This window comes from Macrotis lagotis, chromosome 3 (genome assembly GCF_037893015.1).
Source record: "Macrotis lagotis isolate mMagLag1 chromosome 3, bilby.v1.9.chrom.fasta, whole genome shotgun sequence".
NCBI lineage: Eukaryota > Metazoa > Chordata > Mammalia > Peramelemorphia > Peramelidae > Macrotis > Macrotis lagotis.
The window spans coordinates 241144756-241288934 of record NC_133660.1 but is presented as its reverse complement, the minus strand read 5'-3'; the positions used below and the strand labels follow the sequence as shown (position 1 = coordinate 241288934).

Sequence of the window (144179 nt, the reverse complement as noted above, 5' to 3'; positions counted from 1 at the left end):
TAGGGTAGAAAACAACATATTAACATTATCATGAGGAGTTAGGTAGTACAGTGAATAGAGGGCAAGGCCTGGAGTCAGGAAGACTTGAGTTTAAATCTGGTCTTAGACACTTACTAGCTATGTGATCCTGCACAAATCACTTAGCCTCTGCCTGCCTTGGTTTCCACATCTGTAAAATGAGGATAATAACAGTACTTTCCAGAGCTGTTATGAGGATCAAATGAGATAAATAAATATTATTACTATTATCATCTATGTTCTATTATACTTTTATTTATTTCATTAAATATTTTCTAATTATATTTTGACCTGGTTGTGACTGCTGTGCTTAGGTCTAGATAATAATCTAATGTCCATGTTGCTTATCTCCATAGCAATATTGGTGTTACAATAATAATCCACATTTCTATGAAGTTTGAAGATGTCAAAGACCTTTCCTTTCAACTATCCTGTGAAATAGATATTTGAGAAGATGGGGTAGGTTCACCAGGCCTGTAATTTAATTGATATAGGAAGCTCCTAATGAGAAACCTTTCTCCCAATGTTAGGTGGGTGCCTCTTCAGCAATTGAGAGTCTTGGAGAATGTCTAGGTCACTGAAAATTTAAGCATCACAGTCTATATGTATCTTCAGCAAAACCTGTATTCTGAACTCAGGTAAACTTATTGTGACTGAGGATTGTTTCATTCAATGTATTTGTTATCCCAATGTTTAGCAATAGTACCTTGGGATCCTGATTCTGTCATCTGCTGTGTTGTCTAGCATCTCCACCTTTGTCATCAACCTCAAGTCTGATGAGTGAGTCTTTTATAAGTTTAGTCAAACTACTGACAAAAATTATTATAGCATACAGGCCAAACATGGATGCCCAGGGGTACTTCCACTAGAGACTAGCTACTTTAATACTTGATTGATTGATTGATTCCTGATTCTGAAGTCGTTCACTTCATCTCCTCTCTTCCCCCCATACTTTATAGATGAGAAAACTGAGGCTGAAAGGCTTAGGGAGTTGTACATGATCGAATAGTTTATCAGTTTTATCAGAGTTGAAGCCCCAACCAAGAGTGATGATATCCAGTCCTTGGTTCTGTCTACTCTGTGATCTTTGAGACCCTCTCAGGTCCCTCCCAGCTCTGTTCTTCCATGACCTGGAAACAGGCACAGAGATGAATTAAGTAGACCTCTGGTCCTACAGGGATATAGAAATCCATGGTCCAGAGCCAGGGCAGACCCTCTTAAGGGAGCTCTGTCAAACTGCCTGGAGAGGAAGGAATGAAACTCACTGGCTTGTGAGTTTAAATGAGTGTATTTGTATAAGGCTTTGAGGAAAGTGTTTAAAGGGAAACAGTGCCTAATCCCTAAAGAGAGATGGGTAAATATGCAGATCCCCTCTCCCTTAAAGGCCAGATCAGCCTTCTTAAAGTATCAGATGATAATGGTTTGGATTGTGTATCATGGATTATCCCAACTTGTGGTATTGGGAAGCTTATAAGGGACTCAGGGCAATTGAGTAAATGATCAGGTGAAAAATATAATTTATGAAAATAAGCTATGTTGGTTTGAGGTGGAAAGAGGGTGGTTTAGAGCTCATGAGCTAAAATGGGATCCAGGGACCCTGCCAATACAATGTAATCTCCTTGAGGGTAGGAGGTATTTCCTTTTTCATCTTTGTTCCTCCAGCTTCTAACATAGAATTTATCAATCTGAAAACATTTAATAAAGTGATCATTGATTGATTAGTGCCTCACATAAGTCTAAGGCAGGGGTGGAGGGTATTTTTTGTATTACTTATTATTCGTATTATTTATATCCCTGGCAGCCCACTTTTCTAAAGTTCGGAAAAGAACCACCAGAAAGATATGAACTACAGTCCAGGAAGACATAAGCCTCTGACCTTTAGTAACTGTGGTCCTGGACAAGTTGCTTAACTTCAGGGAGTCTGTTTTCACACCAGTAGAATGGAGTTAATGATTACCTGCTACCAGTGAGGTACAATACTGAACTTGGTGTGTTGAAGACCTTGGTTTGAATCCTGCCTTAAAAATTTATTAGCTATGTGATCCCAGTCAGATCCTTTAATCTGTCTCTCAGCTTCAGTTTCTTTATCTGTAAAATGGGATCAGCTTTGTAACTTTTAAGATATTATGTAAACCCAACATTTTATTATTTCCAAATGTTCATAGATTATCTGATAGTCCATTTGAGAACTGTACCATGGAGAGATATTTATTTAGCACTTTAAAGTTTTCCAAGGACTTTACCTACACAAATCATTTACTTTTCCAGAACAATCTTATTAGATAAATGCCAATAACATCAATAATAATTGCAAATTACTTTAAAAATATTATCTTATTTTTTCCTCACAGGGTACTCTTCTCTACAGATGAAAAAACTGAGACAAACAGAGGTTAAGTGACTTGCCCAGGGTCACATAGGTAGTAAGTATCTGAGGTTGGATTTGAACTCAGTTCTTTTTGACTCCACTCTGGTGCTCTATCCACTATGCCATCTTGTGCTACAGGTTTTATTATTCTCATTTTTCAAGTGAGGAGCTGGATGTTGAGAGAAATTAAATTACTTGACCAGGTTCATAAAATTTCTGGGATTTAAAACTCACATTTTTCCTAATTCTGAGTATAATTCTCTCTCCACTAGAATTCTAGAATTACCTATTTTTTCAAGGCAGTGGAGTTAAGTGACTTGCCCAAGGTCACACAGCTAGGTAATTATTAAGTGTCTGAGGTCAGATTTGAACTTGGGTCCTTCTGACTCCAGATTGGGTACTCTATCCACTGTGCTACCCAGCTGTTCTTTCTCTATTATGCCATGTAAACCTATCAGGATTAGACTCCAAGTCCTTAACATAAAGACAGACATTAATATAGCCTGATAGAGCAAGGAAAAGAGTTTTATTCAAGTGAATTAGTGGCAAATCTGAGACTGGAATCCAGGGTTTTGGCCTGCCCTTTCAAAGGTCTTTCTGCTGGAAAGATCTATGTCCCTGCTAATAGTCATGGAATTTCCATTGATTGGTAGGTGAGAATGTTGGTAAATTCTATAGGATCCTTGACATCTTACAGTTGCCTTTCTCAAGTTCTGGCTCTAAATAAATACTAAAGGAAGCTCCCTGCATGTCTGTTGATCTCATGGTCACTACCAGACTGGAGACCAAAGTACAGGATAGATCAAAGCCAAAGTGATTGTTTGAAAAGCAACATTTCAACCAATTAATGATTATTTTGGTGGAACTGATTAGAGTCTACTGGAGGGTATAATATCTACATAGATAAAATGCATAAAAACTAATTGAAAAAGAGAGAGAATCCACACTTCACTTCAACAGTGAAAGCTTCATGGAGATAGTCCTTGGAGATAGATGGGTCTTGAAAAACTATGTGTCCTTCATTCTCAAAGAAGATCATGCCATCAGGCAGGTGATGCCATGACATGCATCTGAATTGGATTTGAATGAGGGGTGCTGTGCTAAGTCTCCTCCAGAGTCATCTGGGTCTAGTGGCCAGATAGGAATCAGGATGAACAGAGTTAGCTTGGGATGTGAGGCAACCAGGGTTAAGTGGCTTGCCCAAGATCACATTAGTGAGTGACTGAGGCTAGATTTGAACTCAGGTCCTTCTGACTTCAGAGCTAATACTCTATGCACCTTGCCATCTAGTTGTCTCTAAAAAAAGTGGAAGATTCAGGGCAGCTAGGTGGTGCAGTGGATAGAGCACTGGCCTTGGAGTCAGGAGGACTTGAGTTCAAATTTGGCCTTAGATTGATTACCTGTGTGAACTTGAGCAAGTCATGTAACCTCATTGCCTTGCAAAAATAAAACAAAAAAAAAGTTGAAGATTCTTACGTGGCCCTAAAGAAAGAAAGAGAGAGTTTCTGAGACATGGGGAAGAACTAGCTTACTGGGAGCAGAAGGACAGCCCCATGTAAAGACATGGAGGTAGAGGAGGGTATATTGAAAGGTTTAGGGAACAGTGAATAGGTCAGTTTGACTGTAAAACAGAATGATACCAAACAGACTCAAGGTCAGGGAGATGGGATGGCAAACTGGTGAATTTCATCTCTAGAAGAGAAGAGGAAAGTCTTTCTAGCAGTTTCATTGCTAGGAATTATTTTATCTGGGGGAAAATTTGGTTTGAGAAGGGGAGGGGTAGTTAAGGAAGGAAAGAGGGAATAGTGGGGGTAGGGACAATTCAAAGCTAGTTGTCAGCTATCACCTTGGTCTGAAAGTATGTACCCCACCCAAATCACCACCCTGGGACAAAGCCCTGATGACCTCAGGCTAATTACAACCCCCGCTCTCCAGGTTGGGTTGGGCTCTGCTTTTTCTTCTGAAAGTACAAAAACCACTTTCCCTGGGAGCAGGTCTGGTTTCCCTTTGAGCCTCTTTCTGTTTACAAGGTTTCTCTCAAAGTGCGCCAGTGACATTTCTTTCTTTAATCATTGGATTTTCAGGCCATTTGGCTATTTATAGTTACTCCTAAGCTTTTCTTGGGCCGTTTCCGGCTTAGATGTACCACTTAGTCACCAGAAAGTGTCTGAGGTAATCTCCCCAACCTCTTCCTTCTGCTCCAACAAAGGAAGATGCCAGGCAAGTGGTGCCAGACTAAGAGCTGATCTGAGAGGTGGGAGGAAGGCTTTACCTGCCATTCATTTCCTCCCCCGCCCCCTCAAACCTTCTGAGTAGCTCTTGAGGGGAGTCATCCAGCAGCCCCCCTGGGAGCTTGCTCAGTCCTGAGAAATGAAGAGCCTCCCTACAGGGATCTCAATCTGGCCACATATTTTTGCCATGACTTGATGACCTATTTGTATCCAAATTGCCTTCTGCTACTAAGGATTCCCTCCAGAGCCATATACGGTTATTTGATTTCACTGCAAACTATAGCTTCTATTTGGAGAGAATGATACATCCTGTCTCCCTTTTTTGTTTCCTGACTCTAGCCATCCCAGTTTAAGTAGAGATAGATTAAGATTTCAAATAACAGCTTACACAGTGACTGGCCCTGGCCAGGCCCCCACCCTAGAAGGGAGGACTCTTGCTGTTTTGGTGGGAGGGGAGCTAGAAGATCAGTGAATCTAATCCCCTTGTTTTGTGGATGGGGAAGTGATTTTTTCCAGCCCACTTCAATAGCAAGCCAGGGAACCAGAATTTGAATTCAAGTTTTATGATTACAGATCTCATAAGCCAACTGGGAAGTTTAATTTTATTATGGGACCTAGTGAGCTCTTGGTCATGTGAGACTTTAGCAAGTTCTGAATTGAAGAGAGAATGGGCAGTTGGGGGCAATGGTTGTAAATAGACTGATATCCATCCATCCAAACATCCATCATCCATCCATCCATCCATCCAAACATCCATCATCCATCCATCCATCCATCCATCCATCCATCATCCATCCATCCATCCATCCATCCAAACATCCATCCATCCATCCATCTATCCATCCATCCAAACATCCATATGTATGTACTTATTGTTCCATTTTCCTGTGACTATAAAGAAGTTGATGGCCACACAGATAGTAGGATAAAAGTAAACAATGGCCAAGATCTAAAGAGCCTTCTTCCAAGAACAGAATTCCCCCATTGGTTTGGGATGCCTTACCTTTGGAAAAATCATTCATCTTCACTTTGCCTTCCCCACCGAATTTTTGGCCAACTATCCAACATATCATGGAAATACAAGCCCATAACTGCTTCTACATTTCACTCTTGGTTCTCAGCAAACCTGGTCAAAAACGATCTCTTTCTCTCTCACAAGGGATTATCTGCTCAAAAGAACTGACCCCTTGTCTGTCACCATGAAAACAGCAATACACTTAATAAGCAATAATGAGCCCTCTGGTTCATGGGGGTTTGAGTCCATTTTTCAGTCTCTGAAAGGATATATTGGATTCCTTTCCTAAATGGAAAATCTTGATATTCATGTCCTTGAAGAGGAAAAAAATATCTTAGTGTAATTGCAGCTTCCAAGTTTGCATCAGATCTCAGTGCAAGACCTCAGTCTCAATTAAGAAACTGGTTTCTTTTTCCCTAGCATATAGCTCAGAGCCCCTCAAAGAAGGAAAGAGGAAATCTTGTATCCAGAACTCTGTGTTATCTCTCATCTACAGCACTGGGAACATCGAATTCTTTCTTTAAACTTTTATTCTTGCCTCTTTTTTTTATCTCTGTTATTTCCTTTCATCCCCTTCCCCCAGTGAGTCTTCCTTTGCAAGAGAACAAAAAGTTCAGCAAAAAACAAGAAGCATAGTGACCATTTTTTTTTAGGTTTTTGCAGGGCAAATGGAGTTAAGTAGCTTGCCCAAGGCCACACAGCTAGGTAATTAAGTGTCTGAGACTGGATTTGAACCCAGGTACTCCTGACTCCAGGGCTGGTACTTTATCCACTGGGCCACCTAGCTGCCCCCATAGTGACCATTTTTAAAGGATATCCAACATTCCCCATCTCTTTTTTTAAAGGTTTTTGCAAGGCAAATGGAGTTAAGTGGCTTGCCCAAGGCCACACAGCTAGGTAATTAAGTCTGAGGTCGGATTTGAACTCAGGTCCTCCTGACTCCAAGGCTGGTGCTCTATCCACTGTGCCACCTAGCCACCCCAATCCCCATCTCTTTAAAGAAAGGTCAAAGATTTTTTTAAAAGATGTCATACTCCATCAATTCTACTTTTATGGTATCTTAAATCCATTCCTACCCATACAACTACTACCATAATTTAGGATCTTATCTACTTTCATCTGAATTATTATGATAGCTTTCTATCTAATCTTTCTCCTATCAGTATCCCCTGTCTTCAACAGAAAGGAATCACAGTTTCACAGATAAAAATCATCATTTTGTGAATATATGTTGTTTATTTTTATTTTTCTCAAAATTTTAACATTCATTTTTTGAAATATGAGTTCCTCTTTCTCCCTTCACTTCTCTTTGAGAAGGCAAGCAATTTGATATAGATTATACATGTTCAGTCATACAAAACATGTCCATATTATCCTTGTTTCAAAAGAAAACAGACCAACAATAATAAAATTTAAAAGAAAACAGATGTGCTTCAATTTGTATTCAGACATCATCAGTTCTTTCCTTGGAAGGAGATAGCATTTTATTTCAGAGAATGGCTAATTCATTCAGAGTTGATTACCTTACGGTACTATTGTTACTATGTACAAATGTTCTCCTAATTCTGCTTATTTCATTTTGCATCAGTTCATGTAAGTCTTCTCAGCTTTTTGTGAAATCTTCCTGCTCATCATTTCTTATGACATGATAATATCCCATCATAATCAAAAATACAACTTGTTCATCTATTCCCCAAAAACTGCTACAAACATTTTTGTACTTAGAGGTCCATTTCCTTTGCACATATAGGTTTTTTGGGAGGTAGACCTAGTAACAGTTATGGGTCAAAGGACTTGCACAGTTTTATAAGCCCTTGGGTATAGTTCTTTGGAATGGTTGAACCTTTTCACATCTCTACTGACAGTGCATAAATTTTCAACAATTCCTCAGATTCAGGAATTCTTGCCCCACAAGACAATGTTAGCATCACAAAGTTGATCAGGGGAAGATTGCAAGGGCTTTTGCTCATACTGGACTCTGGGCCCCTGTGTACTGACCAGATGAGGTCCCAGGCTGTGGCTGTGGGTGAGAAGAATGAGTACACATTGGTTAGTATAGTAGCAGAAGGGCAGTAGCCCTATTGACTGGTGACTAACAGCAGATCTGAGTCCCTGGTTTTAGTTCTAGAGCAGATGGGTGAGCTAAAGCCTGAAGCTATGGGAGGGACCTCAGAGACTAAGAGTGTTTGCAGTTAGGGGGCAGCTAGGCAATGTAGTGTAAAGAGCATCTGCCCTGAAGTCAGGAGGACCTGAGTTCAAATCAGACCTTAGACACTTAAAAATTACCTGTGTGACCTTGAGCAAGTCACTTAACCCCATTGCCTTGCAAAAATAAAAAAAAAGAGTGTTTGTAGTTACAGGATTGATGGGGCCCTTGGTCATTGGTCAGGGGGCAGAAAGGAGTACCTGAGCTTAGATCCCTAGATAGAAATCAGAAAATAGTATAAAAAATACCTGAAACTTGAGACATCATCCCTAACACTTCAAGGCTAGAACCCTAATCTAACACAATGTTAATAACTAATAAATAAGCCACTAAAAATGAGTAAGCAAAAGACAAAGAACCCAATTATAGAAAGATGTTATGGTGATAGAGAAGATCTGAGTTCAAAATCAGAAGAAGAAAGTGAAGTCAAAAGAGCTACTTCTACTTAAAAAGAAAGATGCAAAATGTTCCCCAGCCCAAAAAAAGAGTTTTAGGAAGAGCTTAAAAAGAATTTCACAAATCAAATTAGAGAAGCTGAGAAAAACTAGGAGGAAAATATTAGAATAGTGTGAGAAAATGTACAAAATTATAAAAAGAAAGTCAGACAATTAGGAAAAAACCTACAGAAAAAAGTAACTCCTTGACAATTAATTAGGCAAGGGGAAACTAATGACTTCATAAGATTCAAGAAATAGTAAAACAAAATCAAAAGAATGGAAAACTAAGAGAATGTGAAGCATCTCTTTGAAAATATTGACTTGGAAAATAGGTCAAGGAGAGACAATTTGAGAATTGAAAGTTATTACCAAAAAAAAAAGAGTCTAGGCACTATATTTCAATTAATTATTAAGGAAAATTGCCCTGAAGTTTTAGATCTAGAAGGCAAAATAGAAATTGGAAAAAAAATCTATGGATCATCACCCGAAAGAGATTCCAAGAAGTAAACTCATAGGAACATTATAACTAAGTTTTAAAACTTTCAGGTCAAGAAAAAATACTACAAGCAACTAGAAAGAACTGATTTAAATATTGTAAGGCTACAGTCAGGATAACACAAGATTTATCAGCTTCTAGTTTAAAAGACTGAAGGGCATGGAACATGATATTCCAAAGAACAAAGGAGCTGGATTTATAACCTAGAATAATTTACCCAGCAAAGCTGAGTATAATCCTGAATGGGGGAAAAAGATATTTAATTAATTAAATGAATTTTAGATATTTGTGAGGAAAAGACAAGGCCTGAATGGAAAATTTTATCTGCAGTAATCAAAACAAAGATAAGAAGGTAAACATGAAATTATAAGGAATTTAATAAGATCAAACTATTTACTTCTTATCATCTGCAACTCTTAAGAATATTATCATTTGAAAGAACACCCATAGATAGAAGGTTTGGGGTTGATTTGAGTATGATGGAATGATCCTAAAAAGTGAAATTAGGTTGAGAGAGGCAAAATGGAGCAATTAGTTCCTACAAAAAAGGCATAAATGGAAGAACTGCTACAGTGGAGGGCAGGAGCTTAAACGGCTGGTAGTACTAAAACTTTAAACTCATCAGAATTGGGATAAAGAGGGAATAACATGTCATCAGAAAGATATAGAAATCTACTTAAATTACAGAGAAATAGGAGAATGAGGGGAAAGAATAAAGGAGAAATTTTTAGAAGAGTAGATAGATTAAGGAATAGGAGGGTAAGAAGAGAGGATATGAGAGGGATTCTTAGAAGGGCTCTTAGATTAGAGAGAGAGTGATCAGAAGGAAAGTCAATGTCTAAAGAGGGTTAGGGTAAAAAGAGAGGATGAGGAAAGATAGAATGGAGAGAACTACACAATTAGTAATTATAACTATGAATGTGAAGAGCTCATCCATAAAATGGAAATAGATTGACAGAATGAATTGAAAAATAGAATCTGGGGGTGGCTAGGTGGCACAGTGGATAGAGCACTGGCCTTGGAGTCAGGAGTACCTGGGTTCAAATCTGGCCTCAGACACTTAATAATTACCTAGCTGTGTGGCCTTGGGCAAGCCACTTAACCCCATTTGCCTTGCAAAAATCTAAAAAAAACCCAAACAAACAGAATCTGCCAGTATGTTGTTTATAAGAAATATAAGAAATTTTAAAATGAGAGTTACACATAGAGTAAAAATAAAGGATTGGAATAGAATTTATTATGCTTCAATTGATGCAAAAAAAAACAGTAGTAGAATCAGGATCTCAAATAAAGTTAAAATTAAAATAGATTTAATTAAAAGAGATAAACAAGGAAACTACAATGAAAAAAAGGTACTACATATAATGAAATAATGTCAATACTAAATGCTATAGGGGTGGCTAGGTGGTGCAGTGAATAAAGCACTGGCCTTGGAGTCAGGAGTACCTGGGTTCAAATTCTGGTCTCAGACATTTAATAATGACCACCCCATTTGCCTTGCAAAAATCTAAAAAAAAATACTAAATGCTATAGCATTCAATTTTTTTTTAAGGAAAAGATAAATGAATCAATGTGGAAATAGGACAATTGTACCTTCCCCTCTCAGAACTAGATAATTTTTTTTAAAAAAATATTTTGTTTTCCAATTATATACAACAGTAATTTCTATCTATCACTTTTTTGTAAGGTTTTTGAATTTTGCAATTGTAAACTAGATAAATCTAAACAAAAAATAAATAAGAAAGAAGTCAAGGAGAAAAATAGAATCTTAGATAAACTAGATATACTAAATATCTGGAGAAAATTGAAAGAGAATAGAAAGGAATATTATACCCCCCCTTTTTTTTTTTAGTTTTTGCTAGGCAATGGGGTTAAGTGGCTTGCCCAAGGCCACACAGCTAGGTAATTATTAAGTGTCTGAGGTCGGATTTGAACTCAGGTCCTCCTGACTCCAGGGCCAATGCTCTATCCACTGCACCATCTAGCTGCTCCCTGGAATATCTGCCCTTTTCTCAGTGGTAATGATATCTTTAAAAAAAAATTGACCATATAGTAAAACCTTAAAATTTTATGTTTGGATGTAATAAAAATTATATTTAATAAGGAACCATGGAAATACATTCAAAATTAATTGAAGACTAAAAACCTAATCTTAAAGAATGAATGAATTAGAGAATAAGTCATAGGAATAATAAAGATTACAACAATGTATCACAAAAATTATACATTATCACAATTAGAAATGATTTAACACAAGGAAAACTATTGACATAGTTGATTATATTAACAAAAGAAAAATCATATGACTATATCAATAGATGCAAAAAAAACTCCTGAAAAATGCAACAATGATTCCTATTTAAAACACTTGAAATGATAGATATAAATTTTTTCTTAAAATGAATTTTAAAAACCTCTACCTAAAACCACCAGAAAGCATTATTTGTAATGGGGATAAGCCAGAAGTCTTCTCAATAAGATCAGGAGTGAAACAAGGATGCCCATAATCACCAGTTTTATTCATGCTAGTTATAATAGTAAGGCAAAAAGACAAAAAGAAATTGAAGGAATAAAAACAGAAAGTGAATCCATCACTCAGTGCAGATGATATGATGGTATACTTAGAGAGCTCTGGAAATTCAACTAAAAAGCAAGTTGAAACAATAATTTTGGCAAAGTAGTAGAATATAAAATAAATCCATATAAATCATCATTTCCATCTATCACCAAAAATCACTTTGCAAAAGGAGATAGCAAGAGATATTCCATTTAAAAAGATTGTAGACAGCATAAAACACCTTGGAGTGTATCTGCTAAGACAACTACAAGAATTATATTAACACAATTTTAAAACACTTTTTATACAAATAAAGTCAGATTTAGATAATTGGAGAAATATTAATTGTCCATGGGTGGACAGAACCAACATAATAAAAAAATAACAACTCTACCTAAACTGGTCACTTATTCAATGCCATCCCAATTAAATACCAAAAAAAAAATGTTCTTCATTTGGAAGAACAAAAGGTCAAGAACATCAAAGGAATCAATGAAAAAAGTGTGAAAGGAGAAGGTTTAGCAGTAACACAATTTAACTATTTCATAAGGCAGTCATTATCAAAACTATCTGGTACTGGCTAACACATAGAAAGGTGGATCAGTGAAACAAAGTAAATATACAAAACAGTATTAAATGTCTATATAGTAACCTTTTGACATGTTAAGATTTAAGCTTTTGAAATAAGAATTCACTTTTTGGTAAAAATCTGGAAAACAATCTGGCAGGAAACTGAATATAAATCAGTATCTTATACCATTACCATTTATCAAGATAAGGTCAGAAGGGATACATGAGTTAGATGAGAAAGGAAGCTGTCATTAGAAAATTAGAATGTGGAATACATGTGGAAATATATGTGGATAGGAAACAAATTTATGAATAAATGAAAGCATTTTGAGATATAAAATCAAGATTCTATTCACATCCAGAGAAAGAATTGATACATAGAAATATCCTTAGTAAGGTGTGTATACACACATATAAAAACTAAATAATGTATATGTGTGTATAATATATATATATATATATATATATATATGTATATGTGTAGATATTATCAAATGCCTTCAATGAGGGTAAACCCAACCTCAAGGTCAGCTACCGCAATGACAGCAAATTCTTCAACTTGAAAAGGCTATAAGTCTAAAGTGGAAGGAGTGTTGGTGCATGATTTTTTGTTTGCAGATAGTTGTGCAAATTACTTAATGTAACCTTTGAAGCTGAGATGCAACAAAATATGGCTCTATTCTCTACTTCTTATACTAATTTTGGCCTAAAAATTAACATCAAGAAAACACATATGTTCTATCAGCCAGCACCACACAATCCATACATGGAGCCATTACTTATAGCAAATAGAGAAGTTTTAAAAACTGTGGTTAAGTTCATTTACCTTGGCAATATGCTTTTTAGACATGTACCCATTGATAATGAGATTGATACACTCATTGCCAGAGCTAGCTCAGTATTTGCAAGGCTCCAAAAGGAGAGTGTGGGGAAAGAAGAGGTATTAGACACATTATTCTGTAGTCTCTGTCTATAAAGCTGTTGTGCTGACCTCATTGCTATATGTCTATGAAACCTGGACAGGGTTCCGGCACTATGTCAGGAAACTGAATCACGCACTGAATTGTTTTAGGAAGATTCTGAAGATAACAGGATGAGTTACTAGATACTAAGGCTTTTTTTGTTGTTTTGGAGGGTTTTTTTTTAGTTCTTTTTGCAAGGCAATGGGGTTAAGTAGTTTGCCCAAGGCCACACATCTAAGTAATTATTAAGTGTCTGAGGTTGAATTTGAACTCAGGTACTCCTGACTCCAGGGCTGGTGCTGTATCCACTGCATCACCTAGCTGCGCCATAAGGTTTTTTCTTGAACTAAATTAAGTTAAGCATTTGAACTCTACTGCAGAGAATGCAACTGTGATGGGCTGGCCATGTTGTTCAAATGCCAAATGTATGCTTGCTAAAAATTCCATTTTATGGAGAATTCATACAGGGCAAATGCTCTGTTCAGAAAAAGTGATACAAGGACACTCTCAAGGTCTCTTAAGAACTTAGGAATTGATTGTGTGACATGGGAGACACTGGCACAGGACTATCCTCATGAAAGATGGTGCCATGCTATATGAGCAGAGCAGAATTGAAGTAACTCAAAAGAAATGAAAGATGTACACGATCTTTCCAAGCTTGTATTGTCCTGATCAGCCACAATCAGACACACTATATGTATATATATATATATATATATGTATACATATATATATGTGTGTGTGTGTGATATATATGTGTGTGTGTGTGTGTGTATAACTTGATTCTAACATAATGATATAATTTTATTCCTCTTCAAAAATGAAGGATTACAACTACACATATATGTGTGTAACACAAACAAAAATGTATTTATCTATATCTATAACTGTATCTATATCCATATATGTCAAATGATGCCTTCTCTAGTACAGGATGGGGAGGGAGCAAGGAAGGGAGTCAATGCAGAACCTAAAATAGGACAAAAAACAAAATTTAACTTAAAAAAAAGATTTGGAAAGGAGATTGAAGTTAAACTATGAATTGCCATCCCGAGTTTGTACTGTCCTGATCAGTCACAGTTGGACACGCTGTAACTTGATTCTAATATAATGATATCATTTTGTTCCTCTTCAAAAACGAAGGACTACGGCCACACATATATGTGTGTATATATCTATATCTATATCTATATCTATAATTATATATGTCAAATGATGCCTTCTCTATTACATGGTTAGGAGGGAGGGAGGAAGGGAGTCAATTCAGAACCTAAAATGTAACAAAAAAATGAAATTTAATTTAAAAAAGGATCTGGAAAGGGATTGAAGTCAGACTATGAATTGCCTTGAATTCCAAACAGGAGACTGTCTTTTATCCTCGAGGTAATAGAAAATCTGTATAAACAAAGGAGAGACAGGGAGTCATCAGATCTGTGTCCTAAAAGATTTGGCAACTGTGTGGAACTAGGATTGGAGAGACAGGAGCCAAATAGGAGACATCTCCTAGGCCAGTTGAAAGGTCGCAAACCAGAGTAGTGGTGGTCACCACACTGGACGTTTTGGAGAGTTTCTTACCTATATTTAGGCACAGCTGGTGTCCTGGAGTTTTTTCCAACTCTTAAGATTCTGAGTTCCTGTCAGTGGAGAGGAGAGGGAAGTAGAAATGATAGAGAGGCAGAATCTATTCAGAATTAAGAAAAGCTAATAGTTTATATAGCCTTACAATGAATCAGGCCCTGTCCTAAGTGCTTTAACTGACTGCATGTGGGGGTAAGGGAAAGAGTGCTTTGTCATTTAAAAATTCTATATTTAATAAACATCAAAACAAACAGATAAGACATTCACAATAAAGGGGCAGTTAAGTGGTACAGTGGATATAGCACCAGCCCGAGTCAGGAGGACCTGAGTTCAAATCTGAACTCAGACACTTAATAATTACCTAGCTCTGTGACCTTGCCCAAGTCATTCAACCCCATTGTCTTGCAAAAAAAATTTACAATAAGCACCTAATACTTAATGAGGTAAACTCAAATAAAAAAAAATCTTTGAGAAGAGGAAACTTCTTCCTTTTATTAGAGAGGTGGGAGACTATGGATGTCAAATGTTACTCTATTGCCTTGTATGTTTCAGGCCCTGAATTATTTTTGTTATATGGACAGACTTACTGGAATTGGGTATGTTGGCATATATATTTATAAATTGCAGGTGTTAATAAAAAAACAAACAAAAAAAGCAAATAAAATGCTTTTGTTCATTGTACACTTCCAAATCTCAGGAACTTTTCCCTACCTTCCTTTCCTTCTTCCCTTCCTTTCTTCCTTCCCTCTTTCTTTCTTCCTTTCTTTCCTCTTTCTTGTCTGTCTGTCTTTCTCTTTCCCTCCTTCCTTCCTTCCTTCCTTCCTCCTTCCTTCCTTCCTTCCTTCCTTTCCTTCTTCCTTTCTTCCTTCCTTCCTTCCTTCCTTCCTTTCTTTCTTTCTTTCTTTCTTTCTTTCTTTCTTTCTTTCTTTCTTTCTTTCAAAATATTGAGTATGTCTTGAGAGTCACAGAGGAAACTCTTGGTGAGGGAAAACAATTCAAAGATAATTTGACTTTTGGAGAAGCATCCTCCCCCCATTCTATCAAACTAAATTCATATAAGATCAGAGTTTAGGGTTCTGGATCCTAAAGTCTGTTTAAGTTGATGATGCTACAACCATAAGCAGGTTATGGAAAGGAGTTGAAATGATGGAGAAATTTAGGATGGAAGATGATTTCAAGGACAATTCTAATTTTATGTTTATTTTCCTCTTAGACAATTCATTACAGCTTCGATTCTTGTGCAAAAAAAAAATGAACTGGATCCTTAGGAATGGAAAGAAACTAAATGAATTGGTCACACACTTGCTGAAAAACTCCCCATTCCCCCCCCCCCCCCCACACACACACACCAAGTATTTGGAGGAGGGAGTGGGCAGCACACCCATGGAAAGAATATAAGGGGAGAAACAAAGCCTCTTCTGAAGGAAGGCACAGTAGTTCTCCAAAGGAGGAGTCATTGCCTCCAATCCCAGGCCAAAGGTTGTTGGATTTTGTTGCAGGCAGCATCTGAGCCTAATAACAGCATTCCAAGGCTACCACTGGACTCCAATGAATACATGGAGCTTTCTGCCAGACAATAGCAGCAGCTGGGGCTGGGGTGGGGCCAGAAGGGAGGGGGAGAGGGCCTCAGCTCATGAAGGATATTTCAGAAGAGATCCATGAAAGACACTCGAATGAGAAATCATTCATTTTTAAAATGTGGGCCCTTGACCTTTTCTAACCTACAGTTATATTTAATCTCCCCATCCTCCTTTTCTCCCAGCACAAAGCTCTTGGAAGTATTGGTTAGTGGTGAAAGGAGCAATCTGGGAAGTTCAAGGGAGTCACCCATCCTATCACATACTGATATTCTGTCCTTTGCCCAAGAAACCCTCTCCAAGCTAGGAGACTCATTTCAGGGTTCTTTGAAATAGGAACAGCAGATGGATTCGGAAAGGATGCAGCTGTTGCTGACCTTATAAAAGTTAACCCTGCCCAACCCTTTGGTGTTCTGTACTTTGTGTCCCCAGACCTTGGACAGCTCAAAGAACGTACAAGGATGCATAAGCTCTCCTGGGGAAATGCCCAACATGGCAGAACACAACCTTACAAATGTGTAAGGAAAGAAACCCAGGAGTGTCAGGTCAGTGGAGCTGTTGGGCTTTGCCACAAAGGTCTCACCTGGCTCTCTTGTTCTCCCTTCTTCAATACCAATAGCAGGCAGTAACAGTTTAAAGTTGCCCAGCAATCCATTAGATACTCTCTCCCCCAAAATAATGGTAGCTCATTCTGCTTTTCATTATCACCAGCTCTTAGTATGATGTCTGGTACATAGCAAACATTTAATAAATGTTCTTTCTTTCTTTCTTTCTTTCTTTCTTTCCTTCCTTTCTTCCTTCCTTCCCTTCTTCCTTCCTTCCTTCCCTTCTTCCTTCCTTCCTTCCTTTCTTCCTTCCTTTTCTTCCTTTCTTTTCTTTCTTTCTTTCTTTCTTTCTTTCTTTCTTTCTTTCTTTCTTTCTTTCTTTCTTTCTTTCCTTTCTTCCCTCCCTTCCTCCCTCCTTCTTTCCCTTCCTTCCTTCCTTCCTTCCTTCCCTTCTTCCTTCCTTCCTTTCTTTCTTCCTTCCTTTCTTCCTTCCTTTCTTTCTTTCTTTCTTTCTTTCTTTCTTTCTTTCTTTCTTTCCTTTCTTCCCTCCCTTCCTCCCTCCTTCTTTCCCTTCCTTCCTTCCTTCCTTCCTTCCTTCCTTCCTTCCTTCCTTCCTTCCTACCTTCCTTCTTTCCATCCATCTGCCTAGCTAGCTAGCTACCTACATACCAAGCTAATCACCTATCCATCTATCTAGTTTAGGAATACCAGTTTAGAGATTTCACCTCACTGAGTTCTTATCTACAACCTTTGGAAAGGGTTTCCAGCAGAAGAGAGTCTGGCAAGGGGTATTTGAAACAACTGCTGCCATCTCTATCCCCAGAAGTCAAATGCCTCCTTTCTTGATTTGAGCAACATCTCATTTCAAAAACAAATTTGCCTCTCAGGTCATTAACTCAATGTATGATCTTGGATAATCTCCCTTCTGGGCTTTAGTTTTCTTAAACTAAAATCTGTAAAATGACAAAGTAATAAGATTACTATCTTCTTTGTTTAGAGATAGAGGGTACTTTGGAGATTATCTAGTCCAAACCCCTTTACTGAATAGGTCGGGGTGTGCAGAAGGTTGAATTAGACATCTAAAGTCCTTTCTAGTTCTAACATGTTTATGACTTTGACGCAGCTGTTCTGTTTCCTGGAATGGAAAATAAAAATCTCTAGGAGAGGCTGGGATTCCAGCTTCAGGTACTGTTGTCTGCTATAGAAGCCAGAGTTATAGGCCCTGACTCCCTCTTTTTGGGAATGGTCAGGGAACATTGCTATACCCATAGATCAAAACCACCATCACCTTTCCTAGGATTCTTAAACATTTGAACTGAAAACATAATGACCAATTTCCTTCTTTCACTTAGTTTATGAAAACTATGGCAATGAACTTACCATTCAACATAATGGTATAAAAAGAGCAGCCCCAGGTTTTCTATGGAAGGAACTACTCAAATGAAAGCATTTGGATGGATCCCAGCAAAAAAAAGCATTAAAATGACAAAGGAAAGATCTAGACTCTAGTTTGGAGTTCACTAGGTGTAACTGTTCCACTTTGAAAGGGAGAAATCAGGATATTGTTCTGTCCTAAAGGGAATTCACAGAATGTCCATTCCTCCATATTCTTCTTGGCTGGTCTACCCTTGCTCTGGAGATGGCCTTTTTGGCTCACCTCCCAAGTTGGGATTGTGTGTATTTGATTTCTTTTGGGATACAGAGTGTGCCAGATGGCCTCTAAGATCTCTTTCTGCTTTCAAATTCCATGATTCTCTGAATGACAAGTCAGAATTTAAACTAGAGGAAAATCAAAGTCTTAGTCTTAGCTCTTCAGAAACAACTTGGTGAAGCAGAAATAGCCTTGACTCTAGAGTTGGGTATTGGCTTCTTATCCTACTTCTGATATTTCCTATGTGTCTTTGGACAAATCACTCAACCTCCTGCAGCTGTAAAATGGAGGAGGTTGGATTAGAAGCCCCCTAGATCTAATCTGGATTTATAGGGTCTTCTTTCATAAGGTCTACAGAAGGGAATCCTAAAGGGAGTATTGGTTAATCCATCCTGCATTAGCCAAAGATGTTTTTTCCCCCTGCCCTTCAGTGAAGACTTAGTGTAGAACAAAGGTTACTTCCTGGGCAAGAAGTGCCTTGAAAGAGAACTTCCCCCCCCCCCCACCTCTGGTTGACCTACATATCAGGAGTACCAAGAATTTCCATTTCCCCTCAAGTTTCTATATTCAACATTGATAAATTTGCCCAAGGTTTTTCTGGTTTGTAGAATAAATTCATGACCCTCTCCCTCCCAAGTTTTGCACCAAGGTTCAAGGTTTTTAGTTTTTTCTTGGAATCACTTCTTACCATGTGTTTATAGACTGGGACAGATTCTGTCCCAGAATTCACAAGAGACCATCACTATTAGCATACAGATAGACTTCTACAGGCATCATGATCAACACGTCTAGATCAAAGACTGGGATACACAATCTGATCAGGCTCAGCACTTTTGCAAAATATCATTTAATATAGTAATAGTAACAACTGACATTTCTGCAGCCCTCTACAAAATGCTTCCTTTACAACCATCTTATGAGATGGGCACTAAGAGTATTTGTGTGTGCACGTGTGATTTCTGTGAGTGTAGGGAACTAACTCCCAGTGTGGAAATCCACAAGTAGTTCATCTGAAACCCCTTACTACCTGGGGCACTGGGAGATTAAGCAACCTAATCAGGACCATGCACAGTAGTCAGCTTTAGAACACAGGTCTTCCCGAACACCCAGGATTTACTGTGATGACTGTCTCTATGTGAGTCTATATAGTTGAATGGGCACTGTTTCTCTTTGAAAAGAGAATAGTTTCGGAAAATCCCTGATGATTGGGTGGCTGCAAATATCAAGCAGTCAGGTCCTGGTTCCTGCACTGATATTTATAAACGTTATCCTCAAATGGAAGCATGGTTTCTGTAGTCAGGATTTTGGAGAAAAGCTGCAAAAGAGGCTTCATTAATGGCACAACAATCCAGGTCTTGGGAGTCTACTCACCTGGATGCCTTCCCTACGTCTCTAATCAGATTCCCTGACCAGGGAAAACTCATCTGATGGGCTATACTGTAAGCTGCCAGGGGTCTTAGGTACTAAAGATGCCGAAGCAATGCTATCTCTGTCAAAGGTCACCAGTGGTTATATCTTTGGTGATACTTTCAGAGCTTTTCCCTATCTTCTCTGGTATGTCTGTGCCTGAGATCAAAGGTCCCTGGGAGGGAAAAGTTTAAGGATCCTGACAGCCACCTCTTTTGCTTGATAACTTTGCTGTTGAAAGCTATCTTGGTGTTAGTGAACTTATTCCCAGCTATCTCATTCTCCTTGTTCTGGCCCTGGCCATTCCCTCTCTCTCCCTGTCCTATGTTCTCTCTTTTCTTGTGCAAAGACTACTTGGGGCACACCACAAATCTCTCTTTAATAACTTTTGTTTTCATATCAACTTCTTTTCTAAACATATCCTCCCCTCCTCTCTTTTTTATTATCATTACTTGAAACAAAGACTTAAAGAGTAGTTGGTTCAGCAAAACCAACCAATACATTGTATCTGACAGTAAATGCACTATCGTACACTAGTAGATCCCCACCAACCAAGAAAAGAAGGAGTTACATTTTCTCAACTCTTCTCCGGGGTTAAGCTTGGCCATTTATAATCACACAGAAGAATATCATTTAGATATAACATCTAGTAGGGTTATTTCCTCTTTGCTTCCCAAATACTGATGTCATTGTGTGTGGGGATAAGGAAGTAGGGGGGAAACACAGAGACCAATTGCCATATTTAATTACCTCAGTGTGCTACCAGTGTGATATGCCAACCTGTACTTTACCATGACCTGTTCTCTCCAAACTCCCACAACTTAAGGCGTACTCATGAGTCATTAGCAATTCATCACCTGGATCCCCAGGTTCCTACCCAGAGACATCCTCTAAAAGAGTTACATCACAGCATACCCACCTCTCCTCATTCCCATTAATTACAAATGGTTTGCAAAAATTAGAATCTAAGGGAATGTCCCTTTAGCCACTGGGGAAGAACTAAAATCATGCTATATGAATATAATGGAATATTACTGTGCCAGTCAATAAAAATTAAATATTATGATGTTCCAGAAACTCTGTCAAGTGATAGGAATAAAAAAAGAAGACAGTCAAGCTCACAATCTAATGGGAGGCCCAGCAAGTAAACAAATAGATCTAAACAAAGAAAATAGAGGACAAATAGGAAAGTTAATTAAAAGAAGAAAGGTGGTAAAAGTAAGAAGGATTGGTTCTGGAACTATGCCCAAGAGCAATAAAACTGACCATACCTTTGACCCAACAATGTCAATACTAGGCCTATATCCAAAAGAAATCATAAAAACTGAGAAAAATACCACATGTTAAAAATATTTATAGCAGCTCTTTTTGCAGTAGCAAAGAATTGGCAATTGAGGGGATGTCAGCAATTGAGGAATGGCTGAACAAGTTATGGTATATAAATATTATGAAGTACCACTATTCTATAAGAAACCATGACTGGTCAGACTTTAGAGAAGCATGGAAAGAATTACCTGAACTGATGCTGAGAAAAGGAAGCAGAATCAAGAGAATATTGTAGACATTAACAACAACATTGTGAGTTAATTATCTGTGATGGACAGTTCTCTCAGTTCTCTCAGCAGTTCAGAGATCAAGGAAAACCCTAGGAGACCTGTTATGAATAATTCCATTCCCATCCAGAGGGAAAAAAAGAAAAAAGAAAAAAACCAAACCAAAAAACCCCACAGATTTTGAATGTATACTATGTTCATATTTTTAAAACTTCTTTTATGTTTTTCATTCCTACCTCATGATTTTCTATTTTCCCTTAGTCCTAATTCCTTTTACACAAAATGACTAATATGTAAATAATTAAACAAAAATGTACATGATCAACTTTACCAAAGTACCATCAGAGAGGAAGGGAAAAGAGGATGGTAGAAAAATGTCCAACTTACAAATCTGCAAATGGATGAATGTTAAAAAACTATTATAGAATGTAATTGGAAAAATAAAATATTTTTAAAAGAGAGCTTGGGAAGGGCTTCCTGTAGAAGATGGGATTTTAGTTAGGACTCAAATGAAACCAGGGAAGCCAGTAGGTGGAGTTGAGGATGGAGAGCATTCCAGGCCTTGGAGACAGAGAAAATTCCCAGAGCTGAGAAATGGAAGGTCTTGTTTGAAGAACTTCCAGGAAACTCATGCCAAGGAGCTTAAGAATATGTATTGGGGAATAACATGTAAGAAGAAGGGGAAGATAAGAAGAGACTAAGTTATTTATGTTCCTGAACATCAAACAGCATTTTATTTTTGTTCTTGGAAGCAACTGGATAGGGGGAGGCGACATGGTCAGACTTATACTTTAGGAAAATCATTTGAGTGACTGAATGGAGGATGGATTTGAATAGGGCAAGACTTGAGTCAAGAAGACAATAAGAGGGGGCAGCTAGGTGGCAAAGTGCACCAGCCCTGGACTCAGAAGGACCTGAGTTCAAATCTGATCTCAAACGCTTAATAATTACCTAGTTGTGTGACCTTGGAAAAGTCACTTAACCTATTGCCTAGCCAAAAAAAAAGGAAGACAATAAGAAATGATGAATGGGAAATGAAGAAGAACCAATGAGGGGTGAAGCAAGCAGAACTAGTAGAACAATTTATAGAATGAGAACAATCTTACAAGACCTTGAAAGGCTTCAGCTCTGATCAACTCAATAATTAGCCATGATTACCAAAGACTGGAGATGAATTAATGTATTGTCCTTCAGTTTCAAAGAAAACCATGACATCAGAGAGATGATGTCATGACAAGCAAGTGAATTGGATTTGAGTGAGGGCGTGCTGTGCTAAATCACCAGCCTCACTTTCTCTTCCAGAGCCATCTGGGTCCAGTGGTCAGCTATGAATGAGAATGACTGGAGATGGCCCTGGAAGCAAAGCAGTCAGGGTTAAGTAATTTGTCCAGCTATTAAGTGTCTGAAGCTAGATTTGAACTCAGATACCCGGGACTTCAGAGTCAGTGTTCCACCCACTGTGCCATCTAGCTATGGTGACAAATGTAAAATGCAGAGAGAGAAACATGTTTATGATGAGTGCTTTATTTTTTTTAGACTGTGTGTTGCTATTGCCAATAGGGTGGGTGGGAGGGGTGCAACAGGACAGATTATAAAGCAAAAACAATATTAATAAGTGGCTTGCAGTCCTGCTTGGAGATAGGGAGATGGACTATATTATTTCTTTCAGTTTGAAGTGTTAAGGTTGCCTTGGAAAAGGGCCTGAGCTTATTCTTCCCCAGACTCATTCCTACGGGGGTGGAAGGATTTGGGAGGAAAGAGGAGAATTTGATTAGAACGAAAGCTCTAGTAATTAATAACCACCAAGCTAAGATATAAGACCTGGAAAACAGCCAAAGGTTCGAGGGCGGTAAGGAAGGAAGGATTTGCTGAGGTATGTGGGTCAGTCAAGTTGTAATTAAAATGTCATCTCACAATGAATCTTTTTGTTCCATGGAACATTCTGAGCAGCCCCCTGTCATCAGGTTGAGGAGGTGGGCCTACCTTCAGGGCAGCTGTGCTCCAGGCAGGAGAGACCAGGAAAGCTAGGCACTGCCATTTCCCCTGAGTCTCCACTGGGCCCTGGCTGCTCAGTAATCCCTTCTGTCGCCAGTGTTGAAGTAACAGGAGAGCTCCTTTGGATTTTGCTAAAATTGCTTTTCTATTAGAAAAATAACACAAGGGTATTGGGAGGAGAAGCCTTATGACTTCAGGCCTGCTTCTTCTCTAGAAAGGATTAGAGCTTTAGAATTGGCAATGAAGTTTGAGCATCTCATCCAAGCCCCTAATTCTGTGGATGAGAAAACACGGAGAGGTAGGAAACTTTCTCAAGGTCACACAGGTACTAAAAGACAGATTTGGGATGTGAATCTCAGAGTTCTTAGTTTATTCTTCCTGAGGCTCATTCCCTCAGGGATCGTAGGATTTATTGGTGATTCAACTACTACCATCATCAATAATATTAATAATATCAACTAGTATTTATATAATTCACTTTTTAAGATTTTTTTTAATATTCCCCTCACAATAGCCCCCCATAAGTAGATCTTATTATCTCTATTTTACAGATAAGGAAACTGAGGCAAACATTCAGTGACTTGTCCAGAGTCAGACAGCTAATAAGTGTCTTTCTGCTTCTAAGTTCTATGCTCTCTCCATTGAGACACCTGACTCTAGAAATCACTGTGCCATAGACTGGGGATATAGAGACAAAAATTAAGAGAATTAATGCTCTCAAGAAATCTTTACATTATACTGGGAGGGGAAACCCCATCCCTAGGTCATTCTCTGCTGAAAGAGTTTGCTGCAAAGTACAAGTCATGCAGCTTAGCTCCCGACCTCAAAGCAGGCTTTACTTAGTGTACAGATAGACTCTCTATTTTTTTTATCTATTGATCTATCAATCTCTACCTATATCCATATTTATTTCTATCTTTTATCTCCATCTCTCTACCTATATCTATAACTCTATCTCTGTACCTATCTCTTCCTACATATAAATCTATCTCTATATTCATCCATCTATCTATCTATCTATCTATCTATCTATCTATCTATCTATCTATCTATCATCTATCTACCTATCTATGGCAGCTTGGTGGTGTGGTGGATAGAACACTGACCTTGGAGCCAAGAGGGTCATAGTTCGTATTCAGCATCAGACACTTGACACTCCCTAGCTGTGCAACCTTGGGGAAGTCACTTAGCCCTGATTGTCTCAAATCCAGGGCCATCTCCAGTTGTCCTGATTCCTATCTGGGTCACTGGACCCAGATGGCTCTGGAGGAGAAGTGATGCTGGGGACTTAGCACAGCAGCCCTGTTAGATATTCATCTATCATCCATCTATCTATCCTGGTTTCTTCTGTTAAGAGTCTAAGTTCAAGGGGCAGCTAGCTGGTACAGTGGATAAAGCACTGGCCCTGGAGTCAGGAGTACCTGGGTTCAAATCCGGTCTCAGACACTTAATAATTACCTAGCTGTGTGGCCTTGGGCAAGCCACTTAACCCCATTTGCCTTGAAAAAAAAGAGTCTAAGTTCCTTGACAATAAGGACTGTTTCACTGATTTGTGTCCATAATACTATGACCATAAGCAGAAATTTACAAAACCTTATTGATTGGTTGATGTGAAATCTGTAGCATCTAATGCTTGTTAAAGGGATATTTAAAAGTCTCTTTCCCTTTTTTCCTCTATGAGTTGTTTGTGATCCTTCTCCCAATCCTGAAGGACAGAGTGATAATCTTTCTTTCCTTGGTCTCACATAACACTGACTATATTTTGTATTTAACTTCAATTAATTCCATTCAACAAAAATTTGTCAGCTGCTTGGGTAACAAGGTTGTCCCCCACATGTTACATGGAGGTATTGTGTGGTTTGAAAGAAGGCAGAATAGCCATCTCTAGCCTCTTTCCCCCACCATCTGTCTCCAAGGAAGATTTACATGTCTGCTAAGAGATGAAGAACAGAGACTGAACACTCTGGTCTCCTCAGAGAGAGGAGGTACTGGACTATCTATCTGCTTCTGTAAATATTAAGTCATGAGGATACAGTTTTCAGGTTCAAGCTGAACTTCTGATTGCTATTCTTTAATGAGAAAAGAAGAACCTTGAGTTTTATATCCAAGGGTGGAGTTCCTTCCTATCAATTCTCAATTCCACAATGAACACATACATGGGAGATAGTAAAGAAATTTATCCAAGTCTACAGCCAGACAGAAATCACAGAAAGGAGAATATGTATCAGATAAGAGAGAGAGAGAGACAGACAGAGACAGACAGACAGAGACAGAGACAGTCAAGACAGAGACAGAGTTAGAGAGAGAGAGAGAGAGAGAGAGAGAGAGAGAGAGAGAGAGAGAGAGAGAGAGAGAGAGAGGATCTAATATAAGGAAAAATTCCTTGAAGATTTTTTTATAGCAAGACAATGTCTGCCCTCAAGGAGGGCATGGGGAGTAGGGGGTGGTGGGGTGTTGCTATTCCACATACAGGTCAATATGGAGCATTTTGAAGAGAAAAAGCAGCAATAATTGGTGAAAGGGGGAATTCTCAGCTTTGTAGATTTAATACTAGGTGACCCAGTAGATAGAGAAATGAGTCTAGGAAGACCTGAGTTCAAATTTGTTCTTAGAGTCTTGCTTACTATGCTACCCTGGACAAGTCACTTTACTTTTGTCAGTCTCAATTTCCTCGCCTGTAAAATGGGAACATAACAGCACCTTCCTCATAGGATTGTTGTGAGGATCAGATGAAGTAATATTGTAAAAGTGCTTAGCACAGTGTCTAGCAAAGAATAGATACTATACTATAAAGGTTTATTCCCTTTCCACCTAAGGACTTCAGAGTTCACCTAGCTCAATTCTTTCATTTTACAATGGAAGAAATAGAGGCCCAGGGATACTGTCTGGAAGTTAGGCAGCTAGGTGGTGCAGTGGATAAAATGCCAGACTTGGAGCCAGCATTACTCCTCTTCCTAAATTCAGATCTGGCCTCAGACACACTAGCTATATGATCAGAGGAAAGTCATTTAACCCTGGTTGTCTCAGTTTCCTCATCTGTAAAATGAGTTGAAAAAAGAAATGGCAAACCCCTCCAATATCTTCACTAAGAAAATTCGAAATGGGGTCACAAAACATGAGACATGACTAAAAATCTTTCTACTGTACCATTGTGACTTGGATTCAATCAGCATTGATTAAACATCTAAAATATACAAGACACTGGTTTGAGTCTTGTACACATTAATCAGTGTATACACTGATTTGTGTGTAAGTTTGACCCTCCCTCTTTCCTTACTTCTATCCCTACTTCACTAGATTTTTTTGCCACTCTTGGGTGGTAAAGATTGTATAAAAATTAAAATATATTATATTATTGTTTTATATATTATATATTACATATGTAATAATTTATATATGTTTAGTCTTTTAAAGTTCACAAAGTACTTTTTTTTTTAGGTTTTTGCAAGGCAATGGGGTTAAGTTGCTTGCCTAAGGCCACACAGCTAGGTAATTAAGTGTCTGAGATCTGATTTGAATTCAGGTACTCCTGACTCCAGGGCCGGGGCTTTATCCACTGCCCCACCTAGCTGCCCCCACAAAGTACTCTTTATAATTATTCTCTTCTTTGATACAATCACCCTAGGAGGTGGGTGCTATTATTATTCCCATTTTACAGTTGAAGAAACTGAGATAGATTAAGTGATTTGCTTAGGGTTTAGTAATGCAGTTCATGTCTGAGGTCAAATTTGAACCCAACTTCCTGATTCTGGGTCCTGCACTCTATCCACTGGGCCAACCTGCTGCTTCGGAGTCTCATTTATTTCTTCTTTACTGACGTATGGGGTGGGGGTGGGATTAGAGAACCTTTTGTCATAGTTAGTATCAATAAATGCTGAATTAGATGAAATTCAGTGAAAGGAGTGGGAGGGGGAGGTAGTTGCATGCAGGGACCCCAGCACTAGAAGAAAGACTGGAATGGGCCAAACTGATCCAGTTGCTGAGCCCCCCCCCCCCCCCCCCCCCCCCCCCCCCCCGACATTAGGGACTGAGGCTCAGCATGTTGGGTGGGGGGAGAGCATCAGCTGCCTCTCCAATGTGGTTGAGCCAATAAGCTTTAGGGGGCTCTAACACCAATCCCAAGGTTTTATTAGAGGCCTCAACTGTTGCTGATCCTTCCCTCACCCCTGCCCACAGCTCAGGATCTGCCTGAAATAGAGCTGTTGAGAGACCTTGTCACTGAGAAGGCCATTCCTGTCGTCAGAGAGCTACAATAAAAGTTATAAGTGTGACCAGGTGCTAGATCTCTGACCCTGGCTAAGGATTGGAGTAGAATATCCAAAGGGAGATGCAGGGCCAGGGTACAGGGCGTCCCTTGGTGTGGTGCACCAAGCACTGGAGGGGCCAGGTGGAAGTCTTTCCACTCTGAAAGAAGCATCCCAATCTCTGACTTGAGTTCTATTAGCAGGAAGGTTCTGAAGACGATGAAGGCACTCCAAGGGCATCATTCTGCTTTTGTTTCCTAAAGACCAATTTCCTCTCTGTCCAGAGACCAAAGCTGAAGAACCAGTCTTCTTTTTCCCAGCTGAGTAACTGAGTCAGAGAGGTACAGGTCACCAGTCCATCGAATTCTGGATCCCTGAGACATACAACCCAATTCGGCCTAAAAAATTAATTTTGAATATTTATGAAGAAAGCAGAAACTCTGGCCTAGGGGATACAGAGCTAAATTGATAGTTAAGGGAACTGGGTTCAATTCCCGCCTTAGAAGGGTTTTGGTTGTATAACATTAGAGAAGTCACTTAATTTCTCTTAATATCAGTTTCCTCAACAGTGAAATGGTGATAAAAATACTTGCCCCATCTATCTCAGAGTGTATTTTTTTTAATTTAAGGCAATGGTGTTAAATGACTTACCCAAGGTCACACAGCTAGGCAATTATTCAGTGTCTGAGGTCATATTTGTACTCAGATCCTCCTGACTCCAGGGCTGTGCTCTATCCATTGCGCCACCTAGCTGCGCTTCATGTGCACATTTAAAAAAATTTATTGATCATTTATTTTTGTATCACTTGCATTTCCAAACGAATCCTTTTCTCAAACCCCCAATCTGAGATTTATTCCCTAAAACAGAAGAAAAAGGAAACGTGGACAGCAGCTAGGTGGTCCAATAGTTAGAGTGCCAGACCTGGAGTCAGGAAGAGCAGAAGAGTTCAAATCCTCCTTACTAGCTATGTGACCCTGGATAAGTCACTTACCCCTATTTGCCTCAATTTTCTCATCTGTAAAATGAACTGGAGAAGGAAATGGCAAACTACTCGATTATCTTTGTCAAGAAAACCCCAAATGGGATCTTGAAGAGTCAGGCACACCAGAAGAGCAAAAATGTTACATGCCCAGTCTCTCATTTCTGCAAAAAATAAAAAAAGGAGGAAGATGTGGATAAATGAATTTTGTAAACCTTGGGATTTACAGATTTGTATGGTAAACCATACAAATGGTGGTTGTTATCATTTTCTGTGTCAGATAAGAAGCAGTCAGATAAGAGCTCAATTTTTGTTTTTTGACCCAAACACCATATGCTATTTGATGTGCTAGATGAAGACAAAAATTCCAACATGATCCAAAATTGAGAGGGATATAACTGAAATGAATGAACAACAAACTGAGGCACAGAACCGCAAAGTGAATTCCTTGAGATTACACACCCATAAATGGCAGAGTCGAGACTTAACGCCTAGTTCTCATAGACAGAAGAATGTTAAGCTTTAGTTTCTGGAACCTTCCAGAAGGGCTAGTAGAAACCAGGGAATAGAAGGAAAAAGGTGAGACTGAGTGGTCTGTCAGTTGGTGAAGTTGGACTTTCCCTCCTTGCATCTCAGTTTCTTTACCTGTAAAACAAATGGACCAAAATCAATGACTACTAAAGCTTGGTCTCACCAGAGGCCATGGTCAGCTTTCTCCAGAGCAGAAGGCAAGGCCTGGACATCTGCCAGGAGGGATACTGAGCCAGACCAAAGAGGCTGCCAAGGAATTCCACACTAAAGTGAACTCGACATTAAGAGCCAGCTCAGTTATCAGCCTGTAGGGGCCACTGTCTTTGGTTACGGTGGGACTCCAACTCACCTCCAGCTGTTGTTGCAGAAAAGGAGAGCCCTGGGGATTGCTCCAGGGCCCAAGAAGTATTTTAGGATCAGTGAGTTCAAGGATTATTTACCTTTTTTGTGTGAATCATGGTGTCCCAACAGCTGTATGGTAAAGTCTCTATACCCCATCTCAGAACAATGTTTTTAAACTCACAAAATAAAATGCAGAGAGTTACAAAGGAAACAAATTATACTGAAATAGAGGTATCAGAAAATCTTGTTATAAAAAAATTTACAGGTCCCAATTTAATAATCCCTGATCAGCTTCAACTCACTAAATTTACACATGAGGAAACAGAGGCCCAGAAGAGTTATGTCACTTGCCCAACATGACCCAGGTCATAAATGGGGGAGCCAGGATTTGAATCTTGACTCTATGTGTTTGAAACCAGCTGTTTCTGTGGGCTGTGCTCTTGAGACAGAAGGCACAGGTGGCTAAGCCCCATGTACTATCAAGAGTTATTACTCTAAAACAAGGTGGAACAGAAAACCTTGGCGTCTTATAGGCTCCAGGAGGAATCTGAGATGCACATTCCATTATAATTTTCAGACAAACCGATCCCAACCATCATTTATCAAAGCACTGTGCTAGATTCTGGGGCTATTCCAACAGTCCTAGGAAGTCTATAAAGTTGGATACATCTCCAAGGATTTAGAATGTAACCTCTCTATTCTTGCCTATCTAATGTTCCCCATATCTGTCCACCCAGCCCACTCACATACCAGAGGCCCTTTTCCCTTTCTCTCAAAAGAACACAAAGACAACAAAGAAACAAACTTTCTCTTAAGGTCTTATTCTATTGGACAATAAACCAGGTCTATAGAAACACATCCATTTGGTAACACTTCCCAGTATCCAGAGAAGAGGGAAATCCAATCTCAGGTACATCGATGCTAATCCTGTATAAACAGCCCCCTTTTTGGGGCAAGAGTTAGATTCCTGCCCCCCTCCCCAGGAAGGGGATGGTTTTTTTCTGGCTAAGCAAACTGGATTGGTACCCTGTGTTACCTCAAGGGAACCAGGCCAAGTCAAGAAGTGTCTAATAGGGGCCTGCTGTGTACCAGCTGTTCCTCTGCAGCTGTTTTAGGCATGGCTGACTCTTCTTGACCCCATTCATGGATTTCTTGGAGTAGCTGATTTGCCATTTCCTTCTCCAACTCAATTTTACTGATGAGGAAACTGAGGCAGAGTAAAATGACTTGCCAGCATCACATAGCTAGGAAGTGTTTGAAGTCAGATTAAAATGAGGAAACTGAGGCAAACTGGGTGAAGTGGCTTACCCAGGGTCATGCGGTCAGTATCTGAGGTTGGATATGAACTCAGTTTTCCCTGACTCTAAGCCCAGTACTCTTTCCACTGTAACACTTATTTGTCCACTATGTAGGAGGCAGTATGCTAAAATGCTGGGGATACAAAGAAAGATTAACCCTCCTCCCCCCAACAGTATCTATTCTCAAGAGACTCACAATCTAATTAGAAGAAGAGAGATTTCTTATAGGAGGGAGGATTGGGGACACAATTCCAAGGTTGTCAAAGGGTGAGCAATCTCTCCTGGGCAATCTGTAGCAGCTGCCCCATCATCCTTAGCCCTACTGGCTTCTACCTTTCACCCTCACTAATTTCTCCTCCTAGCAGGACCCTAAGGTGGGTCATGGAAAAATGATCAATTGGTGAGCTCTCCTGTATGGTGTCCATTCTGTTCTCTACCCTTAGGGAGAGGACCCATAAAAAAGCCCTAGGGGAGTATGGGTTGCTCAGAAGTTAATTGGATATAACTCACCTCCTGATAAAACACACTGATCTTTCCTTCACCCAAAGTACAGAAAGTTTTCATGGGCAGCACCATGAAGAAAATCTGCCAGGGAACTCAACCAAGGAGATTTTGGATACAAGGAAACTGCCATCAATGGCAAAAACAATGCCTGCCTCAGAGTAGACGCTTAGTACATTTTTCTTAAATTGCTCAGGAGCATTTGGGACAAAACCCAGTTTAGATCAGACTTTATACTTTTATGTATAAATATAAAGACACAGAAAAGAAGATGTGAACTCTAGCCCCACTGTTGCAACTGTGCAACTAAAATTGCCCAGTAAGAGACTTTTCCTCTTCAAGCCTCAGTTTCCTGATCTGTAAATCAAGGGAGTAGGAGTGAATAATCACTAAAGTCTTTCAGCTCAAACCTTCTGAGTTTATGGGGAATCAATAGTGGAAAGAATATTGGATTTGGACTCAAAAGACTTGGGTTTATACTCCATTTCTGACATTTAATACTTAAATTATCATGAGAAAGTCATTTAACTTCCCTAATGGCCTTTGAGGTCCCTTCCAGTGCTGGATCAATGAGTCTATTAACCCTGAACCACAGTATATGCAAATAAAATACATTAATTCATTCAATTCAAAAAACATTATGAAGGACCAGGGACTATGCTAAAGGCTGGTAATACAAGAATAGTTTAAAAAAAATAGTCCCTGCCCTCAAAGAGCTTACCATCTAATGGTCCAGGAGCAAGTGTACAAGCATCACTTCAGGACAGAATCATTCTGCTCTCTACCTACTGAATATGAAGAGGATGATACTGGTGATGGTGGTGGTGGTAGTAGCAGTGGTGATGATGATGATGATGAGGATGAGGATGAGGATGAGGATGATGAGGATGGTAGTGGTGGTGACTAAGATGATGGTGATGATGGTGACAATGATGATGATGAAGAGGAGGATGAGGATGAAGATGATCATGGTGGTAGTGATGATAGTGATGATGATGATAGCTAGCATGTGAAGTATTTTATATATGTTATCTTATTTAATCTAGAATTGGAAGAGATTTGGATGGCAAAGTTCCAGGCTCATGGAAGGATTGAGTAAAAATTCATGAAAAGTAGAAAGATCTGTGTACTCCATGCATACAGTTACATACTTTTCATTCTTTCCTGGGATGAGTGACTTTTGTCTTATTAGTATAAATAAGCCCAGCATTCATTGGTCTATTAGATCTCTATTGTTAACTGAATTTTACTGAGTTGGTCTCTAACCTGGGAATGGAAACAGAGCAGGCCAGAGTCAAATTGCCAGTAATCAAGGGGAGATTTAATTAATTAGTTCCAGATTGAGGGATATAGGAATTCTCCTGATTACTCCAAAAACTCCTACCTTACTTCAGTGAAGGCAGAGAATTCATACATAAATTCCAAGAAGAAAGAGAGGGGGAAGTTGGATCATAACACAAATATATCTAAAGCTTGAGCAGTTTCTCACCCAAGCTCATGGGTGCATGACAATACAAGCATAACAGTTCTTGAGGAATAATTCTCCTCTACTCTGGGGGGGGTATTATTACTTTGTTTGGTTATGGGAACAGGTTCTACAGTTTTCGATTTACTTCACTTAACACAAGTAGGTACAGTACAGTAAAAGAATGTACTATTGTCAAAGATTGATTAATCAGCCCAAGTTGCATTGTGAGTCTGACTTTCAAGTCAAAAGCTACTGGGAAAATGAATCCTTAAAAAATGAAATTATTAGTAAATTCATTATCATATTAATCTTAATATGATATTAATCAATATGAAAATCATAATTCTTTTTGTACCATCCTGAGCTGTATTAAGTAAGAGCAGGAGCAGGGAATGTCCGGCCCAAGGACTATATAAGGCCTGAGAAATTATTTGGACCCGTGTGCCATGTCAACCACAGATGGGATTCAAAATTCAATAAATTCAGAAGGTTTTTGAGTGTGAATGAATTAAATGTTTGATAAAATCTAGCAGGTGAATAGTATTATGAATATCCAAATGGCTCTTGACAGAAAAAAAGGTTTCCCACCCTTTACTTAGAGTTTAGGGGTGATGACTCCTCTTTGCTTTGCTCTGATCTATCCATATGTGTTAGATTATATTAAATTTGGGGCCCCAAAGTTTAAAAAGGGTATTGATGAACCTCCAGAGGAGACAACTTGGATGCTGAAGGTGCTCAAAACCATAACAATAATGATGATGATGAAAGATTCATTTTATAGTATTTCATAATTTATGAAGGGATTTCCTCATAACAACCCTGTGAGGGAGGTAAGTAAAAGTGTGGGAGGGTTTAATAGAATGTAAGCTTCTCCAGTGGCTAGGCATAAGCATTAATAAATGCTGTGGAGTGATAGTCCTCATTTTATAGATGAAGAAAGTGAGATTCAGTGAAAAGTGAATTCCCTTGATCACATGGTCAGTAATCTCTTAGGAGAATTGATTGGGGCACCTATGGATGTTCAGGCTGGAGAAGAAAAGACATGGGGGGAGATGTCCTTTGTCCTCCAACACAAAATAATCAAGAAAATGGATCATTGGTGCCCTAACTGCACAACTCCCTCCTATCCATCTGACATAAAGATTGATGTCTGGAAGTTCTATGATACCTGAGGAGACTCCCCCTCCTTCACCTTTGTGCTTCTTAAGGCTATGTTCCTGGAACATAATGTTCTACAATGTGTAGAGTTTATAAGGCCTGGTACAATTATAATTAAGGATGCCCCACCCACCCTGTGAAAAGTGGAAAAGGACTCTGACTGAAGCAATCTGATTTTTACCAGACCAGTTTCACTGGACCCAGAAATTTGTTATTTGTCTTTTACTCAGCCCCTAGACCTGCTCTGAGCTGCTCATTAGCCAGGGATTCTTTTTCATTTGAGCTGGGTGGAGGGCCTATTGTTGGGTCAAATGTAGGGTCTTTGAACTGGAAATAACTAAACTAAGATAGATGAGGGGTTGGGAGTTGGATTTAACGAAATGGAGTGGAAGGGGATATGGCTGCCATTTAGCCATATAGCATGTATGGCCGCAGAATCCGAAAGTTAGGTCAACTAGCTTACACCTTCTTCAGGAAAGTCAGTCTTCAGTCAATCCTAATATATAGTACTGTTAGCACTTCAGAAATATTTGAATGTATTAAAAGAATATAAAGCACCAATGGCAGAGACTTCAAGTCCACAAACATTTCCGGAGTGTCTGCTGTTTGCAGGACCCCATACCCATGTTGGAGATGCTCCAGTGGATTTGTGTTCCTGATTTTGATATCTCTCCAAAGATTCTCTTCCACAAAATAGCCCTGCAGCTAATTGAAGGCCTCCTAAACTGTGTGGAAGAATCCTTAAGGGCTGTATGCTGACTTAGAAAACAACATATTAACATTATTTGTGTTCTATTATATTTTTAATTATTGTTAAATATTTCCCAATTTCATTTGAATCTAGTTTTGATCTCACTCAGGAGTGTTACTGACCTTAATGACAAGGTGAATGAAATATATCTAGAAGGAACCCTTTGCCAGTTAATTATTGATATAAAAGGCAAAGTTTACAAAACAGACAAAGGAGAAAACTAAGACCCCCAAGAGGGAATGTGGCTTGCCCAGTGTTCCTCAGACAATAAGAAATAGAGCCAGGTTTTAAAAGTAGTGGAGAGGAAAGCATCACATTTATTTCTCTCTTTTCCTTAGTTCTGCCTTCCCTCCAAACCTGCCACATTTGCTCAATGATTCAAACTGTTTTTAGAGCCTACAGCTTGCAAATCTTCCTCTGATATTATGACATCCAAACAATTTCACAACCTATCAGAAAGTTCCTGCTCTCAGAAAGTAGCTGCAGCCGCACATTCCTGGCTAAAAGTATCCTCTGAACAAGAGGATTGATTTCACAGGGTCTCAAAAGCACAAACCCTGGTCCCCTGCTAACCCTCACCTTTCCACCAGGATCTTCAGAAAAACATCCCCCTTCTAGTCTGTCTTCTGCAAAATCAAAACTTAGCCAGTGAGTTCCATATGGGAGAAAGGGGAGACAGGAAGAAGAGCATTCTGAATCTGTGGGAACATATTCTAAACTTGCTCAGACCAGTCCCACTCACTCTCCATTGGGTACAGAAGAGGAAGGGAAGGGGACATTCTCAGGACGGGAGAGACCAGTGTTCTCTGGGCAAGAAGTAAACTGGCCCTAATAAAATGATAAGATTGACATATAAGGTGATCAAATCACTTTACAAGGATTTTCTCATCAGAGCCTTAGAAACCCTGGAGATAGGCAGCATAAATATTATGATTTCTATTTTAACAACGAGGAAACTGAGGGCTCAGAAAGGATGAGTGATTTGCCTAAGATCATACTGCTAGTAAGTGTCAGATGCAGGATTTGAATCTCCAGGCCAGCTGCCTCTCAGAAAGGAATAAGAGAAGCAGCAAAATGATGGACCAATCTTAAGGTTGACATCTGGGAAAAGTCATCTGGTTCCTGTATATCCTGAACTGACCTCATTTATACTTTAGGGACCCATGAGGAGATCAGGAAAAATGTTACCCAGTAGTGACTCCTATTCTCAGGGGCCTAGGGAGGGAACCAGTTCCATCTGAAGCCTATAGGCAGGAATACGTGTTTACAATTTCTTGGCAGCCAACTCTGAAGCAGATAGGTCCCAGTGACGAAACTTAGTAGGGAGGTTGTTTTTTTTTAAGTAATAAAAACCTAGGCTGTCATATTGTTCCTCATTGCCACACAAATTATACCTCTTGATAACTCATTTATCACCAACCTATCACCTCTCTCCTGGTCTCCCTTTCCTTCAGTAGGATATTGGCTAAACTCTAAGGTTGCCTGAGGGAAGGAATCTCTGTAGGTCTAATGGGAGGGACCCAGTCAAAGCCAATGGAAGAAATGGTAATAAACTTGGGGAGAAGTCTTGTACTCACTGTCAGATTCTTAGAGACCATTTGGTTGAAACAGAGATTAGGTTTGTCCTGCTTGGCTTTCGAAGGCAAAGCAGATCAATGGTTAGAAGTTGCAAGGAGGCAGATTTCTACCCCACATAATTAATTGTTCTGGTTCAAAAGTAGAATAGGTGTCTTCAAGAGGTATTAAGCCACAATCACTGAAGGTATTCAAGAAATCAGCTAACCCTCAGGTAGAGGGTGTTCCTGTTCAGGCAACAGATCAGCTGAATGCTGAGGATCCTTTCTATTCTGAGATTCTAGGGTTCTATGAATTAGCAGCACCCATGGCAGGCTCATCACCCTGGAAAATGAAAGCAAGAATTTTAGTTTTAAAGAAAGAAGGTTTAGGGGAAGAACTCGAGTTCCATCCCTCAACCTAGGAAAATAGTATTTTTGAAGATAAATAGTATTTTTGAAGAGTTATCTTGGTGCCAAAAGGTTGGAAAAGAATACTGGAATTGTCCTGTTTCTGTGTGGAAAACAAAGCCTCAGTCAATAACTCCTTCAGGCTTTCTATAGGAGAAGGGCAGAGAATAAGCATTTTAAAAGTACCTACTATGTACATTATCATAAATATTCTCATTTGATCCTTCCAACAACTTTGAGAAGGGGATGCTATCATCATCATTATTATTATTATTCTCATGTCAATCTTGAGGAAACTGAGGCAGGCTGAGGTAAAGTGACTTAACCAGGGTCACATGCTAGTAAAAATCTGAGGCTAGATTTGAACTCCAATCTTCCTAGATCTGAGCAAGGTCTTCAATCCACTGGGCCATCATTGCCTCTAGAGTCATTAACTTTTGTTCCTAGAGCTAGGGAACACTGCAGTGCTTGGTGGAGAAGCAGAGTAGTAGTAGACTGATGTTCTTATGGATTCACCTTCTATTGTTCAACTAAACTATGCAGAAAAGAAGCCAGGAGAGCAAAAGTTGAATATGTGCTATAGTTGTACCTCAAGGGAGAGAGAATTCTGGGTCTTGGGTTCATTACAACTGAATATTTTATTATTCTCTTAGATTCCACCTTCATCCCTTAAAAACATACTATATCAAGAATATAGACATGACACCAAGTCTAGCATCCAGAAAAAAGGGCATGATTTTCAGAATAACTGTCTTCTACTCTTTTCTCTTCTCCAGGCTAATCATATCCAGTCCCATAAGCTTTTCCTCAAAATACATGAGTCTTACCCTTTCCTGACTTGTTAATAATACTCCTTTGTTTTTATTTTTTGGTTTTTGCAAGGCAATGGAATTAAGTGACTTGCCCAAGGCCACACAGCTAAGTAAGTATTAAGTTCCTGAGGCCAGACTTGAACTGAGGTCCTCCTGACTCCAGGGTTAGTGCTCTATCTCCCATACCAACCAGTTGCCCCTCAATACTCCTGTAAAATAGGACATCTAGAACAGGGTTCAGTACTCCAAATTCAATACTCTGTGAACATCACAAAGTATCGTGAAAGTATAACCTTCCTTGTTCCAGATACAACATCTTTCAGTGTTCCACTGTGGTATGGAAGTGATCCTAGGATCTTGAAGGATATGCTAATAGAGTCCAAGATCTGGCCCAAATGTAAAGCTTTTGAGTACAGGTCTGGAGATGGCCTGTTGTCCAAAGACAACCTAACTAAACATGAAGAGATTATTAAAAAGAAGGTTGGCCACTATGGGATAATTTTGGTTTTGGCCACAGAAAATCATTCAATTGTTAATAGGGTATAGAGGAGTTGCAGTCTAATTTGGTAGAGGAAGCATACCCCTACATAAGAAGTCATGAATCTTTTGAGGTCTTGAAGACACTTGATCATAGGACTTTTTTTAACTGTCAAGCTACATTTTGATTCATATTGAGCCTATCATCAACTGAATATCAGATCTTTCCTCAATGAACTATTGAAAAACTATGTCTCGGTGGTGGCTAGGTGGCACAGTGGATAAAGCACCGACCCTGGAGGCAGGAGTACCTGGGCTCAAATCCGGTCTCAGACACTTAATAATTACCTAGCTGTGTGGCCTTGGGCAAGCCACTTAGCCCCGTTTGCCTTACAAAAAAACCCAAAAAAACTATGTCTCCACACTTGGGTGGTTTATTTTTTGAACATGAACATAGAAGCTTACATTTACTCATAACATTTTTAGAGCATAAACTTAACAGTCATAAGCAGACACAATGTAATCAGATTCAGATTTTGCATGATACATAAAGTTCTATTATTTACAATGTAGTTTTAAAAAAATTATATTAACATATGATACATTTAGATATAAAATATTAATAACTTAAGGCATAATATATTATATCAAGGTGATATCTTATCTCAATAAATTTTATCATCATAGATTTTTCTCATTGAAAGAGTTTTGGATCCCAATTCTGTTATCCAGCAGAATTACCTTTCCCAATTCTGCATTATCTTCAATTTGATAGCAATGTGATACAATTCGATTGTCTATGCCTTCAGTCAAGCGGATCATTGGGAAAGGTTTTACAGTGCTGTATCAAGCATAGAGATTTCATTATAGGATTTTCTGCAGGTAGAAATGGATGCATTAGCCAAGACTAGTTGAATCTGGTCAATACAACTACACTACACTCAACCAGACCTTATTTCTCCATCTCATCTAAAAGGATTGCACATGTCTTCTGCAGCAATAGTTCCATGGCTTTTTAGAAAGCAAGACTATTCATAGATAAGGCATACTTAAAAAGTAGAGAGATTTTGGTTGAAAGTATATCCCTATGTTCCTACAAGTTTCTCTGAGTATGCTCTCCCAACTCCTACTGACTCCCCCTGTGACTCTGGCCCCTGGATTTGTGAATACCCAATTTGGGAATTTCATCTCAATATCCTTGCACTGTGTGTTCCTCTTTGCTTTCAAAAGAATCTGATCATGCCCTCATAGAAATTCAGGTTCTTACATGGTGTCTAGGGTCCCCTTATGGAAAGAAAATATTAACTTAACTAGGATCTAGGACATGGGAGTCAAGGAATAAAAGGCTGTGAGAATCAGAAAAGCCCACCTCCACCTCTTGGGAGTCAAGGAAGCTTGAGAAGAAGCAAGCTATAAGTTCTACTTCTCTTGATTTTGGTCACTAACCCCTCCCCCCTTCCATATTGGTTTATACCCTAATCTTTTCCTTTTCTCTGGTTCCCTACCCCTTGCTTTCTTTTTATCTCTGTATCTTACTTTTCATAGGGATTAGAAAAAAAAGGGAGGACAATTATACTCCCAAATCCTAGGGTGCAATGTTGGGAGGAAACCATAGGAAAATGAAAGACATTATTTCCATAGTCTCTGGGTCTTTAGACTAGGTTTTAAATGTAGATCCTTGGGAGTGTCCTTTATCTTCTATATCAAATGTCAATTCAGATAGCCAGATAAAGAGACAAAGACTTTGGAGTCCCCAAATGTCTATTGTATTGGGGTCATCATTTGTGTCAGATGCTTACTGAATAAGACTGTATCCAAGTTTGACCTGAATACTACCCCCATTTGTTTTATTATCAATATACTACAGTCTTTGAGTTAAAAGAAGGACCCATATACCTCTCAAAAGGTGTGACTATGGTTCAGTATTACAATTATCACAGTGGTGTGTTGGCATTTATTTCTGTAATCATTCTCATTCTAGTCCCTCCTCAGGTCTCTGGCTATGTATTACACTTTTCTCTCAGGGGATAGGTTTCAGGTACAGACAGACATGAAAGTATTTCCTGCAGTAAACAAAGTAGACCCTTTCAATTGATGAGATCAAGGGTTTCTAGATATTCATGGATTCCAAATATTTTCTCCCTTTGCCTGAGATAGTTTAAAAGATGGTAGAGGTTCCTAAAGACTCATAGTAGCAAGTAAGTCTAAAGACTCAGATATTATGAACCCAAATCCACAATCTCCAAAATCACCATGAATATTACAAAATGAATTAAAACCTCAAATGTAGACCTTCTGTAAAGATCTCAGTTTCAAGAAAGGCTTTGGTTCAGATTTTATTCAAAGCTGTAGTTTACAAGCCCTTTCATTATTTCTTTCACTAAATCAACTTGAAGACATATTATTTTAAAGCAAAAGACTTTTAATTTAATCATATAGAAAGATAGGAAAATTTCATACAGACAAAGATACATTCTCCCATAAGTTCCCATTTTATTGGAGAGAGATAATATTAATAAGAAATACATGGGCAGGCTAGGTGGCATAGTGGATAAAGCACTGGCCCTGGAGTCAGGAGTACCTGGATTCAAATCTGGTCTCAGACACTTAATAATTACCTAGCTGTGTGGCCTTGGGCAAGCCACTTAACCTTGTTTGCCTTGCAAAAAAAAAAAACCTAAAAAAAAAAAGAAATACATGGGGACAGAAAATGTACATAAAAAAAGACACACATGTACCAAATGTAATCAGGCAAACCCATGATTCTATTCAATGCCTTCCATACAAGGGAAATTATCTCATTTTTTTAAGACTATGGCCTCAGGAGCTATTTTAGCACCTTTGTTAGTCAAACGCACAGCTTCACTCAGCCAGCCAAAACTGTTTCATTTAAGTTGTATTTTGAACAATTTTGCTTTTGCCACAGACAGTCAAGTTCAGTCTGCTCCTCAGTTTAGATGAATACTTTCCTTTTAAACTGGATCCATGCATTTCACCTTGACATTCACTTAGCAATTTTATAGGAGTGTGTTTAAATGAATATCTTTTAAAATTTTTACCTTCCCCTACCCCAATTACATGCAAAAGCAAGTTTCAACATTCAATTCCAAACCCTAGAGTTTTGAATTCTCTCCTTTCCTCCCACCCCACTCCCCCCAATTGAGAAAGCACCTTTTTTGATAATAGGTTAAAAATGTGCAGTCATGGAAAACATTACTACAATAGTCATGTTGTGTAAACATACCCCCCAAAGAGAAATCTCAAGAAAAATAAAGTAAAAAAAGGATGCTTCAATCTGTATTAAATGAATATTTACTTTGCCTTCCCTGTAGATGACTAAATTGTTTCTTTTCATAGCCATTATCTAGAAAGTTTGCTGGATTCTAGAATCCAAGGAAACAGTCTTCAAGTGAAAAGTTTTCTAGTACATCTGTGAATTATAGGGGCTGGGGATGAGCTAAACATAAAAGTAGCCTCTATGGATATCCACGGGAGAGAAAGTCAAACAGGATCTATGTTTTATAGCCTACTCAGAGGCTGTGTACCTTATTAAATATAATTTTTAATCTCATAACTCTGTAGTGAAGATGAGCCACAAATAGTCAAGTATGACTGTACAGAGGTGAGAAATTGGAGACAGAACATAATGCAGCTGGGCAGAAGAACAGAGCACAGGGGAGAGAAAAAGAATACGAGATAAGGAAGGAAAAACGAGAATAGCATTAGATTGTGGAGGACCTTGAATGCCAATCTATCTAGTCATTTAACTTTCCTTATCATGTAATAGGGAATCAGTGAAATATTCAGAAGCAAGGAGGGGTAAGAGTAGACCTGAGAAAAGAGAAAAGTAGCCTGAAAGGTATAAAGAAAAGGTTATATTATTATAAAAGGTTATATTATTATAAAAAATATGAGGAAAGTCTGTCTTCCCTTTCCCCTTCTTCAATCCCCAGGGAATCTTGACAGAAAATAATTGCTTCTTGTTTAGATAAAAACTTATTTCCTGTACTAGTTGAGGAATATTCACTTCTGCAAATCAATCTGAGAAGCTACCAGAATGCGATGTACAAGATCCTCTTGCCTGATGGTGCACATTGTTGGGAAAGGGAGAATAAGATGGACAAAGCTAGAGTATCTAAAGAGACTCTGAGGACAAACAGTCCTCAAGTCACCAGCTCTCCTGGCCAGTTAGTTCAGAATAGGGCAGTCTGGCATAGAGAATTAATCTGACACCTTGTCTGGAGTTCCCCCCTTTCATCCCAGCCCTACACTAACCTTTATCATCAAATATCAAGCAGAATTAAACTAAATCACCCAGGACAGCTGTTGGACATTGTGATTTCTCTTCTTGCCAGCACATTGGATGTATTCATGTCAGCTCAGGGAAATCCAAGCTGACTTGGCATGAGTTTTTATTAGGAAATGGGGTGATCATCTTCTAAAATACATAGTGTTAACAAATGGAGCTAGAAGCCCCTGGGGCAACCAGCATGAATGAGCAAGAACTACTGGGGCCATGGCAGTGAGTGTGGGCTAGGGAGTATCTGTAGCCACAGAAGGAAAGACCCACAGGGCCAGGGATGAGGGGGCTATGTGTGCCTATGTATGTTTGTGCATGTGCTAACCAAATTCATTTACTGTGCCAGGCTAGGCACTGGGAATATAAATGCAGAGAATGAAAAATCCCTACTCTCAAGGAACTGCCTCCTAATAAAAACATGAATAGATATGGAGTAAATAGAAAGATAATAAAAGGGGGAGGGAGGGCAGGAGCAGCTGGGGAATCTAGAAGTTTTTCAATGTATGCATATCTCTCTCTCTCTCTCTCTATATATATATATATATATATAAAGATGTATATATATATATATATATATGTATGCGTGTGTTATATGGGAACATATGTGTTCCTGAGTGTATATTCATGCATTTCTGCTATATATTCACATTTTAAGAATTGCTAGCTTTTCTAAAGGAACTGAAGGTTTAAGAAGTTCTTTGCATTAATATTTCATTCGATCTTCCCAATAATCCTGTGGGGATACTATTATTATTCCCATTTTACAGATATGGAAATTGATTTTGAAAGAAATTAAGTTTCTAGCCCGAGATCATACAGCTGGGGAGTATCTAAGACAGGATTAAAACTCAGGACTTCCTGACTCCAAAATATTATCTAATGACTTTAAAACAAGTACAAATGACTAATCATAAAATACTATTGACTCTTCCATGAAGCATCTTCTCTTACTTCATATGGAAGTTATAAGAATAGATTCTGCCGAGGCAGCTAGGTGGCATAGTGGATAAAGCACCAGCCTTGCAGTCAGGAGTACCTGGGTTCAAATCCGGTCTCAGACACTTAATAATTACCTAGCTGTGTGGCCTTGGGCGAGCCACTTAACCCCATTGCCTTGCAAAAACCTAAAAAAAAAAAAGAATAGATTCTGCCCTCCAGGGTCTCTTCCTTCAATCTATTCCATACTAAGGGCTTTGTATGTTCCTGTATGTGCCTAAATACTGACATATAGGCAATACATATGCTCACATGTATATAACAAACTATAACATATGTGTGTGTGCATACCTACACATATGCAGGGGTATGTAAATGTTTTTTGCTGTCATTTTCAGTAATGTGCAACTCTTCCTGACTCCATTTGGGATTTTGTTAGCAAAGATATTGGAGAAGTTTGCCATTTTCTTCAACTCATTTTACAGATGAGGAAACTGAGGCAAAGAGGGTTCCATAGGTAGAAAGTATCTGAGGTTGGATTTGAATTCAGGAAGCTGAATCTCCCTGACTTCCAGGCAGAACACTAGCTACTAAGCTACCTAGCTGCCCCTTCAATGTCTAGCAGCTATGTGTAACAACAAACATAATGTATAATAACAAGTTATTCATTACAGGTAATGCGGTCCACTGGAAAATGTGATAGAGTCAAGCATCAAAGGACCTGGGCTTAAATCCTGTCTCTACCTCACTGAAATCCTGCCTCTGAAAAGCAGTTCATCCTCTCTGGGTCTGTTTCTTCATCTGAAAAACCAGAAGATTGTGCTAGAGGACCTCAAAAGTTTTTCCAGTTTTTAAATCTATTATTCCCCACAAGGAGCAAGTGAAAACCTGTGAAGGACAGAGGACTTCAGAGACAAGAAGAGTCTGCCATCTACCAAAGATAATAGAAAAGAAAAGCAGAAACTCCCTCCATGAAAAGAAACCTGGTTCCTGTGTAGTCTCCTTCAGCCAATGTGAGCTTGTGATGGTTGGCTCTTGGGGTCCCCCTTCTGGACATCTCATAGAGCAGATGCTCAGAATGTGGGCTCACGGCCCAGCTATGTGTTGGACTACTTTGGGCTTGTCAGACCATGTGCTGGGATCTCAGGGAGACAGGAGTGTTGAAGTGTGAGCTGTAAACACAGCCTAGGGCCCTTGCATTCCCACATTGCTCAGGGTGAAGGACATCTGGAAATGCAGAGTAGTCCATCTCTAAAATCGATGGTGGGCAAGTCATTCTCACTTTCCTCATCTGAAGACGGGCATCATAACAGCACTCCCCTTTAGGGTTGTTCTTGGGATTAAGTGTGATAATATTCAAAAAAGTGATTTGCAAATTTTGAATTATTGTATAAATTTAAACTATTATTTTTATTTATGACCCTAACTAACCTAGATTACAATGGTGCCGTGTAGGAGGCTTTGCAGGGTTGAACATCTGAAAAGAGAAAGCAAGGGTTCCAGAGCCACAGTCAGTGAGACCAGAGTCCAAATTTTAACTTAAATATTTACTAGGTTTATGATCCCACTTAACCTGTCTGTAAAGAGTTTCCAACATTTATTTTTTGTAAAAATTTCTCCCTCCCCCTCTCTAAGATAGCAAGTAATCCTATATATAGACTATACATACACAATCATATTTTACATACACTTAACTTCTCTGTGCCTCAGTTTCTCCATCTGTAAAATGAAGGGACTGAAACCGATGGCTTCCAAGTTAGCCTTCTATAATCTTATCTATAGTCTTATAATGAACGCAGACATCTCTGGGACTTATAGAAAAAATGCCAAACCACACAATCTTTATTCCAACTAGAGAGCCTCTTATTTCCAAGGTATGAATTATTTATCTGTAGACATTGTCATAATTACTTGATTCTCTCTTGTTGCCTACCCCCAAGGCAGATGCTTCTAGAGAAAGAGTCCTAGACTGGAACTTGGAGAGACTTAAGGTGAAGTCTTAGCTCTGACAGCAACTTACTGTGTGACTTTGGACAAGTTGTTTCTTAACTTGGGGCCTTAGGTTTTCCTGGAAAAAATGAAGTGTTGGACTAGATGGTCTTTAAGGTCTTTTCCAGTTCTTGAATTCTATGGGCCCAAAGGGAGGAGAGAGAGAGAGAGAGAGAGAGAGAGAGAGAGAGAGAGAGAGAGAGACAGAAAAATAGAGACAGAGGGACAGAAGGACACAGAAAGAGAGAGAAACCGACAAAGACATAACTTTTGACTGGCTCTGGTGTCTTGCCTCCTTTTCTGAAGGCATCTGATGAGAGATGAGGCTATATAAGGGGAGTCTCCTTGAAATCTTCTCTCATTCTTTCTTAGTCTTTGCATTTGTTCTGTCGTCTGGGTGAAGGGATTGAAACCTCTCTTCTGTGAGTTTCAAAAAAGATTCCAGACTCCAGACTTGCAGCCATCATAGCATTACCCAAATGAGCTAAAGGGTGCACCTTTTCCAAAGATTCGGGTCAGACAGAGGAAAGCTGAGGGAAGGGGATGTACTCTGTTTTTTGCTAAAACCTTGAAGCTCATATCCCTCAGTGTGTATATGTGTGTGGGAGTGCAAAGTGAAACCCTTGGATTCTAATCCTTACCCATCAGAACAACCTTGGAAATCAGACCTGTGTCCAAAGAACAGAGTGGGTTAGGGGGGTTCAATTTAAGCATCAATGGAATTTTAATTTGGAATTAAAGTCTTTTGAGAACAAGGAACTGGAAGAGACTTTCTGAGGCTCTTAGAAGAGAGGGATTTGGCCACTAGGTATTATCTAACTAGGGTTGGTTAGGGTTTCTTTGTTTTTATTTTTATCTATCTATCTATCTATCTATCTATCTATCTATCTATCTATCTATCATCTATCTATCTATTTATTTATTTTAACAAGCTAATTCATTTTACAAGCTCATTGTATATAAGCCAGTCTGAGAGGGTTTTAAGGTATCTTTGAAGGTGGGAACTGGACCTTGGAGCCATTCACGTGAGAGGAGTTTGGTCAATTGGAGGGTTTGTAAAGACCAAGAGTGGTTAGTAGAGAAAAGATTGGTTTAAAAAGGAGTGTGTGGGAGAATCTTAACAAAGGAGTGTGAATAGAACAACCAAACAATTACACAATGAGAAAATTCATAAAACCAAGGGCAGAACAGTGTGGGGGATATGCTAAAAAGGGACGTAGGATGATGGAGATGACCATCAGGGCAATTTCAACTTGAAGCTAAAGGGGTGGCCCTTGAATCCACCCAAGGAAAGACCATGTTTTTCTGGGGTTTGGTCCAGACATGGACGTGGGTGGCAGGTGGAAGTAGGAGAGATTATAAAGAATGGAAATTGGCCCCAGAGGGAGAGCTTGGAGGAGGACTGGACTGGGCAGCCATGAAAGGGAGCACCTGGGAGGAAGTAAAGTAATGCTTTTAATCTGTGCTAGACTCAGTAATGTGAGACTATGTGGGACTTGCATCAACCATATAGTTTATGCCTAAAATGCTCACACTCCAATAAAGTCTGTGCTGCTGTTCTTCAGACAAGTTTCAGGGTCACTTTATGGCCACAAAATGCTTTCACATCTGTGAACCCTGTTTGATTCCCCCAACAACATTGTAGGAGCTTAGATTACTACCAGAAGGAATATTAGAAAGTTAAGAAAAGGCAAAGGAAACTGGGAAGTGACTAGCAACTCACCTGAGCTAGGATATAAAGGTCCCCTTAAAACTTTGATTTCAGGAGTCTTATGTTGTTAACTAGACCTAAAGTAGGGAACTCTTAAGAGGAACCTGCTTTAACAGTGCATAGCAGGAAATTCCCTTGGATTTACTACCTTGGGATCACACTTCTTATGTGTCTCAAAAGAGGGACTTGAACCCAAATTTTAGACTGGTGAGACTTGGTGAGATCATATTGACTACCCTATCCTCCACACACAGAGAGACAGAGAGCTCCTTCAAAAAGACTTCTCCTTAGAAAGGGGTGCAGGTGTTAATGCATGGGGTATAAGCCACTGAGATGAGATGGCTCAGAAAGCCAGGAGACACCCTGAAAAGTAGGATATCTTCACTGTCTTGAAATATCTCTGCAATGATCCTATCTCCTATGTAACTGGTAAGAGGCAGGCCATGGAAGTGACCATTTCTGAGTCTCTTGGCTTCCATCCATGGTCAGTAGACAGGTAGGGTGTATACAAGACTGTTTACCATTCCCTGGTGGCTCACAGGTTGCCAAATCTCCGAGAAAAAGGATCAAGTGACTTGTCCCATTTACAAAATAGAAAGTAGAGGACATGTTGCTCTTCTTGAATTAGCTATCTAAATGAGGAACTGGGGCCCAATGACCTTGAAGGCCCTCAGCCAGTTGGTGGGCTATATACTCTATGATCTGAAAGGAAATTGGTCCCTGGAGAATATGTAGGGATGGGAAGGGGAAAGTGATGCTGCCACATGTCCTCCACTGAACCCCAAAGTTCTGGATTTCAAATTCTTGATTTGCTTGAGAATATGACCTTGTTCCAATATCCTGATTTGATGTATTTCACTAATGTTGAATGTGGTAGGAAGAACAAGGGAGAGATGAAGTTATACCCCAACCCAGAGCTTACCTTCCTGGCAGAGGGAACCCTCTATTCCCTTCTTCTCCTTCTCCTTACTTACCTCAATCAGAATAGATTTGTTTTTTTTAAATTTTCTAATATGTATTTATGTTATTTCCCCTAATAGAGTATAAAGATTTTTATTTTTTAATCTTTGTTTTTCTCTACTATGCCTGATATATCATAGATGCTCAATAGATTCTTGCTAATTGGATCATTTGCTAAAATACCTCTTAATAGGTTTTACAATTTCTATAATTTTACTTTCCAGATAAAAGGTAGGGGACTGGAAATACCTCTGATCTGGAAGGCAGGTAGTTTATTCTTTGCTCCATTATTCATACTAGTGGTATGATCTTGAGTGAATTGATTGCCTTATCTGAGACTCAGTTTTCTCTCTTGTAAAGTGAATCGAATTGGATGCTTTCTAAGCATTTCATTTTCAGTTCTGTAACTCTAAATTTCCCCTGATGTCCCCTAATGGTTTTCAGTTTTGCTAATAAGACCATAGTCACTTGATCCTTTCTCTCTGTTCCTGCCAACCTCCCTCTCTCCTACCCCACCCCACCCCCATTGCCTGGCATCCTGTGAGCCACCAGAAAATGGTAAACAGATACACCCAGGGACACACAAGCATAAGTCCTGCTGAAGTCAAGCTTTATTTTTTTATTTTAATTATTATTTATTTAAAATTTTTCCATATGTCTTTCTGGGACTAGGTAACACACAGATTTCCATGACCCCCACCCATCATAGACACTGCCCTTCACCAAGATGTCCTCACTGATATCCTAAGCAGAGGCAGCTAGAGAATGGGACCCTCGGGAAGATATGCATTCAAATCTAATCTCAAAAGTCAATTAGTTATGTAACCCTAGGCAAGTCACTTAATATTTGCCAGCCTCAGTTTCCTCATCTACAAAACAGAAATAATAATAATAACACCTACCTCTCAGGGTTGTTGTGAGAATAAAATGAACTAATGAGTTGTAAAGCATTTTGCCAACCTAAAGTTGCTCTAATAGTGCTATCTATTATTGTGAATGGGAAATATAAAATCTACTCACATTAGAAAAATACTGCAAATTTAGCTTCTTGAGTCTGGAATAGAGAAGAAGGAAGCTCAGGCTCTGAAATTCCTTTATTTGAAGCTGAGATCCTTAGAATCTAGATCTCTTCCAGACCTAGAGGTAGCTAGGTGGCTCAGTGGATAGGGTGCTGGGCCTGGGAAGATCTGCATTCAAATTCAGCCTCATACAACTCCTATTGCTTGCTCCTGGATAAGTCATTTAAATTTTGCCTACCCACAGGGATGTTGTAAGGATCAAATGAGATAATATTTGTAAGGTACCTGGCATATATGAGACCCTAATAAATGCATGCTCTCTTCCTCTTCCCTCACCTCTCAACCCAAGGATTCATGGACATTCAAACATATTACAGATTTGGGTTAAAATGCTACAGAAAGAACATACTGGAATATCCCCCAGTGTCCACTAGGTGGTGCTACTTGCATAATAAAATTTCCTAGTTAACCAGCATTCAATTCTTCCTATCATGTTCAATTAAAATGGTATTAAAGGACTGTGAGACTTCCCAGCCTGGTTATTAAATTTCCTTCTGGCCTTTCAGATGTTAGAGTAGGGCCCAGTCTAGGGAATATTTCCATATAATCCAAGAATCTTGGAACCTGCACTTTTTTAAAAAAAATCAGATGAGTAAAAACTCATTTTCTTGTTTTAGGAATGCATAATCCAGCAGAGATAGGAATTCACATGTTTCCAAAACATACATGGGAGACATAGAAGCTGATCCAATGCAAGAATAAGTAGCACACTCTGTTTTTTAATATCCACAATCCAGAGAACTGTAGAATGTCATTCTAGAAGGGACTTTAGACATTATCTAGAAGGTAGGTTTTAATCCAACCCTTTTATTAGAAAAGAAAGCAACTGAGGCTCAGAGACTGGGAGAGACTCATTCAAACTCACTCAAGATGCTAGGTGACTGGATTAGATGTAGATTAGATTATATTAGAATGTAGAATTGCATTAGAACTAGAATATCTCCCTAGCCCAGCACTATTTCCCACTGTCCCTTCCTCTTCCCCAACAGTCTTCCCCACCCCCCAACACAAGGCAGATTTTGGATAAAATGTTAATATATATATATATATATATATATATATATTTTTAGAATATTCCCCTGGGGTCCACTAGGTGATGTCTCTTATATCTACAAATAATTACAAATGACACTTCTATAAGAATTTCAAGATTGTAAAGCTTTTAGCATACATGAATTCATTAAAGCCTCAAAACAGATTCCTAACAAAAGGACTGGAGCTATTGCCCGATTTTTATAGCTGAGAAGGGCAGGGAACAAGCATATAGAGAATGTTTGCTGTGCGCTGGGTTCTACTCTGTGCTAAGGGCTGTGTTATTATTATTTTCATTTTACAATTGAGGAAACTGAGACTAGAGGTTAATTGATTCATACAATCAACCAAAATAAAAGGTACAATTTGAACCCAAATTTTCCCAACTCCAAATCCAGAGCACGATCTACCATACTGCTTCTTAGGTCCCTCATGATACAGTATGTCCTAAATTCTTAGGATAATTTTAAACTTTAATAACTTAAAATTGCCCTAAAATTTTGAGGATTCCCTATAAAACAAATGTGATGGGTAGTAGAAGTTAGATTAGGAACCAGAACCATTGTCCTGATTACCCCCTCCCTTAGTCTAAGGATTAAGAAATTTCCATTTTTGAATATGGGGGGGGGGGTAGGAATTTACCCGTGTTAAGGTCCCATGACCTTTGACAAAGGCACAGCCAAGAGAATAAGAAAGGGTTCCAAATATAGTCATGGGAAGGATTGTTTTTGCCCTCATGATACAGAATCACCAACTAAACCCTTCTACATTCCCTTGCCCCAGACATCAGACAACTCTCAACAAAGTCTGCCACAGTAGACTCTTCTCCAGAGACACATATAATGGAGGGATAGACAAAAAAGTTCCTGAGGAACACTCTAATCCCAGAGACACAGAAGTGTTCCCTGGCTCTTTTGCTCTCCCTCTTTCTAATACACACAATCTCTAACAGTGATATGATAGAGTAGCCCAGAAGTCCTCAGTTTCTTTGGTTATCTCTCATAACTAGAGACAACCTCAAAGAAAGAGAAAGTGGGCTTAAAGAACCATGGTTCTTTTGGTCTTCTGCATGGTCTATGCTTTGCAACCTAATTATTTTCATTATCAGTCAATGCTCTCAGGAGGCCAATAACCAAGAAAAAGGGCAGCTAGGTGAGGCAGTGGATAGATTGAATCTCTGGAATCGGGGGACCTGAGTTCAAATCTGGATTCAGACTCTTGATATTTACTAACTGTATGACCTTGAGCTAAATCACTTAACTCTGATTGCCTTACATCCAGGGCTATCTGTAAGTGGTAGTGAGCACATCCTCAGTAGGGGCTGGGTGAGACTGGGCTGACCCAGATGACTACAGAGGAGAAAATGAGGCTGGTGATTTACACTCTCACCCAAATCCAATTCATGCGCATGTCATGGCATCACCTCTCTGATATCATGGCCTTCTTTGAGAACAAAGGACTCAACAACAACGAAACAGAAATCAAAGAGAATACCTTAACCTTCAACCTCTAAGCAAAAAAAAGAAAAGAAAACTTGAGGGCTTTCCCTTCACTTCTTAAAGAACATTTTTCTCTGTAATGATTAATACAATGGAAAAAATCACATTTTCTGGAGTGGAGGGTTTCAGGTCCTATTACTTCATATTTACTGTGTGTGTGACCTAGGGCAAGTCCCTTTGCCTCTGCCTCATTTTCCTCCTCTTATAAGTGAGAGAATTGGACTAGACAATCCACTAGGTCTGCCAACTCCAGAGCTATAATCCTATGTCCTCCTATGAGAAATAGTGATTCAATGAACATTTCCTAATTTTGAGGCCCCTTGGGAAGGGGGGGATAAAGACAACAACTAAACATATTAAATATGACAAATTGCTTATCTTCATAGAACTTTCAGTTTAATTGGTAATATATGACATTCAATAAGCTATAAGATCACTGATCTCGAATGGATATCTTAAAGATTTTATTTTATTTATTTTGAGTTTTACAATGTCCCCCCTAATCTTACTTCCCTCCCCCCACCCTCCACAGAAGGCAATTTGCCAGTCTTTACATTGTTTCCATGGTATACATTGGTCCAAATGGAGTGTGATGAGAGAGAAATCATATCCTTAAGGAAGAAACATAAAGTATAAGAGAGAGCATGATCAAACAATAAGATACCAGGATTTTTTAAGAATGGACATCAATCTGGACCCAGAACCAATGTTGAAAAATTGTCAAAGCCCATCCCTTTGTTTTACAGATGAAAATATCCAATCAGATCCAGATTAGGTATGATCAGGATCACTATTAAGTATCTGAGGTGGGATCTAACCCTAAGAATTCCAGATACCACATCCAGGGCTCTCACTAAACCACCAGGTTGAATATGAAAAACGTAATATAAATTAGCATATACCAAGGGCACAAGAAATTTCCAAAGTTTGTTTGGAAAGAGACTTGGGTGTTGCTTTCTTGAGGGGGTCGGTATTTGAACTGGACCTGGGAAGTTGCGGGGAGCGGTCAAAAGGCAAAAATGGTGAGGGATGGCATTCCAAGAGCATGAGCAAAGGAGCAAAGAATTGATGAGACAAGTATGGGAAGAAAAAACTGGGTTTGAATAAAATGTAGGAGTCTATCCAAGTGGAAAAACAATAAACATTTCATTATCTTAATTCACTATATGAGGAGTGTCTTCTATTTCTATGACTCTTAGGTACCATTTGAAGCCTTTCCCCATCTTATGTTTCTTGTAACCCTCACAAAAGCTGTATAGACTGTACTAGAATAGTAGCTAACAGTTCCCATGCCCATAGGCCCTGCCCAGAGATCTAGGTCATGGCTTAGCAGAGGCAGCATCTATTGGAGAGAAGCCCTAAGTGGGTCATTCCGCTACTTAGAGAGAGAGACTGAAGACAAAGGGTGTTTCTTTAGGAATGGCCATTGAAGTTTCAGTTATAGGCCAAGAGAGGGCCAGCTGCTCAGCATGACGTGACTTCATCACTGGCTGGGAGAAAAAACTCTAATTAGATATGTTTTCAAAATCCAAGGTTATACAAAACAAAGATCTTGATGCTAAAGTAAATAATGTCTATTCAGACTTTAGATCTCAATTTATGTTATTTGGTTTGAGCTGACATCATAGACTCTGACCTCTAGTTTACCCTCAGGACTCCCATCACCTGGTCTGGCTCCCCAAGATGAAGCAGCTGCTCAGCTTCTGTCTCTTGTTTGTGCCTTGCCCAGAGGGTCAGTCACAAAAGTAATTAGGATGGGACAGCTGGGGCTTTGCCTCAGAGTGCTGAATTTAGAGGGTGCTGACTGTCCGTCTTGGTGTAATTTGGTACAAAGGAAATGTGAGAGCTAGCACTTAGTAAGAATAATTAGTTCAAGGAAAGCTATTAGGAGACTGCAATGGGCTCCTTTAGTACTCCAGCCTAGTTTCCCCATCATCCCCTGAATGGCAGCCAGCCCAGTACCAGTCTCTGTCTCACCCAACCCTTGCTGAGGACGTGCTCACTACCACTTACCCTAGGTCATGAACTGGGGGACTTGTCTTAACTACCAAAATTCCTGCTTCTGGTTCTGGAACCCCACTAGGCTTTCAGCTCTGAGCCCTGACCAGGCCTCTCTTATGGCTACCCCGGGATATGCACAATCGCATGTATATAGGATTGCTGCCTAAAGTTCCAACAGAAGTAGGATGAGTTCACTGCATTAGTTGGTGTTACTGTGTGACCTTAGGGCCCAGGTGATTCCTCTGGGAACCCATCCCATCTGTTCTCCCAATGCCAGGCTCTCTCTCCCTCCCTCCCACCTATTCCAGTTTGCATCCCTTCCCGCTCTCACCTATTCACATAGGAGTGTGAAGAAATTGTGAGATCTGAGTACTATCTGCTCCTTACAACCCCAGGCTCATGAATGTAAGATGATATTACTATGCTGTAATGTAATAGCTACCATTTATACAGAGCTTCAAGTCTTGAAAAGCACTTTATAAATAGCATTTTGAATATTCATACTATCCCTGGAGGCTGGATTTGAATTCAAGTCTTACTGATTTCAGTACAGTGGTACTCACCGTACCACCTAGTTGGACCACCTAGAAATATGGGAAGACTGCTTGGTATGGGCAGAATTAGACATTAGATCTTGTGCTTGGGCATGAATGCCTTTTTGGTATAACTGCCACTGAGTGAGCCAGGGCTTCAAGTTCTCTAGAAATCCATTCAGAAGGTTTTCCAGGGGTAGTTTGGTGGCACACTTAATACTTAACTGTGACCTTGGGCAAGTCACTTAACTCCATTCTTAAGTAAAAAAAGGCTTTCTAGAGGAGCTGTCTACTTTTCTCTGCTGTCTACAAAGATACTTATCTTCTCATAAAGATAAAAAAAAGACATAGGATATTTTGCTGTCAGCTCACAATGGAGAATATATAACATTTGATCCTCATGTTAGAACCTCCCCAATACAAGAGTAGCTAGGAGGTGCAGTGTCTACAAGGTTAGACCTGGTGTCAAGAAATCCTGAATCCACATCTCACCTCAGACTTTTATTAACTATGTGACTCTGGACAAATCATTAACCTCTGTTTGCCTCAGTTTCCACATCTGTAGAACAGGGATAAAAGTAACACCTACTATTACATAGTTGTGAATATTAAATGAGATAATATTTGTAAATATTTGATTTGCAAACATTAGAGTGTTGTATAAATGTTGGCTAGATAGAGAAATTCCTTGTCTTATAAAAGTGGGAAGAAGGTTCCCTATGACCTGATTGATATATCAGAGGGAAATCAATAGAAAGTGACCTCAGGACTCTATTTTGCATATCTAATGACCCTTCAGCTTATCACCCATGAGGAGTTTTAGGTCCTCTTCCACCATTTTAGGGTGGAACCTTTCTTCTTCTCCTAGAAGGTGGAGAGTGTTTCTTCCTTTGTTTTTGAATGCCTAGCACCTAGGACAGTGCCTGGCTTGTGTACCTACTTCAGCCCTAGTGGATTGGCAGGAGCTATGGAGTTCCTCCGGTATAGCTGTCTCATCCAAGCACTCAGTTGTTTCCTCCTACAGCCATTAGGATAACACATCGTGTGACACCTTTAGCAAGAATGACAACCAGAAAAGGTGAATCAAACCTAGCAGGGTATTGGGAAAAGATCACTTACTCTGGAACTTCATTCAAGTCCTATGCTTATTGCTTGTTGCCTGGGAACTTGGACAAGTCTCTTAACTGCTCTGGGCCTCTGTTTCCTCATCTGTAAAATGAAGGAATGGGTCTAAATGACCTCAGAGATCAGTTCCAGCTCTTCATCTGTAATCTACCAATGCTGCCAGATGGCAATGCTATTTCCATGAGCACAATGTCTGAATATCAAGGGCCAGACTAGACTAATCAAACTGCTACTACTACTACTACTACAGCTACTATGAATTACTACTACTACTACTATTGCTGCTGCTGCTGCTGCTGCTGCCACTGCTGCTGTGCCACCATTACTACTACTACTGCTACTATTTCTACAACTATTACTACTACTACCACTACTATTTATAACACTACTTATACTACTACTACTACTAACTACTTCTATGACTATTACTACTACTACCACTACTATTTATACTACTACTTATATTACTACTGCTGCTGCTACTACTGCCACCACCACTATAGCCACAATAACTGCTGCTGCTACTACTTCTAGTGCTTCTTTTTTTTTTTAGGTTTTTTGCAAGGCAGATGGGGTTAAGTGGCTTGCCCAAGGCCACACAGCTAGGTCATTATGAAGTGTCTGAGACTGGATTTGAACCCAGGTCCTCCTGACTCCAGGGCCGGTGCTTATCCACTGCACCACCTAGCCACCCCGCTTCTTCTTCTTCTACTGCTGCTGTTGTTGTGGCTGCTTTTACTACTTCCTGCTTCTGTGGTGCTGCTGCTACTTCTACTGCTCTATTACTATTACTATTACCTAATTAAGGCAAGTTAAGGCAAGGCAAAAGTGACATCCATAAGTTTAGAGTCGCTACCCCAGGTGTTCCCCTGGACTATTTGTGCCCAGCATGTGGTAGAGCATTTCGAGTTTGTATTGGTTTGATCAGGCACAGTGGGACACACTATCATAATTTGTCTCAAACATAGTGATGTCATTTCAGTATTCTTCAATAACACAGGACAAGAACCAACCAACCAACCAACCATTACCCAGTACTAATTTGTGTCAAAGGCTTTGCATTTAAATTCAATTCAAGCATATGTTAGGCATCAATTTTATGTTAGATATTGAGTTAGGCAAGGAATATAAAAAGACCAAAAAAAAATCAGTTCCTATTTGAACCATGTAGGGGAGAGGGAAGGGGGGAGGGAGGGAGAGAGAGAGAGAGAGAGAGAGAGAGAGAGAGAGAGAGAGAGAACCAGAGAGAGAGAGAACCAGAGAGATAGAAAGAACCAGAGAGATAGAAAGAGATCCAAAGAGACAGAGAAAGAGACCGACAGATAGGGACAGAGATAGAGACAGAGACAGAGACAAGAGACTGAGACAGAGATGGAGACAGAAAGAAGTAAATGCATTCTATGTCTCTTCCTCCCAGAATTGGCTAACTCTTCTTCAGGGACACCAAGCAAAACAAAACAAGATTCTTTTGGAATTCAACCAACTCAAGTCTAGCTTCTGTCATAATTTCCTGGTTCATTTTCCCCTTTATGTTGCCTTCCCTGCCTACCCTTCCTCTTCCATCATTCTATTCCCTGCTGAGAAGGACTAGCCATTTCCATTAACTACCAACAACTGCCACTCCCGGAACAGGCTGCTTCTAGCTGAAGCACCAAGGTGCTCTGGGAGAGAGACAGGAAGGATGAGTTAGACTATTACCACCACTTCCCCTTAGATCTGATGGAGATAGCCCAAGACACAGAGGCCAGAGCTTAGAGAATAATGGTACTCTTGAGGCCCCTGGCTTTGCTTCCATCCCAGGTCCCACAGCCATTAATTAGGTAATCAACCCTTAGGAAGGTGTCATCTGTCATCTGCTTTGGCTGGTACTGTAACCTCTGCCTTCAGAACAGCTATAACCCCTTAAGACCTGGAAAAGAAAACTCACACCATCAAAATTCATGGCACCATCAAAGGACATTATCACAAATGGATGTATTTTCAGAGAAATGATACTGAAGGAGATTATTACCATCTGTTTTGCCAGTAAATCCTAAGGACCATGAAGCCTTGCAACTGTGGGGGTTTCTTTGCTTTTGCATGTGTGTGTCTTCTCAGCACTTACACAATTCTTCATAATATTAAATGCTCACCAAATGCACTTAGCACAATTCCTTATACATATTAAATGCTCACCAAATGCTTTCAGTCATCTATTCTATCTTTCATTCATCCCCTAGCAAACCCAAACCTTTAAATTAATATTTGCAAAATCTATGCCTTGTACGCTGAAAGTATAGAAGAAAGCTCTTGCAACCTATCAGTCCAGTAGGGATGAGGAGGCTGGTGGAAGTAACTCAGAATTTGGAGACAAATGGCCTACTGCAAATCTGGCTTTATTACTCTCTTCTTGGGGGTGGGGAGGGCAGAGTTGAACTGGGAATTGTCTTTCTTTTTCTTCTGTTCATCCCCACCACATGGTAGATGCCCAATACATGTTAGTGACTCATTGGCTAACTCATCTCTAAGGTCCTTTCTTGATTTAAATCCAATAATCTTGTTATTTTTGACATGATAGTACCCCTGAATTATATGTAATTTCCATGACAATTTTAATAGCCTTCTAATGGAACCAACTATTTCAAGTCTCTCCCCTCTCCAATCTACCATCCAATCTATACTGACAAAAAAATTGATATTCTTAAACTATGGATCTAATGTCACACCTCAGACTCAAAAGAAACCACCAATTGTCTCTAAGGTCAAATTGAATGCACTGCTTTGGCCATTAAAACCTTTCTCAACTTGACTCTGGTTAACATTTCTAAATATACTATTTATTACTACCCTTCACACATTTTCTAGTGTAGTCAAACTGGCCTTTTGACTGTTTCTAATGAGTAATATTCCATTTTCAATTCCTATATCTTTGAACAGTCCTCCAAGTCTGCAATGCCCTCCTTCTCCACCTCTCCACCTCTTATTTTATTTAATTATATTTATTTATTTTTTTATGTTTTTTTGCAAGATAATGGCAATGAGTGACTTGCCCAAGGTCACACAGCTAGGTAATTATTAAGTGTCTGAGGCTGGATTTGAACTCAGGTACTCCTGACTCTAGGGCCGGTGTTCTATTCACTATGCCACCTAGCTGCCCCCCTCTCCACCTCTTAGAACCCAAGACTTCCTTTAAAGATTATCTTAAGAACCTCCACAGGGGCTTCTAGTGTCTCTCTTCCCATTACAGAATTCCTAAAATTATTGAGTACTTACATTGCATAGATTTACAAATATTGTTACATTTACAAATGTAACATTTACAAATATCTCTCTATATCTATACATATGCCTAATATCTCTATTTCTATTGCTCTGTTTTCTACAAATAGTTATTTATCCAATCAGATGGATAGACATATAGAGATATAGGTTTATATACAGATATAGACCTAAGTAGAGAAATATTGAGGGGGGGGGGAGAGAGAGAGAGAGAGAGAGAGAGAGATCTAGATATAGACAAAGAATTATTTCTAGACCTAGATAGATATATCTAGATAGAGTGATAGGTCTAGGTAAAGATAGTGATAGAGATTAGAGATCTAGGTAGATATATAGTCAGATAGATAATAGAGTTTTCTCTGTAACTCCTTGGGGTCAAGGACTATTTTGTTTTTGTCTTTAGTAACTAACACACTGCCTGGCATGTAAGAAATACTTAATAAGTATTTGCTGATTGATTTGTCTTACTGGAATGTAAAACAGAGAAAACACTGTATTGGATTGGATGAGACCATTAGACTAAGGCCGTCAGATATGTCTTTTCTTTAGGAATCAAGGAGTCTACTCATCTTTATTTGTCAAAAAGTTTCCCTGGGCCTTTGCTATTCTCAGATCACCCAGAAAGTTCTTAGGCCCTGGGGAAAGAGCAGAGTCAAGAATGGGACTAGACTAGTCCACTAGACTGGCATCCATATTGATTCTCATTTTGGAGAGTTGACATGTGCTTCCTTTCCAGATCAACCCTTTCCCCCTGAAAGGGAGGGCTCTGCTTCCACTGGAGATAGATTCCAGTTAGCCATTTAATGAAAGAAGAGGAGAGAACTTTCCAGTAGTCTCTTCCTGTTCCTCTTTGACCAGATGTCTTCCTTCAGGCATATCTGCAGGAAAGAACAGGCTTTTGTCTCTGTCAGCAAATGAGATTAAAAATCTTCCATAATTTTCTCTTGTTTTCTTGTTCCAAAGTTTCTCTTTGTTCTCTTGTTCTCAAGTTTCCCTTGTTCTTGTCAGTCTAAATTGTAGCCACTTCCCAACCACCTAACAACTCTGTTTTACAAAGATTACTTGTCCTTTTATAAATTTCCAAGTTATCTACACATTTGCTTTATATATTGAGCCCAGAATACTTTCTTCTCTTTTAAATTAAATTTTATTTTTCAATTTGCGAGCATTAGTGAGGTGAGGGGGAAGAGGTAAAACAAGATCACCACTGAGGTCCCTCTCAGTTCAAATTTCCTCAGAGTTTGTGATTTCTATATAACACAACACACAACACATAACACATAACACACATATATACACATATACACCTTAGAAGAAAAACAGAGGACATAAGTCATAATAGATAGAGCCAGCCTTGATGTTATTAAGATCTGGGTTCAAAACTCATCTCTGACACAATCTGGTTATAAGATATCAGTATTCTCAGGGACCTTCTAAGACTGTGGGTTGGAGAACAAGGGTCCATCTCAGACTAGCCAAAAAATTTTACTCATTAGGAGTTCCCTATCCCTTTCCTCAATAAAGATTAAGTTGGAAAAAAAAAGAAGAAAAATGGCGGGTGATTTCCAAAGGCCAAGTATAAGGAGAATTAAACTTTTGATGGGCAGAAATGAATATCCGATAGATCACAGATTTAGAGCAGTTGATTGATATTAAGTAGTTACCCTTTGCTGATGCTACCAGTTGTTATAATTATTTATTATAGTATTATAAATTATAATGATTAATAATTGATTAACAATTATTTATTATATTGACTATTATTTTAATATTAATATATTAAATACCACCTGTTGTACAACATTTAACCACCCTAGGACTCAGCTTTCTAATCTGTAAAATAAGGTTCCAATTCTTGATCAATTTTTACCTTATGATCCAAAGGACCAAGATATTTCCATGACTAAGGGCTAGGCATGATTTCAGATGTTACTTGTTTTCTTTGAATAATAAAGGATGACCAACAACAACAAAGAAATTTAAGAGGGAAGGAACACACAAACAACTGGGGGATTCAGGGAAAGTGCTTAAGCTGAACCTTGTATGGAGTTAAGAAGGCGGGCAGTCTGGACAAAGACATGCAGGTTGGAGGTGGATTGTTGCCCAGAAGAAAATACAAATCGACCAATTTGGCCTGTACTTAGGTTGTTTTGGGAGAGTAATGTGAAATTGTTCTAGACTCTAGATAAGTAGTTTGAACTGAGAATTAAATGCCAGAAGAGTCTGTACTGTGTCTTGGAGACAGGAAAGATTTACTAAAGCTTTTTGACAATGGGACTGACATGCCCATCAATTCTAGTAAAAACTGAGGATAAATCCCTTCTCTCAACTTCTGCAAAAACTCAGCTATTTTTCTTTTTTTGCCCTCTAGTTCAGTCCTAACCTAAATTTTCCAACTTTTTAGTTAGTTTCACATTTACAGTCATGTGCAAGCACATGCCTGCTCAGAACAGGTCATCTTAGCTTCCAAAGAATCAGGACTGTCTATGGAGAGGAGGGTGGGGAATGGGGAGAGGCAGCAGTCCTTTCCCTTAACCTCAGCATCCCTTGGGCTGATAGCCAAGACTATAAGAACTCTCTCCAGAATCTTTTGTCTACCAGGCCTGGAAAGTTGGCCCAGCAGACATACATACTGACCATTCCATTGCTCTCACTCATGGAAAACCTCGAATTCAGGTGACAACCTTTGCCAAAGTTGGATGATTTTCTATGCAGAAAACTCAGGATCACTTTGGAACCTTGAAAAGTTTGTAGTGAGGTCCTGAAGAGGGATGAGAAAACTGTGGTTATCGCAGAAAGACCTTGAATTGGGGGAGGGAAGAAGGGATAGAAGAGGAGAATATGAGCAATCTGACATCTCTCTCCCTCATCCAATTGTAATGTTTGTTCTTCATTTTTGAAGACCACAAGATCAGGGAAGTGATGCCAAGATAAACACATGGATTCTATTTGAGTGAGGGGGTGCCGTGCTAAGACACCAGCCTCACTTCCTCCTCCAGAATCATCTGGGTCCAGTGGCTAGATATTAATCAGGATGACTGGAGAGGGCCTTGGATGCAAGGCAACCAGAGTTAAGTGACTTGTCCAAGGTCACATCACTAGTACGAGTCAAGTGTTTGAGGTTGGATTTGAACTCCCCTCCTCCTGACTTCAAGGCCAGTGTTCTATCCACTGCACTACCTAGCTGTACCTGAGCATTGAATGCTTGAAATATTTCTACTTCCATTATTGTTTTCCAGACAGAGTAGTGTTCCATGTGGAAAACTGTTCTAGCTATATTTGCCTTTCTTCAATGCAGGCAGTCTCCTGTCTTAGAAACTTTCCCATATGGATGTGGACGACCAAAACAAAAAAATAGCAGCTACCCTTTGTCCAATAATTGAGCCTAGAATAATAAGTAATTAGAGAGGTCTCTTAGGGAGACTGAGAATGATAATAAACCCCTAAGATTATCTGTCTCTTCTTGAGTTCCTGGGCAGGAGCTTTGCCTCATACTAAGGTCAAGGAACTGTATTTTGGGAGCATGGAGTTGGAAATTCAGAAGGCATTTTTTTCATAAGAGGAGTGATACATGATATCATTGCTGATGATAACTGGTAGGGATGGACCTAGGTGGTGTAGTGACTGGAGGGCTGGGCCTGGAGTCAGGAAGACCTGATTTCAAATCTGTTCTCAGATACTTAGTAGTTGTATGTCCCTGGGCAAGTCACTAAACTTGTTTCCTTAAGTTTCCTCATCTGTGAATTGAACTGGAAAATAAATAACCAACCACCCTAGTATCTTTGCCAAAAAAAAGTCCAAATGGGGTCAAGAAGAATCCACTATAACTAAACAAACAAAAGGGCTGAACCTGGAATCCAAAGATATGTGTTTTTGAGTTCTAGTTTTGATCCTTGCTTTGAGGTTTAATCTTAAGCAAGCTGCTTCACCATTTTGGACCTTGGTCTTCCCTTCTGAAGAATAAAAATCAGGCTAGATTGACTCTATGCCTATAATCCCATGATCTTAAATGGTAGGTTCATATGATTCCTTCAGGTCTTTTCTAGATCTGAAATTATATGACCCTAGAATCCTAAGGAGTAAAATGCCCAAGTGAAATGTAGCTGACTTGTACCCTTATAGACCAAGGACCTGGCCCCAAAATAATAATTGATAGTCGGGGCGGCTAGGTGGCACAGTGGATAGAGCGCTGGCCCTGGAGTCAGGAGTACCTGGGTTCAGTTCTGGCCTCAGAAACTTAATAATTACCTAGCTGTGTGGCCTTGGGCAAGCCACTTAACCCCATTGCCTTGCAAAAAAAAAAACAAACCTAAAATAATTGATAGTCTCAGAAGATTTCCCAGGTCCCAATTTGATAAAACACATTCCCAGTACTTGGGATCTGGGATAAAGTCTTGGTTTTTCTACATATTCTCTTTGGTATCTTGGGAAACCACTTTGCCTCCCTGAAACTCATTTTCTCATTTATAAGAGAGGGGGTGATGTCTGTCTTGTTTCTTTCTCAAGGTAGATGAGTAAATGTGTTCCCACACCTAGCTCAAAAATATTTGTCAAATTGAATTAAATTGGATAATGATTGTATCTGTAATTTATGATGGAGCTCTATGATCTTGTGGATGAGGGTAGTCCCTCCAACAATGTAGATAACAACATAATCACATTTTCTTATCCTGCATGATTCTCATACATTTTCTCCAGAATATTTTCCATGGGATGGGATGAACTAGGGATCCAATGTATTAGGGGATTTTCTTTGAGGTTTCTGGGGCATCATTGGAACACATAGTTACCCATCCATTCTCCCTCACTCTGGCCACATGACCAATCCATCATGGCTGGAATAGGCATTCCAGTCAGACATTTCTTTGACATTATCTTTTACAGTACTTTTCTAGGATAATTCTTCCTTATTGTGGGGCAGATTTCTTAAGCTCACCATGCGTCTCTCCATTGACCTATAATTCTTCAGAGACTGTGGTATTCCATATTTCACAACCAAATAGTTTTATGGGAAGATTGTTAGTATTAGAAAGATGAACCTTTATTTCAGAGAGAAACTTTGGGTCATTAAGCACAGTGGATGATTTTCCAAATGTGACGCAGACTTTTCTTATTGAATTCTGAATATAAAGTTAATAGAAATATAAGCTATTAACTATGAATTAAAAAAGGATCTTCAAGATTTAATTCAGAGTATATTTGCATATGTTTTAAAAATAAATTTTATTTTTATCTTTTGTTTTTAAATTTCCTAAATTTTCCTTATATCTTTTTCCCTCCCATCTCCTAGAAACTCATTACCTATAACAAAGAATATTTGTGTGGGAAAAAGAGAGGAAGAAGAAAAAATAACTAGACAAACCAATCAATACTTTAGAAAACTGAAAACATGTGGACTCTGCAATGGAGTGGAAAGAATATCTCATATCTTTTCTTTGGATTCATGCTTACTCTTTGCAATTTTGCAAGATTCACTTTCAATTTTTATGGGTTTTTTTTACTTTTTATAACCTAGTCATTGTGGATATTGTTTTCTAGACTCTGTTTACTTCCTTCTGCATTTATCTAAGTCTTTCCGTGATTCTATTTATCCACCATAGTCCTTGTTTTCCTTCAGCACAGTAATATACCATGACATCCACACACCATAATTTGTTTGACTATTTCCCCATCAATACAGCATCTAATTTGGTTCCAGATTTTTGCTACAACCAAAAGATTTACATATGTGCCCAAAGTCAGAATATGTCAGAGGTAAGACTTGAATCTAAGTTTTCTTCTTTATCCACTGAGTCATGTTGCCTGGACTATTGCTAGAGCCTCCTGTTGGTCCTCATGCTTCAAGACTTTCCACTCCCAAGTCCATTCTTCACTTAATTGTCAAATCAATCCTAACATATAAGTGTGGCCATGTCATCTCCCCCAACCCACCACCATTCAATAAACTTCAGTGGCTCCTTATTATCTCCATTATTATAAAATCTTCCCCCACTTCATAACCTGGTTCCTTTCTACATTACTAGTCTTCTTTTACCTTACTCCCTCCTTATTTAGATCCAATGACATTGGCCTCCTTGCCATGCCTCAACATGCCACTCCATCTCCAATATCCTTGGCTGTCTTTGATGCTCGAAATTCTCTTCATTCTTCTTTGTGTCCTGCCTTCCCTGGATTCCTTATCCAAAGTCTCATCTTAGGTGAGAAATCTCAGTCCTCCTTGATTTTGATCAATCCTCTATGGTCCACTTTTCCTCTGAGACAAGCTTTAAACTGCCCATATCTTGTTTGCAGATAATTGTTTACTAATTATCTCCCTCATTAGAGTGGGAGCTCCTTAAGAATAAGAATTGTCTTTTGCCCTTCTTTGAATTCCCAACTTTTAACATAGTCCTGATACATAAAAGAAGAGGCTTAATAAATGCTTGTGGAGTTCTTTTTGTAGTGACAAAGAAGTGGAAATTGAAGGGATTTCCATCCATTGGGAATGGCTGATCAAGTTATGGTATATGAATGTTATGGAGTACTATTCTATAAGAAACCATGAATGGTCAGACTCTAGAGAAGCATGGAAAGTATTACATGAACTGATGCTGAGTGAAGAGAGCAGAACCAAGAGAACCTTGTACACATTAACAACAAAATTGGGAGTTGGTCAACACTGATGGATTCAGTTCCTCTCAGATAGGACAATCTGGGAGATTTGTTATGGACAATGTTATCTACAAAAAAAAAAAAACAACAAACCAAAAAGCCTAAATATCTGAACTGTATGTTCACTTTTTAAAAATTTATGTTTTTCCTTCCAATTCCATGGTCTTTCTTTTCCCTTTGTCCTAATTCTTCATTCAGAAAATGCCTAATGTATATATTTTTTTATTTTTAGGGGGGTTTTTTTGGCAAGGCAATGGGGTTAAGTGGCTTGCCCAAAGTCCCACAGCTAGGCAATTATTAAGTGTCTGAGGCTGGATTTGACCTCAGGTCCTCCTGACTCCAGGGCCAGTGCTCTATCCACTGTACCACCTAGTTGCCCCATTCATATATTTTTAAAGTTTCTTAAATAACTCTACTCATGTAACCTTTTGAATTTGTAGTATGAGAATTTTTATCATCATTTTTTTTCAGGAAAGAAAAATAAGACTCAGGTAACAAATAGTTTACTCAGAAGCATCCTGCTAATTAATTTCAGTATTTGTACCTGGGTCACCTGACTCAAGGTTTAACACCGTACCTATCTCACACCATTATATACCATTCCCACTCTACCACAGTTTAAAGTTTATAGAGGGAAGCAGAGCATATATTATTAATTTTTTTTTGCAAGGCAATGGGTTAAGTGACTTGCCCAAGGTCACACAGCTAGGCAATTATTAAGTATCTGAGGTCAGATCTGAACTCAGATCTTCCTGAGCTGCCCCCAGAGCAAATATTATTTCAAAGCAATGAAGAAATTCATCATTTCCAGAATGAAGAAACTTAGACTCACAGAGATAAAATGATTTGTCCAAGGTCACAAAGCAAGTTAGTGGTAGAATCTTGAATGGTTTTGACCCATGAAGGTACTGATTCCCCATACTAGTGTACATTCTTCTGTTGTGTCATAGTATTTTAGACATTCTTTGAGCATGGTTAAAATGAAGTGCTTGGACACAAAGTGTGTTAAATCATTTATTGTTCATACTACTTAACTCTCCAGAATAATTTATCTCCTAAAAGGTCTGGAAAGTCAAGCTCTGGCTGGATTAATTAAGCACACTGTCCAATGAGCCCTGTACCGAAAAGCAAGAGACCTGGATTCAAGTCTTGGCTTGACTGATTAGTCACTGATTAGTCACTACTAACCTGGGGCAAGGTATTTTTCCTCTTTGAATTCAGTTTCTTCATCTGTCACTAATCTCCAGGGTACCTTCCAGATCTGCAGTTTGATTCTAATTCAGGAGTTAAATAAGCTTTTGTGGGTTGGCCTGGCACTCTGCCTGCCATTTATAAAGCTGGTATTTGGAAGGTATAGAAGTCAACACCCAACTTACAAACAAACAGTTGAAGTCTGGCCCATCTTTAAGAAAGAAACTATCTGGATACTTATGCTCCCTCCTACATGACCCCACCTAAAACAAAAACAAACTCACACCTACAGGAATGTAATCATCCACGGTGGATTGTCTCCCCTTACTCAGAGGGCCAACATGCTAAGGGGAGGACTTTATATTCCATTTATGTTGTGAAATGGTGAGGCTACAAGCTGCAGGGCCCTGCTCAGTCACAGAATCCGAGCTGACCCTGGGGTAGAAGACAAGTTAGCCCAAAGGAAAGGGGAATGATTCTCTCTCTGTCTCTGTCACTTTTTCTCTCAGTCATCCTATCTCTGCCTGTCTGTCCTGAAAGTCCAGTCAAGAAATGGAATGTCTTGTGTGAGGAATGGCAAGAAGACTAGTGTCACTGGGTTGAAGAGTGTGGAGGGTTATGTAAAGTAGAGAAGACTGGAAAGGGAGCAGGGGTCAAACAAAGGAACTGGAATTTGACCCTAAAGTCACTGGAGTTTCTGGAACCAAAGGTGACATAGGACACAGCTGTGCTTTAGGAAGGTCAATTTGATAACTTAGTGAAGAATGAAATACAGTAGGGAGAGATGAGGTAGGTGGGAAGATCAGCCGGAAGTTTATTGTAATAGCCCAAGCATGAGAGGATACCAAAGTCCTATATATTTTTTAGGTACAATTTGCTATTCCTTTTATTTTTTTAGGCTAGCAGATAGTTAACTTTCTTTTTATTGAATAAATATTTTATCTGTTTTCCAATTATGTACAATAGTAGCTTCTACTATCATTTTTTGGTAAGGTTTTGAATTTTATACTTTTTCCTCCACGATCCCTTCCCTCCCCCATCCCCCCACAGAAGGCAGTCTGATAATCTTTACATTGTTTCCATGGTATGCATTGATCAAAACTGAATGTGTTGAGAGAAAAAACATAACCTTGGGGAAAAAATAAAATATTAGAGAGAGAAAAATTATGTAGTACATGAGACAACTTTTTCAAAAAAGTTAAAGTAATAATCTTTGCTCCCAAAGGCCTATATTAAAGGATACCAACATAGCAGTGCTGTCAAAGGAGACAAGGGGGTGTATATAAGAGATGTTATGAAGGTAAATTTGTTAGAATGTGGCAATTGATTGGATATGGGGGTGAGAAAGAAATTATGATTTTTCTGCTATTAGATTGTTAATTTCTTGAGGGCAGGAACTATTTTTTTATTAATTGTGATACAATTAATTGTGGTTCGGTGGATAGAACACTGGCCTTCGAATCAGGAGGATAGGAGTTCCAATCTGGCCTCAGATACTTAACTCTAGCTGTGCCACCCTGGGCAAGTCACTTAACCCTTATTGCCTAAGCATCCAGGGTCATTTCCAGTCATCTTGATTCATGTCTGGTCACTGGAGGAGAAAGTGAGACTGATGACTTAGCACAAACCCCCCTCACGAAAATCCCATTCTTGTGCTTGTCATAGCATCACTTCCCTGATATTATGGTCTTTTTGAATGAAGGACAAAAAAAATTATTGCATTCTTAGCCCTCAACACAGGGCTTGGCTTACAGAAATAGGCACTTCCTAAATATTTATTGGATTGGATTATTTGCTTATAATACATTGTATGTGTCTTCCCACATCTGTCCAACAGGATATAAGTTCTTTAAGTAGGGACTATTTTGGTTTTGTATCCCTTGGAGTTAGTATACAGTAGGCTTATTGAGTTCTTTTTTGCAGGAAGGAAAGAAGGGAGGAAGGAGACAACTTTTATTAGATACCTACAATATACCAAACACTATACAAATGTCTCATTTGATCCTCACAAACAACTGAGGGAAGGTAGGTGCTATTTTTAAGCATTTTGCAGATGAGAAAACTGAGGTAGAGAGGCAAAGTGACTTACCCAGGGTCCCACAACTAGTAAGTATCTGAGACTGGATTGAAATTCAGGTCTTCCTGACTACAGACTCTATCCAGAACTCTATCCACTGAGCCCCCAAATATTCTCTTAAAGAGCAAGAGACCAGTGAAAGGGCCAATACAATAATAACTTAGGGGAGAGATGAAGAGATCTTGGAATAGGATGATGGCCATGAAGAAGAAAAGGGGGACTAGATGGGAGAGCTTTGCGGGGAGCTAAGATCCACATGGCTTGAATGGATAGGATCTCATAGAAGATGGCGTTCTCTAGTGCTATGGAAAATGAAGCATCTCAGAGACTCACATGAATCCAATGAACCACCAAGTGTGGACTAGCATACCAGTACTGGGGGAAAAAAATTCAATGGCACTCAGAAGTTAATTAAGTGTGGGCTGAGAGGGAGGGTGAAGAGCCCACTATGACTTTATAACAGCTCATTAAGGCTTACTCAGCCCTTCCCTGTGGAGACTTTCCCCATAATTTTCTTTTTTAAAAAATATATTCATGATGTTCTTTTTTAAAAATATTACTATTACTTTCCAAGAAGATTCCTCCACCTCTAGTAGGAAAAAAAAGTTTTCTAACACAAGCAGCACAACTCAAGCCAAATAACCCCCCAAATTGACCCTCTGCTAATGTATTCCTCATTCTACACTGACAATCTGCTACCTCTAAGGACCTTCCAGGTCTCTGGTCCTGATCCTCTGACCTCTCCACCCAAAGGAGGGAGGCATGCTTCATCAACAATTCACAGGAGATTCACAAAAATTGGTTACTGCAGTGGATAGTGCCTGGCCTTGGAGTCAGGCTGCTGGGAGTTTGAATCCAGCTACTTACTCCCTATGTGACCTCAGGCAAGTCACTTAACCCAGACTGCCTGGCATCTAGGGTCATCTGCAGTCATCCTGATTCATATCTGGTCACTGGATCCAGATGGCTCTGGAGGAGAAAGTGAGGTTCATGACCTAGCAGAGCATCCCATCACTCCAAATCCAATTCATGTGCTTGTCATGGCATCACCTCCCCCGAAGTCAAGATCTTTGACAATAAAGGACAAACATCAATGTCTTTCAGTATTCTTTGGTGGCCAGTGTTCTTCTGATCCTGATTTCATACAAGTCTTCCCAAGTTTCCCTGAATTCTTACTTGTCATTTGTTACCCCACTTTAATATTAGGGCAGCTAGGTGGCAAAGTGGACAGAACCTAAAGAGATCTGGAACAGGAGTTAATTCAAATCTAGTTTCAAACATTTCCTAGTTGTGTGACCTTGGGCAAGTCATTTCACCTCCTCTGCAAAATAGGAATAATAAAAATACTTTTCTCCCCAGGTTTTTGTGAAAATTAATTGAGATAATGTTTGCAAAGGTCACAGCACAGTGTTTCTGGAACATTCTAAATTATGTAAAAGTGATCATTATCATTATTATTCTAATACATTCACCTATCCAAATTTGTTCACTCATTTTCCTGTCAGTGAGTATTTCTTCTTTACTGGTTCAGAAAGGCTACTTCTATAACTGCTTTTGTACAGATGAAAACTGCCTATCTTTGGCTTCCTGACAGTATATACATAATAGTGATAGTAATGGTCAATCAATCAGAATGCATTTGCTAAGGATCTATATGTGCCAGACACTATGCTGCTGTTGATGTCTATCCTTTATTCTTGAAGACTAAGATATCAGGGAGGTGATGCCATGACATGCACATGAATTACATTTAAATGGGGGGTGGGAGATGTGCTAAGTCACCAGCCTCACTTTCTCCTCTAGTGTCAACTGAGTCAGGGGTCAGATATGGATCAGGGTGGCTGGAAATTACCTGGTTGTAAGGCAGTCAGGATCAAGTGACTTGCCCAAGGTCACACAGCTAATGTCTGAGGTCAGATTTGAATTCCCGACTTCAGGGTCAGTGCTCTTCCCCACTGCACCATAAATGTTAGGAATACAAAAAGAGACAAAAAACAGTCCCTGAAGAAGAGAACTGAAGAGTTAGAACCCCCTTGTAGTTAACTAAGATTTGAAGTATTCATCTCTTCCCTTTCCCCTTCCCCATGCACATGTCCAGGCTCATGTCTGGGCCCCAAGAACTGGAGATTCTAGTTATTATAAAGTCATCTTGGGCCCTTTACTCTCCCTCTCAGTCTTTATTTAATCAGCTTCTGAGTGCAACTAATTTTTCCTCCTGAGACATGGCATGTTGGATAATGATTAGGGCTTATATGATGCCTCTTAGCATCACACCTTAGGTGAGTCTTTGGAATGCTTCATCTTGTAGCACCCCTCTTACACAGAGAGTTTACAACCTAATATGAAGGGTGGGATGGTCAAAGGAAATCTAAGCTTCAGAGGAGAGCTGTGACTTTGCCAATGGGAACCAATTCTATCCTAGCAAATCCCCATAACAGAGAAATATCCCTGAACTGAGGATGTCAGGAAAATGACTATTGAAGGCTTTAGGGGCTCTGCCTGTCTCTCTTCATTAATCACCATGTTTTCTCTTCCTCTGTGGTGTGTTGCTGACTTTGATTGTGCCACATTTCTGATCTGGGCTATAGTCCCAAGCACTTGGGGCACAGGCATGAACTAGGGGATGGGGAAAGAGAAAGGAGGGGTAATTTGATTCAGAGTTAACTTATTTCTTTTATTTCCTTAGCCAATAGTACTGCTGAGTTTGAATGACAGAGCTATCATATATTTGTTAGAGATCTGTTTCTTTTCTTAAAGTCTAGAGCTAGATTAGAAAGGGAAAGGGAAGAGACATTTATTAATCCCTACTAAGGGCTAAGTACTTTACAAATATTATCTCATTTGATTAGGATTAGGAATCACAAAATGATTCTCAAAAGAACCTTTCATAATTGAGCCCCCCCCCACCATTCCAGTCTTCTTACATACAGTTTATTCCTTATTCCATTGACAGTGGGGTCTTCTGATTATTCCTGTAATAAGACATTATCTCTTAGCTCCAGACTCTTCCCCAGGCTTGTAATATTCTCCCTCCTCCTACCAGCTGCTTATAAGTGCCAACTAAAATGACAGCTTCTAGAAGAAGCCTTCCGAACTCCTCATTCTAGAACTTTCCTTCTGTTAATTATTTCCTATATCATATATGTACATATATATCTTGCTTTGTATTTATATCTATTTGCCTGTTGTCTCTCTCTCATTAGATTGTAAGCCCCTTAAGGACTGGGACTATCTTTGGTTTCTTTTTATCTCCCCAGGACTTATTACAGCAATACTCACATGGTAAGAGCTTAATAAATGTTTATTGATTAATTCAATAAATCAGTTTTGATCAACAGACTAAATGTAAAATCAACTGGCACACTGCCCCTGGACTAGGTGAGGAAAATCCTCTGTCTTCAAATGTGATATCCAGAAGTGAAGTTAATAATCTGGATGTAGTCTGACACCACTGCAGAAGGTAAGGGGAGTATTAACTCCCTCAGTATCTGTCTTAAACACACACACACACACACACACACACACACACACACACACAAACGAAGAGGGAGATAATTTCAGTACATACCAAGCTAAGAGATGAAACATGTTGTACAAGATAAAGCATGGAGGTCATCGGATTGAAAATTATGGAATGGTAAAGTAAAGTGTAAGAAGACCAGAAAAGTAGAGGTGCCAGGGCATGAAGGACTCAGGAAGCCAAAGAGAGGATTTTATATTTGATCCTTGAGGTGGTGTGGTGTGTGTGTGTGTGTGTGTGTGTGTGTGTGTGTGTGTGTGTATGTGTGTGTGTGTGTGTTAGGGGGATTATGAATACAGTTTCCCAAAAGTCTTTGTGCAGTTTCAAACTTTAAACTATTCAAGCTTGGTGGGTTGACTCTTGTGTTTCATTATTAAAGAAAACTATTCAAATTGAAAAGCCTTTTTTAAAATTCAAGCTTAAAAACTGTACTACCACCTTTGGAATACCTTGGATAGATAACAAATATAGATATGTATGCATAAAATATATTAATATTTTATTTTTTATTTTTTTTAGGTTTTTGCAAGGCAAACGGGGTTAAGTGGCTTGCCCAAGGCCATACAGCTAGGTAATTATTAAGTGTCTGAGACCAGATTTGAACCCAAGTACTCCTGACTCCAGGGCCAGTGTTTTATCCACTACGCCACCTAGCCACCCCAATATTAACATTTCATATGTAAAAGATATTTTATATATCAAATACAAATGTAATTACATATATTTAATATGTATATAAATATGTTTTTATATTTTATATATCAAATATAAATATACATATCTAAATATTATCTATCTGATAATTGATATGTATATCAGATATATTTTTATATTTGATACATGTGAAATGTAAATGTACCTAACATGTTTATAAACAATATATTTGGCATCTTTCAAATATATTTTTATATTTATATGTGTCAAATAGAAATGTAAATATACATATTCAAATATAATATATAGGATATTTGATATATATCAAAATCATATATACACATTGAAATCTGTTCCCTAATTCTTATGTTAATGAGCATTGACAACAAATACATACATAACTATCCATTTATATCTATATTTATATAACTAGACTTATGGTTTTATCTATATAGAAAGCTCCTGGTAAAGAACTCCCTCTACCCATGTAGATGGGCATCTTCTTTATAGTTTAAAGTCTTAGAAAGTAACCTGAGGGAAGTTTAACAGATTTGCCCAAGGTTGAGAGTCAACCCAAGTCAGAAGTAGGCCAGATAACTAGCATTACTGACTCTGAGGTCATTTCCTTCTTTGCTAGGCCAGGCTGCCTCTCTACTCTGCCCCTTTAAAGGAAATCTCAAGTCACCATAGCTTATTTGGGCTTCTACACTATTCTTTTGATGCCCATTGACCTTGTAGTCCAATAACTTCTACCAACTGCCATCAGATTTTTTGCATGAATTACAATATATCTAAGTTTGCAGGGAATAGTTTTAAACTTTTTAAAATTTAATTTAATTTTTTTTTTTTTGGCAAGGCAATGGGGTTAAAAGGCTTGCCCAAGGCTACACAGCTAGGTAATTGTTAAGTGTATGTGGACAGATTTGAACTCAGGTACTCCTGACTCCAGGGCCAGTGGTCTATCCATTGCGCCACCTAGCTGCCCAAGGGAATAGTTTTAAAGCTGATTTTTTTTTTAGTCCAACTGGAAGACATTTTTTTAATATTGTTCAGGTTTGTAGTGTCATTTCATCAGTGTAGGAGATATTCAGTGTGGAAATTCCTTCTCCCATATTATTATAAATACATATTCCACAGTAAATCTCTGTAACTCATGATCTTAGAGAGTTGCTGGGGTGAAAGCTGGGGAGGGGAGACATTGAAAGATGAAGTCACTCACCCATTATGTTAGATTTCTACCCAAGGCTCCATAATTCCAAGACACTATACCATTTTTTAATTTTAGTCTTTTAGATTTGATCCATCTAGTCTGACCTAGATTTAGATCTCAACACTTAATCATCAAAACATTTAACCATTCATCTTAGCTTCATGCCATCTGTAAATTTGATTAGGGGTAGCTAGATGCTGCAGAGAGAGTATAGAGTACCAGCCCTGAGTCAGGAGAACCTGATTTCAAATTTGACCTCAGACACTTGACACTTACTAGTTGTATGACTTTGGGCAAGTCACTTAACCCTGATTTACTTCAAATCCTCCTAATCCATATCTGACACTAGACCCAAATGATTCTGGGAGGACAAAGTGAAGCTGATGACTTAGCACAGCACCCCCTCACTCAAGTCCAATTCACTTGCTTATCATGGTATCACCTCCTTGATGTCATGGTCTTCTTTGAGAACAAAGGACAGATATTATTAAATTTGACATGCATACAATCTTTTTTGTTCTCCTAAGCACTGATTTTTTAAAATGTTAAATAATGTGGGTCACTAGAGACTTCCCTTCAAACTGATATTGAACTCGATCTATTTTTTCTCTTTAAATATTTTTTCTTATTAACATTTGTTTTTGAAATTTTTGAGTTCTAAATTTCTTCCTTCCCTTAAGCCCTCCCTTATCCATGAAACACTGCTTATTCAACAATACTAAATCCTTCTCCATCTCTTCATCTTGAACAATTAAGTCAATGAGTATTTATTAATTATCTATTATGTGCCAGTTTCTGTGATTAGAGTTGTGGCTACAAAGAAAGACAAAACTTTTTTAAAAAAAATTAAAGTCCAACCCAGCAATACCTGGGTCTATACCCTGACGAGATGATGAAAAAGGGCAAAACCATCACTTGTACAAAAATATTCATAGCAGCCCTGTTTGTGGTGGCAAAGAATTGGAAATCAAGTAAATGTCCTTCAATTGGGGAATGGCTTAGCAAACTAGTATATGTATGGTCATGGAACACTATTATTCTATTAGAAACCAGGAGGGACCAGATTTCAGGGAAGCCTGGAGGGATTTGCATGAACTGATGCTGAGTGAGATGAGCAGAACCAGAAAAACACTGTACACCCTAACAGCAACATGGGAGTGATGTTCAACCTTGAAGGACTCGATCATTCCATCAAGTGCAACAATCGGGAGCAATTTTGGGCTGTCTGCAAAGGAGAGTGCCATCTGTATCCAGATAAGGAGCTGTGGAGTTTGAACAAAGTGCAAGGACTATTCCCTTTAATTTAGAAAAAAACAGATGTCTTATTGTCTGATCTTGTTACCTCTTAGACTTCTCTTCTTTAAGGATATGATTTCTCTCTCATCACACTCAATTTGGATCAAGGTACAACATGGAAACAAAGTAAAGACTGACAGTGCTTTCTGTGGGGGGGGGGAGGGAAGTAAGATTGGGGGAAAATTGTAAAAATCAAATAATATCTTTAATAAAAATTAATTAAAAAATTAAAGTCCAGTCCCTGCCCTCAAGGAACTCACTGTCTAATGAGAAAGACAATTTGGAGACATCTATGTACGACCAAGATAAGAACAGGATAGATGGGGCATAATCTTAGAAAGAAGATGCTAGAATTAAGAAACCTTTGGGAAAGGCTTCTTGCAAAGGATGAAATTTTTAGCTGAGACTTGAAAGAAGCCAGGAGATGGAGAGGAGAAGGGAGAGAATTCTAGCACACACCAAGCCAAGAGAGGAAGCATCTTGTTCAAGGAAAAGCAAGGAGCCATTGGATCGAAGAATGTGTCATGGTAAGTAAAGTGTAAGTAGACCAGAAAGGCAGAGGTGCCAGTGCATGAAGGACTGGGACGTCAAAGAGAGGGTTTAATGTTTGAACCTTGAGGTGATGGGAGCCACTGAAGTCTATTATAGAGGTAAGAGTGGATGTAGTCAGACTATGCTTTAGGAAAATCAGTTTGACAGCTGATTGGAGAATGGTCTGGAAGGGGAATAGACTTGAGTCAGAGAGACTAATAAGAATTTAGGCAAGAGCTAAGGAGAACTGCACCAGGGTGGAGGCAGCAACAGAGGAGAGAAGAGGGGTACATACAAACTATGTTATGTTATGAAGGTAAGAAACCAAAAGTATTTGGCAACTAATTGGAACAGGAGAGGTGAAGAAAGGGCGTGGAGGGGAGGCTAAGCTCTAGGTTATGAAATTGGGCGACTAGGAGAATGCTGTCACCCTTCACAGTAATAGGGGTTTGGGGGAGGAGGCGAGGGGAGGGGAGGAGAGGAGAGATGGTTATGGCATGAGTTCATCCTAAATTGATGCAATGCTTCTTGGTTGTGGCGCTCCGTCTTTTAGTCCTTCCTTTAAAGCCAATGACGTAGAAAGACTGACACCTCCACCCCCACCCCACCCCCACCTTCTTGCCTCGCTGCTAATTCGGTTCCCGCTTTAACGTCAGCATATGGTGGGAGTTGGAGTACCCAGGTGGAATCGCCCTTGGTCCTCCCTGGTGCACCCTGATTGTCCCCAGGGACTTTGCTGGGCTTTAAATAGGTACTTAACCTTTTGGGGATAGGGAAACTGAGGCGGGGAGGATGGACTTGCCCAAGACCACACAGCCAATGAGCGGCGGGTTTTGGACTAGAGTCCTAGCCCCCCTCCCCCAGGCCCCCTCTGCTCCTGGGTGGGCGCCCGGCCCATCTGGGCTCCCTGAGCTCCGTTCCCAGCTGCGGCCACCGGGGAGAGGGGAGCACCTAGCCTTGGGTCCGTGCGGGTGCGTCTCCCTGCTTTGTGGGAGTCTCCCCGCCCCAGCCCGTCCCCCCCGCCGCCCCCCCCGGCCGTCTGGGACCGCCCCGGGAGTGCGGGGTTCCAGCCAATCGCGGCCCGGACTGGCCGGCAGGCAGCGGGCAGCGGGCAGGGCAGCGGGCAGAGGCAGGGCAGCGGGCTGACCGGGGCGCTCGGCTGCGGCCGGATCTCAGTCCTCCGGGCCCCCCGCCCCCCAGCTCGCTCTCCCCGCGGCGGCGGCGTCCATCGGGGGAGGGCTCAGGTCAGCTAAGCCAAGACCACCTGGGGGGGGAGGCCCGGTCCGGGGGAGTTGCGGGGGGTGCTAGGGGCTACTCCTAAGGGAGCAGCCGGAGCCTGGGAGACGCTAGGGAGGGGGCAGAGAGGCAGCGCTAGGAGGGGTGCGGGAACTTCAGCGCGAGCTGGCTGGGGGGCATCCCGGGGGGGGGCGGGGAGGGGATGAAGGGGGAGATCGGAGGGAGGGGGCAGGGTAGGCCGGAGAGGCAGCTGGGAGGGGCAGAGGCAAGGGCCCGGGGCATCCCCGGGGAGGGGCTGCAGGGCGCGGGATGGGGGAGATTGGAGCAAATGGGGAGGAGGAAGGGGCAGGGCTGGGGGGGGTCCCTGGGGAGAGACTGGCAGGAGAGTGAAGGGGGGAGATGAGGAGGGAGCGGGGAGGGTGCCAGTTGGGAGGGGGCACAGGAAGGGGGACTCTTCGGAGAAAGGCCAGAGGGAGGCGGGGAGTAGGGCGCGGGGCCGGGGGGGGGGGGAGAAGGGAGGAGAGGGGCCGGGGCCGGGGCCGGGGCCAGTACTGCGGGGGGAGGGGAGATTGGGGGCTGGGGCCGGGCGTCGAGCCAGGGCCTAGAGCATCTCCCGGAGCTGGCAGAGGAAGGGGGGGGAGCGGGCGGGATGCGGGGGGGGGCAGCAGAACCTGAGCGTCACCCCCCCCCCCCCCAGGCGGCCTCTGTGGGTGCTGAGGATGCTGCTGCTGCTGCTGCTGCTCGGGCTCCTGGCCGGAGTGGGCCGGGCTGCTCCGGCCCCCCCCTCCGGGCCCCCGGGCCCCTTGCCCTCGGCCCCGGGCTCCTCCTCCGCACCCCAGGCCCAGCGGCAGGGGCCCCCTCCCGCCCTCACCTTCCCGCAGGAGGAAGCCACCCTCGACGAGATGTTCCGGGAGGTGGAGGAGTTGATGGAAGACACCCAGCACAAGCTGCAGAGCGCCGTGGACGAGGTGGGTGCGCTGACCACTGAACCAACAGGCTGCCAGGCTCAGGAGAGAGCAGCCCAGGCAGGCCCAGGCCGGGGTCTGGCGGGGTGGGCAGAGGTCAACACAGGCCTCAGATCGGCTAGTGAGCCCACAAGCCTTTACTAAAACCATGGGCACAACGCTTGGGCCCCAATCTGGCCAGAGGGACCATCCAGGCACCTCCCCTGCCTTGGGAGAGAGAAGACAGAATAGGCCTGGCTGGACTCAGGACAGAAATCGAAGGAGCCTTTTTTTCTTGGGGAGTTATTTGCTATTTTAGGTGCACAGGGAGCTGGCATTTCCTGCTGGTGAGCTCATCTCCACATTCAGGTGGATAGAGTACCTTGAAGTGAGAACAGGAGTTCAAATCCAGCCTCAGACACTTGACACTTACTAGCTATGTGACCTTGGGCAAGTTACTTTACCCTGATTGCCAGGCATCCAGGGCCATCTCCAGTTGTCCTGATCCATATCTGGTCACTGCACCCAGATGGCTCTGGAGAAGACAGTGAAGCTGGTGACTTAGGACAGCATCCCCACATTCCAATCCAATTCATGTGCTTGTCATGGTATCAGCCCCCTGATGTCATGGTCCCTTTTGAGAGCTACTGCCCTGTGGCAACTCCCAGTCTCTATCAAAGAGGAACTGGGCATAAAAGATGATAAAACGCCAGTCCTGGAATCAGGAAGATCTGAGTTCAAATCTTATGTCAAATAATTAATACTTGCCAGTTATCTGACCTGGGACGAGCCACTTAATCCTGTTGCTCCCCCCCCAAGAAAAGAATTCTGGGAAGTTTGGGGTCTTTGTTATTAACCCAAGTATAATTCAGAGGCAAAAAGAAGTCACAAATACTGATGCCCCTCAGCTTCCCAAATGAGGTCTTACAAACAGCCTGGGTTTGATTCGCAGCCAAACACAAAGATGGTCCAGATCTAGGCACTCCCATTTTCTATTTTCTAATTTCTGTCAAAGGATGGATCGATAAAACAGAAGGAAGTCAGACAAGCCCTCAGAGGAGTATTTCAGTTTAACCTTGTTATTACAGAGGCGACTCAGCTAATACTTCCTCCATTTCCAGAGAGGTATGGCTATGTGAACCTGGTCTTGCTCAGGACTGACTCATTCATTTCCCTTAGTTTATTTTGATTTCTAGGCAAGAAAGTGGATTCCTACCAAGAAGAAAGAGGCCAACTCAGTCTTTTCTTTCAGTGTTGAATTTTTTTTTCATTTTCTATAAAACTTGAATTGGCATTTGAAACTTTAACTGCAAGCAGGCCTTGGAACTAGAAGGAATCTGGAAATGACTTAACTGACCAAGTGGAAATTCAAAGGGTGGTCACGTCTCATTTTGTGGTAGAATTATTCACCATGGTCAGAGATATTGCTCAAATCCCCAGTTAGCGTTCCATAAGGTCAAGAGTTTTGTGAAGGTTTAGTCTAAATCTTTCCATGATGCTAGAAAAATTAGTGATGGAGAGGTAGGACTATGGAGTGACCAGTAACCTTAATCAGAATCTGGACATCCGACTTTAGTTTTTTAAATCCCTAAATCACTTTTATGCTGAGCCTCAGTGTCCAAAAAATTGCGGATAATACTGAGCATTATTTACCTTGAAGGATAGTAGCAAATGAGATGCTTCAATTCAATAGCATAACCAGCATCTGCTATTTTCCAGGTACTATCCTAGGTCCTTGGGACATAAAAGATATAAATAATAGTCCAAGTCTTCAAGAAATTTCCATTTTTTTATCTTAATAATATTTTTTTTACAATTACACGTAAAGATAGTTTTCAACATTTCAACAAAATTTGGAGTTTCAGTTTTTTCTCCCTCCTTCCCCTACCTCTTCTCTCTCCCCTCCCCAAGACAGCAAGCAATCTGATAGAAGTTAAACATATTTCCATATTAGTGAAGCTGTGAAAGAAAAATCAAATCAAAAGGGGAAAAGTCATGAGAAAGAAAAACCAAAAAGTATTTCAGAGAAAATAGTATACTTTGGTCTTCATTCAGACTCCATGGTTCTTTCTCTAGATGTGGATGGCATTTAAGCAAGTTACATTTTGAAGAGGATGCTACAATATGTTTACAAAGAATACAAATAAAACGAAAAGTTACATTTTAATGGGGATGCTACAACATGTTTACAAAGAATACAAATAAAATGAAAAGTAACACAAAGTAACTTCAAGAGGGAAAGAGTATTACTATCTGTTGTAGTATCTGAATTGGACTGTAAAGCAAGGGAAGATTAAGAAGGCATGTGGGAGACCATTTATATACAATGACAGAGAAGCAAGTAATGGCAACAGGTTTAGATTATGCTAGGAGATGTTTGTAAATATAATAAAGTACTCTATGTAAGATTGGTAATAGTGATATTTGCTCCAGTAGGGACAAGTTACTTTCTCTCTCTAGGATTCCTCACTTTTAAAGTGAGGTCAGACTAGACAATTTACGTTCCTTCCAGGTCTTAATAATTGATTCTGTAAAGTTAACATCATGACAGCTTAGTATCATAGAATCTGAACTGAAAGGGCATTTCAGAGTCTGGTTATCTGATCCAACATTTCTGTGACTGGGAAGCCTCTCTACAAGATTGCTGTCAAATTAATTGGCATTAATTTGAAGATTTGAGAAGGAACTAAACCCATTGCCTCCTGAAGTAGCTTATTCTGCTTTTGGACAGTTTAATTGTTAGTTTCCTCCTATATATGTCATTTTTTCAAATATGTACAACACTTTGTGACCCCATTTGGAGTTTTCTTGGCAGAAAGACTAGAATGGCTTGCCATTTCCTTCTTCAGTTCATTTTACAGATCATTACAAATGAGGCAGAGTTAAATGACTTGCTCAGGGACACACAATGAATAAGTGTTTGAGGCTAGATTTGAATTTAGGAACATGAGTCTTCCTAACTCCAGGTCACTCTGCCACCTATCTACCCGACCACCTATACGTACGGGACCTAAATCTGCCCCTCTGCAGCTTCCATCTATTGCTTTGACTTCTGCCTTTTGGGTACAAGCAGAATGAGACCAATTCCTCGTTAGATCTTGCTAATCCGTTCCTTCCTGTGGCAGCTAGCAAATAGTGGATAGAGCATTGGGCCTAGAGTTAGGAAGACTTGAGTTCAAATCTGCTCCAAGATATTTAACAGTCTGACCTTGGACAAGTTATTTAACCTTTGCCTCAGTTTCCTCAACTGTAAGATGTGGAAATTATAACAATATCCACCTTCCAGGATTGTTGTAAAGGAAAAATACTATCTACAAATCACCTTACATATAGTAGATTTGTTTCCTTCACTTCCATTCATTCCCCTAGGTAAGGAGGGTGATTTATTTTTCATGAAAGTAGAAATGTTCCTATCAAGGCGGCTTTGTTGCTTTTCCACTGCTGAAAAACAGGGACCTTGCAGACCTTACTAAATTCAAGGCATCAATGTTTTATAGAGTTATCATGATTTTGTCATTAAATTTATTTCTCAACATTTCACATGGTCCAGCTGTTGGTTTCCTGAAAATAGGGAGAAAAACAAATTACATTCAATTGTAAGTCATTGGTGGAAGATATGAGTAAAGCACCAGGCAGCTGTATTACAGATTGATCCTGTCATCCAGTTTGGTGATAACAGCATTTAATAATTATATTCTGCCTAACTCTCTACAGTTTACAAAATGCTTTCATATGTCCTGGTGCATTTGATCCTCCCAACATCGCAAGTTAAAAAGGGTAGAGACTACATCTCATGCTTCCCATAATTTGCAGAGATAGCTTGGTGTAGTGAATAAAGTATTTGACTTGGGATTGGGAAAATCTGGGTTTGAATCCTGCCTAAGATGCTTACCAGTTATTTAACACTTGGGGGACTCACTTAAGCTCAGCCCCCTTTTCATCGCCTGTAAAATGGGAATAATAATAATAATAATAATAATAATAACAACCCTAGCTATTGCATCAAAGGATGTTCTGAGGGGTCACTGAAGTAAACTCAGTAAAACATTTGGAAAACTTTGAAGAGCTGTGTGATTGTTGCTTGTTTTTTCTACAGGCATTGTAGAAAGATTATCTGTCCGGGAGATATATGATCTAGTCCCATCTCTACTGGAGGCAGTGTGGCATAATAGATAGAACTTAGGAACATGAATTTGGTATCACAAAGCCTTGGGTTTGAATCCCAACTCAGCCATTCATTAACTATGTAATGACCCCAGACAATCAATCAACAAACATTTTGTGAGTCCTGTCTTCCAGACCCTGAGCTAGGTACTGGGGATATGCATGAAAAAGTCCTTACTCTCAAGGAGCTTTGAATCTAGCAAGGAATTGTGTCAAGACAAGAAGTCACTTTACCGCTCTCACCTCTGTTTTCTGATTTGTAAAATGGGAAGGGGACAGGGGTGGCTAGGTGGTGCAGTGGATAAAGCACTGGCCCTGGAGTCAGGAGTACCTGAGTTCAAATCTGGCCTCAGACACTTCATAATTACCTGGCTGTGTGGCCTTGGGCAAGCCACTTAACCCCATTTGCCTTGCAAAAACCTAAAAAAATGGGAAGGGGATAGACTAGGTGATTTCTAAGGTCCCTTTCAGCCATAAATCTATGGTCCTGCTAACTGTAGAATCTTGCCATTTGCATCATTTTCAAAACTCAGTTTCCCACATGTGCAACACAGGCATTGGAATAAAGGATCATAATAACACCAAAGATTTAGAGTTGAAAGAGATCTTAGAGGTTGCCTAAACCAAACCCCTTATTTTAATAGAGAAGAAACCATGACCCAGAGAGATGGACTTGAGTGAGTCCATCAGAACTAGAATTTGAACCCAGATCATCTTCCTCTGGATTCTATGTTCTTTCTACCACACCATGTTGCTTCTCTGATCTTTCCCACCCTAACATTCTGTGTTTATTTATGATCATGGCCAATCTAATCACTTATGGATGATGGGTGGAGCCCAAGCAATGACCTGGAATGAGTACATTTCCCCTGTTATCACATTATTTCCCTATAATGGGCTCATGGAAACATAAGTTATGTATGTGCCAGATTTAATAGGCTCCATAGTCTTTCTGTGTTGAATATAACATGCTGAATGCCCGTGTTTGCCTGCTAGGGCAATAATAGTTAGGATTGCATAAAATTTCCATGATAAAACTGTATTTTTTCTGGTTTATGATGCTTTTAAAAAGGTTTTAGCTCATTCTACTGAGAACGATTGTACACACAGGCTCATTTCTGTTGCATTAAGTGAAGTGGAGACTTGCTCATTATTTGGTTATTTGACCAATATAGGAAACCAAATTGGAGCATTTAGATGCCAAAGTAGATTGTTTTCCCTTGGCTTAGCAGCTAGCCAGATCATTTATTAAACTCTTACTATTTGCGAGGCCCTGCTGAGGCATAGAGCAAATTAACCATATAATGGCCAAATTGCTGCTACTTTCTGAGTAGATGATTTTGTCTCCTACTTTGGGGAGACATATTGAGATGATCTGGCATGAGTTCCCATCTATATCTATACCTAAATCAATCCTTCTCCATCCATTCTCTCATCTATGAAGAAAAGACTTTTCTTCTTTGGAACTAAACCTTCTCCTCTTAAGCTAGCTTAAAATTACCCTAAGACTTTGGGGATGCTGTAAATTCTGATTTTTATCTATTTCTGACTCCCTCTTGCAGTATTGACACCCACAGATTCTCTCTCTCTCTCTCTCTCTCTCTCTCTCTCTCTCTCTCTCTCTCTCTCCCTTTTTCTTCCTTCCTCCCTATCTTTTTTCTTCTCTTCCCCTTTCCCTCCTTTCCTCCCTCCCTTCTTCCCTTTCTCTCCCTCACTTCTCCCCTTTCTCTCCCTCTCCTCCTTCCCCCTTTTCTACCTCCCTTCCCCTGCTTCTTCACCTCCCTTCTCTTCTCCCCTCCCTTTCTTCCTCTGCTTCTCCCCTCCTTCTCTACTTCTCCCTCCCTCTCTTCCTCCCTCCCTCCCTGGCTTCCTCTCTCTCTTTCCCTGACTCCCCTCTTTTCCTCCTTTCTCTCTCTCCCCTCCCTCACCTCTATTCTTACCCCTCTCCTTTTTGTTTCATTATTACAGAATTCAATCACTTCAGAGCTGGAAAGGACCTTAGTAACCATCTAGTCAAACAACAAACACTTATCAAGTCCCTACCATGTTCCAGATACCATAATGGGTGTTGAAAATACAGGCCTAGTTACAAGAACCTAAGTCCATTCCACACCTGAAGAAAGATCCCTGTACAACATACGCAAGAAGCAGCCAGCAAACCTTAGCCTGAAGATTTCTAATACTTTTATCTCCCAAGGCTTTCTGCTTCATTTTCGGATAAGGCCTTTACATTGAAAGTTGTTCTTCACCATGAAGAAGCCAGAATTTGTCTCTACAACTACCCGCTGATCCCAGTTCTGGCTCCTGGAGCCAAAGAGAACAAGAGTGATGCTTTCCCCACATGACAATCCTTGGGAGTACTCCCTCTCTACCGTCAAACATATTCACCTCTCCCTTACATGGTTAAAAAACAAAGCAAAGCACAGAACAGCCCCACGTTTTCTGGCTCCTGCTCCTGACCCCCAGCGACCATCCAGTCTGTTGCCCTGATTTTGTTCCAGTACTCTCAAACCGGTGTCTAGACCCACCACCCCCATTTCTTATAGAACCATTCTTCGGAATCTTCACAACACTGACTTCTGCTCCTAGATACTGCAGGTTTCCAAACAACTGTCCCTTCTACAGCAACTTTTTCCATTGACCCTCTTCCTCAGCTTCTTTGTGACATGTTCTCCTAGGGACCAGCTGTTCTTTGAAATCTCTTCAAACTTCTATTTTCTTTCTCCTCCCATCCCCATCCTCCACAAAAGAAAGGAAAGAAAAGGAAAGGGAAGGGAAGGGAAAAAGGGAAGGGGAGGGGAGGGGAGGAAAGGGAAGGAGGAAAGGAAAATGTGCATTCTCTTAGGTTTTTTTCCAAATTGGTCTTACTGTTCCTTAAACATAATAAAAATTCCATCTCTGAGCTCAGTGACTTGCTCTGGCTGTTCCCTATGCCTGATCTGAACATTCTTCTGACCTCCACTTCTCAGAAACCCTTAGCTTTAAATCTGAGATTCAATCCAAACATCACCATGTACATACAGCCTTTACAATCCATGGTCCACCTCCCATCCCAGATGCTGGTGGTTTCCCAAAAAAACTTCCCTTGTGTTCATTTTGTTTTTCTTCTGTATATACCTATCTATGAATATTCTCTGCCCCAAGTTACTAAAAGTCATGATCTGCTCTTTCTTTGCCTTTGCTCCCTAAGGTTTGCTGGCTTCTTCTTGGGTTGTAGAGGGATCTTTCTTCATTTGTGGAATGGACTTAGGTTCTTATAACTAGGGCTTATGTTATTCTTCATATTTGCATTTTCAGCACCGATCACAGTATCTGGCACATGGTAGGGGCTTTATAAGCCTTAGAACACAATGCCTGGTAGGGCATTGCTACCAGATGACAGAGATCACCCATTTTTTCTCAGTTTAGCCTAAGATGGTATGGTATCAGCAACCTCATTCTCCCTTCTTCTACCTTGATCTCTGCTACCTTGGCTCCCCATTTCCAGTAGTACTCTATCTTGGCAGTGCCTCATTCTAGATGTGGTACTTAGACTTAGATCCATCCTTCAGATGTGGCTAAACAAAGGATGACAGCAGGACATATATGTCTTTGTTCTATTGCTTAAGGTAGAGATGTATGTGCCTCTCTACTATGTGCTGTCCTCACCATGTCCTAGAAGCAATTGGGTGGCATGGTGCATAGAATACTGGTCCTGGAGTCAGGAAGACCTGAGCTTAAATCTGACTTCAGATATGTATGACTTGGGCAGGTCATTTAACCAATGGTTGCCTTAGTTCTCTGACCTGTAAAATAGGAACAATAATAGCATCAAAAACCTTCCCAAGGACCAAATGAGATAATAAAAAGTACTATATAAATATCCATTATTATTATTATCAGTCATTATTTTCTTTTCAATTTCAACAGTTTTTCAAAGAACTATATTCACTGAGGGGTAGTTAGTGGTGCAGTGGTTAGAGCATCGGGTTTGGAGTCAAGAAGATCTGAGTACAAATATGACTTAGGATATTTACTAGCTGTGTGACTTTGGTCAAGTCACTTTTAAATCTCTATTTGCCTCAGGTTCTCATCCGTAAAATGGAGGACTTACTGGAGAAGGAAACAACAAACGACTCCATTTTGAGTCCAGAAAATTCCAAAGACTTTATCCATGAGGCCAAGTAGCATCATACATGACTGAATTATGAAACAGCAGACTTGTTCTCAGGTGCTCTGGTTGAATAGGAGTAGGGTTTCATAGAATCTCAGAATTTCAGAACTGGAAAGGAAAGTAAGTGACGCCTAGGCAGGAGTTACTCATGGGAGTGAGCTCTCCTCACTCCTGGTCCATGGGTCTTTCTGGTTACTCTGGGGTACCTTAAGTCATACTAAAGTCCTGACTCAGCTTCCTGTTTATCACCCCATGGAGAATCCCTTCAGTCTATTGCACTCTGACTGATGACTTTCAGATCAATTAAATTGTTCATCAATCTCTTATTGAATTTGTAGATGAAAGCAGAAGAAGAAGCCACTAAGGTTTCATCAGAAGTTATCCTGCAAGACCTGCCTCCCAACTTCCACAATGACTCCCACAGTGAAGTCAAGATTGGAAACAAAACCATCTACAGGCACCAGGAAATTGATAAGGTATGAGATGTATGCAACTCCTCATCACCATTATAGCAGCAACATCTCTTTGCATGAAGGGAGGAAAGGGGCATTCTTCCCATGGGAAAATGGAGTTTTTTTCAGACAGATCTCCCACCCAAGACCATGTGAATTTCGCCTGTATTGAGACTGTAAGACTTACATCATTCATTCAACAATATTTATACTGTTTCCACATGAAGATTACAATTACAGTTAAAGGAAACAATGAATTTCTTCTTTTCACATGACATGTTGAATGAAGGGAGGTCAGGGGAACAGCAGGTGGAGGGGCCTGTCATGGGTTTCAGACGAGACACCGTCTGGGAAAGCACTTGAGACACTGTTAAGAGTTATTCACTCGGAAGGTCTGGTTGCAGTGGTCATTGTCATTATTCTTTAGGGCCGAATCTGATTACTTTTCACGTGCTTGTGAAAGAAAGGGTGAGTGTTAGCAGTCAAAGCTGTTTTTTCCAGATGTGTCTCCCTTAGGAAAGAAGGGGAACTTTGGGACCAACTTGTTGGATGAAACAGATCTTACATCCCACTTGTCCTCAGTGTGCCAATGTTCCCATCCTAGGTAACCAACAATCAAACTGGACAAACAGTTGTTTCAGAGACCATTATTACCACCATAAAGGATGAAGAGAAAAGGAATCATGTAAGTCTTTGTGATTCATTCTTTATTTCCAGAATTAGCTTCCACTATGAGCAAGAAGACAGAATTATATTTAGGGTTGGAATGGATGTAAATAGGTCATCTTATTCAGTGCTGCCAGTTTACAGATGAAAGAAATGAAGGCCAGATGGAAGGTCATGAGATCATAGACTTAAATCTGCAAGAGTCCTCAGAAACTATATATAGACAGTTAGAAAAAGCATTTATTAAACACTTATTGTCTACCAGGTGTTGTTCTAAGAGGCAAGGATATAAGTATTAGAAAGCACTGATCATTCTTAAGGAGTTTACATTCTAACGGGGAAAGAAAACATAGAGAGGAGAGCTGACAGGAGGAAGAATGAATGTGCTCTGGGTCATAGAGTAAAGCAATCTAGGAAGTCACATGGAATCCTGAGCCCCAGTAAGATAAGGTAAGAGCCAAGGAACTTTGGTACAATGGTCCACCAACATGGCAGATCAATTCCTTTAGACCCATGCAGTTTAATAGTACAAACCCAGACACTATCAGACTTGTCAAAGACAAAAAAAAAGCATAGGTTTAGAATTGAAAGAGGGATTTCCTTTCTTGACTTCCTATTGTATCAGCCTCTGATTATCTAATATTATACAGGTTGTCCTGAGATTGAAGTTTCCCTAATTTTATACTCAGAAAACATAGTAGATCATTTATGGACTTAAGATGGTTAAGAGGCAAGTTGAGAAGAGATCTGAGCCAACAGCAGCAATGGTATCATCTGTTTTGAATTGGATTGGAATTGACTTTAAAAGTCATCTAGTTCGACTCCTTCAATTTTACAGATGGAGAAACTAAGTCTAGAATGATTACATTATTTTCCCACCTTCATACACATACACTAGCAGAACTGCATTTTGAGTCTTAGGACTCAAAGTTTTGTGATCTCTCTATTGTATCACCTTAGCTCCCAGAAGGTAGTATATAGCTTCAAATTTCCATGTTCTGAGGAAAAGGGCATGCCTATATGTCCTTACTCTATCTTACCAGAATACATTCAGAAATCATATTTGAAAGATCCTAAGCTCTGTCCTGTACAGAATAGGGGTTTCTGACTTTATTTTTTTTAAAGCTTTGTGGATTTTTCCTCCAACATAATTTTATTTTATTAAATATTTGTGATTACAGTGTGGCAATTTTAAAAATATTTATCTTCCCAAAGTTTTATTCTCTTAAATTCTTGCCCTCCTTTCCTCTCCTCCCCCCCCCCACATAAATAGGCCAGCAACTTGATTTCGGGAAGTCATGCAAAATATATTCTCATTAGTCATGTTGCAAAAGACATGTAGATTTTTTTGAAAGTATCTCAATCACTTCTTCACCCTTTCTTGTCTATAGAATCCTCTTTGCTTAAAAAAAAATAACAGTTAAGCCAAAGAAATCAACACATTGGTCACGACTGACAAGGAATGCCCCATTTCAAACCTGTAGTCCATCACCTGTCTGCTGAGAGTCAGGAAGCAAATTTTGTTGTCAGTCAGTGAAGTAACAGTTGGTTACCTCATCAATCATTCTGAGGCTTTTCAGTGTTGTTTTATCTTATGGCATGTTTGCTGTCATATAAGTTGTTCTCTAAATATTTTTTACCACATTTACCACCTCTATTCTACGTGGATCACATTTCTCCGGAGTAGATTTTCTTAGCCCAGGATCCAGAGATTTCTTATGTATACATTCCAGAGGGTCTGTGAACTTCAATGGCCAAATAAAGTAAACATTACATCTTTATTTTCATTAGTTTTTGGTTTCCTTTCTAATCTTGTGTTTTATTTTAATGCATTGAAAATATTATTCTTAGAAGGGGCCCTTTTGTTTCTCATTAGCCTCCCAAACAGGTCCATGATCCAAAAAGATTTAAGAAACCCTCCTTTAGGGACAGCTAGGTGATGCAGTGACTAGTGCACTGGCTCTGGAGTCATGAGGATTTGAGTTCAAATTCAACCTTAGGCACTTAATAATTGCCTAGCTATATAACCTTAGGCAAGTCACTTAACCCCCCTGCCTTGCAAAAAAAGAAAGAAAGAAACCCTACTGTAGAAGGGAGGCAGTAGCGTTCCCTTATTGGGATCAAGTAAAGAAAAATTGGGTGCTTTCTGGCCCTGTTGGTCTTGGACAATGTCTAGGAAAAGAACTGGGGTTTCTCCTATTGGCCCAGGATTCGGGCAGCTTGTAGATTTTACCAAAAATAATTCAAATTAACATTTGTTCACACTTACTGTGAACAGCAGAGCCAGACTGTCCTGTGGAATGGTAGGGATTCTTAGTCTCTTCCAAAAAGAGTCAGAAAACCCAACCTAGAGCTTCATAGGGAGAGAGGAAGCCCTAGGCTGGGGAGAATCCGTCATGGTTGAGAACTCAAGAGAAGGCAGCATTGTTTTGTAAGAAAGCAAGATGACGTGTCAGCGACGTGGGCTATAATCTCAGCTCTGGTACTAATTTATTGTGTGACTTTGGATCAAGTCCCTTCTTCAATCTAGGTCTTGTGACTTTGGAACAAGTCCCCTCCTCCATCTGGGCCTCATTCCCTCATCTGTAGGATAAGGAAACTGGACTAGATAAATGTCCAAGGTGCCTCCAGCTCTTCACATACCATTCTATGAATGTCATCAGACTGAGGGTATCTGACTGAGGAAAGCGAGATAAATAAATAACTGAAAAAGTGATCACAGACATTGTCAGAGAAATGAAACCAAATGCTAGGGATGGGTGAATATTCAAAAGAAATCAGAGGAGGATATGAGGAGAGCCAGGAATGTGAGGAAATGATAACCACTGAATATGGAGATAGAAGACCTGGGTTCAAATCCCAGTTTTCTTATTATTTGACTGGGTGATTTTTGAGCAAGTGACTCATCATTTATAGAATGAGAGTGTTGGACTGTATGACTTCTAAGGTCTAGCTGGAGGAATGGAAAAGGAAGACAAGGAGAATGAAAAAAATCTAAGATCGACAGCTTTCTCCTTTGAAACTTGTCCCATTTATTTTCCCTTAGAGAATAAAGTATATTGTAATTAGCCAGGAAAGAGTGAAAAATGAGATCTTTGGGTCTCCTCAGAAAGAATAGTTTCATGTTTTGTGTATGCTCTTCCCCAAGATAAAAGCACCATATTCTTTGACTTATGCAAAGACTCTGCAAGCTAGTTTTGAACTCCAACAGAATTCTCCAATCTAAACATAGACTATGAGCATTCCAGAGCTGGAGAGGACCTCAGAATTCAACTGGCCCAACCCCTTCCCAAAGAACAATCTCTTTTACATCATCTAGCACTTAATATAGAATCTAATGTATCTCATTTGTCTTAACAAATAGTGACTGATTTATCCTGGTTAAATGCTTGGGGCTTTGTCTTTAGTCAAATGTTGGTATTCTTTCCACTTTAACGTTAAAAGGAGATTTGGATTAGATTGGCTAAAATATTATATTTTCATATATTCTTTCAAATGGCCAGCATTTTATCTGATTCCATTTCCAATTAACTGATAATTGATCATTTCTTTTATTTGTTTTTGCAAGACAATGGAGTTAAGTGATTTGCCCAGGGTGACACAGTTAGATAAATACTAAGTGTCTGAAGCCACATTTAAATTCAGGTCCTCCTGACTCTAGGACTGGTGCTCTATCCACTGTACCACCTAGCAGTCCCTAATTGATAATAGAGTTATCCATTTATCTCGAGTCATGAGGACTTGAGTTCAAATTCAGCCTGAGGCACTTAATAATTACCTAGCTGTGTGACTTTGGGCAAATCATTTAACCCCACTGCCTTGCTGAAAGAAAGAAAGAAAGAAAGAAAGAAAGAAAGAAAGAAAGAAAGAAAGAAAGAAACAAGGAAGGAAGAAGGAAGGAAGGAAGAAAGAAAGAGAGAAAGAAAGAAAGAAAGAAAGAAAGAAAGAAAGAAAGAAAGAAAGAAAGAAAGAAAGAAAGAAAGGAAGGAAGGAAGGAAGAAACCCTCCTGTAGAAGGGAGGCAGCAGTATTCTCTTATTTGGATCAAGTAATAGATGCATGTCTATGAAGGAAGGAGAAGTCATCTGCCATCTTGGAAAGAGCTTTTTCTACTGCAAGTTTCCATTCCATCCATGCCCTTTGGCTTTTGGGGATTTGATCAGGTGTTTAAAATGCTTTGGCTGGTGTGCTGTGGATTACTGTGAAGGGGAGAGGGAAAGAGAGGGGGAAAGTAGATTACTGCAAATTGCAAGCTAAGGTCCCTTCCAACTTTCACAGTTAATGATTTTCACAGTTGCTTCTGAAAATATGTCATGTACAGTAGAAACTCTACCTTAAAGGAAAAAAGATTTTAACAATGTATGCTTTTAGTGAATTAGTATATAGTGTATGCAGAGAGTTAACATATCCAGATTTCAAATTCAGAAGGCTGTCATTAGAGGAGCTAGATTCTTCCCTCTCCTCACCTTCCCTCCTTTCTTCTCTCTTTTCTTCCCCTCACCCATGTATTTATACAAGTGGAAATCTGAGATTTGTGGAAAGTTACAGGATGTAAATATATGAAGACTTGAAAACTAAGTATATGGCCTGTTTTTAGATTTGGAAGTGGAAGGGAAAAAAGGACAATTGAATCTGTTATTTCACCTGGGGAGACTGGCCAACAATAATGCTCTGGGGGGATCTTGTGGTTTGCCTTTTTTGCAGGTCATTCAGTTAGCACCCACTTTACAGGTCAGCAGTCAGACTGACTGTATTCATGGCCCAAGCATATTAGGGAGAAGGTAAAGACAGGGAGAGGGAAGCAGAGACTATGGAGCTGGAGAGAGCAAGATCCTTTTTATAGGAGTAGAAAGTGTTATGCACAACAGGGCTCTCCCTCTAGAATGAAGTCACATGGCTGCCTTTTTTACATCCTAATTCTTTGGGGGATTAGGTTTAGAGTTACTGCAAAGGGCAGGTTGTGAGTGGCAAACTCTGGACTTTTCAAATTCTAACTCTTAGAGTTGAACTAAAAGGAATGTTAGAGTTCCACCATCCTATTTTAACAACAAAGAAAGATGAAATCTAGAGGAGTAGTGTTTGTCCAAGGTCATGATAACTTCAGCCTAGAGCTGGAAGGGTACTCCGAGAACATGTAACCACAACCTCCTCAATTTATAGGTGGGGAAATTGAGGAACGGACAGTGGATTGCCCAGGATCACACAGTTTTGACCATATATCTACATACTTTCCACTGCACCATACTTCCTCAGACTCTTGAATTCATTCATTCAACAAGTATTTCTTTATTAGGTATCTGCAACCTACAGCATTTTACTAAGAGCTAAGGGTTGGGAGGGTGGGGAGACAAAATTAAAACATTACCTCCCTTCCAGGAGCCCACATTCTATAGGGAAATGCAATATTTACATGTATAAGTAATCATGTGGTTCATAGCTGTGATTTCATTGGGATGGGGAAATCCCTTGTCCCAGTGGAGGTCAGCAGCTGCTAGTCTGAGCTTGTGATTCCAAGTGATTTTCCAGTTATCAAGGCTAGCCCTTTATATGCCACTGCATGTCTCTTGTTCTTGGACAAAGTGAATACAAGTCATTTTAGATGTGTGTGGCTGGGGGTTGGAAGATGGGGAGTGACTAGCTGCTGTCATGTATTTTATTTTTTGCAAGGCAATGGGGTTAAGTGGTTTGCTCAAGGCCATACAGCTAGGTCATTATTAAGTGTCTGAGGCTGGATTTGAACTCAGGTACTCCTGATTCCAGGACTGGTGCTCTATCCACTGTGCCACCTAGCCGCCTAGCATATTATTTTTAAAATCATTTTTATCGCTATCTTTTGTTTTAACATCATCTTCATTCCTCCTAGTCTCCCTCCTTTCCCTTTCAAAGAATCATCCCATGGAAATAAAAAAATAACAAGAAAATGAATGCAATAGCATACAATACAAATACAAACAAAGATACAAATGCAAACAAAAAGTACAAATAGAAAAAATAATGACAAAATTAGTGTCCTTGGTTGATTAAGAAACAAAACCAAAATGTTGACCACTCTTTCTAAAACTATGGATATGAAAGGAAAGAAAGGGTTTTGATAATAGTTTTAGAGCATATGAAAAGTGAAAGGAAGATTTCAGGCATTTTTTTTCTTTTTAGATAGGAAACACTTGGACATGTTTGCAAGCATGAGGAAGGAGAGTGATGCTATGCAGAGATTACTGGATTTCGGTTCAAATCTTAGTTCTGTCATTTATTACTTTATAATTACTTATTACATACAGACTCTTTCTATGGCCCAAGGAGATCTTGTGTAAGTTATATAGATTCCCCTGGACCTCAGTTTTCTTTTCTGTAAAAATGAGTGGTTTGAATTAAATGACCTCTATGGTCCTTTACTGTTTTCAAGCTAAGATCACTTTGTCTACTGGAACTGATGTCAGAAGAAATTTAAGTTCTGTCTCTGGCTATATGACCTTGGGTAATTTACTTAACATCTCTGATCATTCCTTTCCTCATCTATTAAATAGGAAAAGTTGTAAAGTTGTGAGAAAAATTCTATAGAAATGTGAACTACTAGTATTTCTACATTAAAAATATAATTTCCCTCCTATTCATTAATTCTTCCAAGAGAGATATCAACTATTTCCCCTATAGGCTCTGTAGACTGAAATGATGATTTTTAATAATGTATTAATTGAGTTATAATTCTACAGCAATGAAACTTTTAAAGTTCATAATGGAATTTTAAAAACTGACCCTGGAACTTCCTGGATCAAATATCACTTGAAATGCAAGGCCCTCAACAGAGGCTTAGGAGTTTTGGTCCTTAATGCACAAATCAGCATATGGAAATATTTCTTATACTGGGCCTTGACCTACATTCCAAACTAACACCATATGTACTGTCTTCCTGACTGGGAGAGTTTTTCTGTTAGTTTATTTTTCCTTTCTATGTTTTTGGGAAGGACCTCCTTCTGGGTCGGCTTTTTTGGTCACTGGGCTAGCATATTTTGAGTTCAAATTTTCATTCTTGAATAAACTAAATTGTCCCCACCATCCCACCTCTATTAATGAGCTATAAGGCAGGAAACACCCCAAGGACCAGGGTTAAGCCTTAAGAAAGCCCTAGAAAGGGGGGGGCTTTTTTCTCTTCTCAAAGGTCTTCTTTCCCAAGAACCCTAAATTCTCTACAGGGTGAGAAAAGGTAAATGTAGCATTATTTCTTAGGGCATCTGGGTGGTGGAATAGTAGAGTACTAAGTCAAGAGAAGTCTTTTTGAGTTCAAATCTAGCTCAAGGTATCTATTAGCTATGTGATCCTGGACAAATAACTTTTTTTTAAAAAGATTTTATTTGAGTTTTGAGATTTACAATTTTTCTCCTAATCTTACTTTCCCTTCCCTTGCACAGAAAGCAATCTGTCAGTCTTTATTTTGTTTCCATGTTGTACATTGATCCAAATTGAGTGTGATGAGAGAGAAATCACATCCTTAAGGAAGAAACAAAAAGTATGAGACAACAAGATCAGACAATAAGATAATCTGAAGGTTTTTTCCTAAATTAAAGGGAATAGTCCTTGAAATTTGTTCAAACTCCTTGCCTCTTCATCTGGATACAGATGGTATTCTCCATAGCAGACAGCCCAAAATTGTCCCTGGTTGTTGCACTGATGGAATAAGCAAGTCCATCAAGTTTGAACATCCCCCCCATGTTGCTATTAGGGTGTACAGTGTTTTTCTGGTTCTGCTCATCTTGCTCAGCATCAGTTCATGCAAATTCCTCCAGGCTTCCCTGAATTCCCATCCCTCCTGGTTTTTAACAGAACAATAGTGTTCCATGACATACATATACCACAGTTTGTTAAGCCATTCCCCAATTGAAGGACATTCATTTGATTTCCAATTCTTTGCCACCACAAACAGAGCCGCTATGAATATTTATGTACAAGTGATGTTTTTACCCTTTTTCATCATCTCTTCAGAGTATAGACCCAGTAGTGGTATTGCTGGATCAAAGGGTATGCTCATTTTTGTTGCCCTTTGGGTGTAGTTCCAAATTTCTCTCCAGAAAGGTTGGATGAGGGGGCGGCTAGGTGGCCCAGTGGAAAAAGCACCGGCCCTGGAGTCAGGAGTACCTGGGTTCAAATCTGGTCTTCAAACACTTAATAATTACCTAGCTGTGTGGTGTTGGGCAAGCCACTTAACCCCATTTGCCTTAAAAAAAAAACCTAAAAAAAAAGAAAGGTTGGATGAGTTCACAGCTCCACCAGACAAATAACTTAACCCCATTTGTTTCAGTTTCCTAATCAATAAAGATGAGCTCAAGATGGAAATGACAAAGCACTCCAGTATCTTTGCCAAGAAAATCCTAAATGGAATCAGAAAGAGTTAGAAATTACTGAAAAAAATTGAATATTGAACACTATCTTTGCATGTAATTGAAAAACTAAAATAAAGTAACATTCAAAAAAATTTAAAAAAGGAAATGATTGAAAAATGATTAAATAAAAACAACATAAGTTCTCTTCCTCTTTGTGAGGCATGTTTCTGAGCATCATCCATTTCCCTCCTGAGCAAGGGTGGTAGAAAAAGGGGGCCTATAAGAGCCATAGATGAAATCATAGATAATAGAGCTGGAAGAGAACTTCAGTTCAGGTCATTTAATCCAACTACCTCATTTTAGAAATGAGGAAGATTTAAGTGACTTGCCTAAATTCACACAGGTAGCAATTAGTAGTGGGAGGATCTGAATCCAGGTCCAGGACTCCAGGACCAGGGCTCTTTTTACTGTACTATACTGTTTTCTTATCATCAACAGTTAACATTACCATTCATTCGATAAGCATTGATTAAGAGACTATTATTATATGGAAAGCCCAGTGTTAGGCACTGGGGATTAAAAAAAAAGTAATTTTAGATTAGAGATATCAGACTAAAAGAGAACTCTGAGGTCATCAGCTCCAATAAATGAGCAACCTGAGAATCTAGAGATATTATTTGACTTGTCTAAGGTCCTAAGTAGTAAAAGCTTAGAACAAGGATTTGGACCCAGAACTCTGACTCCAGACCCAATGACCTCTCTAGTATACTGAATCTCTGCCCTCCAAGAGCTTCTGTTCCACTAGGAAAACAAAATTCTATATTCCTAATAATTTTCTTTGCTTCATGCTAGCAACATATAAAAGATATTGAAGTTGACTCTCTATCTGTAGCTTTCTCTTTATATTTATTCTGTTCAACCTTACATATGTACTTGTCTTTCCAATCAGAATAACAACTCTTTGAGAACAGAGACCTAGAACCTGTTTAAGGTCTCATAATATGATGGAATGCTCTAGGGCTGTACTTAGTTACCCTCAGTAGTAAAAGGATTTAGAAGCAGCAAGGATAATCACAACCATGAGACTCACTCACCTCCTTCTTCTCACCCAGTAGTAGCCCTAGGGAATGATTACAAAGGGTTCCATAATGAGAATGTGCCATTCATTCCTTATGACCAAGGTGGGACTTGGTAACTCCTTCTGAAATGGTGTGAGAAGGGTGGTTGGAGGGGGTCTTTGAAGGGTAGTTTCTTAAAGAAAACAGAAAGTCTTGTGTGAATTTATTGGAGATTGATGCCAATCATATCATTACCCTCAGAATTTGGGTCAGGTTGGTCTCTAAGCTTCTTGACTTGGTTTCTATTTTGTTTGCTTTGTGATTTCTGGCCAAGTTTGTGGTCTTCTGGGAGCTTTAATCCAATAGAAAACACCAGAAAGGGACCATTGAAAAAAAATCTGTGACCTTTCAGTAAATATTTGAACAATCACCAAACTAGTTAAACATACACAGTAGATAAGAGCAACATTACGGAGAAGACATCTCTTTTCAAAACATACCCAAGCTATATTTAAATGACATTGACATGAAAACATGCCAGTGATTAAAAAAATAGCTAAACTCATTTGAAATCTTCCAGAGATTTTGCCTACATTTAAATATTGGCACAAAGTCAAAGTTCTGAGCATACCCCATATAATGTTGACTTAAAATGTGATTACTATCACTTACAGTGCCTTCCCTCTACTGATTATTTCTAATTTATTCTGAATATCGCATCCTTGACATATAGGGTTGCTCGCCTGTTGTCTCCCCATTAGGCTGTAGGCTCCTTGAAAGCAGGGATTATTTTTTTTGTCTTTCTCTATTACCCCAGCACTTAGCACTGGCTATACCTTATAAAACAAACTTAGCAAATGTTTCTTGGCCAACTGACTGCTATTAAAACACTTAAAATACATTATTAAATGAACCAAACAACTTTAGCCCAAGCTGAGGAAAGGTGTTAAAGGCAAACACTACCATATTTCTCTATTAGATATATAATGTTTGGGGATTACAACTACTATCAAATTAAATAACATATATAAACTACTTTGTAAACCTTCAAACCTATAGATATGGAAGAATGGTTAGCTTTATCATCTTTCTTCAGTTTGATTGAAAAATAGTTCCATTTTCTTCCATTGGTTCTCCATCAACAAGAAACATTTATTTAATAAACCTTTATACTATTTGTCAGATCATGTCAATACAAAGACATATATTTGGGTGTATGCGTATTTATTAATTAAATCCTCATGCTACTCGCCAGGTCCTGTCATTACAAAAACAGAAATTAAACCTTCCTCCTCCCAAGGAGCTTACTTTCTATTGGGATGGGGAGAGAATAATGGGCATATATAAGTAAATAAGACACACACACTCACATGTATGTATATATGTATGTGTTTGAGCAAGTATATGTAAATATATGTGTGTATCTGTATGTGTATGCACTAGTAATTTGAGAAGGGGAATACCGACACCTGAGGAAAGCAGGAAAGCAGGAAAGGACTCTCATTGGATGTAGCACTAGAATGTGTAGGGAGCTATGGTTTTCAAGAAGGAAGGAAACCAATACTTCATATTATATTTCAAGCATTTGCTGTGTATGTTACACAGTTGTCTTATTTGATCCTCAGAGCAATATTTTTTTTTAGGTTTGTTTTTGTTTTTTGCAAGGCAAATGGAGTTAAGTGGCTTGCCCAAGACCACACAACTAGGTAATTATTAAGTATCTGAGGTCAGATTTGAACTCAGATACTCCTGACTCCAGGGCCAGTGCTCTATCCACTTTGCCACCTAGCTGCCCCCACAACAATCTTTTGAAGTGTTATTATTATTCTCATCTGACAATTGAGTAAGCAAAAGCTAAGTGACTTGCTCAGGGTTACACAACTAAGAAGTATCTTAGATCAAATTTGAACTCAGATCTTTTTGTCTTCAGATCCACTGCTCTATCCCCAAACCACCTAGCTGATTCTAAAGAGAGGAAGTAAGGAAGGAAATTGGTCAGAGACAGAGTTTTACATAGGGGTAAAGAGGTGAGAGTTAGAATATTGTATGTCCAGCAGGTATATCAGTTTGACTGGACACACATGTCCAATGGGTCTGAAGGAGCCAATTTACAGTTAACCAGAAAGGGGTTCATGTAAGATTGTAAAGGGTTTTATAAGGACAAAGAGAAGATTTTTCAAGAGATAATATAAATAAAACTTTTTGGAGAGCTTTAAATCAATATAACTTTTTGAACTATTGTTATTACATGACCATTAGCCAATTTCTCAGTACCTCTGTTTTCTCACCTTTAAGCTGAGATTTGGTCCTGTTGCTTAGAGAAAAGGAGATGGGGGTGGAGTTGGTTGCCTTTTCTATCTTGCCCCAGGGCAAAACTATGAGGTAGAAGAAAGCAGATTTTCCTTTTCAACACCAGAAGGAACTTTGTGGTAATGGCAGCTGTCCAATGTGGCAGAGGCTACTTTGGAAAGAAGTGAGTGCCCTGTCATCCAAGGACAATCATTGGTCAGTTTGGAAAAGGGACTCCTGTACCAGATGTGACATTGGGTTCCAGGACCTCTGTGGTCACTTCTATATATGTTACAGTAGGCAAAAGAAAAAGCTATTATGATTTGGAAGTCAGAGGTTCTGAGTTCTAATCTCAGCTCTGCCATTTGCCACGCTTAATCATGGGCAAATCACTCTTCCTTGCTGGGTCTTTGTTTATTCATTTGGAATACAAGGGAGTTGGACTAAGTGAGTTTCCAGCTCTAGGTCAATTTGATGGTAGTTTAGGTTCAGTATTGGAAAAAATGAGACATTTGTCAATCATTTAGTAGTGAACAAAAAGATTTACTTAAGACTAAAGGCTATTCAATGAGGCTAGGCACTAGCTCATTCAGTTGAATGCAGCTTCCCTGCCTCTGATTTGCTCATCATGATCCATTGCCAATGTTTCATATTAAGGCTAGAACTCCTCATGGCTGTTTTGTAATCAGGTAATATAGAAAGTGATATCAACAACCTTTAATGAGTTAAATCATTAATCATTTAACAGGGTTAATCATAGGTTATTCCCCTGATCAAGTCAAATCATAAGGAAAGATTCAAAACCTTTTAAAGAAAAAACTAGTCTAACTTGCACAGAGACAAAGGGGACGGTGAGTTGGGATATTGTTTGCACCTTAGGAATCCATAAAATGTTAACTGCTCCCCACTTGTTGCCTATGCCTGCCTTTCCATCAATTCCAGACTGAGAAAGAAAAATATCCCAAATGTTTTATCTCCTTTCCAAGTCAACCTTAGTCTCATTCTGATTGGAGAGAACAGTTCATTTTCTTTTTCCATCCCATTGTTTGGTGCAAGAGATGTCAACTTTAAACTCTGTAATTGGGACAGTTTCTAAAAAGAAGCAAGGTGCTAGAGTTGCTAGGGGCAACTACCTCAGTCAGCTACAAATATAACAAGCTCTGATTCCAGAGATAAAGTGATTAAGGGGTCAGATTAGAGTGAATCATAGATTATAGACTTTAGGGTTAGAAGGAATCTCAGGGATCACCTATTATCATACCTTCATTTTAAATAAGAGGCAACTGAGGCCCAGAGAAATAGCCCAAAGTTCATACAGGTAATAGAACCAGGATAGAAACCCAGGTCTTCTGGTTATAGAGAGCAGGCATGGTAGTAACTAAATCATCAACTCAAAGAGGAGTTAATCAGAACTTTGAATCCTGAAGCCCAGAAATCTAAGAAATCAAGTTATGAAGAGTATATCAAGAATTCTTAAGGAGGAATGAAAGAGTTTACCTAAGGGGTCTAAATAAATAAATAAATAGCTATCCATGGAATTTCATTTGTTTTTAAAAGTTGCTCCAAAGTATCATCCTTTATATTTATCTACAAGGACCTGGGAATTTGAGGAGATGAATCTAGATAGGTTTAGGCAGTCTCTTTTAGTTTAATTAAATAAATATTCAATGAATACCTCTAGAGTACTTAGTACTCATTATGTGAACTTTCAAACAAAGATAATTTTGGAAAAGTGAGAGAGAAGGTCAGAAAAGGGAGACTGGAGAGATAACTGTGTGTGGAATTTGTCACCTATGGACAGAACACCAGATGGAAAAAGTAGAATTCTAAATGAGGACATTGTAAGTGGGTGTTGTGTACATGTATCTGAAGCTGTTGGTTCCTGAGGTGTTTTAGTGATGTGATGGAAAGAAAATACAATCATGGGAAAAATGAGACTCTTTCCATTCTTTCATGGTTCAAGGCCTTCCTAGACAAGAAATCAGGAGTAAGGAATGAGTACTGGAGATGGGAGGCACTGCTAGAAGAAATGGACAAGAATTTTAGTGGACTTTCTATGGGCAATATGGTTATATAAAAGGCTGATGTGCTTTTGGCTACATTAATGGAAATGGAAGTACAGGGCCCCACATACAGGAGATGATGATAATCCTCTGGAGTATTTGTGGGTATCCCACTTTAGGAAGAATGTGGAAAAACTGCAGTATGTCCAGAAGAAAGAGGATGACTAGAAAGATAATGGGAGGGGTGTACTGGATTGTTAGATACACATGAATTAGTAGAAGGAGATGATCATATTTAGCCTAGTGAAGAGTTAAGGGAGTGATGATTGCAATATTCAAATGGATTTGAATTACTTGAATAGTTCCTTCCTTGAGAAGGTAGCATGATGTGCTGGAAAGAACACTTAATATGGAGTCACAGTATCTTTTTTCAAATCCCATCATGGACTTTTACTATCTATGTGATCTCAGATAAATCACAGCTTCCCTGGGCAACAGTTTCTGTGTCTATAAAATGGGTGAACACAATGGCCTTTGGGATCCTATCCAGCTTTAGGTCCATTATTTTAGATCCATATAGTTCTCCGAAATATCTGATGGGCTGCTTTGGAAAAAAAAGGAATTAAGCTTGTTTTGCTAGATCCCAGAAGGAAGAACTAGACTCACCAGATCACATTGCTAGTAAGAGTCTGAGGAAGGTAAATTTGAATTTAAGTCTTCCTGATTCCAGGCCCAGAACTCTATGCACTCTACCACCCAGTGCATTGTGACCTGTCCAGGGTCACATTGTTACTAAGGTTCTGGGACAGAATGCCACCTTACTCTTCATTGATCCATCTATCTCTACGGGGTCTATATCAGGGTTCTTTGCAGGCTAGAGATTCTAGGATTCTGTGGTTTTGAACAAAACAGAGAACACTGTTCTGTGGCTCATGGTAAAGAGAGTAAGATAGTTTTTGTGGAAACACATCAGAGTTTTCCTATGATGTGTGGAGCTGCTGACCAACCACCACCTGTTAGAAAGGCAAATGGTAAAAACCACAGCCTCAGCTTCAAGTTTTCTTCTTTTGCAGGGCCAAATCAGAGCAATCAGAACTCACTGGGAGAACCCATTTGTCCCTGTCCTTGGTACTCAAATATTTTCTTGCCCTAGTTTGATTGAGTTTGTCTGGTATAATTAGGACATGGCTGGACATGCTCTACTGGAGATAAAACTAAAGACAAAAACATTGTCCCTTCTCTCAGGGATTAAATATTCTAGACAACATACAAACAACTTTGTACTTATATGCTATAGAGAGAAGTGGAATTAATCTCAGAAGGACAGTGCTAGTCATTTGATTCCTATTTTCTGCAGGGTAAATGCAGTAACCAGGTCAGAATCACTGAAGGAAGTGACCTGATTCTCACAAGGGTCAGAAGCAAGAAAATTGGAACCTGGAAAAGTTTCAAGACATAAAACAATGGAAAGGTTGGAGGCTACTCCTGTCCCCTTTCCTCCTGTGCCATTGACTGGCTAAAGCATGTGATCAGGATTGGGACAGCTTGAGGGTTGATATCTTTTGATGGGGCTTGTTCAGGTCCCCAGATGGGAAGGCATGGTTGGTAGACCATGACCGGCCTACATCGTTGTCTCTTAGGTGAAGATTGCTTGAACAAATATTCTCAATCTCCAATACCTTACATTACTTAACAGAGGGAAAAGGGAGCCTTGTCCCAGTGTGCCAACATCTGTTGTAGGTGGGTGCCTGTTTCCTAGAAATGATTATAGGTCCCTCCCCCAGCAACCAGAAATCCCAAACCTTGGTTTGTATTCCTCTGCTGTTATTCTATGATCAATCCCAGACTATTCTCCAGTCTCTGTGTTGGATCTATCATGCTGAAACCCCTCTTGTGGGACTTGTCACTCCCTAAGCCTTCACATGAGTGAGAGTCAGACCATACCTTTGCCTGATGAAATTGAGGGCTCCTATAATTGGGCTATGCTCATGGCAGTCATTCCCCTATTACAACATTGTTTTTTTCCTAGTTTAAAATGCCCCTAGTTATATCTCTGACATATTCCATTTTTCAGGGCAGTTTGATGGCAATAGAATAGTGATCTTGGAATCAGGAGGATATGAGTTCAAATGCAGCCTTAGAACTTGACTCATACTAGCTGTGTGACCTTGGGCAAGTCACTTAACCTTAAACGTGTCACATCCAGGACCATCTCCTATTCACCCTGATTTATATCTGCCACTGGACCCAGATGACTCTGGAGGAGAAAGTGAGGCTGGTGACTTAGCCCAGCCCCCCCCCCCGTTTGACTCAGTTTCTTCAACTATAAGATGTTGATAATAATAGCACCTATCTCCCAGGGATGTTGTAAGAATCAAATGAGATAATACTTTTTTTTAAAAGTCCTTACCATAGTGGCTGGTATGCAGTAGGAGCCGTATACACATATGCCTGCTTTTTATTTTCTCCTTCCTTCCCCAATCATCTTTCTCTTATAACGACAATCATAAAATCCACATACAAGTAGATAACAGCAAATACATTCACCATTGTAAGCAGTGATTGTTGCTCATTATACCCCATCTCTTCATATAAAGGACAATCCTTTTTGCTTTTTTGCTTTTTTGCTTTCCTCTTTATCTTTTTTAACTTTCATCCCTTCATGACACTCAAATCAATAAGAGTTATACTCCACTACCTTATCCCAGGGGGATGGGTCAGACCTGAATAGGATGGAGCTGACCGCCTGTTCTTCCAGTCAGTGGTAAACTTCTTTGTAGGAAGGTTCAATCCCCCCCTTCCTTTTTATCAATTCAACAAAAGAAAAAGGTTCCAGGCAGCAGACTGAGGAACCCTTAACGTTCTTGAAATTCTATCAGTCATCCAATACTACAGAATTCTCAGATGGCTGCTCAAGGCCACTCTTACCACCTGAGAAATCTTGAAAGGAGGAGTTCCACTTGGGATTTGTATTTCCCCAAATGGATAATGCCTCCCTAAACAACTCAGCCCTTCCTAATTGTTTCTGAGAGTAGTGGCTCCCTTCCCCTCTCAGGGTCTCAGCTGCTTAATATGTAAAATGAGGAACTTGGTTTGGATGACCTCCAAGGCCTTTTTAGCTGACTTTACAAGTTACTGTGCCAGAGTCAGGATCACAGTATTCTCTAAGAGACAATATATTCTATCTATATAAAAATAGCATAAAGACAGAACATTTAATTAATAACCTCTCAATGCCTTTTTTTTCCTTGCTTGGTTGCACTCCATGTCTTTCCATAAGCCCTCTAGACAAAGAGTTTTTTAAATCTGACAATATGAGAACATGTCTACTATTTTATCTAACATATCATATTGGTAAATGTGACTGTTATAAATGAATGAAAAGAAAAGCCTTCTAGAGTGAGAGAAAATTGTAGATTTTATTCACGAACCTAGCAAGATATACCTTACAAGGTACGGGTACTTCACCTGGGGTGAAGCACAAATCAGTCTTCACAGTCAGGTAATTTATGGTCTTCAGAAACTCTTTCCCCTCCCTCTTGGATGTTTATAGGCTCTCAGAGTTTGAGTTACAATCTAAGAGGTCCACCCATTGCATGACATGCCCCTAATTTTACCCCCCCCACATCATCCGATGCATGATTTGCTAAAGAACCCCAATTGTCACAGGAGGTGTGTGGGTTAATATTCAATTACCTAATTGCACAAACTCAGCAGCATTAGGTCAAGATCTCTAGGTCACTCTTGACAGGTTGAGAACTGGTTTGGGGTTTGGTATCCCTGGAATGGGATTAGGAAAACTCTTCCAGTCTTGTGATTGGCTGGGCCATTCCCCCTTTGTAATGGATTCCCTAAGGACTCCCCTCCAACACCCTACATTTCTCACAGTGACCATATACCATTTCACAGAAAAAGATTGATCCATGTATAACATTATTTTTCTTTTTAAAGATTTTATTTATTCTGAGTTTTACAATTTCCACCCCAATCTTACTTCCCCCACCCCCCAGAAAGAAAATTTGTCAGTCTTTACATTGTTTTCAAGTTGTACATTGATCCAAATTGAGTATGATGAGAGAGAAATCATATCCTTAAGGAAGAAACAAAAAGTATAAGAGGTAACAAGATCAGACAATAAGATATCAGTTTTTTTCCTAAATTAAAGGGAATAGTCTTTGAAATTTGTTCAAATTCCATGGTTCTTTATCTGGATACAGATGGAATTCTCCATCCCAGACAGCCCCAAATTGTCCCTGGTTGTTGCACTGATGGAATGAGCAAGTCCATCAAGGTTGACCATCACCCCCATGTTGCTGTTAGGATGTACAATATTTTTCTGGTTCTGCTCATCTCGCTCACCATAAGTTCATGCAAATCCCTCCAGGCTTCCCTGAATTCCCATCCCTTCTGGTTTCTAATAGAACAATAGCATCCCATGACATGTATAACATTCTAAGTCTTGAATCTATGTAATAGAAGCAACAGAAAAGCACCATGTTACAGGGGTAGTCAGTAAAAGATAAAGGATCCAATTTCTGTCTAATACTGGAATACCTAAGGCACCTACTCAATGTAGTCTATGTTACAAGGAGAAATAGATAGGAGCTGGGATCTGTCTTTTTAGGATGTATTCAGGCTTTAAGGAGATTTCAAATTCCACTTTTGTAGGGAGCAAGGCAAAAAAAAAAAACCTCATGGCTGGGTTTTTCCTCTTCTCCAAGGCATCTCTCTTCCTCTTTCCTCGCTTTTTTTTGCATGGATGTACAATGAGGCAGACCTGAGCCTCACCTCTAATTGCAAAGAGTTGTCACCAGGTCAACCTTAAGTCTTTCTTAAACTCTACTATTCTCCTCTCTGGATATTCTCAACTGGTCAGGAGTTCCATCTTTCTTCAAGTTCATGTGGCATCACAGGAGACTAATAACCTTCCCCACCTCACATCTGGGAGTTACATTCCCATTTCATTAGAATGTAAGCTCCCCTTTAAGAAAGATTTTATTTATTTTGAGTTTTACAATTTCTCCCCCATTCTTGCTCCCCCCCATCCCCACAGGGAGCATTCTGTTAGTCTTTACATTGTTTCCATGGTATGTATTGATCTCAGTTGAATGTGATGAGAGAGAAATCACATCCTTAAGGAAGAAAAATAAAGTATAAGAGATAGCAGAATTTAAAAAAATGTGCATCAGTTAACTTGTTTCCTGTTTTTCTAGATTTTAAAATCTTATATTTGCCAGCATGTCTTAATGAGTCATAAAATAAAATTTCTTTGAGACAAAAAAAAAAGACTGTAAGCTCCTTGAAGACAGGGAATATTAGTCTTAATATTAGTCTTATTAGTCTGCTTAGTCTTTTCCATGCACACAGTAATCATTTAATTAATGTTTGTTGATTGATTGTTTGATTAATTGAATGGAAAGTTGGAAGGAAACACTGGAGGAGAAAAGGAGTGCCTTTGGGAGCCAAGCCATATGACCAGATTCCTCACTCTCAATCTTGTAATTGGCTGCTATACCTCCAGAGCCACTTACTGTAAGCATAGCTGGTGTGACTTGTGGGGAAAACTCATATGATACTTCAGTCTGACTTCCATTTGCATATAATTTCCCCCAACTTTTCCTACTGAAAACTTTCCATGGGTGTTGCCATTTTAGAAAAGAATGTGGTTTGGAATATTCCTTAAACAGTGTGGAAATGTGTAAGTTGAATTGGAGTTAGAAAATTTTCTTTGAAACAAAGTCTACTTCACCTATTCCCCCCAGGCATGTCATTAGTTCAAATAGTCAAATTTAGTCTATTTTTTGCCCAGTCCTCACAGTGGAGTCATGTTGTAGTTTATGGGGGATGGGGGTGACGAATAAAGGATTAAGGGTTTCCACAATATCCTCTTACCAGTGAAGTGCAGGACTTCTTCAGAAGCTCAAGGCTTATGTTCTTAATACCCTATAGGATGGTTCTCTCTGGCTGTCTATTTATAAGTTCCTTCCATGTTGTCTACTAGAATTAAAAGATCCTTCCTGGGTTCTCCATGAAATATGTTTCAAAAGGTGGGTGAATTGGGCATCTTTTGTCCTTGGCATCATTTTAATATATTGGTTTTGGTTTTGGTTTTTTTAGTTTTACAAGGCAGTGGGGTTAAGTGACTTGCTCAAGGTCACATAGCTAGGCAATTATCATGTGTCTGAGATCAGATTTGAACTCAAGTCCTCCTGACTCCAGGGTACTCTATCCACAGTGCCACCTAGCTGCCCCCATTTTAATATATTGTACTGTATAACTCATACAAAGGGTTTTCTCCTTAAGATTAATAACAAGAGGTGGAAGACTATGGGTGTGGAACACTGCAAATGATGTCAGACTCTTTTAGTTTTGCTGGATCTTTTAGTTTTATCTTTTAAAAAATATTTTGGCATAAGGCATAATTTTCTGAATTGCCCGGTATATAAGGATACTTTAGGAAATGCAGGTGATGTTAAAAAAAATCAAATAAGTAAATAGCAGCAATAACTGATGATTGGGTAGCTCTCTCTCTCTATAAAGCATTCTACAAAGAGTGAACTTTTGTTTTACAACAACCCTGTGAGCCAGGTACTAGAGATATTGGGATCCCCTTTTTACAAGTGAGGAAACTGAGTTAAACACTTAGTCACTTGGCAGGTGTCATAAGTGGTATTTGAACTTAGTCTTCCAGAGTCCCAGTCCTGCATTTTATTTGCTTACCCAGAAGTCTATAAATTAATTGAATACTCTTAAGACATCAGATCTGCAGTTCTGTGAGTTCCTGCTGCTTGCCTCAACCCCTTGATGTCTTTTTTTTCTTGTTTGGTCTGTTCCATGTCTTTCCATAAATCCTCCACTAGAGATCCACCCAACATGCCAGAGGCCTTCCTTTCTTTTAATATCTTAGGAACAATATAGCTAGCATTCATACTATTCATCTTTTGGCTTTTGGTTACACCCTTTCCCGATGATTCATGCGGTTGATAATGCCCCACAGCGAAGTCCTTTTTGGCAATATGCTACAGCCTGCTCAAATCTGATGTATGTTTCCCTTGTCCTTTAGATTCTTGTAACATTGATTCAATTCAATTTAAAAAAAAACATGCTTGAAAAGCCTAAGGCACTGCACTAAATCTTAGGAATATTAAAAACAAAGAATTTCTGCCCTCAAGGAGCTTATATTCTAATACATATTACATCACACACATAAAATACATATAACACAGAAAAGGAAGCTGAAAGGTTGGGGGAGGGGAAGGATCATCAAGGAACAGCTGGCACAGGAATTCAAAACCAAGTAGAGTTGATGATGGAAAATGGAGAGTTACCTGGCAAGTTCTAGAAGTTCAGAGCCCTCTATAAATGAAGGTTTGGGGAGGAGTTTACAACTCTACCCTCCAGCCCTCCAATTCTGATACCTCCGCTCTTCACCTCCAAGAAAGAGCCAACTGCTTGCTATTGCCATACTCTTGCATGCTTCACCTCCAGCAATCTAAGAAACTCAGGAAATGTTCCTGTGCTCTCTATTTTCATTCAACTCAACTCTTCTCAGCATGATAGGAACATCATTAGGGAGGAACAGGAGTGGCTTCTGAGCTACTTGTGGCAGTCCCACCTGCACAATGCCCCCTAAACTTCTGAGGTTCCCATGTCTCCCAATATTCAATATATGTGCTGGCTAACCTCCTAAAAATGGTACAGAGATGAAGAAACAAGAGGAAGTATTGGTGGTTGGGCAGGTAAGTGGCAGAATGGTTAGAGTGTTGGAACTGGGCTAAGGAAAATCTGATTCAAATTTGACCTCTGGGCAAGTCACTTAATCTCATTTTTGCTTTAGTTTTGCTTTAGTTTCCTCATCTGTAAAATAGAATAATAGCAGAATTCACTTCTTAGGATTGTTGTAATGATCAAATGAGTTAGTATTTGTAAAGTGCTTGGTACAGAGAACATAAATTACTATTGATCACCTTTTTTGGAAAGAGGAATAAAGATACCATTGGATTTTTTTCCATTTGGAATCTTTAAGATATCTTGAAAATCCAGATGAATGCCTTTAAAATTATATTCTCTTTAGTATAGATTTCTCATAAACATTCCATTAGGTCCAATTTAAAGAAAGGTACTGTCTTTCTAAATGCTGTTGCTACTTTCTCCCATAGTGCTTTGGGTCCTGATGTGGTGACACAAGGGCCAATGCAAAGGTTATGGAATGGCTGGAAGAACTGTTCCTTTTCATTTGTTGCCTTTCCCTGGTTTCATTTACATGGGATGCTTTACTCTCTGCAGACTGGCTCTCCTCTCCACCCCACCATCCCCCCTGCTCTTTTTATGGGGCAACACTGCCCACATTCTTCCATCATCTTTGTCCTTAATGTTTTGCAAATGAGCTTATGCTTTAAACCAATGTTACCATTGGCTTTCATATCCCTTTGCTTGGCAGAGATATTAAGTATTCATTGGCCATGGCAGTTTCTGAGCTCTATCCAGTTTTTATTGTGGCAATTATTTTTAACCATTATTTTATTGATACTTTTTTTTGCCCTTTTTTTTGTTTTTGCAAGGCAATGGGGTTAAGTGACTTGCCCAAGGTCACGCAGCTAGGTAATTAGAAAATATCTGAGGCTGGATTTAAACTCAGGCCCACCTGAATCCAGGGCTGGTGCTCTATCCACTGCATTTATTGATACTTTTAAAAACATCACTGTCACTTTCTAAAAACCGCTCCATGTCCTATCCTCATAATAAATAATGAAGTAAAACAGAAAAACATATTAGCCATGTCAGAATATGCATACCTCCTTCTGTCCCAATAGGCCACTATGTCTGACAAGTGGAGGGAGGCATGCTTTCCCATCGGTCCTCAAATAATTATTAGTCCCTTCACCTATCATTGTTGTGAAGTCTTTCAAAGTTTCTTTCCTTTACCCTGTTTTTGATCATTGTGTGTTCTATTGTTCTATTGTTCTCCTGGTTCTGTTTACCTTGCTATGTGTCAGCTCACACTGGCATTTCAGAGTTTTTCTGAATTCTTCAGATTAATCATTTCTTACAAGGAATATTATATTATATCTACATATTGTGGCAGTTATTTTGTATTGGTTTAATTTCTCAAAGAAATGGTGAGAGGGTTAATATCTTTAATTTTGTTAATTCTGAAAAATGAGAAATAAATACCTTGCTTGCAAGTCAGGTTGCAGTACTGTAATCATATATACATCTTCTCATGCTCACCCTTCTAATTTGGTACAATATTTTGGCCTTTTCTCTACTGTGTTGATAATCTGAATGTGCACAACTCATTATAAAATGATGTGGACATTGATAAGCCATTCATTTCTATATAAAATAGAATCAATTTTGGTTTTTGTGGTGATATTTGTTATCTGCCATGCCCAAATCTCTCTCTCTCCCTCTCTTCCTCCTCTCTCTTTCATGTGTCTCCCCTCCCTCCTTTTCTTTCTCCCTCTCCCACCTTACTTCTTTCTTCTCCCTCCCCCCCTTTCTCAACTCCCCTTGTCAAGACATGCCTACCATTATTCTGCAACGTTTAGCCTTATACGTGTCTGGACATTGAGAAGTTGAATGATTTGTCTGGGATTATAAAACTATTATGTGTCAAAGGCACAATTTGAGCCAGTTCTGTTAACTCTGCCATGCTGCCTCTCACCATTCTCTTCTGGAGATAGATAATTATGATTTAGATGTGTGTGTGTGTGTGTGTATGTGTATGTTTGTTTATATATATATGTATATATGAGAGTATTAAAATCGTTTAGCCTACAACAAAAGAGACTGAGGCAGATCTCTGAGCCAATGACACTTTATTAAAAGATCCGTGGTCCTTTCTAATAAAGCAGACCTCATATTTCTCTCATGATCTGACATAGCCCCTTCTTCTAGGACCTTATTTTTATAAGGTTTGATACCAGATTTGATACATGCTAGAGAGGCTACACAAAGTACAGAATCCTATTGGTTAATAGATCTTCCTTTGCTGGCCAAAAATGATACATCAGCTGGAAAAGGTATATCAGTGGGGGGGGGGTCTCTGATTGGGCAAAGCATGGGGCATTTCCACTGATCAGGTGATCATAAGATGGTCACCCACTCATGTGAGAATGGTCTGTAGGTACAAAATAAGTTGAGGCACTTTCTGTGTAATTAAGTCATCTCCATCAAGCTGGATTTGGTCATAATAAGAATGGAAGGTTTTTAGTTAACTTCCTATGATTAAGTGAGCTTACAATTTGCAATTCACAACTTTGGTGCCTAATAAACAGAACTTATAACCACTACTCCTATGGAATCATAGCAAACTTATTAATACTAATTGGAATAGAGTAGGAATTCAAATAAATTATTTATCACCTATACATATTATTTTAGATATATGTTTCAGAGTTGGCTTATAAACCTGTGCTTTCTTTGCATTTCATGATCTCAAACCACAGTTTTTTTAAATTATTGCTATCTTCCTCTGTTTATTTTCAATTCGAAGTCAATCAAGCAAGCATTCATGAAACACTTTCTCTGTGTGGGCAATGTGGTTCAGTGCTTGAGTATCCAAAAACCAAAGTGAAATAGTGCCTGTCCTCAAGGCACTTAAATTCTAGAGGGAACGAAGGGATATAAAATTTACACAAATAAATATACCATAAGGAAAAACCAAGGTGTGATCAGGAAAAGCTTCCTAAAAAAGGTATCCCCACCTTGTGTTTGGAAGGAATATAAGGATTTTGAGGAGACATAAGAGTGCATTTCAGGCATCAAGAATGAGAGAGAAGAGGGGTGGCTAGGTGGTGCAGTGTATAGAGCACCAACCCTGGAGTCAGGAGTACCTAAGTTCAAATCCAGCCTCAGACACTTGATAATTACCTAGCTTTGTGGTCTTGGGCAAGTCACTTAACCCCATTTGCCTTGCAAAAATCTAAAAAAAAGTTAAAAGAATGAGAGAGAAGAAATGAAGGGTCAAGCTCAGATGAAGGAATGATTTGTGGTACAGTATATAGAGTTTGTGAACACATGGTATTTCACATGAAATGATGCTAGAAAGATAGGGAGGAAGTAGATGGAAAGCATAAAATGTCAAACTAAGGAGTTTTCATTTGATGCTAGAGGAAATGGGGAGTTATTGATGGTTTGAGGGTATGGAAGTGATCAGGTCAGAAGTGTCCCTTGAGAGCAGAGCTTTTTATCCCTTTTGTGACATGAATTCCCTTTTAAGAAAACGACTGGTTGCAAATAAAATAATTTTTTTCCTACACAAATCCTGAAATCTATTCTTGGAATTCAGGGTAAGAATTCCCAATTTAAAATAAACAAAAACAATTTGCCTTTGGGAGTGAGTGCTCCATCTCCAGGATGCTTGGTTTGACTACTTAGAATGTGGGCTTTTTATTCTAGATATAGTATGAATCAAAAACCTAAATCAATTAGCATCAATTTATTATGGAGGGAGACATGGTGTTCTTTGTAGTCAAAATCAAGCAGAGCTGCTGAAGGAGAATGGGGAGATACTGGCTTCCTTGCTGTCCCTCTTACAAGACATGCTATTTTCCAACTCCAAAAATTTTCCCTGGATGTTCTCTTGCCTGGGATTCCCCCCTCCCTTCCTCATCCCCACTTCCTGGCTTCTCTTAAGTCCCAGCCACACCCCCTCTTTCAACAGCATTCTTTCTAAAACTATTTCCTAATGAATGAATATATACATGCATATATGTATGTATAGATCATATTTGTATTTAGGTTTTTGCATCTTTTCTCTCCCATTGGTCTGTGAGCTCCTTGAGAACAGGGACAGTCTTTTGCTTTCAATCATAGTGCTTAGTACAGTATCTACATATAGTAAACATTTAATAAATACTGGCTGAGTCACATCTCCAGAGTACAATTGAAAAAAAGGAAGAAAGGGATACAACCAGAGATGTCTCCAGAGATTGTAGTGCAATGGCATTCAGAGAATGACAGAAGAAGAGAATCTGTGATAATCTTTAAAAAAATTTACCAGTCATTTTAAAAATGTTGGGTTCTAAATTCTCCCCTATCTCAATTTCCTTCCCCCATCCATTGGGAAGGCTAGTAATATGGTCAATTATACATAAGAAATCATGCAAAACATATTTTCATATAAAATATGTTGTAAAAAACCTAGAAAAAGTAAAGATAGTGAAAACATACTTGAGTCTATAATCAGAATTCATCAGTTTTCACTCTGGAGGCAGATAGCACTTTTTTTTATCATGTATCCTTTTGAATTATTTTGGACCATTGAATTGATCAGAATAGCTAAATTATTTGCAACTGATTATTGTACAATAGTGCTGTTACTATGTACAAGGTTTTCCTGGTTCTACTCACTTCACTTTGCATCAAATCAGATAGATCTTCCCAGGTTTTTCTGAAACTAGCTACCACATTATTTCTTATAACTCAATAGCATTCCATCGTAATCATATACTACAACTTGTTCTGCCATTCATCAAATGGTGAGCATTCTTTCAGTATCCAATTCTTTGCCACTATAAAAAGAGCTGCTACAAATATTTTTGCCCATATAGATTTTTCCTTTTCCTTTGATCTCTTTGGGATGTGAACCTAGTAGTGGTATTGCCTTCTTAAAGGGTATGTATAGTTTTATAGCCCTTTGGGCATAATTGCACATTGTTCTTCCGAATAGTTGTACTAGTTCATAATTCTTCCAATGATTTATTAGAATACCTACTTTTTGTGCCTTGTGAAAAACCTAGTGTCCAAGAAATCTGCCCTGTCCAAAATGGTAGAAGCAACAACCAGACAATTTACTTGGTCCAGTCAAGGAGCAGCCAAGCCTCATGTGGGATAAATTTTGCAATCAGAGTGGCCTGTGTGACAAGTTTAGCAGTGGGTTGATGATATAATTGAGCTATCATGCCCTAAGAGGAGCCAGCCAAGGTGATCATCAAGCAATTCATCCATCACAAGCCATAGCAAACTTCTTGAATACTTCCCCTCCAAAGAAAGACAGGACCCAGAAATCTTGCAGTACCAGGGATGTGAGTTACTATAAAAGTAGTGGCATTGCCCCTTTGGACATTGAACCCACCAGTGCCAGTATGGGCTGGGGAAGTAAGTGCGGTGAAGGTGCCATATTTGTATTCTTTGGAAATGAAACTGATGAGCACTTGATAGCATTCATACTAACACTGAGGTACTTTTCTGTATGTGTGTAAGAGGACAGCACATGACTCTTCAGTCTTGTTGCCTTTGACATAGCAGCAGAATGAAGGGATCCTTTCAGAAAGGAAGCATAGTTACTCCAAACCCTTTCTATAATTTGTGTATCTCCTGTCTCCTTGTGAAGGTTGTTCCCCATGCTTAAAATTCTCTCACTCCCCAGTTCTACCTTGCTAATCCTCATGATTTTTTTCTTTTTAGATTTTTTCAAGGCAATGGGGTTAAGTGACTTTCCCAAGGCCAGGTAATTATTAAGTGTCTGAGGTCAGATTTGAACCCTGGTACTCCTGACTCCAAGGCCAGTGCTCTATCCACTGCACCACCTAGCTGCCCAATCCTCATGATTTTTTTTTTTAGGTTTTTGCAAGGCAAATGGGGTTAAGTGGTTTGCCCAAGGCCACACAGCTAGGTAATTATTAAGTGTCTGAGACCGGATTTGAACCCAGGTACTCCTGACTCCAGGGCAGGTGCTTTATCCACTGGCCACCTAGCCACCCTGCCTCATGATTTTTTAAAGCAGTAGGTCTCAATTTTTTTTTAACTCTGGAAAATTGAAGGCTCCAAAGATCTTTCACTTTTGTGAGTAGTATCTATCTGCATTTTTGGTATTGGAAATGAAAACATTAAATTTCTAAAATATGTATTAATTCATTAGAAACCATTGTGATATATTAGCACAAGTGACATATTTTTATGAAAAATAATTATTTTCCAAAACCAAAGTATTTAGTGAAAAGAGTGATATTGTTGCACATATTTTTGCTAATCTCTTTAATATTTGGTTTAATAGAAGACATCTGCATTCTCATATCTGCTTCTGCATTCATTCTGTTGCAATATGCTGTTTCGGCTGAAGTATAGAAAAATTTGGTTTCACACAGATGGAAAAGGGTGGAGTATTTGAATACGCAAATACTGTCTTGGTTTTATTATGAAAATAGTTTAGACCTCATGGACCCACAGAACACACTTTGGGAACAGCACTGAAAGGTTCAGCTCAAGCACAATGTCCAGGCTTCCTTCCTGTTCTTTCCAGGTATCGTCATCCCTTTAGTCACTCTAGATTTATTTTTATATATCTCCTTTATTTACTGATCTGTAACATGCTTGTCACGCCTAGTAGAATGTAAGCTTCTTGAGGGGCAGAAACTGTCTCCCTTTTGTCTTTGTATCTCCAGTGCTTGACACATAGGAGATACATAGCAAATACTTGTTGCCTGAGTTTTTTTGGTCAGCGCCTATCAGTGGTTTAAACCTGTGTGATGTCATCCCAGTGAGGTCCTCTATTCTATTGGAGGAAACCCATAGAGAAGGCTCAGAAATCACTCAGCTGCAGACAAAGGGCATAGGCTTTCCCATCTGGCCAAAGGGGATCATGATCTAATGGTCACCCCACCATCTTGTTTTCCCTGGCTCCTCATCCCTTTTTCTTTTTATCTTGGCATTCCTATCCCAGCACCAGAACAGAGCAGATTTCTTGAAGGAGACCTTCCACATTCATATTCTGATGAGATATGGGACAGAGCTAGGTCTGGAGAACTCAGACGGCTCTCTAGAGGTGTGGGTAATTTCTCCTCCAGCCACATACCAGTCTTCAGACTGGGACTAAAGCCATGTCCAGGAACTGTAGACAGTAGGAAGTTTTTCAGCTTCAGCTTGCTTAGGTCCAGCTCCACCTGCATTCAATCTTACACACATTCCATTCAATTCTCCCCTCTGCAAAACTCTAGAATATTCTTTTCTCCTCTTTCAGCTGCTTGGTCTTGCATTGGGCAGTTTTGTTGTTCCTTGTGAAAGCCAGATACCATCTGTAGCCGAGACTAAAAAAGAAATAATAGACTTGAATTATTCACTTTATTGCCTTAACATTTGATTATTTTTTGTTGTTGTTGAAGAGAATAATTTGTTCACTCTGTGTCTTTGTACCAGTATTGGTGGCTAATAGAAGTCCTCTTCACTCTTTCCTGGAGCCTCATGAATACTTCTCTAGTAGGGCTTAAAACCATAGCTAAGTCCCTGTCCCCATCCCTTTAGATGCCCCTGTCTTCCATCTCTTAGGTCCTTCCATTTCTTAGTGTCTGTCATAGACAGGTGAGGGATGGATAAAGAACTATCCTTGAAGTCAGGGTACAACTCCCATTGAAGATGCTGTGTAATCCTAGGCAAGTGATTTAACTTCCCAGCTTTCTCATCTGTGAAATGGGAGTTGGGCTCAATCTCTTGTAAGAAAATCTGAGATTTGGGGTGGCTAGGTGGCACAGTGAATAGAGCACCGGCCCTGGAGTCAGGAGTACCTGGGTTCAAATCCGGTCTCAGACACTTAATATTGACCTAGCTGTGTGGCCTTGGACAAGCCACTTAACCCCATTTGCCTTGCAAAAACATAAATAAAAGAAGAAAAAAGAAAATCTGAGATTCTATCATCTTTTGATTCTATGATTTATTCACAGTTGCAAAAAGTAAGGGACTTAGGGGGCAGCTAAGTGGCAAAGCATTGACCCTGGAGTCAGGAGGATCTGAGTTCAAATCCAGCCTTAGACATTTAATAATTGCCTACTGTGTGACTTTGGGTAAGTCACTTAACCCAATTTCCCTAAATAAATAAATTTTTTTTTAAAAAAGGTAAGGAACTTCCCCTACCCCCACCCCTCAAGTAGATAACCTGGGAACATCTGGAGGGGAGGAAGGCGGTGGGTCATCTCCATCCCAGATTATTGAACAAACCTTATTATGCTTATGGTATCTCAAAGGAAACCCCTGATTTGAATACCTTGACTTTGAGTGGTCCATCCATAGGTGATCAGAAGGAGTTGAGAACAAGGCAATACCTCTGTCTGGTGACTGATCACTGACCAGGTTCTGCAGCATCCATACCCTCTCTGGGGAGATTTCTACTTTCTATGCCATATTACTCCCTGAGGTAATTTAACAGCCCCCAAAAAGGAATTCACAGAATCATCAGTAGACAAGAAACTACCAAATCTGACAAAATCTGACTTTGATCTTGCTCAAATAAAGGATGAAGACTTTTGTACCCATTTCTCAGGCTAATAATGGCACTTCTTCAGAAAGTAAAGGAACCCTAATATTTATCTCTTTTTCAATGAGGAATCAGATTTACCTGCAGGCTTCTACTCTCTCCCTGACTGTTGTCTTGAATAGCAAAAGAAACTAGAGGGGGGAAAATGGATAGGCCTGGTCCTAGGATCACAGCTACTAATACTTCCCCCCCACTTCTTCAATGACCCTTCCCTACAACTCATCTTCTTTGTCCCTTGATAGCCACTACTGCTTTGTCTCAGGTGACCTTGATGGATATAACTAGATTTCAATAATCTACCAGACCTTTCCTGCTTAGCTGCACTCCTACAAAAAGTGCAGAATATGAGGGCTTCTCTGGGTATCCCTGTATAGTTGCTTACCAGTCTGGGGGGTCAACCCTGTCTTTATCCTACTCATGAGTACATCAGTTCTTGCCATTAATTAAGATCACCTCCAGATCCTGCATCCATTTTCCACTCCCCTAGCTCTCATTTTCCCTATAGAAAAACTATTAGGGCTCAGCACTGAGCCAACCAAATATTTACATTGACCCTGGGTTATCATAGTTTGCCAAATCATGATAAAACTGCCAACTAATTTCAGCCCTCTTCAGACAGCTGTATTGTGAGGGGGATGGCATGTCTTTAGAACCTCCCCCAATCCATCCCCAACTTGAAATCCATTCCAATTACCTTCACTTGAATGCCCTTACTCTCTCTGAAACTCTGAATACAGAAGGGTTGGAACTTGGCTACCATGTTTTTCTTTTCTCCATCATGTAACCCCCCGCCCTATGATGAATGTCTGTCTTTCTTTCTTTCTTTCTTTCTTTCTTTCTTTCTTTCTTTCTTTCTTTCTTTCTTTCTTTCTTTCTTTCTTTCTTTCTGATTTATGCAAAGCAATGGGGTTAAGTGAGCTGGATTTGAACTTGGGTCCTCCTCTAATGTCTTCATATCTTGCTCTCCTTTTCTTTCATGAACCCTCTCTTATTTCAGTCTCTCAATAACTGCTGTTCCACCTTCATTCTCATCAGAAATGGCTCAGAGAGGAAATAACATACACACTCAATAGAGTATAGAAACCTTTCTTACCCTAAGAGGAAAAAAGAGAGGAAAGGGATGAGAGAAAGGGGACAGGGGGAGGGGAGGGGGGTCTAGATGATGGAAGAGAGGGAAGGTCATGAGAGAGGACAGTCAGTTATAACAGACTTCTGAGGAGGGACAGGGTGAAAGGAGAGAGAGAATAGAATAAATGGGAGTGGGGAGGAATAGAATGGAGGGAAATACAGCTAGCAATAGCAACTGTGGGGAAAAATACTGAAGCAACTTCTCTGATGGACTTATGTTAAAGAATGCAACACATCCCAGAGACAGCCAATGTATTTAAACACAGATTGAAGTATGTTTCTTTTTCCTCTCACTTTATACTTCTTGAGGTTTCTCTATCTTTTGGGGGGGGACGGGACTTATGTTTACTTTCACAAGAAGACTATTGTAGTAATATGAAAATAAATAAATAAATCATGAAAAAATAACTCCTGCTCTATCACACATTTACATGGACCAAATCCCTAGTGAAGCTCTTTAGTTAGCTAAATTAGTAGTTGTCCTTCGCAACCTAAGAGGACCATGACTATATATATATATATATATATATATATATATATATATATATATATATATATATGTATATATGATGGCATGATTTACACATTATGTTTATTATAGTGAAGGGAATGTTGTACAGACATCCTTCTCATTGCCTTTTGCAGAACTGTCTCACCCCATGACCTGATTGGATAGGAATCAGGATTTTTGATGAAGGTCTAGATGCTGTGGGAATACTTGGCCTTTTGAATGTGGTTTCCCTCCTATATAAGCTCTTTATATAGACCTGGTGGGAGAATGCTTGATTGCAGACAGCTGCATGAATATGGATTCTTTCCTGCAGAGTTGTCTGCCTTCCTTTCATTGACATTCTGAGCCTTAGCTTCCATACTTGAATTGACACAGGGACTGGAGATACAAAAGCCCTGGGTGACTTATCTCTGAGCAGATGTCCCTTTAGGAAAACATTTTGGCCATGAGGGCTGGGAGATTTGAAATGTATTCTTTTGTTTCTAGTACTCATGTTTGGGTTAGGAGATGGTCTCTGAACCCCAATTCTTTTGCTTTCACCTCTCCCTTCTCACATTGGGCATTCAATAAATATTTGTTGATTTGAATGGGTTAAACAACCACTGCTGCCTATAAGATCCAAAAGTGAGTGAAATATGGCACTGTCTAATACAAAGGTATCATTAGAGGGAAGGGGGATCAAGTACACTCAGAGAGCTTCTGATTTTTCTATTTTATGAATCGTTTTTCCTTTTAAAGTCGGCTAGGTCAGACTATAGATAGAGCACTGGACCTGAAGTCAGGTAGACCTGAAATAAACTCCTGCCTCAAACACTTGCTAACTGTGGGACCCTGGGGCAAATCATTTAATATCTTCTCTACCTCAATTTCTTCATCTGCAAAATGGGGACAAATGATGGTATCTATGTCCCATATTTGTTGTAAAGATAAGCTGGGATAATGTTTGTAAAGGATTTTGCAGACTGAAATTGGGTTGTTTAGGAATTCACAGGGATTCTTTTTCTTTCCTTGAAGTAGGGCACCCAAGGGTCCCATCTCACAGAGCTCGGATAAGTCAACTTCTGGTATTGGGTTGCTGAGTATAAGAGATTTATCCCTCCCAGGCAGCAACTGAAGAATGTAGGGATTGCCTGGTGTCCTCTGAGTTGGTAGCAGGGCAAGCAATGGGGCATCACTTTTTCATGAGTACCTCAAGAAAGGATTTAGAGGGTCACAATATTATTGCAGTGCTGTTATCCCATTCATCTTTGTCCTGCCTTGCCTTACTCTTCCAGATGCAATGCCAACCAAGTCCTTCTGGTAGGGAGCTTCAACCAGGAATCTCCACCTCTGGAGTTAGATCCTTTTGTCCATCTGTTCCTTCTCTAGACCTCCTAGGACTGTGATAAGGGCTTTTAGGCAGCTGGGAGAACGTGGGATTTAGAGTCCTAAGATCTGGATTTGGATCCTAGATGTTTGCTCATTTTCTTTGTGACTTAGAGTGAGCCATTTCCCTTCATGGCCTCAGTTCCATCACCTATAAAGAGGGAAGGACTAGACTCAGTGATATTGATTTCATTATTGTAGGGAACTCTGCAACAGGACCTGTATTCAAATGCCACCTTTGCTGGACTGATTTAAACCTGTATCACCTTGGGCAAGTAACAACTTTCCTCTACCTCAGTTTCCTTATCTGTAAAATGAAGATTTGAAATTCTTTGAATTCTTTCCCTAGTCTAACTTTATGATTCAAAGAGTTGCCTGGTTCATTGACACATTGAGTGACTTTCTCAAGATCACTAGCCATCATGAATTCAGAGACAAGACTTGAACTCAGCTCTTCACAACTCTGAGACTGGTTCTTTATTTCACATTTTCTTCCTTTTCTTCCTTTTCTTCCTCCTCTTCTTCCTCCTCCTTATCATAATGACAACAATAACAATATAATAATTAATCCTTATAGAGTGCTTTAAGGTTTGCAAAATACTTAACTTATATAATGTCATTAAAGGCTCCCAACTCAATGAGGAAGTTATTATAATCCCCATTTTACAGATGAGGAAAATGAGGTTGAGGAGGTTAAGCAACTTTCTGCAGTCAAACAGCTAACAAGTCTCAAAGATGGAATTTGAATTCAAGACTTCCTGATCCCAAATTCAACCCTGTTCACTATGTTCATATCAAAGTTCTCCTATTCTAAAGGTTAAGAACCTATAAGGGGAAGGGAATAAGCATTGATATGCCTCAGTACTATGCCAAGTGCTTTAAAAAACCATTTTCTCACTTGATCCTCATAAAACCTCTGGGAGGTTTTTTTTTCCCAATTGTAGCACACTTTTTGTGTCCCCTTTGGGGGTTTTATTGGCCAAGATAATGGAGTAGTTTGCCATTTCCTTCTCCAGGTCACTTTACAGGTGAAGAAACTGAGGCAAGCATTAAGTGACTTGCCCAAGTCATTCAGCTAGTCAGTGCCTGAGGCTGGATTTAAACTCAGGTCTTTTTTTGTCTCGTGATCAGAGTTCTATCCGCTAAGATACCAGCTACTTGTGATTTTTCAGGAAGCTAACTACCAAGACATACCTTAATGATCTAAGCCATATCTTTCTGGGGGAATAGGGAATGACAGAGGGATTTCTTTCAGTTAATCCATCAGGAATGAATTCCCTTACAGGAAAAACATCAACATATTTCCTGTTTCAGCCAAAACTCAAACATTGGAGGGCTTGACAGAGCAGGATACCAGCTAAAGTGATATCTTGGTTCACTGAGGGGTCACCAGAAAACCTTTTTACATTTCTGTCCTTTAAGTTCAAAATCTTTCCAAAAGGCCCGTCTGTTTATTTTCCCAGCCCAGCCTTGACCATTATGGAATGTTTTCCTAGAGTAGAAATTCTCTCTGAGTCTCGGGGGGAAAGGGGGAAAAACACAGAAGGTGGAGCTTGTAATCCAAGATAAGCACATGAAGCCCATACTATCCCATGTAATCCAGCTCTCTACTTATTTTCTTATAATTCATTCTCCTGAAAACAGAAAGAATACAAATTCCAGTTTACTCTCCCTAGGTGAGTTCTAGATAACCAGAATTTCCCTTTCCTTCCCCTTGGGGACAGCCATACAGAATTCTCCCCATTTGGAATGCTTTCTCCAAAACTGCCAGAAATGAGTCATGGAAATTCCAGCCTCTCCTGTGATTAACTAGAAAATTGATTTGGCATCCTTGGTGGGTCTTTAAGGCAGTTAATAATATTGGTCCAAGAACATGACCCCTTGCATAGGCCTGGAAGAACTGTCTGAGATGACTGGCTTTGTGACAAGCTGACATGAGGATTCAAGCTTGGATGACATGGAGTAAATTGTCACCATTCTTGGTGGCTAAAGTAGCTTCTGTGGATGTTTGAGATCCAAGCCCTGAATTTACTTTCTACTAGCTACTTAACTTCTGTCTACCAAAAGCCTCCTGTTTGCTCTAGCTGGAAAATGGGAGTTTTAGAACAATTTGCTATTTTTCCATTATTTCATGATAGTATGTGAGACCAGGGAAATTTTCCTGGCAAAGTTTCTAAGCCCAAACTATTCAATTTCCCTCATCTACCCCTTCTCCTTTCTCCTCAATGGAATATAACTAAGTATGGGCCAGAATCTGGTGGAAAATTGAGAGCTGGAATTTTCTAAATATATACTTCATTTGCTTGACAAGAAAGCAATAAGCTATATGACTTCCTGGTGACTGCTGGGCTGTTTTTCATGACTTCCTCATGTGGGAGGTGAGGAAAAGGAGTATAGCTGAAGAGATGGCTTCTCTGTCTTGACTACTTGGTGGCGATTCAATTCAACAAATATTTATTAAGCACCTACTATGTACTAAATATGATGTTACATGCTGGGGAAAGGCAGGGAAATGGAAATAATTACTCTTATTTGCACTAAATTTAGTGCAAATCTACTAATTTAGACACCTTCACAGGCCCCCCCTTCTCCCACCAGAGATGCCTTGGACCTATAGACTACTTGTCTATTTGATAAATCTCTGACCTGAACTACCGTTTTATGAGAAGCCATGCTCACTTTACCCCTGGTTTCACTCCTGACTCTCTGAATTCTTTCATCTCTTACTCTCTCCTTCTGCTTCCAATCCAAAGTTCCCTTTTATTTATTTTTTTCCTTCTACCAAAATAATCTCCTCGATATTAAGAACTTCCCCTTTTGACTTCTCTTTACATCAGCAGGTTTTAGGACAGTACTTAGTAATACTGAACACTAAATGTTTTAAGGTATGGATTCTATCCACCTATCCACCTAACAGTCCATATGTCTATCTACCATCCATCTGTCTGTCTACCTGATCTATCTATCCATTCGTCCATCCGTTCATCCATCCTTCCATCATCTATCTATCTATCTGTGTTTGTCTGTCTACCTACCAAAATCTGTCTGTATCTGACTATCCATCCATTCATTCACTCATCCATACATCTGTCCACCATCTATCTGTATATCTATCTCTATCTGTCTATCTATACCTATATTGTCTATCTATTTATCTGTTTATCTCCTTACCTACTTATCTATTCATATCTACCCACACGACTGTCCATCCATCCATCCATACATCCATACATCTATCTATCTATCCATCATCTTCTTTCCCTCAAAGAGTTTACATTCAACTGGAATGTGACACAGGAATGTTGAGAATTTGAGACATGAACTATAGTCAGCAAACCATTGTAAGATAATTAAGTGACTTTCATATGATAACATGTCTATGGTCAAAAAATATTTAGCTTTGGAGGTTAAAGAAATGTTTGAACCCTAAACTGTCCACAGAAAGAATGAAAAGTACTTACAAGTACTTCATGACTGACCCAGACTATCCAAGGACTTTGATTCCTCTAGCTGGAAGATAGGAGATACAGAACAGTCCTGCTGTTGTTTTTTTCCCATTATTGTGTGAACATTGCTGAACAGGACTCTGATATTCATTATCAGTGACCTTAGTCACATGCAGTAGCCAGCAGCACCCTGGTATTACTTATCTATTGGCTATGGGATGCAAGTCCTTGTCCTTCCTAAATGGGAGACCTGAAAAAGTTATAGCTTCTTCCCTTCCTCCTTGTGACACTGGGCATCTGAGGAGTTGATGTGATGGGTGGGGCAAACCTTGGGGAGAGTTCAATGATAATGCAGAGCCTCATCATCAGAAGGGTTGAGACAAAAGTTAGAAATCTTGTACTAGTGTCCTGGACTTTCTAGACCCTGATTTTTTGTCAGAGGGAGGTTCATAGGGTCTGACATTTCCAATCAGTCTCTGCCCTTGTGGTATGGTGGAAAAAACCCTAGATTCAAATTCTGGTTCTGAATTCAAATTCTGATTCTGTGTGACCTTAGGTAACCACTTTCCTTTCCTGGGCTTCATCATGTAGTCATCATGTGATCCTTAAAATTCTTTCCAGGCTCCAAATACTATAATGTTGTGACAGTTGAATCCATGTGGAAAAAGAGGGAGTTTTGTGGCATTTCAACTTGTAAACTGCTCTTCACAAGTTATTTGACTCCTCTGGCTCATTGCCCTGTTGGCAGAATCTGTCATAGAACATCTCCAATCTTGTAAGAATGAAGGAACTCCCCTCCCCCCAAAAAGCACCATTGTTTTCCTCCTCTGCCCATCCCTTACCCCCAACTCCATCTACCTCCCTCACTGAATCATCAGCAATAGATTTTAACCAGGGCCCCATAAAGTTGTTGCATTAGTAATAATAGATAATAATAATAATGAAAACTAAAAAAAAGATTTCCATTGACATTCTGTTTCTGGAAAAAAAAAACCTGTCAGCTTTTCACCAATAAAATCTTCTGGCTCACCTTCTTCATTTGCAGATGTGAATGCTCAGTATGGCCCAACCCTGTTGGCCAGAAAAGCAGTGGAGCATCTGGGGCCCAAGCCTCCAACGTTCTATGAGTTGGGGATGTGGTTGGGGGAGTAGAGAGAATACAAAAACTGCTCAAGCAGCTCCTGCCTCAGTTGGTGATCAAGGGGGCAGGGGATATATTTCTCTCCCTCCCAAAGGACTGGTTCTGGTGTGGCAAAAGTACAAGGACTCTTCCTAGCCCAGAGACCCAGAGAGGAAACTGGGGTTCCCTCTGCCCTGAGGATTCTCTTGGGTCTACCAACCACAAGGACCCTAGTTTCCCAGAGGTTCCCTTTTCAATCCAGATACCTAACCCTTAGCTTCTACATGTGTCTTTCTTCTCCAAGGACTTCAGCCCCTGTCAAACTCTTCTGGATAAATGTATTTTTCAATCTCATATACTTTGTGATTTGCACACCAACCATCTCTTATATAATCCACATTCTTCCACAGGCTGCATTGACTTTCTCATACATTGTACCCTATTTTACACACACACACACAAACACACACACACACATACACACAAAACATACTCATATTCATATACTCATACCTCTCACTTTCACACTCATGCTGTCAGACATACTTACACAGACATTCTTACACATGCTCTCTCTTTTTCTCTGTCCTCTCTCCTTTCTCTGTCTCTTTGTTTCTCTCTCTGTTTCTCTCTCTCTCCATCTGTCTCTATCTTTGTCTTTCTTCTCTCTCTCTCTCTCTCTCTCTTCTCTCTGTCTCCTCTCTCCCCTTGTCTCTCTTCTCTGTATTTGCTCTCTATCTCTCTGATTCTCTTTCTCTCCTTTCTTTCTTCTCTGTCTCTCTTCTCTTTCTACTCTTTCTTTTCTCTCTCCTCTCTGTCTCTCTCCTTTCTGTCTCTGTTTCCCTGTCTCTCTCTGACTCTTCTCTTTCTCTCCTCTCTCTATGTCTCTGTCTCTGTCTCTGTCTCTGTCTCTGTCTCTGTCTCTCTCTCTCTCTCTCTCTCTCTCTTAGATACACCCATATTCACAAACAGAAGCACATTCATACCTACAATCATTTCTTCTGTCCCAGGCACGTGACAGTCTCTTGGAATGCTAGTGCCCAGAATGAAATAATTCCTGCTTACTGCCTAATGAGGGAGACAATAAGGGCATACACAAATATATTTAGCAGAAAACCAAAGTGAATCCATACAAATACCCATGAGTACCAATATAGTTTGAGAACTAGGACATTGGGAGTTGTGAACATCAGGAAAATCTTCATGCAGAAGACGATGCATCTAACTTGCATCTTCACAGAAAGAAAGGACTGTAGGAGGTAAAAGTGAGAAGTCAGAAGCTTTGGGAGTTGACTTCTAGGCATATGGGATGGCCAGTGGAAAACAACAGAGATGAGAGATGAGTTTCTTTTATGAGGAACAGAGGAGGTCAGTTTGACTGAATGGCAGAGTACAAGTGATTTAGTCATGTCTGATGAGCTGGAAAGAGAATGTGGTTGTGTAGGGTTATAAAAGTTAAACAAAAAAGGTTTTATTTTCTCCTAAATACAATCAGAAACCACTGAAGTTGATTGAGTCACATGGCCAGATCTGAGTTTAGGGAAAATTACTTTGGCAACAGTGTTTAGGATGGATTGGAGTGGGAAGAGAGGAGGCAGGGAGATCAATTAGGAGGCTTGTGCAATGATCTAGGCAAAGGTGGTAGGGACTGTACTAAGATGGGATTGGCGTGAGAGGAAAGAAGGGCTCAGATTCAAGATTTATTGTGGAGGTAGAAAGAGATTTGCTTGTAATGAGTTTCTAGACTGTCTCATTCCCATTTTACTTGTATAGAGAAGTTTCTAGAATCCCAGGCAGGTCTTGCCCTCTTCCCCACAACAGAAACTATAGGAAGAGAACCCAAAAGGACATGTGACTCAGCTTTCTCGCTCTGTATTGTTGATGAAGACTACCTCTTTCCTCTCCTTCTCCTCCTGTCCTCATCTTCATTTTCCCTCCTTTTCCATTTTCCTTTCCTTTCAAGGTGACAGAAAGTGCTGGCTTTGGAATCAAGAAAGACCCTTGTTAAACATTATCTCTATAATTTACTCACTGGGTTACACAGGCAAATTATGTGACCAATCTGAGCCTTAGTTTTCTCTTCTTTAAATGGGGATAAAAATAATCTCACAAAGAGTTGTCATGAGATTTGGTCCAAGGAAATTTGAGTCTCTCCTCCCCTCCCTTCTCCTCCCCTTCTTCTCTCCCTCTTTGCTTCCTTCCTCTCTTCTCTCTTTTCCCCCCACCTTCCTCTCCTCTCCTCTCTCCCCAACAATCTCTCTCTCTCTCTCTCTCTCTCTCTCTCTCTCTCTCTCTCTCTCTCTGTCTGTCTCTCTCTCTGTCTCTCTCTCGCTCTCTCTCACTCTCTCGTTCTCTTTCTCTCTCGCTCGCTCTCGCTCTCTTTCTCCTTTCTCCCCAGCCTTCATGTGAGCCAGACTAACTCTTCCTGTGTCCTCACTGTAAGGCCTGTAACTAATTAGTTTCTAAATTAAATCCATCTGCTCAGTGCATTAAAAACCAATCCTTAGAGTATCTGTGCTAACCTTTTAGGGTGTGTAAAAATAAAGGATATAAGGCATAAATTCTTGACTGTGTAGGATGAGGGTTGAGAAGGGTAGGAGGCAGGTGTTGCAATGAAGAAAAAAAACCACTGGACTGAGTTAAGAAACCTGGGTTCTTTTTTAAAAAAATATTATTTGCCCCCAATTACATCTTAAAATAATTTTGACATTTTGTAAAGTTTTGAGATCCAAATTCTTTCTCTCTCTTCCTTTCTCTTCTCTCCTCTCCCTTCCTTAAGCCAGTAAGCAATCTGATATAGGTTATATATGTATAATCATGTAAAACATTTCCATATTAGTCATTTTATACAAGAAGATGAAGGAAGGAAGGAAGGAAGGAAGGAAGGAAGGAAGGAAGGAAGGGAGGGAGGAAGGAAGGAAGGAAGGGGAAAATGAAGGGAGGGCGGGAGGAAGGAAGGAAGGGAGGGAGGGAGGAAGGGAGGAAGGGAGGGAGGGAGGAAGGGAGGAAGGAAGGGAGGGAGGGAAAAATAGTCAAGTTCAGACTGTATTCAGACAATGTCAGTTCTTTCTCTAGAGGCACATAGAATATTTCATCATGAGTCCTTGGGATGATCTTAGATCATTGAATTGCTGAGCATTGCTAAGTCATTCACAGTTCTTCACCATATTAGTATTGTTATTACTATGTAAACTATTCTCCTGTTTCTGTTCACTTCACTTTGCATCAGTGCATTTAAGTCTTTTCAGGTTTTTCTTTGGCTTTCTTTTTTTAGCAAGGCAATGAGGTTAAGTGATTTGCCCAAAGTCACACAGCTAGGTAATTATTAAGTGTCTGAGTTCAAATTTGAACTCTGGTCCTCCTGATTCCAGAGCTGTTGCTCCATCCATTGTGCCACCTACCTGTCCCCAAAGTTTTTCTTAAATCATCATATTTCTTATTTCTTACGGCAAATAATATTCCATCACTATCATATACCACAGTTTGTTCACCATTCCCCAATTTTTGAACATCCCCTCAATTTCCAATTCCAAGCCACCCTAAGAAGAGCAGCTATAAATATTTTTTGTGCAGATAGGTCCCCCTCCTTTTTCTATCTCTTTGAGACGCAGACCTTTGGGATGAGTAGTGGTATTGTTTGGATCAAAGAGCACAGTTTTTATAACCCTTTGGGCAAAGTTCTACATTGCTCTCCAGAATGGTTGAATCAGTTCACAACTCTTACAACAATGTATTAGTGAAACCCGAACTCTGAATCTTATTTGGCATTTACTTTCTGTGTGACCTTAATTAGGTTCGTTTTCCCTAATGGCCTTATGTTTCCTTATCCTGATAGTCATTCTAGATATTCTCCAAGGATTCTTCTTTTTTGGTTTTACATGAAGAACAGCTTTTGAGAAGGATTAGGTGGACTGTGAAATGATGGGATACTATTTTTTTTGGCATCAATGTCCTGGGTTTTCTGTTATCAGGATGAAATTATAGGTGGGAACACTTGAGAAAATACTAATTGGGTCTTTCAGATGAGATGGATTGCAAAGTACATTGCTGGATCCCTGAATAAAACTTTTGGGGACCTCAAGGAAAGGCTGATTGTATGCTGGCCATGATATTGGGTGCTTTTGATGTAGTTGGTGAAAAAATCATCCCCTAAACCCTAAAATGAACAATTCTTTATTCCATGAACTACCAGCTAAACTTCTCCCCTTTTTCTTATCTTTTCCCCTCACATAATCAATTACAAGTTTCTGTCAGTTCCATCTCCAAAACATCTCTTGCCTCTTCCCTTTCCCTCCGTTTTCTTCCTCTTCTCTTTCTGTATGCAAACACATCCTGTATACATATGGCAGGGTAGTTTTTCTTATACCCTTCATATCATTAATTATATACACATATGTTTATATGGATGTATAAAAGTTTTTAATTGCTCCCCAATAAGGTTACTTGTTAGTATGGGCAAGATGGAAAACTAAACATCTTCTCCTGTTTTCACAACCTCTTATATCTCTCTAAAATAGAAATTTTGTTCAAGGGCTAAAGCAATTTAAAGCTATCTCCACAGTCTAATGTACCAACAACCAAAATGAGGTTTTTAAAAGCCTGATGAACGAATAGCAGAGACACGAATCCCTTAACTCCTCATAAGCTCACTCAGCACCCTTTTCATTGTCATCCACTACAAGGGCAGGGAGGCATAAGCTGACACACAAGCTTGCAGTAGAATACTCTCCTAGTGCAAAAATAAAAAGGGAGAAGGTTTTTTTCTGGGTTAGCAGTGAGTCAGTACTTTGTGCTATAGCAGACAGCTGAGGAAACTGAGGCAGGACATGCATGTGACTGATTATCAAAAATTGTCACTCCACTAAACCTGAAGGAAAGAACCCAGCATTCAGGTGGGGCTACTTCTATTTCTCCAGAAGTCATTTGGGGCAAGGAGTAAGAGCAGGGAATTGACCTACATGACAGGAGACTAAGAGGGGTTTGAGGTCCAGTCTATGGGGAAACTGTCATCAGAATCAGAAAGTGAGCAATGGGGGAAGATAAAGAGGAATGACTAAAATAGTCAAAGGTTACAAGAGGAAAAAATCAAATAAAGATCTTGAGCAAAAGCACTTAAACCAATGGGGAAGCTACTAATAACAAGGGAATATGGTTTCCATATCACCTAAAAGAATGCAGATAGTTTTAAATAAATATTGAATGATAAAGGAAAGTGAATCAAGGCTTGCTGAAATGGAAGAATCTATGGACTCTCAAGGGATCATGAAACTATGGCATTCTTGAACAATTTAAAAAAAGAAATAAAAATTGTGAAAATAGAATTTATGAATTCCACAGCATAAATAATTAATAGAACAATTTAATAAATGTTTGATGAACTGATTAGAAGAGAGGAAGGAAAAAGTAATAACATTAAAAGAAAACATGATTTCCATAGAAGCAAAACATTGATCTTGAAGATAGGATGCATAAAAACAACTTAAGGATTATAAATCTTCTAACACACACACACACACACACACACACACACATGCACACCTTAAAAAGTTTCAATACTATAATTCAAGAAATAATGCAAGAAAAATTTTCCATATTTCCAAACATAGAAAATAAAGTATTAATGGAAAGAATCTTCAGGTTGCCTCCAGGGAAAAAAACAAAAGCAACATAATAAATATTATGCTGAAAACCTCAAGACATATACTAGTTAAGTTAAACAATTCCAAAGACCCTCCCCCACAAAAAATCTATTAACAACCAGAAGAAAGACCTTTAAATGTAAAGAAAATTAAAATAACAAGAATATGCTGTACCCACCAGAAAGTGCAGAAGGGAATGGAATAATGTGTTATGAAGAACAAAGGAACTCAAGATGTAATTCAAGGGACATACCTTGCAATTCTGAGTCTAACCATTAATGAAAAAAGATGAACATTCAATAAACAGAGGTATCCAAAGCATGTCTAGAAAGAACATAAGGTCTGAACAAATTATTTGCTTCTCAAACACCCTAGGCAACAGAAATACAAAGAAGATAAATATAGCAACCAAGGACAAAAACAACAGCAAAATAACAATAGAGAGATCATTAAAAGATTTCTTTCTTAAATTGCACAAAGAAACAAGATGGAAGAAGAGGGCAAATTAAAGTGGTGGTGGAGAAAGAGTCTCAAACTTCATGAACACCTCACTTAGAGGTGAATCAATATTTTGTGAGTTTAAATTACAGCAGGAGAGGGTACACAAAAAAGGAGAAAGGAAGAAAAGATAAAGGAGAATTTGTATTGAACCTTGATAAAATCAGAGGTTAAGAATGAAGAAAATATTCCTGTAGTTTCACAGAAAGAAGAGAACCTATAGGAGAGTAGGTGAAGGGAGGGGTTGAAAAGGGGTAAACTAACAAATGAGAGAAGAGACAGTCCATAAAGAGAAATGGTGACCTGGTTATGGGTATAATCTCAAGGACTTGGTGCTTAGAGAGACTATCTTTAGGGTAAGAGGAAACAGGATTCTAGGGACAACTTTCATCTAGAAGTTTGGGAAGGCATGATCTCAGGGATGAGAGTGCATGGCAAACCAGGGAAGAAATTACCAAGGAGAGGGAAAAACTTAATAATAATGAACTTCATAATCAGAGACAGAGAAATTTCTATCCTGAAGCAATATCCTCCTTATCATTTGCAGGAATTAGTATTTCTAAGAGTAAGTGGAACAATAGGGAAGAAAAAGGATCCAGGGGTCAATAGCTATAAGACAGTAATTATTTAAAACAAGGAACCCCAATTGCCAAATGGTCAAAGAATATGCTAAGGCAATTTGCAGATGAGAAAATCAAAGTGATCCACAGTCATATAAAAAATTGTTCTAAATCACTACTGATTAGAGAAATGCAAATTAAAGCGTCTCTGAGGTACCACCTCACACCTCTCAGATTGGCCAATATGACCATAAAGGACAATAACCAATGTTGGAAGGGATGTGGGAAATCTGGGACATTAATACATTGTTGGTGGAGTTGTGAACTCATCCAACCTTTCTGGAAAGCAATTTGGAATTATGCCCAAAGGGCAACAAAAATGTGCATACCCTTTGATCCAGCAATACTGGGTCTATACTCCAAAGAGATCATGGAAAAAGGGTAAAAACATCACTTGTACAAAAAAAAATATTCATAGCAGCCCTGTTTGTGGTAGCAAAGAATTAGAAATTGAGGGGATGTCTATCAATGGCTTAGCAAACTGTGGTATATGTATGTCATGGAACACTATTGTTCTATCAGAAATCAGGAGGGATGGGAATTCAGAGAAGCCTGGAAGGATTTGCATGAACTGATGCTGAATAAGATGAGCAGAACCAGAAGAACATTGTACACCCTAACAGCAACATGGGGGTGATGATCAATTTTAATGGATTTGCACACTCTATCAGTGCAATGATCAGGGGCAACTTTAGGGTATCTGCAATGGAGAATGCCACCTGTATCCAGAGAAAGAACTTAGGAATTTAAACAAATACCAAAGACTATTACCTTCAATTTAAGAAAAAAAGTTGTCTCATGTACTACATTTCTCTCTCTAATATTTTATTTTTTCCTCCAGGATATGTTTTTTTCTCTCAACACATTCAATTTTGATCAATGAATAACATGGAAACAATGTAAAGATTATCAAATTGCCTTCTGTGAGGAGGAGGGGGGAGGGAAGGGAGGATGGGAGGGAAAGTGTAATTTCAAAACCTTACCAAAAAATGATAGGTAGAAACTACTGTTGTATATAATTGGAAAACAAAATATATAATAAAAAAAAAAACAGGAAACTCAAAATAGGTATCTTAGATGTTTTGATTCCATTAAGTATACAGAAATTAAAGGACCAAGTAAGTGTAACAGATGGAAAGAGAAGATAGATTATTAAGAGAATGAGGAAGAGAAATCCTTTTTTTAGAAAAAGGTTCAGACATATGAAAATTTAAAAACTAACAAGGCAAATTAAAGAGGAGAGTAAGGAAATTTGCCTACTTCCTTGAGAGCAAAAGAAAAGATGGGAAGAATTACATAGATAAAAGAAAGAAAAAGAAATTAATAAGCACATCACTAAAACAAGGGGAAGGGGTAATAAACTAAATAATGTCACCTGGTCACTATGGGGAGCATCTAAGCAGCAGCATCCTTTTCTTATTGAGTTCCCAGCATGGGAACCTTTGCTGGAACTGGTTCTACTTCAGTCTTCCAAAACAGTGATGTCAAACTCAAATTAAAACCAGGACACCAATCTGTACATAAGTGTCCCTGCAGATTACTTAGTTTTAAAATGCAGTATTAACTGTGTTTTATTGGATTGTTTTATTCTGCTAAACAGTTCCCAAGGATATTTTAATCTGGCTTGGACCACACTTGGGAGTGGTGTGTTTTGATATTTCTATTCCAACTTTATCCAACACTATTTATTTCTCTTTACATATTCTACAGTCTAGCCAAATCCACTCCTCTTTAACATCTAAATATTGTCCTTTCTCAGTACCTTTGCTCACACTGTTCTACACACCTGAAATGATTTCCCTGCATCCTGATGACTTTCTCCCTGTCATTGAAAGCCTAACTCAAATGCTACCTTCTTGAGATAATCTCTTGTAATTCTTCCTCTTAGCAGTCACCTCACATGGTACCTTGTGTTCACTCCTGTTAGGTCCTAAGCATACATTTATTGCATTGTCTTTACCTATATAGGCTATCCCCCTGGTATTCAAAGGTCAATTTAAATTTAATTCTTCAAATACGTTTTAAGTGCCAAGACCTGTGTTGGGACAGAGACACAAGCCCTGATCCTCTAGAAGTTGAAAAGTAAACACACAAAAATATCCCTGAAACTGGAGAACAGACCAAGTTTTGCCTAAACTTGATCTCTTCCCTGGCAAGGAACACAGTGTTCTATACACAGTAGCTCCATAATGAAGGTTTGTTGAATTGGACCAAATATAAATGTGAACTGATAGGTGTTTTTGCTCTTACAGTTACTAAATTTGCATGAAATAGCAATTACTTTACCTCCACTCTAATATCATTTTAGGGTTTTTGATGGACTTGATAGTCACAACAATGTCTAAGAGTGCTAGACTTGAAGTCAGAAAGAACTGTGCTCAAAACCTATTTTTGAGAACCTGAGAAGGTTCTCAGTCTTGGTTTCCTTATCTGTAAAATGGGGATAGTGGTAGCACTGACCCCACAGCTTTGTTGTGAGTCTCAAACGAGAGAAGCTCATGTGTAGATTATTGTAACAAAAGTCTTCCCCTCCTGGGTGACTTTTGGTGGCAAATCCATAAAAATCCAGCCTGTATGATGAGAGTCATTTTGTTCAATGACTTAACAAAGTTTCTTTCATCTTCTAGGAGTGTATCATCGATGAGGACTGTGGGACAGAGAAATATTGCCAGTTTTCCAGTTTTGAATATACTTGTGAACTCTGTAAGAGTCAACAAACAGTAAGTAACCAACCATGCCTCAAAGTCTGACTTTGGTACTGGCCCTCTTTTGTTCTCCAGTGTCCAATCCCTTAGGAAAATGTGACAATTCCAAAATGTACACTGCTCACTGGGCACCCCACAATCCCCAGTATTCCTGGAAACACCTAGAATAACATAATTCATTTGGGGAACCTAGCAGAAGATGGAAGGAACAGCCCTGCAAAGAAAACTCTAAATCCAATCCTGTGTTTCTGTAGGACATACCCATTCCTGACCAGTATATCTGGATGGGAAGGGCCAGTGGCATCTCTGCCTCTTAGCCAGATTGGAAACGGGCTATATGGAACTGATCATTCCTCCCTAAACCTTTAGCCTTTAACTTGAGTTGGAGAAAGAAGTACAATCCTGTAGAGAAATATTTCTGTAGGCTATTTAGGTATATGGAGAGTAATCAGTTGTTTGCCCAGAACACAGGGATAAATACATTCATTAATATACTAGAAATGATTGGAGAATAAGATGTTTTTTGTGAATAAGAAATATTTATTTTATTATACTTACTAAATATTAAAGACTTATGATACAATATTAACAAGAATCAATAACTCCCATATCAAAAATTTATTATGAATTTAACACCCTTCCCCTCCCCAAACTTCATATACAAAATGAGAACAAATCTCAATTATATAGTTTGTTTTTTAAATGTATATAATAAATTCAACAAATTACTTTCAAAATTATCCTGTTTTTCTATTTTCCTTCTGAACTTCCCTCTATTCTCTTCTGTGCATTTAAAAACCTATCTTTAATGACTCTTCTTTTTTGTTTCTTTCTTTTTGCATTACCTCCTCCCTCTTTCTTAAGTGTTCCCCCAATAAAGAACGCAATTTTTTTTTAACAAACATAGTCTAGCAAAACAAGTCCACATATTTGCCAGGCCCCCAAAAAGGTGTCTCATTCTATACCCTGAATCCACCATCTTACTATCAGGAGGTGGATAGTATGCTTTAATATTAGTCCTCAGAGATTTCAATTGGCCATTGCATTGACCAGAATGCCTGTCTTTCAAAATTGTTGATTTATAATGTTGTTACTGTATAGATTGTTCTCCTAGTTCTTACTTCACTTTGCATCATTTTCTCCAAAACCATCTTTTTAATTATTCTTACTGTATAATAATATTCACTTACATTCACTTATCATAATCTGTTCAGCCACTCTCTGGTTGATGAGCATTGCCTTTGTTTCCAGTTCTTTCCCTCAAACAGAAAGAACTTCTATAAATATTTTTGTATATTTGGATCTTGTTTTTCCTTTGATATCTTTGGGGTATAGCTCTACTAGTAGTATCACTGGATCAATGGGCATGCAGAGTTTATTGACTTTGGTGGGAAAGTTCCAAATTGCTTTCCAAAATGGCTGGACCAATTCATAGCTCCACCCAGACTGGCATGGTGACTTCCCTGTCTTCTCATATCCCTTCCAAAATTTGTTATTATTCTTTTTTGCCACTTTCGTTTATCTGATATGAGATAGAATTTTAGAATTGCTTTATTTTGTATCTTTTTAATTATTAGTGATTTGAAACTTTTTAAATTTAATTCTTTACATTTTTATTTTTTCCTTTGAGAGTTGTTTTTCATAACCTTTGGCAATTTATCTATCAAGGAATGGCTGTCATTCTTAAATATTTGAATCAGTTCCTTTGAATCTTTATCAAAGAAATTTGTTACAAAGATTTTCTCCCAATTAACTATTCTTCTTCTCATTTTTAACTGTCTTGCTTTTGTTTGTGCAAAAATTCTTTAATTATATGTAATTAAAACTATCTTTTATATCTTTTGATTCTACTCCTTGACTAAGAAAGAATTCTTCCTGCATTCATAAATGCAGAAGATAATTTTTTGTGCTCTTTTATTTTGTTTATGATTTTGATATCTAAGTAATATATTTATTTGGAGCTTATTGTGGGATGTGGTATAAAATCTTGGTCTAAATTTAATTTCTGCCAAATTGGTTTCCAGTTTTTCCCTGAAATTTTTGTCAAATAGTGAATCCTTACCCCACTGGTTAGAATTTGAGGATTCCTAGACTGTTGTGCAACAGCCATATATATATCACTTGCTGTTTACAATTAGCTTTGTGAGAAAGGTAATATAAATATTATTATCCTCATTTTACAGATGAGGCAATTAATGTTCAAAAAAAGGGGGAAGTGTCCTTTTCACTATCATATTAATGGTAGCATCCAAATATTGCCCTAAGTTCTTTGCATCCATGTATCCTGACCCTACCAAATTTTCAAAGTTAACTTGTATAAGTTGAGTACACTATTAAAAGAATAATTTTTAATGTTAATAATCAGTAAGCTCCTAGTGGAGCAACATTGAAAAATCATAAATGGATGCATTAAGTTTTTTCTAAGGTGTGTCTGTCTCTCCATCCAAATCTACTGTTGCTCATTGTTGGTTTTATACAGAATTTTCCATGCCCTTTGAATTTAGCTCACAATTCCGCTACTAACCCATTAGCCTCACCCAGTTTCCACACCTCTGTCTTGTCCTAACCTTTGTCCAGGCCTGAGGGCCCTCATATATTTTTTTGTCCCCATTCTCAAGGACTGTTCAAGAGACAGTGAATGCTGTGGAGACCAGCTCTGTGTCTGGGGTCATTGTGCAAAAGCTGCTTCAAAAGGTAGTAATGGAACCATCTGTGACAACCAGCAAGGCTGCCAGCCTGGCTTGTGCTGTGCTTTTCAAAAAGGTAGGTGACTTCCCCTGTTTTAGCCATTTGAAACTGTTTTCTGTAGGTCCTGAGAAGCCTTGTTTCAATAAGACTGGGTCAGGCAGGAGGATATAAGAAATAAGACTATTATTCCTAGAATCCCAGAAACTCAATCACAAGGGACCCAAGAGGTCATCTAATCCAACTTGTACTTAAGCAAAAATCCTCTTTATATTATTCCTATCTTTTTTTTGGGGGGGGGGTTGCAAGGCATATGGGGTTAAGTGGACTTGCCCAAGGCCACACAGCTAGGTAACTAAATTCCTATCTTTGAAAAACTTTATTAAAGAAGGAATGAAGGTATTCTATTCCATTTTTGGATGGAACTAAATGTTAGAATGTTTTTCTTGATATATTGGTCCCAATTTTGCCCTCTTGGGGCAAGTAGAGCCTTGTTGCACCTCTGCCTGCCAGTGCTATCATTTTCCTCCCCCTTGTCTTTCCCACCCCTAGTCTTTTCTCTGAGGACATCTAGTTAAATCAAGGTGCTAAGGAACCCCTTCCCTTCTATATCTCTAACACTCCAATAATGGGGAACTCACTGCTTCCTGAAGCAATTCATTTTGGACATTTCTGATTTTAGGAAGTATTTTTTCTATTCTGCAATGTTTTAGGCAACCCCCCCCATTATTCCTATTTTTTCATCTTATGGAATCAAGGAAAACAAGCCAAATTCATCCCGCCCCCCTTCTCAGCAAAGGTTTCAGAGACATCTTCAAAGGAGATGGTTCTTTTCTTCCCTAATCTCTAGTTTAATATTAAGATAGAAAGGATAGTTCTCAGCGGAATAAGTACATTTTTTTCCCCAGGAGCAAAATCCTCTTCATTCCTATCCTCAAGAGACTTTAGGAGCAAGGAAATCATTATAGGGATGACTTTGGGATTGTAAAAATTGGGTTGCATTCTTTTACATTTTTAAGATAGTTTTCTGTTCTATTTTTAATTTGAGTTCTAGGAGCAGCAAAGTATAGCAAGCCTCCTGTTTGGTTGATTGATTTGTTCCATTTCTAGATAGAGGGAATACAAAGACATAAATAGAAGTCTTTACCTTCAAGGAATAGACATTCAACTTGGGAAAACAATGGAAAACTGGTTGCAAAATATATACCAAGTGGGGAAAGTCATTAACATCTGAGAGAAAAGGACAGGTTTTCTATAAGAGATAAAATCTGAGCTGAACTTTGAAGGAAAATGAGGGGAGGTGACACAGATGGGAACACAATGTCATAAACCAGAAATAGCACAGGCCAGGTGGGCTGGAACATAGAATGGATGCAAAGTTGGGTGCCAAAAGCCTGGAAGGGTAGGCTGCAGTCATATTGTCAAACACTGAAAAGTCACAGAAGCATCTGCATTTTCTCTTATAGAAACCGGGAACCACTGGATGGTTCTTAAGCATAGGAGAGACCTGGTCAGCTTTGTGCTTTAAAGATATCAATCTGGGTGTTGTGTAGAGGATGGTTTGGAGAGGGAAGAGATAAGAGACTGGGAAACCAGAGAGGTTGTTGTAGTAGACCATAGAAGAAGTAAAGGGGCGGTCACTATGGATGAAGCAAGGAGAAAAGATATGAAACATATTGTGGAGGTGAAAGCAATTTTTGAGACTTGATAACATGGCAATATGAGAGGAAGGAGTCAAAGATGATTCTGAGGTTGGGAACATGGGTGTCTGGTGATGCTCTCAAAAAATAGGAAGTTTGGAAGAGGTTCATTTTGAGGGGAAAGAATGAATTGTTTTGGATGGGTTGCTTGAAATGATTATGGGGCATCCCATTGGGAGACCAGAATTGGAAGTCATTTGCAGAGATGTGATGATTGAACTCATGGGAGTTTATATGATAATAGAGGTTGTAAACAGATGAGAGCCTTGATGATGTATCCATGTATAAGGGATAGGGCATGGATGATGATCCAAGGAAATGAGGAGGTAGAGTATCACAAAAATCTAGGGAGGAGAGAAGGGTCTAAGTCCTAAGAGGAAAAAGGGGTCAACAATTTAAAATGTTGCACAGGTCAAGAAAGAAAAGGAAAAGGGAAATGTGGTTGCACTGGCAATGAAGAGATGAATGAATGAAAAGTATTTAAACATGTAATAAAAGCAAAGCAGCATATAAAATTCAAGGATGGTGGTGCATTCTCATTGGAGACCTCATAGGTAACATGGAACAGAACACTTTTAGTTGAATAATGAGATTGAAAGCCAGATGGCAATGGAATATAAAGTGAAATACTTTCCTCCCCAGCTAGTTATTTAGGGACAGTAGGAGTGGGAAGTGAACAAGTGGAGGGGATAAGAGTAGATCTCTTTTTCTTACCCAGTGGGTAATCTCAAGGGTAAGGACTCATTATATTTCTTCTGAAATTCAAAGACGAGTTCATTAAAGATTTGTTGCTTTTTTCCAGGGCTGCTGTTTCCTGTGTGCACACCGCTGTCAGTGGAGGGAGAATCCTGCCATGACCCTTCTAATAGACTACTGGATCTCATCACATGGGAACTGGAACCTGATGGGGCACTAGATCGATGCCCATGTGCAACTGGTTTAATCTGCCAGCCACACAGGTGAGTTCTCCATCAGAAACAAAAAACCACTCCTTCAACCAGAACCCACCAGATGGCCACTAGGCTCCAGCACATATCTCACAGGACCTTCTTATCTCAGCTTTTTGGCATCTGGTTGTAAGAATTACCATGGTCATATCAAAATCTCAGGATCTGCAAGTCTGAAGGAGAGTTGAGACTTTCTATGTCAATCCCATTAATCTCTTCTACAGCACCAACAAGTGCTTGTCCAGTCTTGAGTGCACTTTGCTGGTGTCCTCCTTAGGGGAAGCCCTTTCCACTGGAGCTAAGTACAGTATAGAACTGTTATCTCACACATGCCAGTCATTTGGATGTGCCCAATCCAAAGGGCCATTTTAGGGCGAAACTACAAGTAGTATGGTAGAGCATTTCCACTGTATTGGTTCCAGAGTATGGGCTCTGGAGCCATAGAACCTGGGCTCAAATCCCAGATTTGACACACTGCCTGTGTGACCAAGCACTTAATCTCCCGGTTTCTTCATACAATGAGGGGGTTGGATTGGATGGCTCCTAAAACTGCTTCAAGTTCTAAATCTATAATCCTGATTTTGGCACAGTCACTAGAACACTAGATTTGGAATCGGGAAGTTCCGAATTCAAATTCTGTGTGAGCTTGGGCACATTATTTAACCTTTCTCAGCCTCAGTTCCCTTACCTGTAAAATGGGGATAATTATAGCAGGATCAAGTAAAGATAACACATGTAAAAGTGCTTTTTAAGATATAAATGCTAGCTATTAACTACTCCAGCCAGTTGTGTCCTTGAACCAGTTGACTATGCCAGGTGCTCCTCAGATTTTTCCATGCATGGAAAACTATTTTTGAAAAATGCCTTCGAAACTTTCATAGTCAAGAGGCACCAGCCATGCTTTGGACAATCTTGTTTGAGGTGTGAATGCAGAGTTGAGAACAAGAGCCTCATTGTTGCTTCTGAGTTGGGAGCAGGTCTCCTTCATTTAAAGTGCTAAACAAAAGGTTGACAGGCTGGCTGGAGAATTGTGACCAAATTTAGCTGCTTGCTTTCTAGGCACAGTTTGGTGTATGTGTGTGAACTGTCCTTCAATAAAACAAGACATGAAGACAAAGACCAAGCAATGACAAATGAGGGTTTTCTATTCAGCTTGCTGCCTGAAGACATTGGTGAGGACCAGGAAGATGGAGATCTTGTCCAGGAAGTCCGTAGGGAACTGGAAAATCTGGAGAGAGATCTTTCAGAAATCTCTCTAGATGAGCCCGCTGTGACCTCTGATCTGTTTTATGTAGATGAGATTTAATTCGACAAGGACAGCTTTGTAATCTAGACTTTTTACAATTGTAATTTGTGTATATTGTCTTGCTTGTATAGACCTCAAACACATTCACTATTGGATAGAAGTGCAATTTAATAACTAATATATTTGGAGGGGATATTCTTCATGCATGTTTAGATGAGGTTTCTTTTTCAGTGTGCTTTCAGTTAATTTATACATCTGGACCAAAAAAAAAAGGTTGCACTGAAAAAAAAATTAGGCTTGCTATACTTTTGGCCAGGTGACTAAAAATTATAGGCATAAAAGTGAATTCTTATTTTTACACTTGCTCAGCTTAAATTATCCCCAACATTTAAAATGAATTGGTTTGAAAGTTTTGGTAGGATGAGCTGTAAAGGGAAACAATTTTCCCCACTAATGGTTTTTTTTTTAGGGACAGTGAACTTTAGCGATGTACAGAATTCCTTGTCATTTTGAAAATATAATCCTGGTGAAATGGCAACAACTTAAGTTTCTGAGTATTCTTTATATCGAGAATTCAGTTGCAAAATCTTATATCTTTTGAGGATGTTTTCTACTGACCAACTATAAAGAAAAGCTGTTCAATTAGTAACAATCCCCCATTACTGCCCCATTTATATATTCATATGTTAGCTTGAGAAAATAGTGGCCAAAAACATCTTCAATCAACTCCACAAAAAACTGTAACTAATGTACTAGGAAGAGAAAATGTGAGTTTATTCTGAAGCATGGCTGAAATGGAATGTGGTATAAAAGAATCCCCTACATTATCAGAATTCAAGTATATTTACTCATCGGCGATATATTCTCACCAACTGCCCAAACACCCAACTTTGATACAGATATTCTAAAAATTCTTTTATGGCACTGTCTTTAGTAACCTGATATGACTTGCAAAAACTGACAAGAGGGTGACTTTGTATGCATCTGCCTCACTTAAATCCAATTCACCTGCAGGTCAAGACATCACCATCAGGGTGTCATTGGTTCTCCTGGAGACTGAAGGACAAACAACCAACCATCACCCCCACCTACCCCCTCAAAAAAGTCTATGGATGATTTAGGATGCTTACAATGTATGAAATTAGTTGATTGTTAGCGAGCAATCTTAATAAAATGGAAAGTTGGGAGTTATTGAATAATTGCTGCCCTGTCAGATTACACCAAAATTTCCATGAAAAATTAATAAACCCAATTCTTACAGATTAAGGAGAGGCATGTGGTATAGAAAATGAAGAGGGAATAATTACGTAGTTGTGTGGCCTTGGGCAAACCACTTAACCCCATTGCCTTGCAAAAAAAACCCCCCAAAAACAAGAAAAATGGAGAGTGGAGCTCAGAGTCAGAATGATATGAAGTCAAGTTCATCACTTGATACCCAATGGCTTTGTTACTAAGGTAAAGTAACTCAACTTCCGAATGACCCAGAGAATTCTGGAAAGATGCTGCAGATATTCAGATAAAATTGCCTCATGGTGTTTCTTTTACCAGTAAAATTATGCATCAGAACTACTACCACCACCTTCTCCCCCTACAAAAATGGGTGGGAAGTATCTCAAAAAAATTAATTCTGTATTTTTCACTTAAATAAACCTTTTATTCAAAACTGCAAAGGATATTTTAAACACCATCAGAAGAAAATAGAATATAAAAATCCAGTCAGTATAATATGGCCCATTCTGAGGCCAAATGATGAATCTAATTTTCTATTGTTAGTCAAAAAATATTCAAGAGATGGTGTGCTGATGATCAAACAAAGATTATACACAGCATGAAATGTGGATGACTTTTTAGGACCAAAACCTGAAAATAATTTGGGGTGAAATGACATTCATGGACTATTTCCAAAGATAATTTTAAAAAAATTATCTATTCCAACATATCTGCTTTTTTTTTTAAAATCACACTTTCCACAGTAATTTTTGACAATGTAGTAGCTTCATTTGAAGGGGAACCTAAGCATCAGCTCCAACCCAATGAGATAATCCCTTTTTAAGTGTTTCCATAAATATCAGTGACATGCATTTAATCATCTCAAACAGCCTTCACTGAAATGTTCTACCAAATTTCTACCAAAGGATCTGTAATTTGTCACCTGTGTCTATATACAATTCTAATACCTTGTTTAGAAATTTTGGAGATAATTTTTTTGGTCTCCTGTCTCCCTCTCACAAGTTAAACTCATTTCTTTACCTTAAAACAAAAGGGTTGTGCAAGATAGAAATGACTAACTTCCATTCATGAAGCTATACAATTATCTGATCCACATTGTTTCCAGGTTTAGTTAGCTCTGGATCTGTCGATAAATAGATCTTTAGATATTTTACCATGGTCTCACTCTTAAGTTAAAAAGCTGAGAAGTGAGGGAATCTGTTATGATCAGTCATTTCTCCCCCCCCCCCCACTCTTTTTTACATTTTCATCTTGTTTCCATTGTCTGAGGGGAAAAAGCACTTCATTAGTCTCAACCACAATTCCTCCCTTTCCACTTCCTTTCCTGTTGCCTACAAACACATCCAGGTGTGGACCCCAGTGCCCCGGCTTTCAAAAACTTGTACTTGACCTTCATTTCTGCTAACTGCAGTGCTGCACAATTTTAATTCCCATTTACTGCCTAGGCCCAAAGATATTCTTAATCTCTTTGGTGTCATGGACCCTCTGGCAGACTGATAAATTGTGTGGACCCTTTCCCAGAATGTTTTTAAATGCCTATGATAAAATATCTTAGGATTACAAAGGAATCAGTTCTTAGTTTTTTTAGAAGTTCATAGATTAGGTTCTATGACTCATATCAATCTACATTGTACTTAATGTATCTATTCTCACTTTCTCCATTGCAATACACCTACATCTCACTCCATTACCCAAAGGCAAGTAGCTAACCAAAGCATTCCATTAAATTCTCATTAAGTTTACCAACAATCTTTTAATTGTAAAATCTAAGATACTATCTCAGTACTCAGCCTTTTTTGACCTTGCTGCAGTTTTCTAAATAGCACAACCTACTGGATAGTCTTCCCCCTTGGCTTCTATGACACCACTGGTCTTTCCTTTTTAGTTTCCTTGCTGGCTCATTATCTTTCACCTCTTAAATCATGATTATCTCCCAAAGCTATTACTAGGGCTCTTGTTTCTCTTTTCCTTGGATTAACAATCTTTTTGTAAATGTGGCATCTACAAAGACCTGAATTCAAATAAATCTTGACATGAGCTATGTAATCTTGGTCAAATCATTTAACTTTCCAGCCTCATTTTCTGTAAAATGAAGACTTGGATTCACAAATCTAATCTAAGTCAAATACACTGACCACATTCAGCCCATTGGACTAATGAGCACAGACCAAACCAAGTGAAAACGTAATTTGGCAAATATTTAACAAAATAAACCAAAATATAATAAAACATGATAAATGTGATTCTGTCAAAATGGAACATACATATCACATATGGCTTGATAGCATCACATCCCCTTCCACCCACACCACTTTCTATCTAAATTTGATTCCATTAGTCTAAGGTCCTGTTTAGCACCAAACCTACCAGGCAGCCTCAAAACTCTCAAGTCTCTGACCAGGGTTTAGTAAACTTCACCTGGATACCCTACCTACCAGCAACTCATAGGCTTTCCATGTCAAAAGCATCAATAGTTATCCTCCTAAACATGGCCTCCCCAAAGTCCCTTATTTTTATCACAGGCTCCCAGGTTCTCAGGTTTCTGACATCAAGGCTGTCTGCC

At 39.4% G+C, this 144179-nt stretch overlaps 1 protein-coding gene across 1 annotated transcript; it reads left to right on the top strand.

The window, feature by feature from the left end:
* Positions 1-75894: 75894 nt before the first annotated feature.
* On the top strand, positions 75895-143864 carry DKK3 (dickkopf WNT signaling pathway inhibitor 3). Its single transcript, XM_074230324.1, has 8 exons — positions 75895-75996; positions 77179-77449; positions 86081-86218; positions 86799-86879; positions 133731-133823; positions 136427-136571; positions 138996-139152; positions 140200-143864. Exons 1-8 carry the CDS (start codon positions 75905-75907, stop codon positions 140444-140446), a joined length of 1224 nt encoding a protein of 407 aa, XP_074086425.1. The 5' UTR covers positions 75895-75904; the 3' UTR covers positions 140447-143864.
* Positions 143865-144179: the final 315 nt, after the last annotated feature.

What these genes read in the sequence shown, in the direction of transcription:
- DKK3 (XM_074230324.1), top strand. Translation starts at nt 75,905, where the DNA reads ATGGTGGGAGTTGGAGTACCCAGGTGGAATCGCCCTTGGTCCTCCCTG. An exon ending in GGCACCAGGAAATTGATAAG is followed by an intron (nt 86,219 to 86,798) that starts GTATGAGATGTA and finishes TTCCCATCCTAG; the next exon opens with GTAACCAACAATCAAACTGG. An exon ending in TCTGTAAGAGTCAACAAACA is followed by an intron (nt 133,824 to 136,426) that starts GTAAGTAACCAA and finishes CCCATTCTCAAG; the next exon opens with GACTGTTCAAGAGACAGTGA.